General features: G+C 35.2%; 11 protein-coding genes, 4 long non-coding RNA genes and 1 other non-coding gene across 33 annotated transcripts; 7 read left to right on the top strand and 9 right to left on the bottom strand.

Annotated features, from left to right (window-relative positions):
* The first annotated feature begins 19,883 nt into the window (after positions 1-19,883).
* Positions 19,884-26,946, top strand: LOC112283726 (uncharacterized). The gene is made up of 14 exons (XM_024522783.3): positions 19,884-20,992; positions 21,429-21,600; positions 21,838-22,055; positions 22,354-22,414; positions 22,532-22,604; positions 22,751-22,828; positions 23,099-23,262; positions 23,483-23,651; positions 24,147-24,392; positions 24,556-24,778; positions 25,059-25,364; positions 25,728-25,949; positions 26,086-26,219; positions 26,367-26,946. The coding sequence occupies exons 1-14, from the start codon at positions 20,072-20,074 to the stop codon at positions 26,551-26,553; spliced, it is 3,174 nt and encodes a 1,057-aa protein (XP_024378551.1). The 5' UTR covers positions 19,884-20,071; the 3' UTR covers positions 26,554-26,946.
* A 5,302-nt stretch (positions 26,947-32,248) lies between these two features.
* Positions 32,249-33,797, bottom strand: LOC141044866 (uncharacterized). Its single transcript, XM_073531852.2, has 3 exons — positions 33,729-33,797; positions 32,745-33,211; positions 32,249-32,634 (listed from the first exon to the last, which is right to left on the bottom strand). The coding sequence occupies exons 1-3, from the start codon at positions 33,795-33,797 to the stop codon at positions 32,610-32,612; spliced, it is 561 nt and encodes a 186-aa protein (XP_073387953.1). The 3' UTR covers positions 32,249-32,609.
* LOC112288432 (putative protein phosphatase 2C 5) lies at positions 33,015-38,095 on the top strand. Of its 4 annotated transcripts, none has more exons than XM_024532615.3 (8): positions 33,015-33,149; positions 34,499-34,787; positions 34,916-35,087; positions 35,274-35,424; positions 35,582-35,756; positions 36,027-36,155; positions 36,600-36,817; positions 36,943-38,095. In XM_024532615.3, the coding sequence occupies exons 2-8, from the start codon at positions 34,575-34,577 to the stop codon at positions 37,211-37,213; spliced, it is 1,329 nt and encodes a 442-aa protein (XP_024388383.1). In that variant the 5' UTR covers positions 33,015-33,149; positions 34,499-34,574; the 3' UTR covers positions 37,214-38,095. The 4 variants fall into 4 exon arrangements, with proteins under 4 accessions (XP_024388383.1, XP_024388359.1, XP_024388368.1 ...); XM_024532600.3 differs by lacking the exon at positions 33,015-33,149 and adding an exon at positions 33,188-33,614 and having other exon boundaries at positions 34,400-34,787; XM_024532608.3 differs by lacking the exon at positions 33,015-33,149 and adding an exon at positions 33,189-33,614.
* Positions 38,096-42,379: 4,284 nt separating this feature from the next.
* On the top strand, positions 42,380-44,333 carry LOC112280224 (transcriptional regulator TAC1). Its single transcript, XM_024515457.3, has one exon. The coding sequence runs from the start codon at positions 43,190-43,192 to the stop codon at positions 43,739-43,741; it is 552 nt and encodes a 183-aa protein (XP_024371225.1). The 5' UTR covers positions 42,380-43,189; the 3' UTR covers positions 43,742-44,333.
* A 1,887-nt stretch (positions 44,334-46,220) lies between these two features.
* LOC112280948 (uncharacterized) lies at positions 46,221-47,374 on the top strand. 2 transcript variants are annotated; one of them, XR_002969465.3, is made up of 2 exons: positions 46,221-46,695; positions 47,005-47,374. XR_002969465.3 is itself a non-coding variant. In XM_073532538.2 (2 exons), exons 1-2 carry the CDS (start codon positions 46,334-46,336, stop codon positions 47,077-47,079), a joined length of 402 nt encoding a protein of 133 aa, XP_073388639.1. In that variant the 5' UTR covers positions 46,221-46,333; the 3' UTR covers positions 47,080-47,374. The 2 variants fall into 2 exon arrangements, 1 of the variants encoding a protein (XP_073388639.1); XM_073532538.2 differs by having other exon boundaries at positions 46,221-46,660.
* LOC112280932 (nudix hydrolase 2) lies at positions 47,275-51,079 on the bottom strand. Of its 2 annotated transcripts, XM_024516899.3 has the most exons (10): positions 50,740-51,079; positions 50,280-50,582; positions 49,702-50,022; positions 49,446-49,511; positions 49,133-49,270; positions 48,861-48,938; positions 48,638-48,688; positions 48,354-48,388; positions 48,089-48,197; positions 47,275-47,949 (listed from the first exon to the last, which is right to left on the bottom strand). In XM_024516899.3, the coding sequence occupies exons 3-10, from the start codon at positions 49,882-49,884 to the stop codon at positions 47,758-47,760; spliced, it is 852 nt and encodes a 283-aa protein (XP_024372667.1). In that variant the 5' UTR covers positions 49,885-50,022; positions 50,280-50,582; positions 50,740-51,079; the 3' UTR covers positions 47,275-47,757. The 2 variants fall into 2 exon arrangements, with proteins under 2 accessions (XP_024372667.1, XP_090104694.1); XM_090248568.1 differs by having other exon boundaries at positions 50,280-51,079.
* Positions 51,080-55,800: 4,721 nt separating this feature from the next.
* LOC149989842 (uncharacterized) lies at positions 55,801-58,494 on the top strand. 5 transcript variants are annotated; one of them, XR_016502021.1, is made up of 6 exons: positions 55,801-55,942; positions 56,128-56,240; positions 56,544-56,674; positions 57,140-57,307; positions 57,535-57,779; positions 57,933-58,494. It is a non-coding gene; the product is annotated as an uncharacterized LOC149989842 (long non-coding RNA). The 5 variants fall into 5 exon arrangements; XR_016502018.1 differs by lacking the exon at positions 55,801-55,942 and having other exon boundaries at positions 56,235-56,395; XR_016502017.1 differs by lacking the exons at positions 55,801-55,942; positions 57,140-57,307 and having other exon boundaries at positions 56,235-56,395; positions 57,756-57,779; positions 57,933-58,105.
* Positions 58,495-59,761: 1,267 nt separating this feature from the next.
* Positions 59,762-62,976, bottom strand: LOC112284909 (ribulose-phosphate 3-epimerase, chloroplastic). Its single transcript, XM_024525274.3, has 9 exons — positions 62,456-62,976; positions 62,124-62,241; positions 61,544-61,684; positions 61,232-61,345; positions 60,955-61,033; positions 60,599-60,708; positions 60,422-60,478; positions 60,230-60,299; positions 59,762-60,082 (listed from the first exon to the last, which is right to left on the bottom strand). Exons 1-9 carry the CDS (start codon positions 62,959-62,961, stop codon positions 60,027-60,029), a joined length of 1,251 nt encoding a protein of 416 aa, XP_024381042.1. The 5' UTR covers positions 62,962-62,976; the 3' UTR covers positions 59,762-60,026.
* A 675-nt stretch (positions 62,977-63,651) lies between these two features.
* Positions 63,652-65,760, bottom strand: LOC112284913 (large ribosomal subunit protein uL10). Its single transcript, XM_024525287.3, has 3 exons — positions 65,363-65,760; positions 64,493-64,660; positions 63,652-64,330 (listed from the first exon to the last, which is right to left on the bottom strand). The coding sequence occupies exons 1-3, from the start codon at positions 65,618-65,620 to the stop codon at positions 63,797-63,799; spliced, it is 960 nt and encodes a 319-aa protein (XP_024381055.1). The 5' UTR covers positions 65,621-65,760; the 3' UTR covers positions 63,652-63,796.
* Positions 65,059-65,142, bottom strand: LOC112292488 (small nucleolar RNA Z102/R77). Its single transcript, XR_002972761.1, has one exon. It is a non-coding gene; the product is annotated as a small nucleolar RNA Z102/R77 (small nucleolar RNA).
* Positions 65,761-66,938: 1,178 nt separating the features above from the next.
* LOC112284918 (small ribosomal subunit protein eS4z) lies at positions 66,939-68,989 on the bottom strand. Its single transcript, XM_024525299.3, has 6 exons — positions 68,917-68,989; positions 68,545-68,622; positions 68,018-68,198; positions 67,787-67,884; positions 67,527-67,609; positions 66,939-67,388 (listed from the first exon to the last, which is right to left on the bottom strand). Exons 1-6 carry the CDS (start codon positions 68,917-68,919, stop codon positions 67,040-67,042), a joined length of 792 nt encoding a protein of 263 aa, XP_024381067.1. The 5' UTR covers positions 68,920-68,989; the 3' UTR covers positions 66,939-67,039.
* A 912-nt stretch (positions 68,990-69,901) lies between these two features.
* On the top strand, positions 69,902-72,074 carry LOC149989843 (uncharacterized). 6 transcript variants are annotated; one of them, XR_016502024.1, is made up of 4 exons: positions 69,903-70,209; positions 70,619-70,914; positions 71,064-71,245; positions 71,510-72,074. It is a non-coding gene; the product is annotated as an uncharacterized LOC149989843 (long non-coding RNA). The 6 variants fall into 6 exon arrangements; XR_016502029.1 differs by having other exon boundaries at positions 69,905-70,209; positions 70,645-70,914; XR_016502023.1 differs by lacking the exon at positions 71,510-72,074 and having other exon boundaries at positions 71,064-71,347.
* LOC112289405 (putative TPR repeat-containing protein At1g05150) lies at positions 71,638-77,871 on the bottom strand. Of its 2 annotated transcripts, none has more exons than XM_024534584.3 (7): positions 77,502-77,871; positions 74,741-75,880; positions 74,145-74,491; positions 73,772-74,031; positions 73,209-73,498; positions 72,781-73,026; positions 71,638-72,589 (listed from the first exon to the last, which is right to left on the bottom strand). In XM_024534584.3, exons 2-7 carry the CDS (start codon positions 75,704-75,706, stop codon positions 72,215-72,217), a joined length of 2,484 nt encoding a protein of 827 aa, XP_024390352.1. In that variant the 5' UTR covers positions 75,707-75,880; positions 77,502-77,871; the 3' UTR covers positions 71,638-72,214. The 2 variants fall into 2 exon arrangements, with proteins under 2 accessions (XP_024390352.1, XP_024390359.1); XM_024534591.3 differs by lacking the exon at positions 77,502-77,871 and adding an exon at positions 76,187-77,450.
* A 232-nt stretch (positions 77,872-78,103) lies between these two features.
* Positions 78,104-80,985, top strand: LOC141045162 (uncharacterized). Of its 3 annotated transcripts, XR_012217125.2 has the most exons (4): positions 78,106-78,615; positions 78,751-78,943; positions 79,536-79,850; positions 79,955-80,985. It is a non-coding gene; the product is annotated as an uncharacterized LOC141045162 (long non-coding RNA). The 3 variants fall into 3 exon arrangements; XR_012217123.2 differs by having other exon boundaries at positions 78,104-78,615; positions 78,751-79,850; positions 79,955-80,329; XR_012217124.2 differs by having other exon boundaries at positions 78,104-78,533; positions 78,751-79,850; positions 79,955-80,329.
* On the bottom strand, positions 80,848-82,346 carry LOC149989844 (uncharacterized). Its single transcript, XR_016502031.1, has 3 exons — positions 82,214-82,346; positions 81,682-81,758; positions 80,848-81,424 (listed from the first exon to the last, which is right to left on the bottom strand). It is a non-coding gene; the product is annotated as an uncharacterized LOC149989844 (long non-coding RNA).
* On the bottom strand, positions 82,320-83,887 carry LOC112289417 (uncharacterized). The gene is made up of 2 exons (XM_024534612.3): positions 83,067-83,887; positions 82,320-82,945 (listed from the first exon to the last, which is right to left on the bottom strand). The coding sequence occupies exons 1-2, from the start codon at positions 83,561-83,563 to the stop codon at positions 82,762-82,764; spliced, it is 681 nt and encodes a 226-aa protein (XP_024390380.1). The 5' UTR covers positions 83,564-83,887; the 3' UTR covers positions 82,320-82,761.
* Positions 83,888-122,629: the final 38,742 nt, after the last annotated feature.

The following is a 122,629-nucleotide window of genomic DNA, read 5'->3' on the forward strand; positions in this document are numbered from 1 at the left end:
TGGTGTGGTTCTTGTACTCATCTGTTTAATCTAGTTCTGCCACTTCTTCTTGAACTTCTTGTTAGATTTCAAGTCTGTATTTTGTGTCCGTGACATTATTGTCACACTACCAAAGAATAGTTTGACACTCGTTTTGATACCAATGAAACAAAACAAGTCTATCTCAAGAGTTTAAGACTTTTTTAATCCACAACAATATAAAAACTCATCATGAAGTAGAACAAAGCTAAATAGAAGTAAATAAAATAAGATACAAAAGATAAAATTAGGCAAACAAAAATAGAACAGAACAAAATTGAACAAAAAAATGCAAAATCAAAATTTACTAAGATAGAAGATCTGAAGCCATATTAGATGCCTAAAAGGCCTTGGTTAGTCGTATTTATTCTTTATTTTACTACCTTGGATTTTCTAAAATGTTTCTAGGTGATGAATCCTTCTTAGATAATTGCTCTAAGCCTTTTCTAGAAGGTTCCATGATAAGCCTTTTGAGTCATCAAATTGACTCACTAGTTATTTTAGAATAAAAAGATTCTTTTACAATGCTTAAAACCACAATATATGGTGAATAGTATAGAAATCTTTAGAAAAATAGAAAACTAGAAAGTCAATTGTAGAATCGGAGTCTTAGTAAGTCTTGGAGGTAATTATTTTAGTTAGTTTAATATTTTTTTATTTATTATTGGATATTAAGGGATATTTATTAAGATCAATATTTATATTGACCTTCTATTTATATATGTTACTTATAAGAAAAACTATAAATTTTAATTAGTAGTTAGAAGAAGCATGAAAAAGAACCTCATGTCTTTTTAATTAGTTATATAGAAAGTAGGATTTATATTAGATTTAAATTGATTTTATTACTATAAAAATTTATAAAGGTAAAAAATTATAGCTTAAATTTTATTTTAATAGTATAAAAATTTCATACGAATTTTTAAAATTTATTTAGAAATTTTTAGGAATTTTTAGAGTAATTTCTAAGACTTTGATAAAAATGAGTTTCATCACTTCGGGAGCCATTATATGAAAAATGGAGCAAGATTTGAAGGCCCGTAAGGTTCCTAAGCTAATTGAGTTTTCTTAAATACCAAGATGAAGTCAAAAATACAAAATTATTGGTTTTACTAGTTGAAAATAGGAGGACCAGCAGCTAGTGTAGTCCTTGTAAGAAAGAAGGTGCACAAGTTCCATGTAGTTTTTAGCACCTTGAAGGTAGTTAGGAAGATAAGACTAAGGCCTCATGGCCTCTCTTAGAGATCCATATATACTACATGTAAGCCTTAGTGAGGCTCAAATTCTTGATCTCTTAAATAAGTTATCTTTGAGGTAAAAATTATTTATTTAATTTTTTATTTATTTACTTGTTATTTTTAAACCTTCATAACTTATTCATAATAATTCGTATTTTTATGTTTTTTATATCATTGAAAAGATAAAAAAACTAAATTTCTAATTTTTTTTACTTTTATTTTTTATTTTTTATTGGATAAAAATTCAATGAATGGATTATAACTAGTTTTATGGTATACAATTGCTTGATTGCACTTGTTTCATGTATTTTTGTATTTTGCTTCTTTTTTTCTTGTTCTTGCTACTTTTACTTTATACTACTAATTAAAATTAATTCTTAATTGATGCCATTTTATAATTGACATTAAAGAGTGAATTTTACACTTATAGGCCCTACTTAGATAATTACTCTAAGCCCTTCTAAAAGGTTCCATGGTGGATTCTATCTAGATATCCATCTTAGGCTCTTTCTAGAATGTTTTACAATAGATCTTATATAGTCCACTAATTTAGCTCTAATTCTAGAAACTTCCATAACTTATCAAACGTGATTTCAACTATCTATCTTCATGTATCAACAATACAAATATCTTATCTATACTCTGTTATATTTCTTCTCTCTTCAGATCTTTCACCTTGTTTTATAATAGATGTACGTTTAGGATCTAAAAATCATAAAGTCTTTATATTATTAAATTTAGAAGTCTTAATTTATTTTATAAACAAAGACTTCATTAAAAAAATATATATCTTTAGTTAAGAAAACTAAATTTGTATAAATAGAAGTCATTGATACTCATTTATTATCTTTTAAAAATATTATTCATAAAACTATTCTTTTAGATGTAGTAATTAAAAATTATAATAGTATAATAATATTTAATGTAATAAGTTCTTTCTCTAAATTTGGATATTTTAGGATTATCATGGTTAAAAAAATATAATCTTCAAATGAACTAGATTTCTCATAATATTAATTTTTTTATAGTTTAAACCAAAATATATTAGTTAAATAAAAATATATAAGTTTAATACATCTAAATTCTTATAGATTAGTATGAGAGTTTTCATGCATATGGCTTAAGAAGGATTATCTTTTGTTATATATATACAATACTTAATTTTGATGGTAGAAAGATGACAAGTGATATTCCAAGCTAACAATAATATTTTCTAGACGTTTTTGAAAAGACAAATATAAATCTTTTTTTCAAAACATTGATCTTATGATTATTCAATTGGTCTTTAAAAAAGAGCTCAACCACCATGTGGACTAATTTATAGCTTATTACAAAATGAATTGGCTGAATTAAAGATATATATTGATAAGAACTTGGTTAAGAATTTTATTTGCTAATCTAAATCTTCAACAAGAGCTCCTATCATATTTGTGAAGAAAAAAGATAGATCATGTCAAATGTATGTAGATTATTGAGGACTTAAGGAAATTATCATCAAGAATATATATCCTTTACACTTGATTTTAAGACTTTTTGATCAATTTAATTAAGCAAAGATCTATACAAAAATAGATCTATAAAGATCATATAACTTGGTTCGTATCAAAAAAAGAGATGAATAAAAGGTTGTTTTTGAAACTAGGTATGGATATTTTGAATATAATGTCATTTTTTTTACACTCACAAATGTACTAATCACTTTTTAACATCCTATGAATGATATTTTTTGATAGTTTCTTAATAATTTCATTTTTTGTTATTTAAATGATATTTTAATCTATTCTAAGAATATAAAAAATATGAACTTCATATTTGTTGTATATAACTAAAACTTAAAGATGTAGGATTATATGTCAAGATAGAAAAGTATATTCTATACTACTTAAGTTGATTTTTTAAAATACATTATTTCCAACATAGACTTTATGATGGATTTTAAGAAGATTCAAACTATTATGAATTGAAAGATTTCAAAATAATAAAAAAATGTGTAATATTTTTGAAATTTTCTAATTATAACCAAATCTTCATCAAGAATTTTTTTCAAGTTGAAGCTTTTCTTATATATTTCACTTCTAAAGACAAATTTGAATGGAATAAAAAAAAAAAAAAAAAAAAAAAACGTCTTTTCAGGTCTTGAAGAAAACATTTATTTCTATATCAATCTCTTATCGCATTGACTTTTTCAAGGAATTTTTCATAAAAAAAAATACATTAGACTTTGCTATAGATATGATTTTGCCATAAATGGTAGAAAATGACAAGCTCAATATGATAAATTTCTATTCCAAGAAAATTTTAGCAAGCAAGATTAACTCTAAGATCCACAATAAACAGCTTTTTGTAATCAATGATTTATTTCAAGAGTAGCATTATTATTTAGAAGATACTTCTAGTTCAATCACCTTATATATGGATCATAAGAACCTCAAATACTTCATATTAGCACGTATTTTGAATCATCACCAAACTTATTTGAGTATATTTGTGAGTGTAAATTTCATTCCTTAATCCTAATTACAAGATGGCCTCAATTAAAAGTTTCTTGTAATTGGTGGTGTGAAGTGAAGTATGCAATTGGCAAAAAATTCAAAAAAAATAACCAGAATATAAGTGGAAAAAATGAAATTAAGTAATTACAACATCCAAAATAATTTGTTCAATATATTTTCATCTAATAAAAAATAAAATAAAAAAGTAAAAAGAATATTTTAAGATAGGTAATTTTATTATCTTTTCAATGACATAAGAAACATTTAAATTCAAATTACTATGAGTAATTTATGAAGTTTTAAAAATAGAAAGTAAATAATTAAAAAGTGAAGTGAAAATATTTTACCTCAAGGATAACTTGCTTATAGATCAAGGATTTGAGCCTCACTAAGGCTCACATGTAGTGTATAAGGGTGTTCATGGAGGCCAAGAGGCCTTAGTCTTATCTTCCTATCTATATCCAAGGTACTACAATCCATATGGGCCTTGTACACCTCTCTTCCTACAAGGACTAAACTAGCTGCTGATCCTCCTATTTTCTACTAGTAAATCTTATTTTTTTACATTTTCAACTTCATCATGGTGTTTAAAAATATCCTATTAGCTTGTGAACCTTGTAAGGCCTTCAAACCTTGCTCCATTTCTTCATAATGGCTCTCAAAGTGGTAAAACATATTTTTATCAAAGTCTTGGAAATTGCTCTAAAAATTCCTAAAAAGTTCTAAATAAATTCTAAATAAATTCTAAAAATTTATATAATATTTTTATATTATTAAAATAAATTTTAAGCTATAATTTCTTACCTTTTAATTTTTTATAGTAATAAAATCAATTTAAATCTACTATAAATCCTACTTTCTATATAACTAACTAAAAAGACATGAGTTTCCCTCTTATGCTTCTTTTTACTACTAACTAACATTTATAATTTTTTTTTAAGTAATAAATTTAGATAAAAGATCAATATAGATATTGGTCTTGATAACTAATACTCTCTACTCAACAATAAATAAAAATCCTAAACCAACTAAAATAATTACCTCGAAGACTTACTAAGAATCCATTTCTTCTCTACTAATATTATTCTTCTTCATTTAACATCCTCTAAGTACATCTTCATCTAAAAATTGTTATTTTGTCACTTTACATCCATTCTTTTGTCCTAAAACAACTAGTGAGTTAATTTGATGACTCACAATGTTTTTATAAAGATTTGCTTTAAAGATCACTTATCAATCCAAAAAATAAAAAATTTTGTTAAATATCTTTTTTAGAAATAATAAAAAAATTGTGCTAAAAAAAAAATGCAACTTTTAATCAATAAAGAATGATTTTCTTAAAACTAGAGTATTTTCATATTTGAACAATAAAATCAACATTGATTGTTGATTCAAAAATGATTTTCTTAAAACTAAAGTATTATCATCTTTGAATAATAAAATCAACATTGGTTGTTGATTCGGCCTTTTTCAAGTAAATTCAATGAAGTATGTTTTTTAATCATCTTATTTATGATATTAAAAATAATTCTTTTAAGTCTCATGATATTTTTAAGTTTGAATTTAAGAATAATCTACTCTATTTTGAGTGACAATTATATATTTCAAAAGGCAAAGCAGAATTATATATTTTTTAAGCTTCTTGTGACTTTATAATAAGTAGAAATTTTGGATATAATAAGACTTTAGAGCTAATATTTAGTGATTTTTGATAGATTCAAATATAGATAATAATTAAAGACTTTGTACAATCATATGACCATTCTTATGGATTTCTTCAGTATTATCTATTCTAGAACAATCATAGTCTTTAATTTCTATGGATTTTATCATAGATCTTATAGTCTCAAGTTCATATGATTCTATATTTATGATAGTAGATTATTTTATTAAAATGGCATATTTTTCATATGTATAAAATCTATTATAGATAAAAAAAAATAGCAAAGTTTTTCCTTCACAACATCTATTGCATATCATAGATTGTCCAAGGATATTGAATTAAATAAAAGATTCAATTCACATTAAGATTTTAGATAATCCTTTTTAAGATTTTAAAAGTAGACATAAAGCTATCTTTGATCTTTTATCTATAAATTTATTGACAAACAAAGTACATAAATTAAGTTTTAGAATAATATTTAAAGTATACTATCAATTACTAATACGATGATTAGATAACTCATTTGCCATTGGCAAAAATTGCTTATAATAATATGGTACATTCTTCTATGGAATAAATACCTTTTTTTTCTTAATTATAATTATCATCCATGACTTGATACTTTTGACTTCTCAAAAGTTGATAATTTTATAGTGGAAGATTTAGCAAATCATTTATTAAAGATACATATAGTAATGAAGGCATAATTAAAAGAAGTTCAAGAATGTTAAAAGACCAACATGCATGTCTATTGCAAGGAGCAATTTCAATTCCATATTGGCGACAATATATGGTTATTTTGTCATAATATCAAGATTAGCCATCTTTATAACAAGTTGGATTATTGTAGACTTCGACCATTTCTTATTCATGAATAAGTCAATAGTGTTGTTAATTGATTACATCTATTAGAGTCTATGAAGATCTATCTTATATTCTATATGTCTCTTTTTAAGCTATATAAGATAGTAAATATGTTTGAAAGAAGACAAATGTCACATCTTCTTATAGAAGTAAATAATAATCAAAAATTAAAAGTTGAAGAAGTTTTAGATTCAAGGCAGTGCCAAAATAGGTTGAAATATCTTGTTTATAAGTACGGATATAATATTAGTAAATACACATGAGAACCATCAAAGAATCTTAAAAATCTTATAAAGAAGGTTGAAGCTTTTTATTAATGACATCCATCAAAATCAAGATGAAGAATAATAAATCTTTATTATAAAAGAAATAAAACATAAGAAAGATAGTATTCTACTTTTTATCTTTGTTTGTAGTTTCTATGTATTTATAATGCTAAAGAGATGAAAAATCAATTAGGAGATTTAACTCAAGAATTATTGTTTGCTAATTTATTGGACGAAATATTATAATTTTTACAACCTTCAAGACAATATAATCAAGATCAAAATCCTCAAAAATGACATTCTTTTTTAAATAGATAGTGAGATATAATGTATTTGATATCATGACCTTAGAAGCTAGACTTCAACCAATAAGCAATTAATAAAAATATAAAAATTGAGTAAGATTGAACATATCAATTACAAAAAAAACTCCCAATCGTTGGCTATCTTTCTTCTTTAATTAGAATATTAAACTTTCAATATCAATTTTTTTTTGAATTATTTAATCGCTATAAAATTGGATTATTTGTAAATATTTAAGTTTTAATTTTTCTTACCAATTTTTGCTTCAACTTAACTAGCAAATATTCTTAAATCTTGAAATCACTCATTGATCTTAAATCTCAAATTTTGGAGACCATAACCTATAAAGACCTTTATATGCTTCAATCTAATTGCTTAATTGATTTCAAGTTTTTTTCACACATTCAAAACAAAGACAACAAAAAATTACGAAAATTTCACCTATAAACATACTATGAAACTTACAAAATCTTGAAATTTATAAGCTTGTTTTATTTCTCAAAATCTAAATCCACCAAGCATATTACTAATTTTAAAAATCTCTCAAAATCTAAATATTAATCCAAATGATATTAAACCAATATTCAAAAATATTTTCTTAAGTTTTCTTTCAAATCTTATTTTCATATTCACAAAAGAACCTTGGAGTTACCATAGGTGCTTGATTTTGTATCTCAAGGTTTGATTTTAATCCTCGTTGATGACCGGTCTTCTCGAAGTATCAATTCTTGACTTTTTAAGCTAAATTTTGCTAAAATCAACTTCTAACTCTATCCTACATATGTAAATATTTTATTTTTAATTAACTTTGTTTTATCTTATTTATGATTCTATAAAGTAAATCCATTATCATAAAAAAATATTAATATTAATAGATTTTACTACTTGTATATTTTTTATTTATATTTTTATTATATATTTTTAATTGAATTCTTTTATAATAAAATATTTTCTTTCTTCTTTTACCTAATGGCTATATTATTATACGTGATTGCCTTAGTATGAGATACTATTGATGGCTAAGAGGACCTATCAACCATGTTCAAAGAAAAAAAAGTTCAAAATATGTGGCAAATATATTTTGCCCCATTTTGGATTTTTTCAATATATGATGACTACTCCTGATGAAACTTATTCCTAGAAGAGAGAATAATATCACATATATATATATATATATATATATATATATATATATTCCAATAATTATTTATGTAATTAGATAAAAATAAATAAAATTTATAATATCTTATAAAAAAGCTTCGTAGAAACTTTATAGATACAACTTAGACTTAACATGTATTTTTTGATTAGAAATTTAGACAAAAAATTAGTCACGTATCATATATATTAATAATTATATGACATACATATAATAAAATTACCTTGAAATTTAAGATATATGTCTTATAATTTGGATATGTATCGGAGGTTCTATAGAATATTGTCATATAGCTCATAGTTTGATAATATATATAGAGGCAAGAATAAAGCCTTCTTCACTCTTTTCAATGTCTTTTTTATTTTTAATAAAGTTTTAAAGGTTTATATTCTTCTTATCTTTGATAATAGTCATTTTAATATTAATAATATATTATTTTTAGAATAAAATTTTATTTTTCTTGAATTACATAAGAATATTTTAAGGTTCAACTTGTTTTGATTTATGTCCTAGATACTTATTGGATAAGACATTGCAATTATCACAGCCTTTAAGATGGCATAATAGAAAAAAAGTCCTTCAAGAATGATATGTTTTTTAGCAAATAGATGGGAAGATATAATGCATTTAGCATCACAACTTTAGAAGAGACTTCTAATATTTAGTAATTTTATTAAAGGTAGGAATGGCTCTAGATGATATTACAAATGTTTTATTTGAAAAAAGTTACAAAGACTTTAATAATGATCAAATAACAAGATGGTCTTTTTGCCTTATAATGGGATATCATCAATAGATGCAAGAACTTATTAACTATCTTCAAAGGAAATAAATATTAGAGTATGTAACAAATATAATTTGTTGTATCTTAAACTTTATCAATATATGATCATTGTTCCTAAAAATGGGAGTAAAACTACAAATATATATATTTATGCCAATACTTATTTATATAATATAAGTAGGTAGAAATAGATAAAAATAGATAAATTTAATAATATCTTACAGAAAAACTTTTTAGAAGCTACACAAACATAATTTCATCTTTTATATATCTAAAAGTGATTGATAGGTTGAATATTTGGCTAATAAGTTAACTATATGTCTTACATGTTGATAGCTTGTAATACAAGTTAATCATGTGGTGCACACTATTATAATATGTGAAGTCTTGCTTGAGAATGCTCCGGGCACTTGACTATGGAAGATAGAATGGAAATTGCAACAACAAAATCCTAACTATAATAGAATACTAACTAAACTCTAATTAGACCATAATAATGCTAAGTAAGCTTTAATCAAATTCAAATAAACCTCAAAGAAATTTCAAAGAAACAATAAGAAATCTTAAAGAACTATTAGAATGATCACAAATATATCTCAAATACATCTCAATTCAATCTTAATTTAATCCTAGTTAAAATCCTATTGGACTTCATTCAAACTTTAGGCCAAAAATAATTAAATATTAAATCCTAAACAAATCCTAATAAAATCTTAAACCATAAATCAAACCCTAAATCCTAAATCAAACCCTAAAGCCTAAATCAAATCCTAATTAATCTTTAAATCCTAAACCAAATCCTAAATGAAATCCAAACCAAACTCTAAATCCTAAACCAAACCCTAAACAAACCCTAGTAATTTCTACAACAGAATTAAACCTCAATAACTAATGAATGAATCGTTGATCTTAACTCAAATTTTGCACACTTCTTAAAAACTAAGTTGAAAACAAGCACAAAAATTTTGAAAAGGATCGAAATTACCAAATAGACGATAACCTCAAAAATGTGCTCGGGTATTGGCCGGCCTCCTACTCCAATCTTAATGCCAATCTCCCGGAGCCAATATCTCTCATTTTCACTATTTGATTGATTTCAAAATTCTCATATACATAGAAAAACAAGTGTAATATCTTTTCACACAAATTTTACTTCAATTCAATTATTAGATTGCAAGAAAACTTGAAAACCCTCACTGGACCTAAAATTCTACTTTCTGAGATCTTGACCCATTTAAACCTCAATAATCCTCAATTCAACCGTTAGATCGAGCTCAAATTTACAACACATATTGAACACAACTATGACCATTAACCTACAAAATTTCACTTATAGATCTATTATAAAACTCTTGAAATCATCCAAAACGTAAACCCTATTTTATTTCACAAAACCTAAGTCATCCAAAACAAACCTTGACTTTGCAAAGCTCTTAGAAAATCAATACAAATCCAAATCATCCAAAACCAACGCCCATAGAAACCTTATCCAATCTTCTATCAAAATCCTTTCTCCAATCTGCAAAAAGAACCCCAAAGTCGTCATCAAGACTCGGTTTTGTGCCTCAAGGTCTGATTTCGACCTTGGTTCATAATCGGCCCTCTCCAGATATCAATATGTAGTTTTTCTAAATAAATTTTGCTAGAATTTACTCTTAATTTCTTTCTAAAGATACTTGTATCATTTATTTTTCCAATCTACTTTGTTTTGCCTTACTTATGGTCCTACAAAGTAAATAGAAGTCACCTTTCTAAAAGACAATATTGGTACCTTTTTGTTTTACTATCCTTTTGACTATTAACTATATTTCTAAGATAATTTGTTCTAATACTTTGAACTAAGATCTCCTACATTAAAATAATTTCTACACTTTTTCACCTATTAGTCGTGTTACATCATGACAACACATAAGAAACTTGTTTTGCAAGTGAAGATGTGTATCTCATAAATTAGACACATGTTTAAGGTCCTATAGAACGTCCCTTGTAGCTTTTCTTTAGATAGTATATATAGATACAAGAGAGAAGCTTTCTTCACTCTTGTCAATTCCTTTGTTACTTCTAGTCTAGTTTCTAGGATCTCTAATTTTCTTATTATATGGCAATAGCCATTTTAGTTTCTTTTTAAATGTATGTATTTTTTTTATTTCAACCTTATTATGTTTCTTTGAAAAAAATTTCACTTATTAATTTGCCTTCATCAAGTTCTTGTCTTAGACAACTTTATAATTAAATTCAAATAATCTTAGTACTATAAATACATGAAAGAAAAAGATTGGTATACTAAAGAAGTTTTATGAAAGAAGATTAAAATTTTGAGGATTTTTAGAACTAGTCAATTTCTATCTAAAGTTACATATTTTATAATTTTTTGATGGATTTAGTCAAGTTGGATTCATTAATACATTCATATCTAAAACTAAGCTTTTTTGATTTATTACTTTTATAAAAAATATTTTTAATTCCTATATGATCTAAATTTATTTTTAAAATAATTAATCACAAATTTAAAAAAACCATTGAAAAAGAGTAGCAAAGACAAATCTCTTATCTTTATGATAAGAATCATAATTAACTACCAAAAATGTAGCTCAATTTCAAAACCTTACTTATAATATTATCTTATTGTAACATAATTATTAAGTGAAAGAAAGTAAGGTATATATATATATATATATATTATAGAAGGGATTAATTAAAAATATTATAAAAAATTACCTTATAAATATAAATAATGGTCAAAGTGATAATAAAAATTAATAAGTATTAATATTATTTTTTTGCAAAATAGGCTTCCACTTAGTTTGTACAACTATAAATGAAAAAAATCAAAGTAGATTAAAAAAATTGATATAAGGATCTTTAGGAAAAAATTAAGAATAATTTTTAGCAAAAATGTCCATAAAAAACCAAAAATTGATATGCAAAGAGGACCAATTATGAACCAAAGTTAAAATAAAATATCAAGGTATAAAGTATGGACAATATTTTAAATTACTTTGAGAATACTAAAAATTATGAACTTCATGTTTATTATATGTTATATAAATTTAAAGATGCAAAACTATATACTTAAATGGAGCAGTGTATATTTTATATAATTCAAGTTGACTTCTTAGGATACATCATTTCAAATAATGGTCTAAGAATAGATTATAAAAAAATTTAGATTAGTAAAGATAAAAATATTTTAATAATAATAAGAGATGTCTAATTTTTTTGAGATTTTTTAATTACTATTAGATTTTTATTAAAAACTTTTAAAAGTTACAATTCTATTTATATATTTGACTTGTAAAGAAAAACTTAAGTAGAATGAAGAAGTTTAAACAACTTAAGAAGCTTTGAAGATAATTTTTACTCTAATCATAATCTCATATTATGTTAATTTTTTTAAAGCATATTTTATAGAAACAAATATATCAAACTTTGCCTTAGATTTTGTATCATCATAAATAAAATTAAATGAAAAAATTTATTTATTAACTTTTTATTTAAAAATAATATTAGTAATCAAGATAAATTATAAGATTCATAACAAAGAACTTCTTGCAATTGTAGATTCATTTTAAAATGGTATTATTATCTAAAAAATGCTCCTAGTTTAATAATTATTTATATAAATTATAAAAACCTTAAGTATTTTATATTTATCATGAATATATATATATATATTATAATTATTACCTAAGTAATATGAATAGGTAGAAGTAGATAAAAATAAATTAATTTTATATTATCTTCTAAAAAAGCTTTTTTGAAGCTTTTTAGATGGTGTTTCGATTTTATATGTGTTTGTAGTTGATTGATAGGTTAGAAACTTAGTCAACAAACTAATCACGTGCTACATGTGTTGGTAGCTTATGGAAGAAGCTAGATAGGTGGTGTCCATATAGAAAACTTGCCTTGCAAATTAAGATACATGTCATGAAAAGTTTCTTGAAGAAAAGAAGTCTAAAAGCTACAAATACTTAGCATTAGCAAGGATTGTACTCTAAAAGAAAAGTGGAGAAAGATATCTCTTACTTCCAAAACTTTTACTTATAAATGGAGTTTACATTCCAAGTACATAAATGTCACCTTCATCTTTTTAACTAGATCTAGATTCATCTTAACCTAGCCACCACCTTAAAATCTTAGCCGCCACCATAGTAACTTTTGCTACCTTTTGATTATTAGCAACTTACTATGATTAATCTTCATGTGGTGGTAACTATATAAGAACTTGTTGATCTTTAACACTCCTACTTTGCTAATTTTTAAATGGTTTTTAATCCTAATCTCTAAATCAAGTCATGATGTCTATTCTTCACTAATGCCTTTGTAAGCACATCAGCAAGCATGTCATTTATAGCACAATACTTCATACTTATTATTCCATCTTCAATCTTCTCTTGTATGAAATGATGTTGAACATCAATGTGTTTGGTCCTTGAGTAGTATTTTGGATTCTTCGCAAATGCAAGACATCCTTAATTCTTACAAATAATTAGAGTTGCTTCTAATTGTACTAGACCAATATCTTCTAAGAGTTGCCTTATCCAACACGCCTCTATTGTACAATGACTTGTTGCCATGTACTCTACTTCCATTGTTGATCTTGCAATGGTAGGTTGTCTCTTGCAATTCCATCAAATGGCTCTCACTCCAATGAAGAAGACATGTCTCATTGTGGATCTTCTATCATTTGCATCTCTAATCTAATCCACATCACAATAGCCTTACAAATCAATGTTCTTACCACCAAGGCACAATTTGAAGTCCTTTTTCTTTTTAAGTACCTCAATATCTTTTTTACCATTGTCCAATGCATTAATCTAGCCTTAGACATGTGTTGGCTTATAACACTTATCGCATATCCAAGATCCACTCTTGTAGCCACTATTGCATACATGAATGAGCCTACTACTACCTTGTATGGAATACTTTGCATCTCACCTTCAACTTGTGCAAACTCCTCATCCGTGAGCTTCATCAACTTCAAATTTACCTCCAAGGATGTTCCAATCGGATTGCACTCCTCTATGTTGAATCATTTCAACACTTCTTTAATGTACTTGATTTGGATCATTGTAATGGTCTTGTTACCACAATCTCTTATAAATTCCACTCTTAAGCAGTAGTGTAACCCTCCCAAATTACTCATCTCATATTCCTTCTCTAATTTGGCCTTCATTTAATCCATCTTTTCCATATTGTTAGCCAAGATGATCAAATTATCAACATAAACGATTACAATCAACAAGAACTCTCTACATTGTATCACATACAATGAATGATCTGCCTCACTATTCACAAAATCTTCATTGACAAAGAAGGTGTCAATTAGTTGGTACCATGCCCTTGATGATTGTTTCAATCCATACAAGGATTTCTTCAATTTGTACCCAAGATATTCTTTGCCTTGTTGTACAAATCCTTGAAGTTGGTCCATGTAGATGTCTTCTTGTAATTCTCCATTCAAAAAGGCCCTCTTTACATCCATTTGGTGTATTTCCAAATCCATTGCTGCTCTGATTGCTACAATGGTTTTAATGGTGGTGAACTTAGCAATGGATGCATAAGTCTCATTGCAATCAATTCTAGTAACTTGTGAATATCCTTTGGCAACTAATCTTGCTTTGTGCCTTACTACTACATCCATTACATCTATTTTAGTCCTAAACACCCACTTACAACCAACACTAGATCGATTTGCTAGAAGAGGTGCCAATTTCTATGTACCATTGTCCATAAGAGATTGATACTCTTCTTCCATAGCCTTCTTCTACTTGATTGCATCTTCACACTTCATAGGATCACAAAAAGACAATGGATCTGCAAAAAGATCAATATTTGTATGTTCTTCACTTACTTGAAGGAAGATGTGATCCTTCCACTATTTGCCATGTTGCCTTCTTTCTCTCAAAGGATATCTCATTTCACTTGTTGAAGAACATTCACCTTGTTGCACTCTATGTTCCTTTCTAACCGTCTTCTCTCTTAAATCTTGCCATTTCTCACTCAATGGTTGATATTCTTCATCATTATCATCATCTCAATCTTCAACATCTTCATTTCTTTCATTGCTTGTCCTAGAAATTGTAGGAGCCTTCATCTTTTCAACCTACTTTGGCTTTTCATCTTCATCAACTTTATTATCTTCATCTTCTTATTTCTTTGCTAAATTCAAAGATGTGTCTAGAAACACACCCTTACTCCCACTTGGACACATCTCTAAGTGCTCACAAGCACTCTTGTGCTCCAAAAACTCAACATCACAACTTTTGATGATCTTCTTGGTTTCCAAGCACATTAGTTTATATGCCTTAGTACCTTCACAATACCCAAAAAACATACACTTTATACCTTTTGTATCAAGTTTGGACCTTATAAAATCTGGTGTTTTTGCATATGCAATGCAACCAAAGGTCCTCATGTGGGAAATGCAAGGTTTTCTTCCACTCCAAGCTTCAAGAAAAGAAGTCTAAAAGCTACAAACACTTAGCATCAGCAAGGATTGTACTCTAAGAGAAGTGTCGAGAAAGATAACTCTTACTTCTAATACCTTTTACTTATAGATGGAGTTTACATCTCAAGTACATAGACTTCATCCAAAGTCACCTTCATCCTTTCAACTAGATCTAGATTCATCTTAACCTAGCCGCCACCTTAAAACTCTAGCCGCTGCTATAATAACTTTTGCTATCTTTTGACTATTAACAATTTATTATGATTAATCTTCATGTGGTGGTAACTAAATAAGAACTTGCTGATCTTTAACAAAGTCAACATTTTTTTAGAGGTCCTATAGAACCTAAGTAGATGGTATACATAGAAGCAAGAGTAAAGCTTTCTTCACTCTTGTCAATTCTTTTCTTATTTCTAATCTAATTTTAAGAGTCTCTAGTTTCTCTATCTTTTAGCCATAGCCATTTCAATTTTCTTTTTAAGATACATACTTTTCTATTTTTATTTTTTCATATTTCTTTGAGATAGCTTCACTTATTTATTTGTTTTTATTGAGTTCTTATCCTTGACAATATTAGCACATATTCTAAATTGCTGCCAAGTCCATTGAAACATATCTTTATTAAGATTTAAATTCAAGATTACTTACCTACTAAAAAAACCAAGATTTACTAAATATCCTTTTCAAACGTTCTTATCTTATATCAAAAATAAAAAATAAAAAAATAAAAAAATACAACTCTTCATCAACAACAAATCATTCTTTAGAAGTCATAATAATTTCATGTTTGAGCAATGAAATCAAGACTAACTATTGATTCAATATTTTTTAATCAATTTAAATAAAATATTTTTTTAAATCTTTTTATTTATGATATTAAAAATAATTCTTATAAATCTAATAATATTTTTGGATTTGAATTCAAGAAAAATCTTCTTTATTTTGAGAGATGCTTATATATTCTAAAAGGTGTAGCATAACTACATACTCTTTATGCTTGTCATAGTTTTTTAATTACAAGATATTTTAAATATAACAAGACCTAAGATTTAAAATTATTATATTTTTAGAAATTTTTAATATAAAAAATAGTTAAAGACTTTGAACAATCATATAATATTTGTTCAAGATAAAAAAAATTCTTATCATTGACCTTATGGACTTTTACAACCATTATCAATACTAAAACAACCATGGTCTTATATTTCAATTGGTTTTATCACAAATCTTTTAATTTTAAGTTCTTATGATTTTATATTTTTAATATTAAATTATTTCACTAAAATGGCATATTTTATATCATATACAAAAACTATCATAAGTGAAGAAACAACTAATTTTTTCCTTCATAATAATTATTATTATCATAAATTAACAATAAATGTTACATTAAATAAAATGACTCAATTTATATCAAAATTTTGGAGAATTCTTTTTTAGATATTGAAAATGGATGTAAATTTATTTTTTATTTTTCATCCACAAATTAATGGACAAATGACATAAAAGATAAGAAGGTAGTAAAAAACTTAAATGGTTTGGCAAGGAAAAATTATTGCTTAAAAATTAAGACCTATGTTAGAAAACAAAGACAACAAAATTGGAGAGTTTTAGAAGTTTTTTCTCTCAATAGGTGAGTTTGATTTTCTTCAATATTTGAAATGTGGATGAAATTTTAGTTGAGATCATTAATTCAATTAATAGTTATTGAGATTTTAAAATAACTTTAGAAATTAGTTAAGATTTATTTAGGATTTATTAGGATTAATTAGGATTTGGTGAGGATTTGGTGAGATTTTTTAAAGATATCTTAGAGTTTTATGATATTTTGTTTAAGGTTTCATTATGATTTTATATGAATTTATTTAGGATTTTATTAAGATTTTTTTAAGATTTATTTAAGACTACATGAGGATTTGATTAGGATTTACTTAGAATTTTTATTTTGAATATATTTTTAGGATTTTTTTATATTTCTTTTAGATTTTTATTTTTAACATTTATTAAAGATTTTTTAAAAGAATAATATATAATTTCTTTATATTACTTTTATAAATAAAATAAAAAAATAATTAAAATTTAATCAAGATTTTTAAAATTTAATTAGAATTTATTCAAGATTCTATTATATTTGATAAGACCTTATTATTGCAATTTCCTATTTATCTTCTACAATTTAGTATCTAATATAATTTAGTATTTATCTTCTCAAGCAAGAATTTACTTAATATGACATTGCCAAAATAGATTAGAATATTTTATACATTAGCATAGATATGATTTTAGTGAATACACATAGGAACTAACTAAAAATATTATAAGTACAACAAAAAATATTGATATTTTTCATTGCCTACATCTATCAAAATAAAGATGAAGAGTCAAATAATTCTTTGCTTTAAAAGAAATAAGGTTTAATAAAGATTTATCATAGATGTACATAATTATCAAGATAAAAAGTATTAAGAAGAAGATTTGATACTATCTTATGGAGAAGCTTCCTAGAAGCTATATACACATAGATTTAATTTTATATAAGTTTGTAATTGGTTGGTAGGTTAGAAACATGACAACCAAGTTTATCATGCATCACACATGTGAATGACTAATGGTACTAGTTGGTTATATAGCACACATGTAGGAAATTTATTTTGCAAGTTAGATATGTGTCTTACAAGTTAGACACATGTCAAAGGTCATATAGAATACTACCACATAGCTCTTAATTAGATGGTATATATGGATGCAAGAGCACAGGCTCCTCCACTCTTGCTAGTGCCTTATTTGTTCTTAATCTAGTTTCAAGAATCTCTAGTCTTCTAGTCTTTAATAGTAGCCATTTTAGTTCTAGTATTATACTAATTTTGAATAAATATCTACTCCTTTTGAGTGACACAAGAGTGTATTGAGGTTTTTATTGTTTGTAATTCATGTCCTTGACAATACTTTGTTTAATTGATATTAGCTCTTAAAAGAGTTTTGTATTTTTCTTTCTTATTATGATTTAAATAGACAAAAGAACACCTATAAGGACTTAATATTATAGAGTGTAAGATAGAATATATTTTTAATGATATTAAAATCGTCAAGTTATGATATTAGGCAAGTCTTAAGGTGTCTATAAAGATAATTTTTGTATGAGTTTTGGCTATTAACATTGTATGATCAACTTTTAAGTAAATCTTAAATAAAGAAATCTAGACTTGTCATATATCAAAACATATTAATACTTGCCTTATATCATCTTATGACCATGTATGAAATATGATTATGCATATTATGTAATATTTAGTACATGAAGTATACTATATTAAATTATATTGAATATGCTTACAAAAGCCTTGTAATCCGATAGCATTGAAAAGAAGATTAATTCTTAGTTATAAGTCATGGAATTAGTTTAAAAGTAAGTCTTAAGTGATAATATCAATAGAATTCCAAAAAATACTTATAATTATTTAAAAAAGTAAATATGAACTAAAAAATAATGATCAATCTTGATTACTTTCTTTATTTCAAATTCAATTTGAAATAAAAGAACGTATAAAAATAGTTAATGCTATAAATGTGGTATTACAAGTACAATACTTGAAAAAAAAAAAAAAAAAAAAAAAAAAAAACTTTAGACTTGAAATATATGTAAGACTTTAATGATGTAGAAAAATTAAAAAGTTATATTAAAATTAGGGTTTATTTTAATAATAATAATAATTGTGAATTATGTATGAGTTGGTGCTAAATGATGATTGATTTTGTTCTAGAGGTGCGTATATAAGAATTGAAATATAAATATTGTGAAGTTTATTGAAGAAATGATTATGATTTTTTTTAGCCCATATGCTACATAGCAAGAAAGATTATTTTCTTATATATATAGATATATATTTATATATCTATAAAAATAAGACTTCTTTGATTTTAGAATTAATTTCAATGTTACAAATTTCACAAGTCTGTTGTGTTAAAATGTTAAATTAAAAACGCTTGAATGAATGAATTATATTAGATTCAAAAACCGTGCTTATCATCGAGACTTCCATATGGGAACCTTGCCAGTTTCATCCAACTGTAGGAAAAGCAACCAGAACCACGAAAGGGAACGCAAAAGGCTAGCGAAAGTAGAAAGGGGAAGAATCTGAAGGCCCGGGAACGCAGCCGAGAGGGCGTTCGCAAAGAGATTCGCGTCCCCAAGGAGGGGAATCAAATATCTAATGAAGCCAGCCGGGGGGGGGGGGGGGGGAGAAGGGCTTAAGGGGGGCTTAAGGATAAGGTTCCCATGCCCGTGGGCCTCGCTCGCTATCACGACATGGGCATTGTGCCTGGTCTCCGTTGCCTCCCTCCGCAATCCTTCAATAAACCCTCCGTTCCGACGAGTTTTCTCTTTTTTGCATCGTCGTCGTCACAGATTAGGTGATGGAAATTCGTTGGCTCTCAACCTTTGCCATGCCTCTTGTAACTAAAAACTGAACAGATGATTCGTAGCCATTTGAACAGAATGACGAATGTTGCGTTCTTTGTGGCTTCAGGGTTTTGGATTTGGATGGATTTTGAGACTAGCAGGGCTTCTTGGAGGGTTTTTTGATGAGTGTGGAGGTTTGAGCTGGGGTTGCAGTGAAGGAAGAGTAGGAGGAGGAGGAGTGGAGGTGGAGGAGGAGTGGAGGTGGAGGAGGAGTGGAGGTGGAGGAGGCGGCGATTTGCAGTGGTTGCTAAGGATTTTAAGGAATTTTGTGAGGGGAGTTGGTTGATTTTGAGTGTGTTGGAGGCTTAGATGTGGTGGTGGATAGGTATGTAGTATAGAGAAGGAAGTGAGTAGGCTGGATAGCCATAAGGCAGATGGCTCTTACAGTCAGGGCAATGGCATCAGCTGCACAAGGTGTGCGTCGTGCGGGCATGTTCTACAGTGACTCGTTGGAGTCATCCAATTTTTATTGTAAGAGTAGGATAAGTGGCAGAGCGAGTGGCGGGGTTGTTTGCAAGAAGGCTCTTGACGGTCTTGTCTGGAAACACTTGAGATGGAATGCGAATTTCAATGCCAATTCACTCCCGAGGAGTCTTGGCAGAACGAGACGTAGAGGTCGGAGTCAAGTTGGCAGCTGGCGTGCTATACAGGTTGATATGCAGCTCACTGACGATGCTGATGGCATGAGAGTTGGAGTGAGGAAAGCGAGGAGCGCGGCTACTGATGTGTCGTCAGTATCTCATAACAGTAGAGACTTCATTGGCGGGGAGAAACTTGCAAGTGATGGAGAAAAGATAACGAATGGGGTGAATGTCATTGGAAGGCCTAAGAAGTCTAAAAGCTCTGGAGTGAACGGTAGCTGTGGAGGGAAGAAGAAGAAGAAGTCTACAGAGGGCGCTAAGGATGATGAGCGCCTGAATTTAAAGGTTGATGGATTTGTTACTGATTACAGCGATAGTGATTTGGAGAGGGATGCGGAAGATAGCGAAGATGAATTTGAAGTAGATATCAGTGCTTACACTGAAAAAGGCAATGGAAATTCGAGGACTTCGGATGCGAGCCTCAACGGCGATACTAGGGTTTCTGGTAGTGTTAGAGAACGGAACCCTGGACAAGAGGAAACGGACTTGCGGTACATGTTTTTGGAGGCAATCATGGAGAAAGCTCGCAAGGCAGACGTTGAAGGAGTGGAGGAGGCTTTAACTGGAATGTCACTTGCGGGTTTGGATGCTGGCCCCAGGGCTTACTATGGTCTTACTGTTGCATACGCTAGATCTGGTGACCCGGAAGGAGCTGTACGTAATTTCATGCCTTGTGTGAAAGACCTATTTTATTTTATTTTATTTTTTTTAATGCTGTTTGCGTATGTTTGCTTATTTATTGACTCAGGCCTAACTGCTTAGATTTTCCTTACTCTCGCTTGTCGCAGGCCATGCCATAACAAATTGTTCAAAACTAATTCTATTCGTCTATTCATTTTGGGATGCATCTACTACAGAATTTAAAATTTATCACTTCGAATATTGCCAGCAGAGTTGAGCTCAAGAGCTCATCACATGGTGACGATGAATAATTGTGGCTAGTTACAAGATAATTTGTACCCTTTTAATCTGTTTCATAACATTCACAGCTACTCGCTCATAATCTCCCTTTTCAATTCTTTAGGGTGAATGCCGTAGTGTTGATGTATGAAGGCTGTTGTCCCTTATGAATCCAATCCACATTGCGCAGGTCCAAGCACTAAAGAAGGCGGTCCAAGCAGGAGTGAATCCTTTACCAGAATCTATGCTGGCCTGTGTGCGCCTTTATGGTAGCACTGGCCAACCACAGCGGGGCAAGGAAATTCTGGCTGCTATGGAAAAGCTAAATTACAACCCTAGGGTGGCTTGGCTAACTTTAGTTGGTAAGCATGCTTTGACTTACGCAAATGAAAAGCATTGTTTATTCTGCTTTCAATTTGCGGTCATCTGTGAAACGCGTGTTACCCTGTTTATTCATGTATTCGTGAGAGACTGGTCTGATTGAGTAGAATATTGGGTTGTAACGTTTTGATGTTGATATGTATCACATCTTTTTCTTTGACCATTCCGATTCATTTTAGTCTGAAAAAATTTCAATGCTTTTCTTGACTTATTCACAGAGGAGCTTCTCAATAATTCTTATCTACAAGAAGCGAATGAGGTTTATATTGAAGGACTTGAAGGAGGACTTCGAGGCACAGACGTCTTGTTTGATAGAATAGTGGAGGCAAACTCTATTATTGGGGATCATGCAAATTGTATCAGTGTTCTTCGATTAATGGAATATGGCGGGCGCATGTCTACAACATTCCACTACAATTGTCTTTTGCGAGCTCAGGTACTTACAGGGGTATGAGTCTAGGTAGTATGATTTAACACAAAAAAGGACTATCTAACTCGTCAGTCCTGATTTTTTTTCTGAACTCCGAGCTCTGTAGTTACTCGAAATCTGGTAGTCAAATATTGTCAACGCCTAAACTAGCAGATCTAACTGTAAAATGAGGCGTGACAAAGCAATGTGCAATTAGTGTTTTCTAGAGTTTTGAGTGTCTCCATTGAACATGCAGTTTTGAACGACTAAATTAGTCTATTCTTTACATCTCCTAATTGGTTGGCAATGTATTATTTTTGGGCAGTGTATGGCAGATGTTCCAGACATCATCGCCATGACGTTTGAAACTATGCAGTATGGCCGAGGTTGGTTCAAACCGCTAAATGTGCTTGATTCCAGACTGAGGTTGATTTGCGATGACGCTGTTTTTAATATGATTATTATTTTTTTTTACCTTTGGTAGCGTGTACATGTGCGTGTAGATGAAATGAAGCCGGACACAGAGTCATACAACTGGGTATTACAGTCATATGTTCGGCACAAGTTTGGTGACAGGTTGAAATCTGCACAGCACTCTGAAGTTAATTAAAGTTTTTATTTTTTTTATTTTTGTTTTCTACGTGTGGTCCCTGCAGGATGTGACTCATGCTCATTCTAACTACCGTTAACGTACTGATCTTTTTACGTGGTTTTTAATACAGGTGTCAAGAGGTCATCGATTTGCTGGGAGAAATGGTTGAAGATCACAAGAGGGTGCAACCAAATCAAAGGACATACGCGTAAGTGTGCCATTAATTTCAAGGGCACGGCTTAGTGAAATTTAAATATATAAAATACCACTAATGGTGCTTTGTTTGGAGGATAGAGTAATTAAGCTCTGTCCTCCAAATTACTGTAAGATGGTGTGATGGTCTTTAGTCACTTCGTCACCGAACTCTGCATCCTATTTCTGACTATCGAAGGCTGAACAAAGTATGAACTCACTTGCTTTGATTCTTATCTTGCTGTGAGAAAAACATTGAAATTCTTTTGTGTTCTTATTTTTTCAGGCTTCTTGTGGAGTGCTTCAGCAAGTATGATCATTTCAATGAAGCCGTGAGACACTTTAGAGCGTTAGTTAGAAATCCCGGATCAACCACTTTTCTCTTCAATGAAGGTCATGGAAGAGACACTGATCCGTTATCACTTTACATTAGAGGCTTATGTCTAGAAGGTGCGTACTCTCACCCTTGTTTTCAGAAATCTGCATCATTGATTATGAAAGAAAAATGAATCAAAATGTGATCGTGTTAGACCTAAGATAAACGAGCCATATTGAACGTGCAAATCAAGTCGCATACTCCTTACAACCTAAACTAAGGGACATTTCTTCGTATTTCCCTTCAGAAGTTGACTAAGAAATAACGTAGCCGATGTGGTTTGAGAATGTTCAGGCCGAGCCGGAGATCTGGTGGAGGTGTTGGAATCCATGGTCAGGGACAATCAGCCCCTGCCAGCGAGGGCACTTTTGGTCAACAAGAGGGGTCGTACATTGGTCAGCTCTTGGATAGAACCTCTGCAGCAGGAGCCCGATCTTGGTTACGACATCGACTATGTTGCAAGGCATGTCATTTGTATTGATTGAAACTAGGTGTTAGCTGTTTTGTTCTTTAGATGAATGCTCCTTTCGCACAATTGGTACGAATCTTATTTATTTTAGTGGTATTTACTTCAGTGATTTGGGTAGATAATGGAGTTTGAGGATAGGTTTTGTCAAATATTTAGTTCCGCGCGCAATTAGTGTTAGTTTCAAACGAGATTGTTGAAGTGTACTACATTTCGGAGCGGGACCATAGCGACAGTACCTGGGATTTTTTCTGCGGTCTTGTAGCTGTTCTAAAGATGTCAGAAGTTTCTTCGTTGTATGTGTGCTAGTACGAGAGTGTCAATTGGGATTATATTCTTATGACTCCAACTCCATACAATGTTTATAGAAACACACAAACTCTTGTAGTATATGTACATGTTAGAGTGAGCAGTGACTGAAATTTAGAATTATCACCTTGAAGATGTGGGTTGAGGAACTACTGGTAATGATACTTTTGATATTCTGAACAGATTCTTAGCAGAAGGAGGCGGGGATGGCACGCGGAAGAGATTTACTGATTCAGTTGGTGGAAGGTTCAAGGCTGTAGATGATGATGGCTTCGCATATGCAGCCCCGCTGGAAGTTTCTTACAAGAGTTTCCTGACTCATATGCGCAAGAATTACAACTTACGGTTGCTTCGGAAGCTGAGATTGGAGGGTGTGCGTGCTTTAGGTCCAGGTGCTACTGAGGCAGATCTTCACCGTGTAATTGAAAGGTCAGTTTTCTTCATTTGTGTGCTGAATTCAATGTGTGTGTGTGTGTGTTTTTTTTTTTTTTTTTTTTTTTTTTTAAATTTAGATATCATTTTCACGCGTTACTGTGCATTAGCAGAGACTATTTTCTTAAAGGTCTAATATATTAGTCTTGTTGTTTTTCAGGCTGAAAAAGGATACTAGAGGCGATGTGGGTTACCAAATAAGGAAACCGAAGGCAGCTAGTAAGATGCTCGTTTCAGAGCTCAAGGATGAGTTGGAGGCACAAGGGCTTCCTACTGAAGGCACTAGACCAGTGCTGTACCAGCGCGTGCAGAAAGCCAGACGGATAAATAAGGCTCGTGGCCGACCACTCTGGGTTCCTCCAACAGAAGACGAACTTGATGAGGTATATCAGATATAAGCAAGAAATTTTCAGATTTCTTTCACCACTTGTCTTATTGTCGTGTACAAACGCAGTTACAGTGTGCGATGTTTCGGCTAGTTCTCAGCTCAGTTTTTTTCTGAATCTCTGGGACAGTTGTGAGTTTCCTATTTTGCTTCTCCGGTGGTTCGACCTGGCCCTCTCCGATGGTATCTGTTAGTAAATAGTGGTAGTATTGGTGATCCTGTCTTCTCGAGCATATTTTCGTTATTTTTAATAGTATGTATTCTGGCACTGTCTGCAGAGACATGATGAAGAGATTGATATGTTTATGGAAAGATTAACGCTGAAGAACGAGAATTCGGAATTCTGGAGGAAGCGATTTATCGGCGGAGCGGGTATTTTGGATGAGGAGGAATCTTTATATCAAGCTTCTGCCGATTCTGACGAAGAAACCTTCGCAGACGATGATGATGAAGATGACGACGATGAGGATGAGCTTCAGGTAACAGACAGTGCAGATGATCTTGTTGAAGATGGAGGCGAGGAGGATGTAGGGGAGCCCCCTGAAATGTTGGCTATGCAGCTTCTGAAGAACAAGAAAGAAGAGGTTAGTTATAAGTGGTGGTGTAGTGCATGTTCATTATGAAAGAATCTTTTCTTTCTTTTTGATCTATGCTGTTTTGGTCTTTGAACAGCGCCTGTAGCATGGATACGATCGTTAGATGTGAGGTCATATCAGACTCTGAGTAGTTCATATTGTTTTAGTAAGCGACTGTTGGTCCTGGCCCTGATATGAATGCAGTAGCTTCTGGTGGGACTTCAGTTAAATTGACCTCAGTCCGACCTCGGTCTCAGTTAAATGTGCGTTTGCGATTCCGTAGTCTATTGTAGGCAAATTGTTTATTCTGTGAGCCGGGTGTTAGCTTCAAATGTTATCTCCTAAAATATTATTGTTTATCATTATTTTCAGGTTCCGGTAGTGAAGGAAGAGGACAGGGAGGGATCAGAGTGGCTAGGGTTGACTCTGGATGAGAAGATTACATTTATGAAGGAAAGGGGTATGGATGAATCAGCATTCTACACCATAGCTGATGTCTGGGGATGGACATGGGAGCAAGAGATTCGAGATCGTGTGCCAGAAGACTGGTCCCAGGAGAAGGAAGTGCAGTTGGCCATCGAAATCATGCTCAAGGTTGGACGATTCTCTGTTCTCTCAGCCGTCGTAGCTCAAAAGTTACAAGTGGCTCTCTCAGCTGCACGAGATGTATTATTGATTTTAATGAGTTACATTATTCAATGATTAGGAACTGATCTAGTTGTCTCTTCAGGTTCAAGCTCTTGGAGGAATTCCAACCATTAACGACATGGGAATACTTGTACGAGCAGCAATGCGAACACCTTGGCCTGAGGCATTAGTTTCTCTTCTCCAACATTCTCATAAGCTTGGTTATGCATTTGGCAGGTAAATTGTTTGTCATTGGACCTCGTCATTTTTAAGGATTGTTTTGTTACTTTCGGTTTATTTAAGGAAAACGACTTGAATGCGTTATACTTGAGGATATTTTTTGATGCACAAGCAACTTAGAAATTGCACTTTTGTTACTTGCAGCAAGTTGTATGCCGAGGCTGTGCGTCTGTGTCTATCACTCGGAGAAAAGGACGCTGCAATTAATATCATTTCTGATATGGAGGATATGGGCGTGGCTGCTCCACCAGACCTTCTCACGGATGTCCTCGAAGAAACCCAGTTTCGGCAAATCTCGGATGTCCTTGCAGTAGAACCAGAGGAAGAATAGGTCGAGACGATACAGCTTCCCTCTTTTTATCGGGCTTACCTTTTATCCCGCATAGGAAAGAGCTGTTTAGAAAGCGAGTCATTTAATGAAGTCGCCTTTTTAGAAGCCTGTTCTGACAGCGCACAACTTGGTCGCACCTTAACCTAGATACTATGATCTTCCTCGCTTTTACTAGCCCTTTTGAGACGGTTCAGTAGAGAGCTCTCATCTTCTCGTTTTAGAGGCACAGAGATGCACATCTTTGCCCTCATCCACTTAGATGCCTGGCCAACCCTCAGGCACCAGAAAATCACTGATTGTTTTCGTGATATATTAACAAAGCTGTTATACAAAGCCTCTGGAATATCCTCGGCTTTCACACATTTTATTAAAGCTAGTGAATCTTTTGGTCAACTTTTTGGAAGTGAGCTGGGTAAAGTTGCATGGGTTGCATGGGTTGTAACCTGCGGTTTATTATCTGGTTCTGAAATTCTACATGCCGTAAGATCATACCGTTTTTTCAGGATCTCACTCTAAGTTTTCCTGTTGATGTTTTACATTCGGATATTCTCCTGCAACTGATATCAGGAGTTAACTGCGTGCGAAGTTTCAGGCAGCCACAGAATCCCATAATTCAGCTTCTGTTTATGATTCTTAACAGATCGTTCAATCGATTGCATTGATATTGTGTGTGTGTTGATATCTACACATCAACACACACAAATGGTGATACATACGAGTAAGAGTAAGCTCAAATAACCAAGGGAAGTTTGAATGGTGTGCAAATTATTGTCGTAACCAGCATGTATTGAAGAAACCAAATTATTTCGGTGTAATTACCGTCCTTAAAGTTAATATAGTGCCCTTATTGTGATCACCCTGGTTACATTGCAGCAATCTTTCTGCATTGTTAACCTCTAAATTAAGATAGAACTTCTAAACTAAGGAATTCTTTCAATTTCATTTAGTTGATTGAACTTTGCAAGACTACATCAATAACATTGCTGAACTGATTTGTTTTTTTCTCTCAAACTTAGAACAACCAAATTAAAACATTGCAGTAGTGGGTTATACACATGATATTGCAGTGCATCTTTCATACACAAAAGAGACTCTCAATGTTGGGTAATATTATTAGAGGTAAAAACTACTCTTGATTGTGCTCTAAGTATTTTATTAGAAGGAAGTTACAAAGACCTCAATAATGATCAAATAAAATGGTGGTATTCTCTCCCTTCTATGGGATACTATTAATGATTGAAAGGACCTATCAACTACCTTTAATGGGAACAAAAATTAGAGTATGTGGCAAACACAATTTGCCACATTTTGGACTTTATCAACATGTAATCACCACTCTTTGTAGAACTCATTTCAAGAATGGAAGTAGGAAAGGAGGAGGTAATGTAAAAAATATATATATATATATATATATATATATATATTAGTAACTACTTAGATTAGAAGAATTAGATAAAAGAAATAAATGTAAGCAAATTTAAAGATATTTTGTGGAAAAGCTTTATAAACATAGATTTGACTTTCAAATTATTTGTAAGTGATTGTTTGGTTTAAAACTTGGTCAATAAATTGGCTAAGTATTGCACATGTTTACTTTCTTTACAAGTTAACTACTATTGTTTATGTTGACCACTTGCTTTATAAATTGGCCACATATTGCATACATTGGTCACTTATCATATTAATTGGCCATGTAGTGCACATGTTAGAAATTTTTGTTGCAAATTAGATAGGTGCTTTATAAGTTGAACACATGTAAGATGATCTATAGAACATTGTGACATAGTTCCTTAGTTAGATAATATATATGGAGGCAAAAGTGAGGCCTTCCTCATTCTTGCCAACACTTTTCTTGTGTTCTTGCTTTAGTTCAAGAACTTCTAGTCTCTTTGTATTTAGCAATAGTTTTACTAGTTCTCGCATATATCTATCTTTGATTTGTCTACTTTCTTTTTTTTGAGTATTATAAAAGTGCATTACTTCTTTAGAGTTTGATTATGATTCATATCCTTAATATTAGCTTGACATATATATATATATATATATATATATATATATTACATTTATGTATATTTTTTAATATCTATGGTAGTAAATATAATTTAAGAAAGTGTTTTTACTAAAACTTATTTAAATTTTATTGTGAGTTATATATTCACCTTCTTGTTTATATTGTGTTCTTACATAAAAAAAATAAATCTGATATCAAAATGATACAAATAATAAAACAAGAAAATCTCAAACCAATTAATTGAAGAAGAAAAAAAAATAGTAAAAAATATGATAAAATAAAATGTTAAATTTTATATTTTAATAAAAAAAACTTATATAATTTTTTTTTTAAAATAAACCTAAATATATATATTTTTAAAAAGAATAAAGTGATTTTTTTCTATTATTATTATTTATTAGAAAACTTAAACAAATTGCACCCTTTAGAAGCATGTAAATGAAAATTGGTCTATAAGTAAAACATTATATTTTTTAAGCAAAAAATATTTTTTAATAAACTTAAAGTATTTATTGTAATCCAAAAATATAATTTTAATTTAATTTTAAAATGTTTATTATAGAAATAATTAACTAATTGAATTGCTATTCAAATAATAGTTTAATGTATTGGTTTTATGTTTATTGATTCATAACATAATATTCTTAGTTTTAACATAATATATAAAACCAAATTAAATATATATTTCTTTAAATTTATTTTTATCATATATACAAATATATATATATATATATATATATATATTAAATTAAAAATTAAACATATGCAATGAAATTTTGTATTGCTTTGAAATTTTAAAAATTACATTAAGTTTTGAAAAATAATGCATATGAAAATGAACTTACATGCATTTTTATATTTTACAAATATTCTTAAAAAATTAATGGATTTTTTTAATTATAAGAATATTTCATATTATTAAATATATAACATGTTTTTCAGTTATAAACCAGAAATATCAAACGGATTATGTCAAATTAGTAGAATTAGATAAATTTTTAGAAACGAACCTATTTGCATAGAATATCTATTCATGGTAACTTATAGTATTAAAATATCTACCACATGTAAGTTAGTAATTAATGTTGCACATAAATGTATTAAATTTAGAAATAGATTTAATTAAAGCATTAATATTTTAAAAAAAAATATAAAAAAAATATTAAAACATAAACATGCATTGTAAAAAATTTGGTATTAAAAATAACAAGATGTGACAATTAAGAAAATTTTTATTTTATTTTATTTTATTTTACAGAGAATACAAAAATACCAAATTCTATCAGCGAATATTTATTCAAATTATTTTCATAGTATATTTTATTTTAAAAAATTATTTGAAAATATTTTACAATGAGAGTTTTTAATTTTTATTTAATATTATTTATTGTTCTTGTAAATCCATTTCATAAAAATTATAATAATAATAATTAAGATGCAAGAAATTAATCCAGTTATTTTTTTAAAATTAAATTAAAAATTAAAAATAAATAAAATTAAAAATAAAATCCAAGATTAATTTTTAAAAAAACAGTCATTAAATAAATTTATATTTCAAAAATCTAATAATAGTTTTCTAAAAAATAAAAAATGTAGTGGTATAGATAAACAAAATATGCAACATGGCTAATAGGATTTGTTGCACAAAAGATATAAAAATAAAATAAAAATAACATAAAAAGTAGTTTAAGTGGAGCAAGACTTAAGATTATCTTTAAACAATTATAATCTTCTACATCATTTAAGTTTGTAATCTCAACAATAACCTTCAATAAAAAATTTAGATTTTTTATTAAATTCATTAAGTATTAGTATTTGAAAAACTATTTAAAGACATAAAATTTAATATTAAATAAATATGTAGTGAGATAAATCTATTTTTTATTTTTAAACAATAAAACTTTAATTTGCAACTTATCACTTTGTAGAGCCTTCATAATCACCATATAGAAGTCTTAGCATATTTGTTTTTGCAATAAATGAGTTTTAAGGTTACTAAAAATAAACTTAGTATTACATTAAAGTTTAATTAGTTAAAAGTTTCTATTTCAATTTTAGAGATATTCTTTTAAAATTTCCATAAAACTATTGAAATATCTAAATTATTTATAATTACAATGTAAAGTTTAAAGTTTGATTAGTTAAAAGTTTATATTTCAATTTTAGAGATATTCTTTTAAAATTTCCATAAAACTATTGAAATATCTAAATTATTTATAATTACAATGTAAAGTTTTGTAAAGAACTTTTATTTTTTTATATCAAGTTTAATAAGTATTCTAAGGAAAATACCTATCCATAACAATGCAATATGTATGAAGATGAAATAAAAATAATACATGAAAAAAATTATGTCCATGATGTAATAGTATTAAACTTATTTTTTTATTCATTGATTTTTTTATACTACTTTAAATAAGAAAATGATAATTTATGTCTAAATATAATAATCAATGTATATTACATTTTTAATAGAAAATAATAAAAAATTATGTTGTTATGAATATAAATCCAAAATATTGGAAGTTATTATTTAAACATTTTAAGCTTCAATTTAAATTTATCATTAAATTCTAATATCTTATGATTTTTTAAGAATATATATGTATACAACAAAATAGAAAAAAAAAAATACTAATTTATTTTTAAAAAATCTGAAAGTAATTATAATATATCAAAATAAATGGATAAAAATTATGAGTTTTTTGTCCATTTATTTTGATACATTATAATTACTTTTAGATTATTTTTGAACAAATTAGTATTTGATTTCTATTTCTTATATATATATATATATATATATATATATATGTATATTATAATGTATCAAAATAATGTTACCAAATACATAGTTACCAAATACATAGCTATTTGGTATCTTAGAATTTCCAAATTTCCATGTACAAACAAATGCAAATCAAAATAGACCAACAATAGAGAAATTAACAAATCATTTAGAACTCTACATGGAATTGGTATCAAATATCCTATCATTGACAATTTTTTGTTTTAAAGAGTATAACAAAGTTAATCAAATCCAATTAATCAAGACACATTAAAAATGATCCTTTGACTTTTTACAGATTATAAAATACACTTCTAACTTCACTACAAAGTGTGAGACATGATTACAATTTTTTTTTAAAATTCTGGCTGAGGATCTATAAAAATACTCCAACAAGTCCTCTTTCACAAATTATCAACTTAAATTAAATGCATGAAGATCTTATGGCTTTTCATTGTAGAGTCTTGTTTTTTTGACAATTTGAGAGATATGAAAGAAAAAAATCTTAAAAAATAAAATTTGACATGCCATTTAAATACAAAAAATTATCTAAAATTGCTTAACATAATATAATAAAACTAGTTGGTTGAAGACCAAAGACAAAAATGGAAAAAAATCATAACCATTTTCTTAACAAATCATTTGTTTAGAAGTTTACTAAAGTTTGGATTTAAAATAGCAAATTAGATATCTCAGTCTCTCTACACTGTATTGGATGGAATATGAGTCCACTCTAATAATTCATGTTTCCTACCCAATTTTAGAATCTTAAAACAAATTATAGATATGTGTGATTTTTTTCTATATTAACAACAATAAAGAGGTAAACTGTCGTAGGATTTAGTTTCTTTTTTCAAAAAAAGATAAAAGTGAAACAAATGTAAAACTGAAGAAGAACAAAAGTTTATATGTATGCATAAATATATATGTATATATATACCTATATATATATATACCTATATATATATACCTATATTTATTCACAAATGATTAAAAAGGGGCTTATTGTCCGGATCAGTCCTTTTTATTGAGTGCATCCCTGCTTCTGAGCCAGTATACAGTTACACTACTGCATGAATTCATTGATCTGTGGTGCATTCCACGAGGTAAAAATGATCGATTCGAAGCAGAATCCGCGGGACCCATCGGAGGAAGGAGAAACCCATCACATAGTGATCCATCGGCGACATTGGATCCAACGATGCACGAGATGATGGATGGCCACTGCCTGCCTGGTCACGCAGGATCTGCCGCTCTGGATCAAGGATTCCTTGCCCCTTGTCCGCTACGGAACAAACATCATCAGCACATCGAGAAACAAAACCAAAAACATAAAACAAAAAAAAACGAAAAAAAAAAACGCAATAAGGACGCTGCCGCAGATGTGGAGGCTACCTTGAGAGATCGGCCGAGGTCGAGGTCGGAAGGAAGCTCATCAATCCTGTGCCATGGGTCGTCGTCGATCCCACTGGAACCTGCTTCACTGGGCGAGCGAATCCGGAACTGACCGAGAGCAGCGAACCCAAGTGGAATAGCTGATGCGGACTGGATCCGTGCTTGTGGGGCACCGGAAGTTCGGAAGACCAGGATCGGCGCCGAGAAGATCGCACCCACAAAACCCACTTCTGGGCTCTAGGATCCTCGTGCTGAAGAATCTCTACCTCGTGACCCTGCCAGGGTCGACGATCTCCGATGTAGGAAGGGCGGGGAATCTCCGCGACTGGGGCCCTGTTCCCGTGTGTGCGGCCGCCAGTCGATTTCGTGCTCTCAGGAGACCCACGGGAGCCCTCACCACGTCTTGTGAGCCACTCGTCGGAACTGGAGAGAAATTTTCTCACATTCGGACAAGACTTGACTTTGCTCTAATCATATGTTTATTTTGTTTTTTTGGCATTTCTGGTCCCCCGGATGTCCATGAGTTGACAGTGTTTTATTTTTCTGAACTTGTTCGAGTCCGGGTCGACTGGTACTTGTGCTGCACGGATAGTGTTCGGATCTGGAAATTGGTTCAGAATTGTGTCGGTTTCGGCGACTTGTTGCGTGCCAGGAGTGCACGGATTCGGGGTGCGACGTGACGGTGGACGAGTTTTCGGTTCCGATGTTGTTGGTCGTTAGACGGATTATGGGTGGAGAGTGAGTGAGGAGGGATATGTTGGAGGGTTGGATTTGCACCCTGGTGAGAGGAAGGATGAGCGGATTGCTGCATTAAGGGTTGATATCGTCGGCGCAACTGACGTTTGGTGTTTTTGGCTGGAGCTTCTCCAGGTGTTTATCGCATCCCATTACATAGCTTCTTTTTTCCAATTTAGCTTACTGTTTAAGTTGACCCTGTTTGGTTTATTGAGGGAAAGTTCTGTGGTTCGTACTCCTTTGAGGGACTTGAGCTTCCTTGCCGGTTACGTTAACCCATGACTCGACAATCACGGCCAAGCTAAAGGCTGACATCATGTCGTCTATCTCTGTCTTAAATTACTTTCGAGAATGAAACAATCAACTTGATTGTGTACTACTGCTGCGAATTTCCGATGAGAGGGATGATACATGTTCGGAAGAGAAGGAATTAGAAGGAATCGACAGAATGGTGCAGTAGTATGTTTGCCTCGCAGCTACCTAGAAGATTGGCCTTCCTCATTCTATAGTGTAGAATGCACTTTGCTGCCTAGAAAGTCGTTGGTGGCAGCAATCTCACGAAAGAGAAGACTTCATGCAATTCGTAGGCTCTGTGTGCACTTTGTCCCCAAGCCCTTTGAATACCGTGGTCGCTTTTTACGCTTAAAATGCACAACTAGAGCCCCTGGACACTTCCCAGAAGTTTGTATGTGATCTCATGGAGGGTTTCTTTATCAACATTTGATTTGATTTTCTCCATTGAATCGAGTGCTTTCTAGGGCCTCAGACTTTCAAGTCTATATTGTTGGTTGTAGACCTTTCAGTAGCAGATAGGTGGTTAGATGAGAGAGAAAAGAAGCGCATGCATCTCATTGAAGACAGACGGGTTTTATGGAAGCCACAAAGGAGAGGCTTAATTTTCTGGTTTGTGAGCATATTAGGTCATCGTTCTCCATATCAGAAGCACTTACAACTCTGTAATCTCTGAAGCTATACGAACTGCTCATGTGTCTTATACACTTATTATTTCTCGCATCCAGTGGCCTTCACCAAATCAACCAATTCTGCGGCTTTCGTTTAATCGAAGAGTCGGGTGCGGCCGAGCCGATTTCTACGATGGGCGTTCATCCTAATGGAATCAGCTCGGTCAGGGACACATATCCTTTGAGTTCACTAAGTTTCGAAGAATTGCAGCCCGATGTAAAAGATATCCCGGTGTTGTCTCATGGACAGTTTATGCAACACAAGAAAGAAGAGGACTTCGCTATTGCAGTGACGCATTGCGAGAGAGTTCCTGGTGATCCATCGACCACGTACGCTGCGTTTATGGTATGTAGCCTTTATGTTTTATTTATTTATTTATTTTTTTTTTTTTTCCTGCGTTCAAACTCTTTACTACTTCAGGTTGCTCAATTGTGGAAGTCAGGCTGAAACACGTAATGTGGGTTCTCTGACAGGTTTTTGATGGTCACAATGGAGCAGCGGCAGCCACCTACTCTAAGCAAAATCTTCTCAACAATGTCATGAGTTGCACGCCACCCAATCTTACAAGAGAAGAGTGGTTGGCGTTTTTACCACGCGCTATGGTCGCAGGATTTGTGAAGACAGACAAGGACTGGCAGAAACTAGGTATAGTACAGCTGAATTTTGGACAGCAATTACTGAAGTCTGATGCACCAATTACCTTTCCGAGTATGGCTGATTTACTTCTTTTTTTCTTTTCTTTTTTTGTGTTGTTTTTGTTATCTGTTTTAAAAGAACTGTCTCTAGCTAGAAGATTGAAAAGACTGAAAGCCTTTGTGTTGGTTGGTTCAGGGAAAACATCAGGCACAACAGCCACATTAGTGATTGTCGATGGATGGACCATCACCGTAGCATGTGTTGGAGATTCACGGTGCGTATTAGATGCGCAAGGAGTAGCGACGCCGTTAACAATCGATCACAGGTTCGACGACAACATTGAAGAGTAAGTCCGGTCTTGTCACCGTCGATCATCAAAGTGGCAGCCTTGGCCATATTCAAGTTTGTGTGTTGATTGTGGAGATCGTTGAGACAATCTTGGTATATTCGCAAGCTCTGAAATTAGTTTACACTTTCTGAATATGTGCATGGTGCTGTTGCAGGCAAGAGCGCATTAGAGCAAGTGGAGGGGAAATTGGGAGAATTAAGATTTCAAATGGGGAAATCGAGGTTGGCCCTCTTAGGGTTTGGCCAGGTGGTCTTTGCCTCTCGAGGTCGATTGGCGACATTGACGTGGGCGATTACATTGTGGCTGTGCCTCACGTTAAACAAATTAAGGTAGTGTGAGACTTTTCTTCACTTTGATCTCATTTTGTTTTGTTTTAGTTTTCTTTCTGTTCCTTCAAGCTGCTGTGTTAAATGAGAGCAGGCCCTTAACAATCTGGACTCATCTTATGTTGCTGCAAGAACTAGAACGCTCTTTTACACACTCCAGAATCTCATTCGTTTTTCGAACATTTCAAGGAATGGACTGTTGTTCTAGGAACTTGTGTCAAGTCGAACTGCGGTCTCTAATTCTGAGTGGTTGATCATTTTCTTTGGCTCCAGCTTTCTCCTGCTGGAGGTAGGCTGATCATTGCTTCAGATGGAGTTTGGGACGCTGTTAGTACAAAGAAGGCTGCTAGATGCTGTCGTGGGGTATCTCAACCAGAAATTGCTGCTAAATATGTGGTGAAGGTTGTGTTCCTTTACTTGCTTTTTTCTTTTCATTCCTTTTTTCTTTTTAGTTTTGCAAATGATCAACAGAGTTGCATCAGGTTAACGAAAGAGATACTTTCTTACACCATCAGAGTAGGTTTTTCATTTACTATGAAACCGAAGAGTTTATTCTCGGTGACTGCTCTTAACATTCTTGAAAGCTGGGCTTTTTAGTCCACTGCGCTTGCACGTTGGGTCTGTTTCTTTCAAATGTTTGGAAGAATGCCATATGCAAACATTGAACGGTTTGCTATTAAATGTTCAAGCACTACACATTGGAATATATGGATGGTTCTGAAGGACACATGAATGTTAGTTCAGTATGTTACTGTTCACAGAAGAGTAGTGTATTTGTCATCAATTCCGGAAATGGGTCCACCACTTGTTTTTGCATATGTTGAGATAGAGCTTGTTGGACACCAGGAAGCAATCAAGGCCCGCGGATTACGAGACGACACAACATGTTTGGTGGTTGACATAGCTCCACGAAATTCTGAAGTGCCTTTTGCTCCAGCAGTCAAGAAACAAACCAACTTCCAGAAATTGTTACGCTGCATATCGGTCAAGGAAGCGCATATTGATTACGACCTCAACATCATGGAAGAAATCTTCGATGAAAACTCCCCAGCTCTGGCTGAAAGGTGAGTAAAACACTTACAAGTCGAAAATCGTATCCATATTTCCTGTGCTTTAGATGGTGTACTTCTTATTTGGCAGTTACCCAACCGAAGAGTCGCATCTCTGAACTAATTTTTCGTCGTGCTAGGTTGGGACCGGATGCATCGGTGCACGCTGGAAACGGTCTATTCCTGTGTGCAAATTGCCACTGCACCTTGGAGTCAGATGCGGGCATTTCAGTGCACGCGGGAAACTTCTTTTCACAAATCGCCGGGAATGCCTGGGAAGGTCCGTTTATGTGCTCCGACTGCAAGACCAAACAGGACGCAGCAGAAAAGGATGCCAAACAGGACACGAACCAGGGCAGTGCACCTCAACAACAAGGGGAGACTGGTCTTTCACCTCCTTTAACCTCATAAAACACTACAACACAGATTACGAAGGGCATGACACCAGTACATGTGCAGGTCCTGCACGCTTACTACGGGCATGGTTGTGGATAGATAGATACGTCGAGGTCACTAGATGGTGGCAGTGTAGACAAGGTGAAAGCTCAGAAGTGCATGTCTGGACACATCACTGGAATCACACTGGACTCAAGGGAAAACCAACGAAGGCCACTGCAACGAGGAGTGTGGTCTGATCCACCATCACATTACCAGCACAGACGCTTCGATGCATGGTGTGGTGTGGGGTAGGTGGGTCATTCAAGTCCAGAGCCATTGCTCCTGGGGCTGATCCCTGACTAGATTGGGAGGCAGTGTTGAGGTGCGTGTTGCAGGACCCTTGTCGATCAGAAACCTGGTGATGCGTCTGCAGCAATGCAGCAATATTGCAGCGTCAGAAGGGTCTGTGAAGAGCAGGTTTAGGGTGCTCGGGGAAGATGCGGAGCCACAACTTGGATGATGGTTCCGAGGCCGACCTGGTGTGGGATCCACCATCACAGTGGCGGTGGTGATAATTCTGTGCTGGTATGACCAGTAATATTAATACTCTTTTTGTACAAGGAGATTTGGAGGATGCCGTGTTTGCTCTTCTGGTGGAACGCTTGTTCACCAACTCAGTTATTATTTATATATATATATATATATATACATACATACACACATGTACATACACGTCTGTGTGTGTGTGTGTGTGTAATAGTACAATAGTGCAATGGTACAGTGTTGAGAAGTTCAGCAATACTGTATTGAAAGCTTTTTCTAAACAAAATTCTTATTGTGGATGAAATTTGGTATTTGTTGATGTGATAATTTTTGTTCTATTTTTGTTGCGAAATAAAACCTTACAACTGCGTATTTCAGAGGGTCAACTTTCTAAACTCAAAACTGGCCATAAACTCTTTAAGGTATTTGAGGTTTCAAAAACATATTTTGGATAGTTGGAAACTGGTCTTTGTATTTGTGCTTACATTTGTAGTTGAGTGGATTGTTCTTGAAATTATTCAAATCATTTTCATGCTATAAGTTTACAAATGAATCAACTATGCACTTTATGAAATTATAAGTCATGTGTGTTTCATAAGATCATATAATGTATAAACATATATGTATGTGTATGATAAAATATATAACAAAATATGCATAATACAAAAATTAAATAATTTGATATGTTGCAACCAACATTGGTATGCTATTATGTTGGTTCATTTATTAGTGTATTTTAATACATTTGTAAATAATCAACACGTGAAGAACCTATGCAAGAAAAAATTTAAAAACTTTAGAACTTTAAAACATAACAATTTATTAAATTCAAGGATAATCAAGTGACATAAATAATTATATTTCTATGTAATTATGTGTGTGAAAATATATGTGCTAGTTTATAAATATTTGATAAATATACTCATCAAGCAATTTTGAAAAAATATATACATAGTAAGTTTTTATAGTTATATTCTAAAAATATTATGCTAAAGTACAAAATAATAAATCTACAGTTATAAACTACTTAGATTTATTTTTAAATTATTTTTCAAATCATATTGTAGAAATAGTTTAACTTTAAATGTTGTAGAAGTATTTTGAAACAAATCTCTTAAATAAATTTCTTGTGGATTTTATAATAAATTATGTAAAAATTTATGTTGGAGATAATAAACTTGAATTCAAGTTTGTATGTATTTTATTATAAATGAACAAAGACTTTATTTATTTTATAAAATAAGATATACTATATCAAAATCTTATTTAGTAAATTTTACTACCATTATTATAAAAACTTAATATAATTTTTTAAATCCATATAATAGTATTATTATGTCTAATTTTAAATATCAACAATCTATTATGTACAATAGCTAAAAATTTATTTAAGGCATCATTTATATTAAAAATATTCATTGTTATAAATAAAATGATTATTTAACATGTTTTAGAATCTTTTCTTTTAACAAACACATTCAATTTCATCTAAAAATCCATTGGATGAATTCATAAATTTTTTTCCTTACCTTATGAAAAAAATAAAAAAATAAAAAATAAAATTTTAGAAGTTCATAATTACTAAAATTTTATTTTTTAATTCTTTATTACAAAATAATTAATTGCATATCAATATTTAAGCATATGTAATATTTCTTTGATAAATTCAATAAATTATTTTTTAATAGTTTTTAATAAATATAATAAATTTTACCTTCATACTTATATATTACATAAATTATACAATTCTTTAATATATTCAAATAATTAAAATTTAAAAAATCTATCTAAAACACAAAAATAATTGTTTTGATTAAACTTAAAAGATAATATGTATTATAGATATTTCACAAAAAAAACCTATATGTTAGAAGAAACATTTTTTAAAATGTTATTTTAATATTTATTTCAATAAACTTAGAAATATAATAAAGATATAAAAAGTTTATTAAGAAACAATATATATATATATATATATATATATATATAAATTAAAAAAATTTAAAAAAAATTAAATTTTATTTTATATGTGTATATGCATATATATATAATAATAATAATAATAATAATAATAATAATAATAATAATAATAAATATCATTTGACTTTTTATAATAAATTTTAGGTTAATTTTAAATTTTATTTACTTGAATTAATAATTTTATTACTTTATTGTCATTTCAAGTCCTTGTGAATGCTTGATATAATTCCAATTAAATTTTAAAAATAAATTCTATTGATATAAATTGTTTATGAGCTCATTGATTTATTTGTAAATAAATAAATAAATAAAAAGAGTTTATAATCTTTAATTAAATATATTTTTTAATTTTTATAATTTATCTTTAAAAAAATATTATATATTTTATTAAATGTAATAAAAGTAAAAGGATTATTAATTTATATGATTAAAATTATATTAGATTATTTTCTTTTAAAATTTGATTTATGCAATTAACACATAATGTAATTTTATTTTTGTTGAATACTTTCAATATTAAAAAATACATATGATGTTTAGATACAAACATAATAAGAATCAATTAATTATATATATATATAGATATAGATATAGATATATACATAAAAAGTAAAGGTTTTTCTTCTATATATATATTTATATGGTACTTACAAAGAATTAAGAAATTTAGGTTTAAGAATATTTTTTAATTTATTACCTAATTTAATATATTTTTAATAATACATATGTATATATTTAGTTTATTAAAATATTTATTAAAATATACTGACTTTAGTTTCTTAATCCTAATGATTTTCTTTCTCTTATTTGTTTATTGAGTTTTTAAAGAATTTAATTTACCGCATTTAAAAACATCTTGCCTACAAAATTCTCTTAGTTAATAGTTAGACACAAGTGATGTAAATAAATCAAAAGTACAATTTCATTAGGAAATGACATAATCCAATAATATAGCAAGGAAATTGAGTGGCGTAGATGGTACCAAAACAAAAGTGAACACGTTTCAAAGATTTCTTCCAAACTTGTTGGAGGATTTTCTCCAAATCTCATGAAATCTTTAAATAAATTCTTTTTAGAGGTTATTGGGAGTTGTAACCAACTTTGTTTTCAAAAAGTGTGGAGAAAACACACACTTCTTTTCCTTTCTAAGACTATTATGTTTGCTTCCAATTAGGCATGTAGAAATTTCAATCTAATTATAGGATTTAAAAAGTATACTTTTTATTTGAACTCCCCTTCTTGCTTTCTAGTGCTACATTACAAGACAAAATAACAACCTTAGTATATTTTATATTTTTAAGTTTAGAACTTTGATTTTGTAGAACTTTAAAGATTCAGGCCACTTTAATGATTCTTTTTTTAGCATATTTTATTTGCTTGTTGATATCTAAGTCAAATTATCTTGTAATGCAAAGTTGGCTTTAAAGCCAAGGATATTATATTTATATTAATTTTTTTAATAATTTACTATAAAAAAAACTTAAGATATATAATAAGTGTTTTAAGAAAAATAAAGAATAATGTTCCAATAACCAGGTCTGCCATGTGAAAGAGAATTCAACTTGTGGCTTGATTTGATAGTAATTGCTTTGTAGGTTTTTTTTATTACTATGATTGAAACTTGGTTTCTTACAAGATTTATTTCTTCTTATTTTCTATGTGCTTTGTATACATAGTAACAAAAATAGTACAAATATCATGTCCAAGATGACATAGAGAAATTCAAAGGATTTAGGAAACAAATAAAAACAATCAAACAGAGAGAGAAGAATAAATGCTTGTACATTGGTTATTTGATTTTTTGCAACATGGATTTCGCTTCTTTAAAAACAAAAATAAAAACCGAGGTATTAATATTATCGCTGTTGTTTTCAATCACTGGCTTTGTTTTATCGATTTGATTATTAATTCAAGATTGAAATTTGTATCACGTCCAAAGACTTGCATCAAAAGTGAAAAAGAGCAAAGACTGATCGATGAATCATTTAGTTGTAAACCAGAGGTAGACCTTCTAAAAAAAAACAACCTTGAGTTTGAGTGATACCATCAGGTAAACAAATCTTGCATTAACCAATGTTCTGCAGAAATCAGAGGTGAATGGAAAACTTCCTTTCACCCAAAGGTTCCCCACATGTGCCATTCAAAGAAATGTGACATGATAAAAGTACCTACTGGGACTGTAATCAAGTTTTAACTAAAACAGCACCATGAGAACTAGAAAAAGATTCAGTGGGAAATGTAATAGTAATCTGTGGAGCATAATCGGAAGTCATGGTTGAACAAAAGAGAGCCCAACTGGAAGGTGGGGTGGGGGTTTATTGGAAAAAGTGAGAAAAAATCAAACTCAAGGTGGATCACAGCGTCAGTAACTTGCGTGACTGTGTAGAATCAGCATCCTTTGATATACACATGTAAGGATACGCTGATTAATGCACTGGATTACCAGTTTAAGTGGCAAGCATAAAAATACAGAAGGGATCCTGTTTCCGGAGGAGAAGATCCACCACGCAGTAAAAAAACAAAAAAAACAAAAAAAAAATTAGTTTGATAGAATTGGGTGTAAAACACTCGGATTGATCGAGAGTTGCTGTGCTGGGGAAACGCAACGCAACACGAGAATGCGTGTCGACCGCGACCGACAGTATTGAGAACGCATCCCGATCCGAAGGGTGGTGGTGATAAGTAGCAACATCCACACATGATACATATAAACCTTTGAACTAGAAGTGGAGGCCCACTCTTGATCACTTTGGATGCATGCTCTGGTTTTGTCGACGGTCCAGTTTAACGGACACTGCTCGAGTCGCTTTCCTTCACTGCGCTCCTCCTCCACACAGACTGACAGTGAGAGTTCATTTGAACTAGTTAGTGCATGTCGAGGAAGGGTTGCCGTCGAGAGAAATACTCCCCATAGTCACCTGGAGTGATCCAGTTTCTATCGACTAATTTTGATGGTGTTTGTTATGGAGTCACGCATGATTGAAGCCATCAAGTACAATGTGTTTTGTGTGTTGCTGGGGACTGCTGCCTGCACACTAGGATGTGGTGTAGCTTCCGTTCTCCTGCTGAGCTTATGAGGGAACTCATTGTCTCCTAATGTTTGCTTAACCATCCCGCTTGAGCATCTAGAGTGTTGCATGCGGGTCACCCAGCGAATTCTTCGCCCACGTTTTTCCTCAATTCTAGGCATACTAGTATGTCTGTTGCTCACCTCCTCCGTGGATCGATCTCTACTCTGAGAATCATTAAAGCTAGTGCACAGTAAACTTCATTTCTGTCTCGTCTTAGATGCCTCGGGATACGATCTGCATATTCCGTGTATAGCGTTGGTTCCAAGCACGTTTGAGTGTAATAGAGGAGGTGATTCAGCATACGCAGGGTGTGCATTAGACTGGAGTAATTTCACAGATTCTGCTAGCGTCCATCGATTGGTCTGTTCCGTGACTGCCGTAGGAAAGATTGTGAAGAGTTTGGGGCGCATTTCGAATGATGGGAACTGGGCACATAGCTGTCCTACTTCCTGACCAAGAGCACTTGAAGCGAACTCGCCCTTGGGGGGGGAACATCATGCATGAGCCAGATGTTAAAGGAGGAGGGGATGTACCGTACTGGAGAAAGAAAGTGCTCGTAACCAATACTGACGCCACAGATTCGTCGGGAGATGCAAGCACAAGCGAGCAGTGGCCACCGCGATCCTACATGTGCAATTTCTGCCGACGAGAGTTTCGCACTGCGCAAGGCCTGGGAGGGCACATGAATGTGCACAGGCGAGAGAGGGCACAGGCAAATCAATTGGCGCACCTAACAAACAGCAACGAAGCACTACTCGCTAGCACAAACTCGCAGGATGCCAACAGTGCGACGTGCATGCAAGGAGAATGGAAACGAGGATATTACAATTATCTAAATGGCGCCCCACTCTCCCAGCAAGCATCCACTTTATCTTCGAACCAACCACTCGGCGGGATATTACATTCGTCTGAGAAACCTGGTGACACTGTCGACCTTGAGCTTCGACTTGGTCAGAAATCTGATTAAATTGCATTATTATTCGGCTTCTGTAGAGCATGAACAACTCAATGTTACAGATAGCGGACTTGACCGTGCAGATCGCCCCGTCGGTCCATGTTTACAAATTGCTACAGTTGTAGCGCATTTGTCTCCTTCCTTGTAAGGAATCTTTGGGTTCGTGAAATTTGGCAGAAAGCTTTAGCTTCAATGTAGTCTAAACCCTCAGTGTTGTGATCACCTGTCATCAAAAGATTTCCAGATCATGGTTGTTATGTACATAAAGTAAGAAGAAAGCATCTGCAACAGCGCCGATCTCTCTTGTAATTGGTTGGAGAGTATTAGACAAGAGTTGGATTGAGCAATGTTCCCACCTCGATCCAAATAGTTATGGCCGGCTTATAGGGCCTACTCTGCCTTAAAATTGCTTCTATACATGCAGATTATAACAGTTTTTCTTGTTATAAGTTTGAGATCAGCGCCTGTCAGTAACAAGAAAGCAATGTTTATAGCCTTAGTTCCTTCAAAATAGTCTGTAGAAGCTCTAAGTTGTGGAATCTGATTTTGTATTTGGATGACTTATCATTGCATTAATGAGTTCAATATAATATGATTGCGAGAATTGAACGATCGTGCAAGAGAACATGGACCTCTTTCGGTTCGCAGCCGTTGGAAGCCTTATGTAGAGTCTCCCAAGGCTGGTCCAGTCCCCAGACGCCGAATCTCAAAGCTTCGTCATGAAGAAAAACTTTCCTTTCAGAAAGTCAATTAACGGTACTATACCATGGGACAGTACAGTGGTATATTCTCCCATCAATAAACTTTTCTCTTAGGGTCAGGTGTACAGAAAATGATGCAATCACTGACAATTTTTGTCATCTCTCGCGCAACCATCTGTGCCGCTGCCTTCGCCAAATCAGGATTTTGCCCTTGGGCTGAGCTGCAATGTTTTGGGGGCAAGCGTTCAGTTCCGAAACAGCTTCGTCGACAGAAACCCAGTCAATGGTTGTCACAGATTTGGAGGACTTGCGAGGATCCAGTGGTTGATCCCTTCACTCCTGCATGTTACCGAACATCGAGCGGGGAGTATTGAACCCTAAACTGCCAGTTCATCACTTGATCTCGCCCTTACTCCTTCCAAGTTCCAAGCATCACAGCCTTGCCAATGCAGCCAAACACCCAAGTCGTGAACTGACCTCGTTGTTGTAGTAGTAGTAGTTGTTGTTGACGAGATGGCCTTCGGTTTCCAGGGCACAGGCCTATCCGATGAACGGAGTTGTTTTCGGCGCACTGCACTGCCTAATTTAGCTTTTGCAACCAACTTGACGATCAGCCAAAAGTTGATACGCTGGAACACCATGTCTCTGCTCTGGCCGCATGACTTTTTTTGGATAAGGAAGTTGACTCTTCAGAGCAGACTCTGAAAAATGACTGGATTTGTAAACTACCCATGACGTCGCGGGAGGACTTTCTCCGGCGTAGGTATGTCTATGCTACTGGAAATATTAGGTGCACCTTTTAAAGGCTCCAATGTACTGTCCATCCTGGAGAAAAGGTGGCTAATATTCCTGCATTTAATGTCTGGCTTTAGTGGAATAAACATTCCCTTGGGTGGAAAAATAAAGAACAAAATCATGCTTGATCGCAAATTCAATTCTGTTCTTTTTGTGTGTGTGTGTGTTCCACTCACTGGCTGTGGAATTAGAACGTTCATATTCAGTTCCAAAATAAAAGAGACTTGTAAAAGATGTGCATGCGCTCATGAGTTTGAGGATAAGAATGCACTGGGTCCACATGCTTGGAAGTTTTTTGACCAACTTCAAGCACTTCATGCATGAATACTTCTCACTACGTTTCTCTTAGTGTTTTCCAAAATATCGAATTATATATATATAGATATGCATATACTGAAATACAAAAACAAAAACAAGACATACGTGTGCATGTGTGTGTATATATATATTTTATTTTATTTTATTTTATTTTACTTACTTATTCATTTGTTTGTGAGTGTGTGATTTAATATGTAGGACATGATGACTTTCAAGTAACAAAACTATTATATTTTAGAGCCAAGCCTGTTTGATGTTTTTGTTCTTCTTAGACAATATTCTTATCCACTGTTTTTAAAATTTGCTGCAAGTATTCCGATGTAAAACATTCTAAAGTTAGGATTATGATGTATACTTTTCATACTTCCAAAAAAACAAAATTAAAAACACAACAAATTGATAAAATAAAAAAGGAAGAGGAAATAAAACAAAACAAAAAGATCAATAAATCTCGTGGTTGTAGCAGTCTCACAGCACTAGCAAAACATGGGCATTCCACATCGCAAACACAATAATATGCAAACGTAATGATGGTTGCACTTTCCCGATGTGGCGAGAGCAGGCTGTCAACCCACATTGAGATAAGTGCACAGTGCAATTATATTTGTAAAGAATTCTGCAATGCATATCAGAAGGAACTCTCCTCCCTGCAATCAAAAGTATAGGGTGCCATCATGACAACCGGCCTAGACTGAGCATGGCTGAGGGACCGTAAAGGACCCAATAGCCAACCCATGAGCGAGACCATGTCCAAAGGGGGCTAGAAATAAGCTCGCAAAATCTGATTGTGATGATGGCCTTGACTGCCTGTTTTACTGGTTTCACGCATGATGGACGACGCAGCGCGCGGCGCTCTGCCTCCTTCAGCTTCGACAATTTTCGAAGTGGTGCCGTCGCTGCGGACGCACCCAATCATCAGGATGGTGCTGAACTCAGGACTAGATCAATGGAGTGCCACACAACTGCACAGCGAGCGAGAGAGAGGGGGGGGGGGGGTGGGGGGCAAGCTCCCGGCGACTCATTCCCGCCGCCCCTGTCGTCTCCGGCTGCTAGATCTCTATGCACGTCACTTGGTGTTGCAGCTCGAGACTCGGTGCAATCTGACAGGACCGACTTGGTGACATTCATTCTTTTGCCGTAGCTTCGGATGCGGTGCTGAACCCAGTCTTTACTGCGTTGGAAGCTTTTGAGTTTCGTCGGGTGAAAGTGGCGGGGGTTTATTTTTGCCTGGTTCAAAGATGCGTAGTAGTATTGATCTCAAGCTGTTCGCAAACTTTTTTATTTATTTAATATTATTTTTGTCTCATTCGCACAGTTAGCAGTGCAGAAAGAATTTATTTCGTCTGTTACGTGGGGCTTCTGGTGGTCATGTGATTAGACTACGGCTTGTACTGGGAATGCGTAGACGTGAATAACTAAATTTCTTCAGATCTGATCTCCATCATGTTTGTCTGTCAGCAGTGCATTTGGACTTTGACGTGCTACTGTAATTTCCTCCATCTGCTGCTGCTGCTGCTAAAGGGATCGGGACTATGACGTCGCTCCATGGAATAATTTATCAAACCAGCTTGGCTGAAAGGACAACGAGGGATTTCTCTTGAAAGCGAGACACCCGCAGAATGGTTGACGAAGTAGTAATTAATACAGCTGCTATCTGATGTGAGAGAGAGATATATACGCAGCCAGTAAAAAAAACAGATCAAATTTAGCAGAGTACTGGACGTGGCTGTATGACACTGCAACAGCTTGGTGGAGAAAGATATTACAATATCCAGCTGATGAAATCCCGGAGAAATTAAGTTGACCCGTATCAATCATGTTCCCCTCTCAATCCCTACAGCTGGTTTACCTGACATGAGATCTGACCCTTGCCTTTTCTTTCTTAGGTAAGCTAATGAGTTAAACATCTCTCTTTCCAAAATAAAAATAAAAAAATTGTTCCCCTAATGCACAACATATAGTGAAATTTTTCAACATGATGTTCCTCGAGCAACGACTGACAGTTACAATTATCTACAAGTATCACTTGACCATCATTCGAGCGATCCCACTAGCATGAAGAGTGACATCATATGCGCGACTTCTGGTTCAGTCCTGTGAGACACAACGTCTGAAAGCTACTTTGAAATTCGAAGTTTGAGAATGTGGATGACTATGAACAAACATATACAGCCAAAGTGGCAGGACCAGATGCATTTGAGTACATCACTCAAATTATTCTTTGCAATCATCAGCGTTGTAGAAGAAATATTGAGGCCTCCTGCCTGTGCCAGCTTGCACATCTTCAATTTTGAAACCCTTGTAGCCAGATTCAGTTGTCGTTGCAAGACAAACTTCAAGCATTTTCTTCAACAACTTCCTCTGTTTTAGGTATGTTTGGTCTTTGAACTCAGCTATTGGCATCCACTGTACGTCACAAATGGGAAGGAACCGTTACATGAGTCACATCTCTTAATGTGAGCTAAGCAACAATGAAGTGATAAGATATGCAAATTTATGAAGATAATTGAAACTTTGAAAGGACGTTTGAACAAATATATTACACCTTGACAGCGGTCAATTCACTGTCCTGAACAGTAATTTCGGAGGTGACTGGTCGGAGCACACACAAGAAGAAGATATCAGATTTTCCAAAAGCCGCAGCATGTGATTGTCTGATAAGCAAACACCGTGACGACTGGTTAGCCCAGAAAGAGACGACGCGGCGCAATTATGAAAGCCACGATTTTCACTGTGAAATTCAGTTGGGTTCGAAAAGTCGAGTCATCTACAGCATGTGGAAATGTTGACTATTGGGAGGGTTAATATACCTGAATCCGATGACATCAACGAACTCCGTGTCAACCTGCAAAATGATGCATCGACGGGAATTTTAAACCTCTAAGCGTCAAAGCTTACCATAAAGAACTTATTCGAGAATATTGAGTACAGTCCTCTAAACTTTTTAACTGCTCCGTATTCTTATATTTGATAATCTGAACAATGGTCATGTGGAAGTCAAGCCGAAACTTGGAAACAAGATTTTTGCTTCTGAACGTTTTCTGTTTTGGACAACTTCCATGCATCAATGTAGAGATCTAATCAGGAATTATACCCCAGTTTCCTCCTTGACCTCTCGAATTGCGCCAGAAAAGATGTCCTCACCCTGCTTATTGAAATTTGGAACTCAGAAATTAGAATCATTAAGCTTTGCTGGAAGTCTACTGTGCATCTACTACGGGAATCCTCATGCAACACAAGATACAGTACCAAAAAGTTGTCTCGAGAAGAACATAATAGGAGATATGAACCGGCAGATCTGTCGGACGTTGACAAACCTGGTTGACTGATCCTGTGGGCATCTTCCAGATTCCAGCACCTTGGAATACTCCACTCCTCTCTTGCACAGCTAGAATCTGCAATTCAAAAAGGCGCCGCAAACAAGATATATCATGTTCGTTATAACAGCTTGTAGGCTTATGTAGCACGTAAGAAGTGAACTTTGTTGCTTGTTAACACATGATCTCTAATACTTGTTAATGCTTGTTGATACGTTTCTGATGGTGGTGGTTTTATCCATTTCACGAAGAGACAGATCTGAAAGTGGTACCTCTTGTTTATCGTTCAATATAAATGCACCAATTCCAACTTGGTGTGAGGCATTGGCAGGAACTGTTGATTGTTCTTTAGATAGCCAAGTGACAAGCATCACATGTGTGGGCTCCGCATGATGGTATATGAAGCCGGCCTATAAAAGGCACAGATGACACATTCTGGTTCTCATTAGCATTCTTGAGTGTGAGACTTGCTACTGAAATCACGGAATGTTTATATCAGAACTGGTGGAAATAACTCATCTCATTTATGTTGCAAAGCCAAAATTAAATCTCTAACCCAAAAAAAGTCATGCAATAAACAGGTACCTTAATTGCAGGATCCACCAGGTAGCTGTTTTCAATAGTCAGCTTCAGCCAAACTGCTTTTTTGCCCTGGAAAATTTATTAATTGCAAAAGTAACACGTTTTATCAGCCCTCAATAGACTTTGTCTAGACCCATCTTGAACATGAGCTTTCATAGAAGTTTTGGTTCTCCTTGTGTCCTTCAGCATTTCCTGAAATCTGGAGATCAGATATACACACGATTCTTTCTGCTTGGTTCAAAAGCAAGTGTTTAGTTACCTGGGTTCTCCATTGTGCAAGAGAATGATTCAAGCTATCAACAAAGACGGACGTATTCGTCGGTAAGCTTTCGACGTCGATTACGAGGCCGCCATATTTGTCCTCAGCAGATATCAAAGTCTGAACTGGTTGATCATTCATCAATGTATCCAGTTGGCAAGGAAATGAGCTGGAACGGGCCATTCTGAATCAGGTGCAAGTAAGACAACGAGTTGTTCTAAATGATTGAAATGAATAGACAACCTTCGCGCACCAAAACTGCACTGATATTCTGTCAACGTCCACTAGTTCGAGGGAAGTGAGAGTAGGCTCGATTAGCTTCTGCAAATACCAATGAACTGACTGTGAGACCACGATGGGATCGTGCATTCAAAGACAGGCAACTGACAGTCAACGCTGAAGTAATCAAATTCAGTAGCTAGGCATTGATCAATGACAAACGTCATGGAAACCACTGGATTTCAAAAGTTCACAATATGGATTCAATTAACACCTCATAGAAGTGCAAGTTACTAACGTGACTATGATACGAAACATCAGAAGCATGGTCGCAATAAGTGCAGGTACTGCAGTTACACCTGTTAAATTGCAAACAATCCCAGTGAAGACGCCAATTAGAGCAAGAGAGCTTTGATCGGATTATTATCTTGTCGGACAGACCTCCCACAGTCAACACTCCATATGGCCTGGTTACTAAGGCCGACAAAATCGAATCTCCGCAGCTGAATGAGCAACTTTCGAATGCCGACGAAAGCCTGGAAATTCTGAACAATCACCTATCGTAGACTTTCCCAAATCTCGTGCCAGCCTTTATTTACATTTCCAGCGCGAAATCCTCGGATTACAGGCCAGTCGGCGCTCACACTGCGCAGTACAATTAACTGGATGCAGAGGGTATTAGGTCACAGAATCGTCAGTCCATGCGACCCTCCGCTTTCTCTGACTGCATCAAAATCACCTTAATGTCAAAACAGCAGAAAGAGTAATTAATTCGCTCTCTTTTAATGCTTAACAGTGGGCAACGGTAGGAGATCCTACCACCCGCTGGTTATCAGAGTCGGAATTGGGCATATCTGCAGTCACATCGGCTGGGCTGCCACCATTTTGGGACTTCCCGCACAAACGTGATGAAAACCGCACAGAGAGCTGCACCAATTGAATACTGTAAAAAAAAAACGGGATCACCGCCGTCGGCAACACTGTGTGAAATAGAAGGTTCCCTAATTCCGAATCCTGCAACGTTGCGGCCTCTAACACGACGCCGTCTTCGATCCTCTTCCCGTCGTTCCAGAGAGGCCTTGGCCTTCCTGGATCGGCAACGCGGTGCGACCGCGCCAAGCAAAAGCCTCGTCGAGCACGTAATTTGGCTGAGGCCCTGCTTCGGGGACGGATACACAGAGCCGCGACGGAGCTACTCGGACGAGGAAGCGTGGCTTCCTTCCGCGCCAATCCATCCAGTCATCTCGCGGCACGGACCCACTCCCGAAAACGTAAACGTAAAAGCGTAGAAAGCCACACCTGACTTTTCTTCATCATTACTCGGCTTTTTGGATCGCCATGAAAGTTTTAGAAATATCAAAATGTTATAGAACAAAACAAACCAAACCAATTGGTTATCTTGTGTAAGATCGAATGAATGTATCTTTCCTCCTTTATTTGTAAAAATATACAGATATTTACTTGTGTAAAATAAAAATAAATAGTGTTTGCCAACAAAAATCACTAAATTGGCTGAAGATCTTAGCACCATTTAGAATCACAAATTTAAATTATTTAAAATCAGTTCTACTTCCCCTAGAATTGTCTCCTTGCTCCTAGCCCATGTCCCCATCTTAACCCTCCCATCCCTCATCTCCCTTCACAACCCCTATCTAGAGTGCTTTTGTGTTTGGTTTAACCTTCTTAGATTAAAAAAAAAAGGATTACCAACTTGGTAAAACATATTCTATTATGTATATATAGATTACTTAAAATCCATTATTATTTGAATTGGTTATGGTATAATGATACTCATGCCATAAATAAGAAGTTGTGAAATACTAAAGTAAGATTTTAGAGTTTTGAAATATCTTTGTTCATTTATTTTTTTTCAAAGATAAGTGACTAAAAAATATGTTTTAATTGATTTCCGATGTACATATTCAATGCAATAACTTTCATAATTTTATCTATTAAGTTTTTTATTTAATACATCTTCCATATATATTTTGTATGAATTTGGGTTTTTTATAATAAATAAATTAATGTAAAAATAATAGTAAATTGATTTAATAAACTTGGTTTATTTATATGTATTCATATGTTAACTTTATTATTTGAGAAGGTTTAAATTACAATAAAAACTCTATTCTCAACCAAAAATATATTGTAAAACTTTTGAAGATTAAAATATTATTTTATAACTTTTTTATGCTACATTTTCATCACAAAAACATCTCTATTATATACAAAGATCAATGATTTAAGGTTATTGCAACAATTATACAATCCTTTAGTGTGCTAATAGATTTTCTCTAGTAGATATATATATATATATATATATATATAGAAAGTGGTTTTTTGTCCTAGTATTTGTCTTTATTGTTTGTGTATCTCTCTCTCTATATATATCTATATATATATATATATATATATATATTAATAGCTTTATTACAATCACATTATCTTATGAATTACTTACAATATCATTTTTTTGTGATGATTTTTTTATTGTTCATGAAAGCTTCGATGGTATTTAAGAAGGGAATAATAAAAAATGGATATGTATCAGATAAAAATCTTTGTGCTTTTGAGCTTGTTGTTGACTAAAAGTATATATGGTTATGACTGATACTCAGAATCTACTTCAGATGATTCTGAGTAAAAACATGTTTGATTCTAATTAATATTAATAACACCATTGATTTTATTTTATTTTGATTTTTTACTGTACGAAAATTATAACATTTATTAATTAACACATCAATAAACTTGACATTAGTAATAATTACTCGTAAAGAAATTTTAAAATAATTAATTTCAGATATTATTTTTTATGCAATTATAAACAACAAAAGATATAAAATATAAAAAATAAAAAATAAAAAATTTATTTCTATTAACTAAGCTTGCAAGTCATTTTCTTTTGGATCTATATCACTTTATCCGACATCTTTATCTTAGCTTAAAATTCTCAACAATTTACTTTTTAACTTTGTCTTTTGTATTTTATTTAATATTTTATCAACAATCTTATTAGTTTCATATATTAAAAAATATTAAAACTATATCTCTTATTATTATTTAAGCATAGTAATTTTTCTAATTAAAATACAACATAATTTCTAGATTTTAAAATTTAATTATTTTTTTGACAAAAAGAAACCTACAAAAGATTATATTAGATGTTTATAGATGTCTCATAAAGAAGATCTAAAACATCTCTAATAATAATTAAAATGGGCAAATAAAATAAACAAAATAATCATAAAATAAGTAATTTATTTCCTAAATGAAATAGATTTAGTTCTATTAGAAAAAAATATTGGAAAAATATCATATATATCCTTCAAATATGCTGAAATATCAAAAATACCCTTGTATTCTTGATTATATAAAATATATCCCTCAAATTTGTGATAATAGTAAATATATCCTTATTAGTGATAAGGTATCACCAATATTTCTTATTTATTTATTATATAGGATCTAGACCATAGGTTGTGCACCTTTTCAACTTTATAAAAATTGCAAAAAAATTATCTATTTTTTTTTTTTCTATCAATTTTCAGACCACTCCTCATATTATAGATTCTTAGTGGCGCCATTGCTCCCATCTCTCTTGCAACACTTTTTACCATACAACTAATCTTGTCTGCATTCCACCATTTCAAATCTTCTCAATTCTTCATGCCTTCATTCCAATCTCCTTTACTTTACAAAATCAACTCCTTGACGTGCTCTTGCACTTGACCAAGCAACTGGTCAAGCTACATCCAAAGCTCCCTCAAAATACTACTTAAGCTACTAATTCACGAGCCCAATAGAAGAGAGACTTGCCAAAAGTGAAGATATTTCAATAGCTAAATTTAATACAAAAGAATAGTTTTGAATTAGTGATGCATTGCCATTAACGACGATTGGAGTTTTGCAACAAGTTTCAATTGATGTTCAAAGTAAGGATCACAAGAATGATGGTGTAGATGAAGGCTTAGGTCATGGTAGCCAAAAAGTTGTATAATTTGAAAGATATTACAGTCATATGGATAGAATTTCAAGCAAGATGACAAAAGAATTTGAGATAGGAACTTGAAGTTGAGTTGGCTAGTTTATAAGACATTTCAAAGGAATATCTAAAGGCTTAGAAACAAATTTTTAATTCATTCAACTTTATAGAGCCATTATATTCTTTAAGCATTTCTATCATGGACACAAACAACATTATAGCTTCTTTATCAATTAAGGCTACTTTTTAATTTAATATATTCTTAGATGGGTAAAAAATGTTACAGTTGTTATTATATCCCTCTGATAGAAGGTCTCTTGCCAAAGGCACAATTTTTAGAGTAATTAAAGAGCAAGCCAATGACTCATACTTTGAAAACAAGTTGCAATTGTTGCCCATGGGTTCAATGCCAAAGACACAATTCTAAGAGTAATTAATGAGCACCATATGACATTGATGATATGTAAAGGCTAAGCCATTCCTGAAATATAGAGTAGTAGAAGCATGATATTGTGAGAATACAAGTTTATAGAACTAAATGCATCCAAACTAGCATCTAGGCAAGCAAACTTTCTTTATTGCTTGGATGATGATGTGAGCTTGTAATATTGACAAAACACTCCAAAAGTGAGCCTCTTTAGTGTTTGTATTCTATGTTGAAAAGGGTACGAGCAAAATCTATGCATCTTATGGTCTAGGCCCCAAATAATGACTAAATAAGGAATGTTAGTGATACCTTATTACTAATGAAGGTATATTTCCTATTATCACAAATCTAAAAGATATTCTTGATATTTCAATATATTTGAAGGATATATATAATATTTTTCCGATTTTTTTCATTGCTTACTAATTTTTTAAATAGAACAAAATTAAAAGCAACTTTGTTTTGTTGTATGTGCTTCTTATAACATTCTCTACATATTATGATATGTCCTCATCTTTTTGCCTTAGGAAGTTAAATTACTTTGTGAACTGCATTGTGGCACTAAGAAGAGTGAAGCAAGGAGAATGGATGGTTGAAGTTTTAACAGATTTTAACAAAGAAAATGAAGAGGCCAAGGATAAAATGCTGACCCAAACACCTTTGATGAATATGGCTTCCTATTGAGATAGGAGGATGAATATCAAGTAAAGGCATTTCTAATGGACAGAGAGGTTGCTAGCTCTATTTAAAGCTACCTCCAAAATCGTCTTTACTTGAGTCAATTCGAATGTGGATAATAATAAATAAATAAAAGTTAGTGAAGGCAAGCTTTCCTTTAACCTGCAAAATTCTAATTCCAACGATTCCAAAATGCTCAAAGAGACACTATAAAGATTCCCTATGAACTCTCCTCATTTAACACTGAGATCTAAGTCATCGGTCTCCCATTTTTCTAATACTTTCTCACCCACCAATTTCTCCTTGACTAAACCCCCACTGTGGCATGCAATTGAATATATATATATATATATATATATATGCTGATAGATTGGAAAACTGAGGATACCGTTGAGAGTGAATAGAAACGAAACAATGGCGTGCACAAGTTCACATTTAGGTTGATTTCACGTGCGTCGTTAAAGCAACATGAAATGGCAACCTGGGGTGGGGTAGGACCAGCAAGAGCACAAGCCAACTCCACTAAGTCCAAAAGTAGCGGCACAGCTACTTTTAGAGCTCATAAGTCGGCGCAACGCGCATCGATAGCTCTGCAGCAGTGCGAGTCACCGGGAGGTGGAAGATGCAGCACGAGTCCTGTGCATGCCAGATGGCAGATCCCGGCATTGGTCTTTCCACCTCCGCGAGTGGTCTTCACCAGACTCATTGCATGTCTGCAGCCTCCGACTTTATCTCTGCAATTCTCCATTGAAAACTGGGCTCTGGTGTCTACCTGAACCTAGATTCATCAGTGTGCGTGTCGGTAACGTTTAGGTCCACCGATTGCAGGCAGTCGGTGCTGTGCTTAGTTGATTGTTTTTCTTTGTGAGCTGCAGCTTGGTGAATCATGAGTTGCGGTGTTGCAGACTTAATGGATTCTGTGCTTTCACACGGTATCCATACTCCGTTTTGTCGGTGGTCATTGATTACGGCGTTTGTTTCTAGTTGCGCATGAGTATCTCGTTGCTAGTCGGGGTCACTGTTTGGTTCTTCGGGTTTGAGCTTCGTCTTGTCTCAAGTGGCTCAGTAAGAGTGATTCTCGTGTGGCACGGTGGTTCGGAATGTTGTTTTTGTGCAGCAACTGAGAAGTTGTGGAGGATGTGTTGATGCAATTGTACCGAGGAGTGTGGTTACGTTCGTGATTAGAATGGCAGTCTAACTGTAAAGTGCAGAGGTGGTGAAAAAATACAGGTAATCTTGTTTCTGGAGTTCATTGCCTGGAGGTAAGAAGGCAACCTTGGCTGCGTCATTGTGAACTTCCTCAGATTGACCTCTCAAGATGTCCATACTAAGAATCTTCGGTGCTATGTTAAGGAATTGAGGAGATGGGTGGTTTCAACACCCAGGTAGACGTTAGGATAAGAGCCCATTTGTTCTTTGATTATTGAAAGTGTGGTCTCATTTATTCAATCATCTCGTCTGACATTTGTTAGTTCGAATCTGCTCGAATTGCGTTTTCATTTCTGGGTTAACTCCTTAAATTATCATTTGCAGCCTGGAAAGAAGGCTGTATGCAAGAAGCCACGAATACAGGACCTTCAATTCTCCAACAATCTACATGACTTCAACAGTATTAATAGGTTTTGCATGAAGAAACATATCGCAGCATCTCTTTGGAACCTCAGGTTTGATGCCTCGGTTCAAATATCTGTCTACAATGCATGAAATCAGAGATTAGCGCTCTGAACCATGAGTTGCTACCGATAGGCTTGTATGTAGTGTGTTTGCTACCTCGTGATGCTTTTATCGGACTGGATTGTGCGACTCAGTCTCAAATGCAATGTGTAGGATGGGTTTATTCTACATCGGGGAGGGTTTTATACGACATGATGCTCTTAAATAGCCTTTCATCTACTCTTCCTGCCAATGCCCCTCACTCAGTCCGGGCTGGCTCATACGTCTCGAGTGATCAACAAGGGATGATCAAATTACCTCGTTCAGTACTTTAATGAAATAGCATTGGGTCCAGCAGTATTCATTCTCGTGTTAATTAAGTGTTAGCTTGCAAGCTGGATGTTTCTTCACTGTTAAGAAGTCAGCGGTCTGCATAAGCGATAAATCAGTGGACAAGCATAGTGTTCCTCATGCAGGTCATGGCCGTGAAATAGAGGTGTAGCCATATAAATGACAAGCAAAAGATTCCAACAGGAATTGTCCATGAGGTGTGCAAGGAAAGTGAGCATTTTCACCAACCATAGTGATCGACTCTCACGTTCTACGAATCAATCATCGATCTGCTCACGAGACGAATTTAGCCAGTAAGGGACCTTCTTTCTCCAAGTAAAGTATCCAGAGAACTAAGCAGCCGATGAACTTCATGTATTTCTCAAATTACAGGGCGTAGATTTCTTCGCAGGAACCATTCGAGGGATTAAGGAGCACCTCTTAAACTGCCTAATCCACAAACAGTGACGTATCCTTACATATTGCATTAGTGGTCTCCTTGCAAGTCCTGGTGCTGAGTGAGAATATCTCAATGATGCAGATATATTCTAAATTTGTTGCGGTAGCTAAGTTCAGGTGTTCCAAATCCCAGTACAGAAGCAAAATCTTCCATCACACGCTGTTTGCAAAAAGTCGATTGAAGTGGATCGGAGGGTCTAGAGTAATGATGGGGATTCTTACAAGGAGAATTCTTCGGCGAGGAAATCAGACAAGTTGTTCTTACGTTCCCCCTCTCCACTAACATCCTCCATCTCTCTGCAGAAGGAGGAACAGGTCGACATCAAGGTACTTTGTCAGTTGTGTTTCTTTTAATCAATTAGCGGTCCTGCCATGTTAAGGTTTAATCTGCGACATGCGATGATTGCTGTTTCAGTTCACATCCTCGCGGTGTGGTATTTGTCAGTTACGACTCAGCGGGTGTCATTGATTTAATTCCAGAACAAGAGTTACATGGATGTGAGCGAAATCCTCCAGAAGGTGCTGGATGAATGCATTGAAATAACGCAAGTTCTTCAGGGAAAACGAGCCATCCCAATCCTTCCAGCACAACTACAATGAGTGAGCTATCTCGTATTTCGCTGCAGTCCGTCCAAATGGCTCATGTGAGAGCATTTCAATTTGTGCACCCTGTCAGAATTATACAGTTTTTCGAGGTAGAAATCAAGAACGCTACTTCACAAACGTCTTGCAAATGACACTGGAACCCTCGACGTTAATATCGTCATCAGAACAGCCTCTTCGATGGAGCTGGATGCAACGAAAACAACTAAATATAGAAGAAAACCTACTGTTCAGTTGAGTGAATCAGATATTTCTCCAATGCATAACACTTCAAATTGGATTAGAATGCATATTGAGGTGACATTTTCAAAAGCGAAATCCTGGTGTAAGTTCTGACTCTCAGTAGCAGTGTGTTGGTTGAAAGGGGTCGCTGAATTCCAGGCATTCCATGGATAAATACACTGTTGCAAACTTGTAATGAGATTTGATCTTCGGACCAGGGACTGTTATGCATCTTTTGCTATTTTCTCCAACGCTTCATCAAAAGACTTGCCATCCACGCCATAGAATTCCAAACACCACCAGTAATAACTTCATGCAACTACTTCCGTAAAATCTCTTCGAGTGAGTTCCAGGTGGTGCCTGTCTTTTGTTGATGTTGTGGGATTGACCAATATGTTCAGAGCGGTATCTACAGGCGCGTCTTCTCTGGCCTGCAAGAGGATACATGCACGGAAAACAGATACCTGGAGGAAAACATTGTTGCAAATACTACACCAGAAATTCCTGAAGGAGGTTACATGAGAAAGTCCAGAGTGATGTCTGTTTGTGTGAAAAAATCTATGAATCTGTGTGTGTCGTTTTACAACAAGGGTTCATGTAACCCAGAGATGAGTGACTCTTTCATCACATCTTAAGGACACAACTTAAGATTACTATGCTTCATTACTGATTACTATGCTTCATTAGAGGCGTGACGTTATGATGTAGTTTAGTGATCATCTCGTATCACACTAATTATGTTTTAACAAGGGTAGCGTCAATAAAGGAGGTAATGCAACACCAACACAACTTTTTAAGGAATCAGATTGTTATCACAAATCTTGAAGAGTTTCATGTCCATTTTTATGATTGGTAAAGAACAGAAATTACAAAAAAATAAGTAATTAAATAATTTAAATCGTTTTTTAAACCTAGAATCAAACCAAATCTTGAAGTATTATAAAATCGAAACCAAGGATCCAAAAGAAATACATTCTTAGCAAAAACAAATATACTGAGGCGATGTCAAAATCTTCTTCTATGTCACTGTTCGTTAAGACAAAAGGAATCTTGGTTTTGCACACAAGATATGAATTGCTCCTGAATCCACATGGGTTGTTCTTGTAACCTGAACCCTGGTCAACAATAGATGGATTATTCTTGTACTCTTAACAGAGTGCAAGCAAATTTTATAGCCTCAGATCCTTTGATTCAAACTCATTGTGTCTCTATAACTATTTTTTCACTCAAATTAAATCTAGTGATATAAAATTAATTACTTCATTTTGATTTATTGCTCTATGCATCAAACATCATCTTCGCGGAGACTTGAAGCAAGCTTCAAGCCAGGCGATACAACTCTTCATATATAAAAGCCATTAAATTCTAACCAAGCGTCGGTGGTTTTTAACTGCAATTGAGTAACAGAAACAATCGGGGACACCACATAATAGACTTGGCCTGTGCAGTGATTGTTTATAGAAGAACAAAGCTTTGATCGAATATTGAATGTGATGAGATTGAGTATAAGTTTTCACATTATTACAGGGAAAAGGTGAGAAAATACAGAAGTGGGCAGAAGAAAATAATGATTGGTACCTATTCTAGACTAAAAATACACCGTATTATCTCAAACAAACTAGCACTGCTGACTCCATGTCTATGAAACCTAAAATTTGCAATATTCTAGGTTTGTCGGCCGATCTAGAACTGGCGTTTTCCATAAAGACCTCAAATGTCTCAATACGTAGTAATCTTTGATAGTATAATCTAAACTGCCACGGACGTTTCCTGAGGTCTCTTGCTTGTCTTGATACCGCTGATAGCTGGACCAAATACAAAGAAATTCAAGGCTATTCTTAGAAGAATCATGTACAGTAAGTGCATAATTTTTACTGTCTACTGCCATGATTAATGAAAAAGATTTCTAAGATTGGAGACGAAGAGTTTATTCTGAAGCTGGGATGACGTACCCTTAGCGTAGTCTTTGGCTCCGAAGACTGCAGATCCAGCGACGAGAGCATTAGCTCCAGCCTCAGTAACCTATCATACACCAATCAGGATGTTGACACAGGGCATCTGGCAAATTTGCTTGCTCACAAAAATTACAACAGGGGATTATGCTTCGTTTGAAGGATGGTAAAAAATGAGGGCAAGAGATTCACCTTGTAAGCATTCTTTGGAGTGACACCACCGTCCACCTCAATCCATGGGTTCACGCCCTGAACACAGAAGGACGAGACTAATTTAGCGTGTAAAGAGAGTATGATAACAGAATATCATGCAACGATAAAAAGGCTTCTGCAATGCAAAAGCCTCGGTTGAAATAGAACACTACTCACCAAAATTTCACACATTTTCCTAAGGTCGCGGATCTTCTTGACTTGACTTTCAATGAAACTCTGTCCACCGAATCCGGGGTTAACGGACATGATCAAGATCAAATCGACGCCTACGAACAAAAAGACGGCCAATATAAGAGAAAGTAAACACTACTTCTCTTGAAGGATCAAAAAAACTACTGATAACTTCAACCCCTAAAGGAGTTTACTGAACCTCTCCAATTGCAATATATGATCAAGAATAAAATGCAGATCTAGGAGCATCAACAGTATCAGGTACTAAAAACGCTCCAAGCTTCATAAGTAGTTTCATATGCCAAATGATGTGATGCAAGTATGAATTGAATGTTCCTTACAGTCCAGAACATATTCAATTTGAGCCAAAGATGTTCCAGGGTTGAGCACCACTCCAGCTTTTGCTCCCAAACTCTTGATCTGCACGAGGGCGTAATCTAGATTAGAACAAAAACACAAAGCTATTTCAACCACAGAACGCCCTCGCCTAACATGCTAATAAGAAGAGAAACCGATGCGAAATGACAGAAGCTTTCGCATACATTTCCACCCATAGAAGAAATGAGAATTCTCGGTATAAACACTGCAAACTGGCTAATTTTTACTCGGAGGATGTGCCTGATTGATGGTACGATGTAAGTGGATCGTGGAGGCGTTCTCGCAATGCACAGAAACAATGTCGGCACCAGCCTTGATGAAATCTGGGACACGCTGTTCCGGTTCAACGATCATCTGACGAACAAAAGCAGCGTAAGGTGGACACCTTGGAATGATATTAACTTCTCTAGCGATACAGTAAGAAAAGAAACAAACATCCAACAAGGATGTATGCAGAAACTTGCATTCCTTAAGAAGTTTCTCAAGCGAGATTAAGCTCGACATGGTGAGGAACAACATGAGTAGTCCGACTTAAAAGGTGAAGATGCTGACCAAGTGGACGTCAAGAGGTAGGTCGGTGACAGGGCGAATGGCGTCCACAACCAGAGGACCGATTGTGATATTGGGAACGAAACGACCGTCCATGACATCAACGTGGATCCAATCACACCCAGCCTTCTCAACAGCTGTGATCTATTACAAAAAGGTAGCAAACACAAGAAGATCAGTCTTCCGCTTCACGAAAATCACACATCTAAAGGCGAAAAAGATACCCTACACATTTATCAATTCACCTGCATTGTGTGTACTAGAGTTATGATACATGGGGCTTACAGTTGTTCTGATTTACGAAAAGTCAGCAGATAAAAATTAACTTCAGTTCACGAAACTGCAGACATACGACTAGAATGAGTTCTAATTGGAAGTCCTGACTCTGAATTTCAGGACCAAAAATGGGAAACTACAATGAGCCTTCTCTAGCAAACAGCAATCAATACCGCTATTGCAGTCTTCAGAACATGTTCATGCTTCAAGCCTTTGAGTAATACAGCAGTTTAATCCAGAATTCGTGGCCTGGGTATACAAATGGTCAGGGACTCCAATTCCCAAAAAGGAAGAAACAATTTGATACCTGCTCTCCTAACTTAGAGAAGTTGGCGGACAGAATTGAGGGTGAGACAATAATGTCATTCTTGGAGAATTTGTCCACACGGGAAGTCGCTTCAACAACTGGTCTGTGAACCCTACCACTGCACTCAAAAGAAATTTGTGGATCAACAGATGAGATCAACCATAAAAAACAAGAGTCGGAATCGAGCTACAAAAATAAGAAGTGAAAAAAATAATAACAATAAGAAAAAAAATAAAAATAAAAACCTCGGCAGAGAAAAACACTCATATTACCAAACATACAACAAAAGGGAGGGAGTGTAGTAGATTCACGATCGACACGCGATTTTGCACCTGGTGGCAGCGATAGCCTTGCCCACGGGGGCTTTCTCGCCCCATAAGCTACTCTGCATAGTGGTCTGCTGCGGCAGCACCGCAGCTGGGGATTTCACCGCACATCCTCCGACCACGGCAGCGCCAGTCATCGCCATCGCCATCGTAGACACCCCCTTCTCTCGAATTCGAAATATCCTCAACAACCCAGCAAGTCGAAAATTGTACCCACTTGAAACACAGCAGCAGACACGATCTCGATCGAGGAATTGGGACGGAGACAACTTGCGCACTACCGAAGTATCGCCGACGAATTTACACAACGATGAATGAGCACACAAGTACGAAAGATTTGGGTCCTTGCGGAGAACAGAGATCTTCGAAGATAAGGAAAGAGCGGGCGTGAAATAGGAAAAAATGCGCACGAAAATCGACCCTCGACAAAACAGGTGGCTCTCGAACGCCGTTTCTCGTCCCTGAAAACCTGAAATTCGTCTGATTCTTAACGATTCTTCAGATTCGTCCATATCCCTGGCGATTCGTCGGGTTAATGGGAGCTACGTGCTCTAGTGGTGACGGATCTTGTTCTATCTTCGTCGGTCTGAGTAAGAATTTACATAGTTGTTCTATTTAGTGGCGTTCTCTATTGAAGGAGTAATATCTGTCAGTGGACACATTTCTTACAGTCGAAAATTCCAGTAGTATACAAATTGTACATGTAGATATACATACACAAATTTCAGTGAAGTTCGAGGAAGTGACTAATTATAATAAAATTACGTGAAACGGAGGAGAAGTGCACTGAACTAAATAGGAGTAAACTAACAAAAACGAAATATTCTTCCGAGTATATAGATATATACCTTTTATATTTGTTACAAAATCTATATATTTTCAAAGTTGTGTGTGCTAGGAAGGTGAGAATTATAATTATTGTTATTTTTCTTGCTTTAATGCTATGAAACTGTCTACGTCAACGATCATACACAACCAAGATTGATAGAAGGAAAATGAATTAGGAAACTGTACATGACGAAATGCGAAGTCAGAGAGTCTGTTCCGTCCTTACATAAGGCTTAAATGGGGCTCTGAAGATTCACAACGATACAATAATACCATGTAGAGGGATTGTACTCCCTTGTCAGTAACAGATTCAACGGAAGTGGAAGCGACTGCCTCGGCTCATGTCACCAACACGTCCAACACAAGACTGAATGTAGTAAATACTGAAAAGCGCTGCAAAGCGTAATCAAGTGGATGCCATTGTAAGTAAAAAGCGTGCAGTACATTCTCAAATGAATCAGAGCATTCCACTAGTGGACGATAACATCCCCGATATCAACACCATGCACCTACTCCGTCCTAGTCAAAAAGACTGAATCCCATGTCATCGTCAGACTCTTCCTTTTCCTCAACCTTCTCCTCCTCCTTGGCAGCAGCTGCGGGAGCAGATGAAGACTCAGTAGCGGCAGGTGCAGCTGCTACAGCAAACTTAGAGGGGTCCTTGAGGTACTCCTTGGTCTTCTCAGCAAGAGGGAAAGAGTACTCAGTCTCCACAGCAATAGCCAACAAGTTCTTGTACGAGTTGACGAAGGAGTGGGGGACAGCAGCCAAGGTGGGGTAGTTCAGGGCCAGTGACACTGCAGCCACAGTGGAGACACCAGCAGCGAACTTGTCCAACAGGTCGTCTTCGGTCAGGTCCAACACCTCAGGTGCGAAGACTGAACCGTTGTCGTAGATGTTCACAACGACAAGACCGTAAGAGAATGGCCTGATGCCCAACTTCGCCAAAAGCGCAGCCTCGGACGATCCGACCTTGTCACCCTTGTGGACAAGCTCGACAGGGGCGATAATCTCGACAGTACCCTTGTTAATCTTGGTGGGAATGTTAAGGACCTGGAGAGTTCAGCATTCTATTCGTCAGAAACCTTCAGTTAACAGCGTTTCATAACTGCCATAAAGAACGACATCAGAAAAAGGACACTTGCCCACTGCGATAAGCTAAATTGACTGACTGGAATCTCATTCATAGAACATACCATATACCGAAGACCTTACCTGGAAGAAAGATGTCTGCGAGGGATCCAGACCAGTGTTACCGGGGGGAACAACCACATCGATGGGGGCAACCAAACCCACACGAGCAGGTGCTCCGACCTTGTACTTGGCAATCTCCTCACGGACTTCCTTCAAGTCTCCCTTCGTGAAGATGAGACCGACATTTCCCTGTCGAGATGTAAAACGAGTCGTTAGAAACCATTACTGTTGCATATCATGGTGTGCTTCATTGTGCGACCTGAATTGTTGTGGCAAAGCGATCGGCAAGTTTTAAACCATAGCATTCCAAACGTTGAGGAATCAAAGCTATCTGTGCAATCACGAATCATAGCCTCTCATTACCAAGAACTACGCAAGAGATAGGCGTCCGATATTAAGACCTAATGACATCTTCGACGTCTCTAGAAATCAAGTGGTCATAATATTTGCAGTAATTTCTCCGGTTGATTGTTTCACATGATAGCCAAAATCGGTGGCTTTATCACAGAAGCTGTAGAACTACACCAACATCTTCATATATTAAATCTCGTTCTCGAAGGCAGGCTCTAACAGAACTAAGTACGACAGGGTAGTCAGAAAGTTTGAAGCAATAAAATGCCATCATAGCGGCTGTCAAACCAATAGGGAAACAATAGTTCATCATCCCACCCATGTTCGCACAAAGTAATGATAGTCAGACGACCTAAAGCTATCACTTCATAAATTCAGGGAGGGTACTGACAACACAGGAAAACGGCGCCCTAATATTCGACCTAAACACTAATAAATCATAACAACTTCAATGAAGCACAAATAAGGACACCCAGCTCCGATGTAGGAAAGAAATTACAAACAGCTAAGAGCGACAAGCGTAGGTAAGGTTTCACTTACGACTAAGGCGGGGAGGAGCTCCTCGTAATCCTTGTTGCCGGTTTTCTCAGCGTGGATGCGGATGGACCTCTTCATCATGGTGTTCTTGCCCATGAGGACAATGGAGTCGGGCCTCAGACCCTTACGAATCTCCTGCAATTGCTTGGAACCAACATTATCGGCGGCGCAGATCAACACCTGGGAGTACTCCTCCAGAAGCTGCACGAGCTTCTTGTCGTAAAGAGCCTTCTTCTCGGCCTTGGTACCCTTGAAACCCATTTCGGCGGCTTACTCTTAAATCGCAGGAGGCGAATGGGGGGACCAAGCCGTGATAAACACGGACAAGGTGGGCAATGAGATGCCCTTTAACCCTGAAATTTGAGCTTCGAGGCGAAGCGGAAGAGAGCGGGGAAAGGCGCGGCGGCAAAGAGACCTACCTTCCCTTCTCCCGAAGCTTATGTAGTGAGGTTTTAGGGTTTTACAGGGGAACGTGTTCCCCGGCGGGTCGAAGTTTCCGGAAACCAGGAAGAGTGTGGTGGTTTGGGTGCCTCTATGAATAGAACCAGCGTTCCCTACGCACGGTTGTTTGCTTTCCTTTCTATTTGAGTGCGGTGCTGTAAAAGAAGGTATTCAAATCAAGAGAATTTTACTTTGAGGGTGGTGAGTTATAGGTCTCTCTCGTCACATCTCTCAAACATCTCCCGTGCATTAATTTCTTGGGAAAGACCTTCAAATGTTAATAACACAATCAAAGGTTCTGTTATGTTTTTCTGGAGTTTGTTTTACGTGCACGTAAACAATCATAAGTGACTATGCATTGTCGATTATGTCAATCAAACATGTACACAAATTAATCATGCAATTTTTATCCATAATAGATATATATATATATATATATATATATATATATTGTATGCCCAACCTTTATAATTACTAATATATTAAATTCCCTATCGAAGATGGTTTGCAATTTCAGTAATAAATTCTGACTGACGTAAGAACAATGGGCTGAGGTCGCCCACAAATGAACTGGGTGACAGTTTGTTTTGAGAGTCATTTTGTGCATCATCCTTTCACCAGCGCACTCACAAACAACTGATAGAGTCGCAGAATGAAATTAGGTGTAGTATTCTTCTAAAACAACCACTATCTTCGGCAGAAGCAAAATTCAGGGTTCAGAAATCCAGTACAACAATACATATGCACACGGATAACTCAAGTGGTGTACTGTCATCGTTTTCAACCGGAGGTGATTCACGATTCTCCTCAAATTTTAGCTATCTCACCCGATAGATCTGCTCTCATGTAGCGTTCAAGGAGTTTCAAGTGTAACTTCACGATGGGTAACGATGTTCTTTGAGGGATGGAATCTATGTGCAGTGTTGAAGCTAATTCCGTTGCAGAAGTGTTGAGTCCTGACCAACCACGACTTCCATGCTGCTTCGTAGGCTCCCGAAACATCTAAAGAACAGCCACAGAGTGGCATGTCATTTTCGGCAGTCCAACAGCGGGAAAATCGCAGTACTGTGCATAATGGTGTATTCCCAGTGACGAGAATAATTCATCGAATTTTAAGTTAACTCGTGAAGATAAACAATTCGAGCAATATGAAAAATTGCATTAGTTTCCATGAGAACTACACATGGCCTCTGCCATTAGTTAGGGCACTAAAACACAGAAGAGCCACTCGAACTGATTCTAAGCAGCCGCCTTGAGAGCTTGAGTTCGCTTCTTGGCCTCCTCCACGATGGAAAGCTTGATACCCTTGCCGCGAGGAAGAGTGATCCAAGGCTTGGTGCCCTGACCAACAGTGAACACATTACCCATACGGGTGGCAAACTGCTGTCCAGTAGAATCTGTCACGTGGATGATGTCAAAGCTCCCTTTGTGCTTCTCACGATGTTGGATCACACCGATACGGCCTCTGTTGCGCCCTCCAGTCACCATAACGATGTTCCCGATATCAAACTTGATGAACTCTACGACCTTACCCGTCTCGAGGTTGATCTTGACAGTGTCATTGGCCTTGATAAGGGGATCTGGGTATCTGAAAAAATACATATCACATGAACATAACAGAACATAGCAAAAGAGAAGAGAAACCAATTTTCTTGTGTACAATGCCAAAGTATCCAGAAAATAAAAATATCATATTGTAAGTGCACAAACACCCAAAGCCAAATACCTGATGGTGCGGCCATCGAAGGTAGTGATGTGTGGGACACCCTTGTCTCCAAATTGGGCAGACCTGACTTTGCACAGCTTGTACTGGAGAAAACAATCGGAAATAAGAACTCCTCTAGAAGAGAGGGCATACTAAAATAGATTCAACAATAGACTACAAAGTACACAGTAGTAGGAACATAACTTCGATTTATTTTTACAACCAGGTAACACACTTGATAGTGTATGCAAGTGCGACAGGAATATATCTGCGGATTGTACCTTGGCCTCTTCCGCACTGATGTTGTGCAGTGTAAAACGACCCTTGTTGTCGTACAACAGTCGGAAGTTCTCGTTTGTCTTGGCGATGGAAATCACATCTGGTATCACAAAACAAGAAAAGCCAACTTCAGAAACTTTTGTAGATCATACAAACTAAACCTAGAGAGTTTTCCATAGGCACATTTACTATATAAGAGAAAAACGAAACTAAATGTCCAAGAGTGATCTCACCCATAAACCCTGCAGGGTAGCACTTGTCAGTGCGGACCTTGCCGTCGATGGAAATCAGACGTTGCATGACAATGGCTACCACCTCACGGTAGGTCAGGGCATACTTCAGTCTATTTCTCAGCATCACAACCAAGGGCAAGCATTCCCTTTCCTTGTGTGGTCCAGGAGATGGCTTGGGGGCCTGAGAAACAGACAAATATCATCAAAATAATGCGTGGCATCAACCAGGTACAAGAACGTAGAGCTCATGAAGATCTTCACTATCAACAGTGGAAACAATTAAGGAAAGCCTGTACCGCACGCCGAATAAATGGAGAGCGACACAAGCAGACGAATGTCTACATCCAGAGAGTAGCCTCTTCATGACGATTACGACTGTCACATCTTCCCCTCCGACATACGTTCCACAGAGGATAAATTTCTAAATGTCGAAGAGAATTCGGGTAAAAATATAACCACAACCTAACTCACGACGTCGACACAAATAGTACTAGCATCAGCGAAATTAGGTCAACGTGAGAACTTACGAAGGCACCACCCAACTTGTCAAGCATCCAATGTCTGGGAGCATTGAGCCTCTTCAAATGCTTCTTCAAACCGCGAGCCTAGAGACACAAGAAAACAATTAGTTCGTAACAAGCCACACGTCACTCAGGAACAAACGCACTCTTCGTACAAGTAAAGCAAGTTTACGTAAACCGATAAACAACTCAAGAATCACGAATCCCACTCTTTCTTTACAATGCTCGCGAGAGTAAACTCTTTTCAGAAATGAATTAAGCTCAAACCCTAAAACAACGTATCACGTGTACCCTGGGAAAGCTATGCCATAGAAAAATCTGGTATAATGTAACTAGAACGAAAACGTTGGATTCGAAAGCTTCGATAGGAAAACTCACCATGGTTGCAGCCGAAGTGTGAGGCGATCAGCACAGAGAGATGGGCAAGACAAGCTCCGGCGCGAGACAGGCAAGCTTGAAAGAGAGCTGCCGATCGGGCGGCTCCTTGCCCTAGTACAACCACGCTCGTGGATGAATGAACTACAAAGTTCTGCTCACTCGTCATTCGAATGAATGTCATCGCCGCTTCCACGTTGGAAGGCGTTGCCCTATTCCCACACGAGCAGCCTCGGTGATAATTAATCACCACAACGTATAACTCTACGGTACACCATTATATCCAAAAATGAATGAATAACTAAACAAATAAATAAATAATTCTGTTTGTGTGTGTGTATGTATGTATAGTTTATCTATTATTGAAACTATTTCGTTAGTAATATTTTACATTTGAAAGGTGTCAAAGTGCATGGAATAACTGGAGGAATGTGTTTGGAAGAAAATAATTTTAAGAGCATCTTGGTGTTCAAAATGAATGTACATACTTTAAAACAATGTAATAAATGAAGTGAAACTACAGTGCATTATTGCTTGGAACCAGTGATTCAAACCTTTGTTTAAAATAATTGTAAATCAAGCACCTAAGTTTATTTCATTTTGTTTGAATTAAAAATATTATTAAGTTGATATTTGTTTCAAAATTACCATGTTTCAATTTACCATAATCTATTAAGTTGACAGATTATGGTAATTCGGAACAAATAATATATTATTAGATTGAGGTAAACAACTTAAATAATCTCATCTTAAAAGATCAGACGTATTCAAAATCAGTGACTCCTGCAATAATAACGACGAAAGATTTGTCCGCCACGTCAGATTCAGAAGACGTGACTAAGCACGACCAGCAACGTGAGACGAATCCACGTCAGCGACATTTGTCACGGTTCCGAACCGAGGACGAACCTAGTCACAGGTTGCCTCGGTCTCGAGGCTGGCCGTCCCTTGATCACCCGCCGTGTGCTGTTCACACGACGAAGCTCATTTATCGACCTCCTTATCCTCTCCATGTAAGTGTCTTTTTTTTCAATGTAAGGCTCAGAAATCAGTCGCATCGTGCCGAATGCTCATCAATCCGTCGAAACTGTACTTAAAGTGAGGCGTCTGTGCAGGTTTTCGAGTTTTATTTTATTTTATTTTATTTTTATTATATTATATTTTTACTAGAGATTAGCACTTGAAATTCGCCGAGAAGTCGAAGCAGAAGGAGGAGAAGAAGAAGGGATTTGAGTAACAGCGACAATGACAATGATCGGAGCTACTGCCGGAGGACGTGCAGTGCTGGGAGATCAGGTACAATGGTGTAGTTTTGCGAGTACGGAAGAGAATGGACAAGTGATGGCAGTTTCCTTGATGAAGGAAGGAAGATAATGACGTGGTGATAATGTTGCGGTGCAGTTGGTTTGTGAGAGTTGTGATGGCTGGTTGCTGGAAAGTTTTTTTTTTTTTTTTTTTTTTGTTTTAGTGTTCTGATTCTGCGCTTTTGGTCTTCGCGGGAACGTGTTGAAGGAATAGTAGTTAATTTATCTGGTTTATTTTGTAGTTTATTTATTTTTAATTGAGTTTTAGCTGTATTTGTGAAGATCCTGTTGTCTGGATGGACTGGATTGTGTACCATGAATAGTCAATAAACACTAGCTCTCAGTATGCATGAGAGTATAAGATGTGATTTGCATACGCGTTTTCATGTGGATATCTGAAGGCGCGGGCACGCTGTTTCGGCTTCAGACCTTCGTGGATTTGTTACGCTGCAGTGTGTTCAACAATTCGGGTGCACGATGCCCTCCCTTTCGCTGCCCGTTTCGAATCGATCCATGTACAAGGGAATTGTGAAGCAGAGATCGTTGTTTGCAACCTGAGCTAGCAATGCAGGGGATCCATTGAGACGGCCTACTGCTCCTCGTTCCGTGCCATCTACTGCTACGCCAAATGAGCCACATTACCGCCAAATGTTCATTAGCATTGACGACTGTTGGAATGGGAGTCATGAATCGTGAGGTTTGTTTACATTTTGTACCCTGGGTTTCCTTTGTTTATAAGTAGCAATAATTCTGTATAGTGTCATACTGGCACCGGTGCCTGATTATTGTACGGTTCCTATTGGTATTTTTCATCAGTATCTCATTTCTGTTGTGCTACTGCTGTAGGTGGTCACTGTTTGGTATTGCCGTAGGCTTACTAACTGAATATGCAACTGGGGCCAACTTCGTGGAGCAGCTAAAAATCATTGTTTCCAATTTGGGCATTGCCGAGCTTGATTAGGGTCAATGTGCAGTACTGCTTTTCTCGAAGGGAAATCTGCGAGAATTTTCACTGTATACCGTCAGCTGTAATAATTTTCTCCTTTTTTTTTTTTTTTTTTCCTTGACTGTTCTGTACAAATATCACGTTTTCAGTGGAATTCTTCACCTAAAAGGAAAGTGTTTCGTTCCGTCATTTGATTTTGAAGAGAGTGCACATTTTATCAATTTATTGCCTTCAGCAGATACTTAACTGATTGTATTTATCAATTTCGTAAGTACGAAGGCTATCTTTTACGTTTGATGGAATTTCAATCAAAGTGCACATAATTAAGAGAGTGTAACTCATGCAGATGATCAGAATGGTGATACTTCACTTCCAACACCAATCCAGCAAACACAAACGAATCCACTGACTTATGAACCGCAGCTGGGGATTGGAACAACACCCAATACTTTTACAACTTGCGCCAGAAACAAGTACTCTCAAAACTGATATTTTCGTACTATAAATAGTACAAATTTTACAGAAGCGGGCCTCTACAGAAAGCGAGTATTAATTAGAGTCTAATGCTAAAGTGAAGAATCATGCAGAGCAATCTTGTCAACATGTAGGCCAACTATACAAATGGTTAAACTACGACGAAACCATCAAATGGAGCTATCATTGTCAGCAAGTGAGGAAAACTAAAATAAAAAACTAAAATACTAAAATAAAATCCCCAAAAATAAAATCAAACCTGAAATGTTGTTCACACTCGCCGCCTATGCGATCACACAATTGCACCATTGAAGAACAACAAGCACGGTAAGGGTCCAACCTAATCTCCTTCTCCAACATCGATTCGATGGTGATTAATTATCTCGTAGAATACCCAGAGTAGTAGCCTCTGCGCTCCACAGGCTCTCCAGAAGTCGTATATTCGTCTTATGTACTGAAAAATTGCCTTCCACAGGTAATCCATACATATATGCACTGACAATATATGGAGCGGACTGTTGCTCGGACAACAGTGTGAAGTTGAAGTTGAATTTGAAGCTCCTGCCACCCACACAGCCTACGCTTGTGCATTTGATTGCTTGCTGCTACCAAAGAAGTTGAACCGATCCCAAGTGGCTCCGAGCTCAGTGCTGTACTCCTTGAACACATACTCATCCAGTTTCACATTAGCTGGGACCTTCCCTTCACTGTAACAAGTGGAACACAGGTTGAACTTCTTGGTGGTTTCTTTAAACCTTGATCCAATTATGACGTAATCGCAAGCTCCACATGTGACCCCATCATGACGGATACGGTCACCTTGCTCAAGCTTCACCAAAGTGAGCAAGATGCCGAAACCCCAGTTGGGGTCATCAAACATATTCTTGAACTCTGGATATGAGACTTGCACTTTGTCATCCTCGCCGTGGATCTCTGCCAGCTCACTTGCGCCCTGGAAGAGAGAAAAATAGAGTGAGAGGTGAAGAGGTAGGCGTGTGGTATCATAAGTAGCACCCAGAGATCAACTCATCATGAAGATGTGTGCAATGAGAAAGAAGCTACAGTACGAAGCAGGACACATGGAAATAGAAACAGGGGAAATATAATTAGGGTCAGTTTTAACTAGGAATGCGAGGTAAATACCTGAGTAGGAAGATAGATTGCTCGAAGGGATTTGATGTAGAGCTTCACATCTGCATTAGGAGCAACGCCTTCCTTTGGATGTGACACTCGCCGTCTAAGAATATCAAAGACTAGCCGCTTCCTCTTCTCCACTGGACCTCCACAGAGAGGAGCCAACACTGCAAAGAACATGCCCACGTCGACTCTACCAGAACCAGTTCGGTCTAGAATTGACAGGATGCGCTCGTTTATAGCCCTTACAGCACTCTGCAGACAAAGCACAGCTCTTTGAGAGGAAAACGGAGGTGTAACAGCAAACATGAAATTTGATATCGAGATGAACAAAACCTGAGTGTGCAAGACAAGAAGAGGGTGAAACAATTTTTAAAAATTAATCAAATACTGGTAGCTCTTCGTGAAACGACTTCGTTAAGTTAAAATGAACACACCTGAAAGGTATCTGGATTTAAATTTTTGAGAAGCCCAGGTAATAATTTTTCCAGCTCTGCTTTGCGAACCATTTTCTCGTTTTGAGAGGGTGGAGCACCAGTTTTGTCGTTGACACGTAGATATCCGCTTTTATCTACAACTGCTGAAAGAGTATTAATGTCACAAGTATTCAGCCTTGTGTGTTTCTGAAACTTGCGAATGACGAGAGCGCAAGCCAAATATTCCCGCGGAGTAGTATCATTATTTGCCTGCCTGAATTTGGTTCTATCCACCAGAGTAAAGCTGGGCTCTTCGACACAACAACCAAAAATAACCAATTAGTAACGATTCATAGAATTATTGATCTTCAATGGCGTTAGAGCGGCTACGAAAAAGAATGATCAAGGATTTAGAATGCCTCCAGATGCGCGTCTAGAGGAACTACAAATGCGCGTGAGATGCACAAAGTCTCTCCGCGTCTTGTGCAGGCTGACGAGTGAGCCTCAAATTGAGAAATAATAACGTATTAACAGGTCATCATCCACAAAAGAATTCAAGCCCCACTGTCGGACTAAATACATACCATGTACGATGGTGCGGCGACCAGTAGCACTCTGCTCAGCATTTGCCGCAAATGCATTGATGCTCTTTCTCTGTTTCAAATGCTTGATAGCATCGTAGATGTCCAAACGGTTTGTCATTCTAAAAGCCTCCTTGAAAGCCTTCTTAGCCTCCTCTTGCTCCCCAGCTCCTAACAAGGAGACGGCTCGGTTGAGCTGCGCTCTCCAGTCACGAGGCTTTAGCTGAATCACTTTCTGGTACATTTCAGCAGCTCGTTCATACCTGCATCAATAGGTTGTGATTTGTAAATATGCTCACAATTAAAATTGCTCACCACAAGAGTGATAAGACAAAACATGGCTTGTGTATTTCCAGGAAGGATTCAAAATTCGAACCTTAAGGAGTCTTTCAATAATCCACCTAGATTGTAAAGCGCATCCACATGGTTAGGATTCAAGTCAATGGCCTTCTGGAACTCCGAAATAGCTTGTTCGACATCGTGTAATGAGTGCAGAGCTGAACCAAGGTCACAATGAGCATCTGCATAATCTGGTTTCAAGACTAACGCCTCTTCAAGACATTTTTGAGCTGCTCGGTATTCACCCAAACCATAAAGGGCACTTCCCAAGAGCTTCAAAGCACGATAGTGACGAGGATTCAGTATAGCTGCCTCGCGATAGTGGTCACAGGCACACAACAGCATACCCTCACCCTCCAAGGCGATTCCGAGGTTGACATGCACCTGAACAAAGGAAAGCAGCTCATTATCGAGAACTAGACCTTCTAGAACAACAAAAGAAAACTTACTACTGATCACCAAGACTTTTACCATAATTTAGAGGGAGGGGCATAAAAAACTAACGCTTCTATCCTTCCACCAGAATGTAGCACGTGCAGGTGGGGTAGGAGTAGGAGGGCAACATGATTACGCTTAAGCGAACTCTCAGAAACTCTAATTTATAGAAAGGTGGAAATATAAGTCAAACCCTACCTGTGGAAGAATACCCTCCCATTCCTGGGCATTTTCCTCCCCTGCCTCAAGAGCCTTCTGGTATGAAGTCCTGGCTTCCACGAAATCACCCAAAGAATAGAAAGCATTGCCAACTAAGAAGTGAGCCCGCACATCCTGAGGCTTCAACTGAACTGCCAGCTGAAAGCTAACTAGAGCATCCTCGTACCAACGACGCTCAAACAAGCTCTTCCCCATAGCCATGTGTCCATCAAAGGCCTCATCTGGGGTATGCACTTTCCCCACCTTGTCACGTAATTCCTGGAGCTCTTTCTTAAAAAGACCCAAGTCGGTACCCAACTCTCCCTCTCCACGTCTCACCCCAGCTCCTTCTCCTTGCTCTGTACCATCTTCCCAGTCGGTAGAGCCCAGACCATTGAGTCCAGCCCCCTTCTTGTCCTCTCTCTGCTTCCGCTTCCCCTCAATCTTCGTGTCTTGTCTCTTCAGTATATGCTCCAAGTCTTCTATCAACCTCCACGTTCCCTCAAACTGGATTCCATTGTTTGCAGACTTGGCCCATTCAGGAACCCTAGACAAGCGCCTGCTAACCTGGCCTATGGTTTCATTTGCAATCGAGGATGAGGGTTTCACCATCGATGCAGTAGGCTCTGAGGTTGGTGATGCCTTTGGCGGGGGAGGCTTCTCAGGCAGATTTAGTCCCAAGGCTTCAAAATCCCTGTCCACATCACCAGCTCCGTCATCGTAGGTTCGTAGCAATCCCTCAAAGCTCAAACCCCTGCTACCTTCGATGAACTCCCCGTACGTTCTGAACACTTCGTCAAGAATGGCTTCGATCTGATTTTTACTAAACTTAACCCGGGGGTTGACAGCAATCACCAAGCTGGCCATTTCATTCCTATTGAGGAATCCATCTTTATTATGATCAAACTGATTGAAGATACCTTGTACTTTTAATGCTCTCACGCTCAATTCCTGATCGTTATCCATCTTCCAGTCTCTAAAACACTAAGTACTGTAGACAAGTTGAACACAGGAACGTTGAGCTCGTGAACATAAGGGATCACGCCTGATCTTTTATTAAATTTTCGTCAAAACTTCGGCAAGAATCTTGCTAGTGCCTGTGTAGCGATCTGGATAATGATTGAACGTGTGAAGTTTCGCCTGCCATTACATAAACAACATACCGTTCAATTAGAAAGTGCCGAGGAGAGAAAGTATTGAATAGCACGACCACGCAGTTCTCGAAAGACAACCGGGATAAAGCCACATGTACCAACCTTGACAATACATAAGTGTACGACACAAAGACTGTCCCAGCACATTACACAGCACAACATGCAGAAACTGGGACTAGACATGCAAACTCCTAAATGGAGTACCGCCAGTGCAGATGGGGCTGATTGATATGGAAAAATATAATTCAACAATTCAAACCGAGAAACTATGTAATTATGAATCTATACTTACCATTATGAAGAGATAATCAATTGATAGAGTGATCATCCATCGATGAAGCAGTCTTTCACGTTAAAAAGCACTCGTTGCAACAGCATAACACTTACAATATGACTGAACACAATACCAGCCATGCATCCATTTCTATATCACGCTATATCTTCAGCTAGAAATCTTTCTTCTATTTTATTTTTTTGAAACAGCTGAACAGAAACTCTATCGCTAAGCAGAGCCAGAATGAGCGCGTGGCAACTTCATTAACAGGTTCTATTGAATAGCAAGAGTCAGACGAACAGGAAGCTATTACTGCAATATGAAACGAGAACTGAGGTAATAAAAAGTTAAAAATGAAACAGTTGCGACCTCTTGACTCACGGAGGGATACGCTCAGACAAAGGTATAAGCGACCAAAATATGCAAATAATAGAGTCACTAGTTTTTGCAAACCATTGGAAGTACGATCAATTAGAAAACCTATTGACACTCACCAAAAGAGGCAGGTCTCAAAATCAACTTTGGATCTCCTCATTCATAGCAAACAACAAACACTCTCTCTGCAATTTCTAAAAAGAAGCCTCCATGACTCGGCTTCAGATGCGTCTCGCAACACGGACGCTCGTGTGTGTGTGAGTGTGTAAATTTTCTGTTTCGGACAATAATCAAGAACCCAGTCACCGCCAGACAGAGAGTCTGGAGCACTCTTGGTTACACAACAAAGACGCATTCACAAACACGAAATCGCTCGCGAGAAAGAAAACGAAAAAGTCCCTCTGAGCATTTACAACATTAGCCTAAAAAGTTACGCCGCGCATCCTCAAACGACCAGCATGCATCTCTAGCTCATAGCTGATATATAGTGCTTAGAGCTAAGTTAAACTTCCAAACCACGAACAATGCTCACTTCACCAACATGCGCAGGAACGAGGCAGCTAGAGTGCATTGCAGACAATCACATGGGGCGACTCTCCGAATCACGTCTAACACCACAACGGGCCAACAGACGCAACTCCAACTCCAATCCCGACAGAACAACGGCATTTTTCTCCAAAAATAGCGTCCAAGGCAAACTACCCCTTCCCCCACTCACCCTTCCACTCCACTGAAAGCGGCACCATCCCAACAACGACATAAAGAGGGGCTTCCAGGGACTACGACTTGCGAAAAACAGAGTGATGCCCACGTTCACAGATCCAGCGTCTCCGACAACCACACACGGATCTCATCCAAGTCACCGCGAGTAACAAGAAAGTCTACTTTTCCCAACTGGAACGGACCACAAAAGATAGCCCAAAATGGAAAAAGAATATGGGTGCTGAATCACTCTCACCCCAAGTCGCAGATCGTCAGCATCCCGGTGCTTCTTCTTCCCCTCGCATCAAGACAAAATCCGTGTGAAGGGGTGGAGTTCCGACAGGCCAGGCTGCTCGCAGCGAAGGAATGCCATACACCGAGGCAGTGATGAAAAACCCTATTGCCACCACCCACGGTGCTTGCCAGTGTTGTTGTTAGTCCCTTGAGAGAGCCACTAATTGCACAGATGGCAGACCATTACGCCTCCTAACAAAGTATTCCAATCCGCTTGATCGGGCCCTGATCTGAAGTGCATGGCGAGCAGTCCCTTTCAGCCCAAGCTGAGTGTCGGTCCAAAGACCGAGCGCGTGGGTGGTGCGGGCAATGGCGATTGCTGGGGACGACGAGATTCCGATTCGCAGTTCCCGATTTTCGATGCGGCGTGTATTCGGAGCATTTATTTTAAAGTTGCTGAGTTGGGTAATTACCTTTTGCTTTCGTACTTTCATCCCCACCTATTTTACTGATTCATTTGAGAAACAGAAAGAAATTACTTCTCAAAGTGAAAGTATCGTTGCTTGACAATAGATTTCGAATCACATAAAGAACGGGGGTCACGGCCCAAGCGCCAAAAGATTTGCCATCACAGTTTCGGCTCTTGTGTGACGACCATTCTCAGAAGGATGTTGAATAGGTCATGCGTTGTCCACAATTAGTAACTGTGTCGCTGTATTTTTTCTTCCACAAAGATCGCGAAAGCTCGGTCTCATACCCGATTTCGATAAAGATCACGACCCCGGAATGCAAGCCCCTCTCTCGCTCACACCTACACCAATATCAACTTACGCAAATCATCACGAGCTTGGTAGACTGTAATCACTCCAAAAATGAAAAAGAAAAAAAAAAAAAAAAGTGTCAGATTATCAAGCAATCAGAAAAATTCGCACTGGGACCTGCAATCTTTACTTCCTAAAGAGGATGAATGTTCTTGGACGGGCAAAAGCGGGCAGCACTCTCAAAGAAGTTCGATGGGGGTTGATTTACCGTGCCTCCTACAATGCCGATGAAGGTGAAGAGTGAACTCAGAATCCATATACCACATCACATCTCAGAAACTTGTCTCGGCGTCAACAACTTGCTTCATTATTTGTGTAAAATGCTCACCTAAGACTAGTTCTACTGCAGTAATTTCGTTCCACTTTTGAGCTTCAACATTTTCGTATAGTTTGATTGTTTATCCCTTTGTTCATGGTTTCACACAAAGATGAGAAATACGTCGGTTGCAGGGAGCCAGCGGAGAGCCAAGGACAAAGCTGCATCTGAGTGAGACGCGATTATCCAATCGACTTCCCCGTCGGGATCATGTCATGCGCAGGGGTTTACTAATTTCGCTAACAGAAATTGAAAGCCATGCAAGCGCGCGCGCGATTCCATCATGGCTATCACTGCAGGCCTCCTGATACAATAATTCATGCAAAGGTATGATGAAGAGTGTACTTGGGAGTGGATCCTGTGAAGCTGAGATTGACCAAGTGATGTGGATGTGTGGAGGATCCCGCAAAAGAGCATCAGAATCCCTCACACCACCACCCAACTCTCCTTTTTATATTTTTCTATTTTTCACCTGCACTGATCTCAAGTCAATCGCACAATACTTGCAAGGAAAAGCCGAGAATTCCATGGTACCCAGTGATCAACGTGCGTTACGTAGACGTGCATCTGCGGGTAATGGATCCTGATCGGGTGTGGGAATAATGCTCGTTGCTGAAGCGAGAACATGACAAGTGTGTGTTCCAAAATTACAAGATTATTTTTACTGTTTTGATAGGGCATCAGTAACAACACCGACGAGCATTTTCCTGCACTTTATTGCGTCAGAGTACAGGAAGCCATTACAAAAAGCCTGCACGACAACAACAACAACAACAACAACATCAACAAAATAAAAATAAAATAAAATAAAATAAAAAAATGCATTACCATGTTTTAGGTGAACTCAGAGATGTCTTGTGGGGTACAGAATCGGGTCATTCACTCATGGTTACGAACCCTAGTTTTTTGCCTCTGCCAGGTTTTGCTTCAGTCCTGTGGCAACTGCCGACAATCGCTGTCTTTGCACAATAAAACCTGGAGTCTACAGCGGAACAGGAAGATTTACTAGATGTGCAAGAGTTGAAAGCTCAAGGGATAACCCGAGTCAGCGGCAGAAAAAAGTTCGTCATCAAGATGTGGCTTAACGATGCCCCGTCAACGAGACATCTCGGCTGCAAAAAGTATTCAAGAGACCAGGCTGTAGGAATTATCCTGTACATGAGATTGTGTGATGCTGCTTCTCCAGGACGACAGCTTCGTTGTGCTTGGTTCCAGCATCAATTTCATGTGACAAGTAATATCCCACACCCTGTACAGCAGCGTTGATTTTAATAATTGGGCTAATTGCGCCTTGTCTTCTCTCTGGCTCTAACTAAGAAATTGTCGATTTTGGAATAGGATCAATCCGGTTTCCCTGGGAGAGTTGAAAGGGCAATAATTTTCGTTGCAGATGACCATTTCAAAAAGGTGGGATGAGACGCGGGAGGTAAAAGGAGTCAGTGGACAGCAACTGGAGTCTAATGCAAGCTGTTGCAAGTGAGAGGAAAGTGGGGGGTTGCAGGGCGCGACAGTGGTTGCATTGCTTTGAAAGGCGTGCACAACAAAAAAAAACAGCACTGCATGGTTTGTCGATGCAGAGAAAATTCAGTTGCGGGTTTGTGTTGTTGCTATGCCGGTCATGCGCGGAGCTGGTAACTTGCGCTTTTTTCAGTAAGAGGGAGAATCCAGACAGCGCAGTATGTCTTCAACGATGTTCTACAACGATGTAGTAGCTCACGAAGTTGATGGGGGCACTGCTGTAGGTGCACCTGCCATGCTGTATTTACTCAAAACCAACTCCAATACCTCCTGACAGTCCCCTCAGGGATAGCTTTCTGTGTCGCTAGCATCCATAATTTGTACACATTCATATGGTTTGGACAATTCTACTTCTGGGAGGGTAGGAGTCTGGTTGTTGCATGTGATGCACAACGCAATCTGCAGCATCCGTTCGAAGCAGAGTTTTACTGATTTGGGATGCTTGAAAGGTGTTTCCTTGTGGGGGCTACATCATGATCTTTGCATGAAGCGAGACTTCGATGGTTCAGTCACATCCCCATCCCCTCCTCTCCATTATCCGTTTATATCATCTTATGAGATTTCAGGATTTCGAAAGGTCTCGTGGAGCAAATCATGTGATTCAGAATATTCACAGTCGTCTCGTTGAAGTAACAGAGTCTCCCACAAGTTTGTGTAGATCAAATTTCATGATGAATTAAGCCGGAGATAATCCTTATAATCCTTACTGATGATTGGATAAGTTACATTAGATTAATTTCCAGATTTTATCTTTCATTTTACCAAGTTTTTCGGTTTACATACTTTCTTTTAATGCTTGCTTATATGGCAAGCTTACCTTGGGTTTTGACAGATTGTTTTCATGTAACTTGCATGGGAAGGCCTACCTTCCTGGTCACTCTGCCCTGCACTTTCCAGATTTAGCAGAGCTCTGTTGTTTAATGGTTTTTAACCGATGAGCACTGTCACGGTGCAATTTTAATCCAGAGTGTTCGGACGTCGTCAAGTATTCCTCCAGGACCAAATATTTTGGTTCCAGACCTTTAATACCAAATTAACCAGGTTACTCTTACCAGGAGAAGTCCTTCAGCTGCGTACACTTAACCAAGCCGGCAGATACAGCATGCACCTGTGAAACAGTCTGGCCACAAAAGTACACCATCTTCGAACCTCAGGCATTTGTACACTTTGCACAATTACTGTCAAATATCACAAGGAACCATCGGTGATAGCACATGACAAGCTGCACATTTTCTCTTGCCCAAGACTCGAACTACCTGCCACTTCGCAACCAGAATACATGCCGAGCACCTGTATGAAACCATATCGGACACAAGTTAATTTCCAACTGTCCATGCTAGACACGGACTCACCTGATCAAGGAGACGTCCACATCGGCCAGTTCATTTGCTCTTGATATACATTTCACAGTTAAGATAAGTACAAAAGCGTTAAGCATCATAACAGTCTTACATGCCAAAACACGCGTAATGTGTCACAAGACATCATGAATACTTAATACAATCCAACTTTACAGAAGATGGAATCTGAGTGTGCAGGAAAAATACCGATAGATATCAATGCCATCGCATGACATGCAAGTGGAATGTTTAAAAGCGTAAAACTCCCATTCGAAGGTTAACACCTGTCAATATAATTGATGGCGTCAGTTGAACAAATAATCAAAAACAAAAGGGAAAAAAAAAAAAAAAAAAAAAAAAAAAAAAAGGGTCAAGACATACACTGAGTTAACAAGTAATGCGCAATCACACGGGGAGGAAATGTTCAGAATTCATTGTCACATCGAAAATTCCAGTAACGTTTCTAGACACTGAACATTTGATGGGTGGTAATGAAAGGGAGAGTGAGTTAAAAAATAACACAAACATAACTACTAGACGAATAAAAGCAAACATATTAAATAGGACAAATCTGCACAGAATTACGAATACTTGTTGATAAATATATGTAAGGTGTGAAGAGGGGATGAGTATCGCTATAAACATACGCGGAAAGGGTAAACAACGAAACACAAGGACAAACAACTGGGTCGAAGAGAAAACAAGGAAAAGTTGCGATGAGTGAATGGAAAACACAAACCTCAACAGGATAACTATCCATGCATGCACTCTGGAATGTGAGCACAACAGTGAACAGATGCGGCCAAGATAGTTGACAAGGGCCATTGCACGCCAACACAAGGACAGAGTGTCGAAGAGCATGAATGATGCTCAAGCATGTAATAATTCTCCGTTGCTTCGTCCACAAGAAAACTAGGCTCCCTAATCTCCTTCAACAGATTATAAATGGCTCATAGAGAAACTATTCAATCCCCAGCCTGCTAGATATGTACCGACTCCTCCACGGAGCGCAAGATCCATATACTTTACTCAAGAGATGCGTGAGAAAGACTTTTGAGTCTTCCCAAAGATTCTATCTACTTTTGAAGTTGGGGAGTTTTACCCGCAGTATACAAATATTTTCATTGGTTCCTAATAAGGCGATCCCAAATGCTCCTCATATCCCAGTTCCCAGACGATGTATGTACAGAGTCGATTCGAGAAGTGGTACAGTGCACCAGTACTTTACACAGTCTAAGAATACCCAGTAACGCTATCATGATTAAATCTGCAGACCCAAAATTCATGTCACAAGTACATTCTACTCATGCTGCGACTGAAGATATCTGTAGCAACCGTAGATGTGCTTTGGCAGAACATTGTTGGAATCTCTATTTCGGCGGCTGCCTTAAATGAAAAAGCCGAAGAACGTGTCCCATCTGAAGATGGCAAGCCTCGGATACTTGGGGATGCTTTGGGACTCCGTAGTACACTGTAAGAGAAGCGAAGAAGTAAGTAGTCACATTCGTCGAAATACAAGTGAGGTAACACAATTTGACAACAACTCCATCACATCGAAGCTTGCACAGGCTAGCTAGGGAGCGAGAACTCACTCATTGGCTATCAAGCACATAATCTCATCTTCTTCTTCAAAACCGGTGCTCATTGTCATCTTCTGAAGCCTGCTCGTCCTTCCCGTGGGACTCCTGGACGTCCGAGAAGCACACCCGGGGAGAGTGCGATTAACTTCACTAAAGACGACACTATTCAGCATTTCGCTCTGACTTCGCTTGAAGGAAGGAGATGCCGGGGATGGGCTTCGTCCTCTCGGTATCGACGCCGCTGCAGCCGCGGATTTGGCAGCCATCTCCCTGTGATATCGGCAACGAAACGAGCCGGGATGATTGGTCGGGGAACACATACACGTCGTCTTCTTCACGACGGGGGCAGAAGCTGGCGACTTCTTAGACACAAGAGTAGAAGAAGGCAGCCGATTGTCAGGCGACAAAGAACGTCGCTCCCTAGTCCCTTCACTCACAGATCGCTGCCTTGAAGCAGCAGACAAGGCTCGAGGCCGCAACACGGCCTTCAATAGATTCGAGGCGTTCATCTTCCCACGCGCACGCAATTCACTTAACCAAAAAAGAAGAACGCCTCACCAAAACCTCTCGCCTCAGCTCTAGGCAACACACAATAGCAGTAACACTGTACAACAATGAACTCCTCTAATATCACCTCCCGCGCAAACAACCAACTATGCTCGTCACTGAGCCGATTCAAAGCGACCTTTCAAACAAGTAGACAGGTCTTTCCAACAGACTGAATATCTCAGTTGAAAACGAATTTTAACAAATTTGGAGGGGGGAGGGAAGGGGAAGTGCGGAGCGGAACGAAGCAAGAGGTGAAGAGTAGAGGAGGAAGCAGTCAAGAAGCGAAGATTCAAAGCGAGAATTGAAGCAGCGAAGCGGTCCTTTATGGCTTTCGCCCGGACCCCGCCGAATGGCCGGACGGAGCGCGAGCCACCACCCCCCCAGTCATCGCCGTAAGTATGATGTCTTTTCCCTGGCGACTGACTGAGCGCCAGACGCGCCAGTGTCTGGAATATACCGCGGGACGCATTGTGTCGCGAAAATGCCACAGTAAATTCCGCTTCTTACCTCAATTCTCGGAACCACGTAGCTAAACCGCCTCTTCCTCTCTCGATCCCCTCTCGGTCTCTCTTTTTCTTCGATTTCTTTCGGCGAAGGCGTTTTACTTCCTTCCTTTCCGTGTCGAGATTTGTGCCGCCATTGCGAAGTGACTCCTTCTCCACCCGAGTGAAATACCCGCTTCCTCATTCTTTCTCCGTCCTTGGCATTCGTCCGATTTGTGTGTGTGTGTGTGTGTCGCTCTCGCTCCCTGCGTCGTTAAATTGTTCTTGAAGATGATGGGGAGTGGATATGATGCATGATTTCGTTAGCTTCGGCCAACCCTTTTTCATGCCCCCGGCGTGAGCACCACCGCATCCCGTTGTTCCACTCACTCCTCTCTGTTTCTGATGGTGTCGTCTGATCCTCTCCTCACATCCTCTGCTCCTGATTAGAAAAACACTTCGGGATTTTTCACACGGCGCGATCTCACCCTCCTCTGCCCCTGGGATCTACGTTGGATGGGGGTGTCGGCCGTTTGGTAGTGTGGATTTTTCCTTTTCCTTTTCCTTTTCCTTTCTTTCTTCTTACTTCCCGTTTCCTTTTCCCTTCACGTGTTATTGAGTGTAGTTTTACATATTTTTTGCAGCATAAAAAGCAAAAGGTTGGGAGAAAATGAAAGGTTCAATCCATGAAGGGATTTGTTAATTGTTACATCAGTAAGATGTGTAATGTATGTTATGCTTGTGAAAGGTATTGCACAGGCATGTGTCTTTTAATGTTTCCTTTTGTATGGGGGTCACATAAAAACAACAATTAATGACTTCATTTCTGTGTTGAGTGGTTTTGTTTGAATTGAAATGAAATCATGCATGTGAATAAACTTAGGTTACAAAGCACCCAACAAGGAAATAGAATTGTGTGTATATATATATATATATATATATATATGTAACATGAACCCATATCAAGGCACATCAATGTAAGCAATGCAGAATGGTGTCAGCAATAGCAGCAGGAGTAGTGCACTCCACCAACTTAATTCTTCAGAGGAAGAGGAAATTAACAAGAGGAGAGGACCAAGTGGGGCTTGTCTGCCACTTTTAAGTTGGATCATGTTCCCAATGGTGATGGTGGTGGTTGCAGTTGTTGTTGTTGTCATAAGTTGTTGATCAGAGTCTTTGGTTTCAGGTCAACAATTGCCCTTCTTCTCATGTCTTGATTTGAATTCACTGCTGGAAGGATAAGATGAATTAATTTAAAAGAATAAAATATAAACAATACACAACATGCACAAATTCCAATGAAACCCTACATAAAAACAATAATAGAAATAATAATAATAATAATAATACTAAATATTTAAAAAAAAAATCACACTTACTACTTCTACCACTTTTCAAACTTCCATTGTGGTACCATCTCTGTTGAATGTGAATTGATCACATACACAAGGCCTGTTTATCTCATCCTCACTTCCAAAAACTGGGGTCTCTTGTACAGATAAACAATTAATAAAACTAATTAATTAGAAATCCACCACCTTCTTAAAAAATTGATGATTTATTTGTTTTGCAACAGTAAACCAAAGTGTATCGATCACATACAAAACCTAAGCATTGCAAAGAGAGTATGTAGCATGGGGAATACAACAGATTCAAATTTGATGGTGTCATTTGTCGCATCCTTGTTTTAAACACTGAGGGAAATCCACCCATCTTTTGATTGTGGAGTGATTGTTGTTGCTCATACTATTAAAATTGTCACTGCAAATAAATGTGCTTCCAACTTGTTGTGATGGAAACTCATCAATAGAAATGTATCTATTTAGGAAAGTTTCTAAGGCCACACTTAGAAATTATCCATTTGGACCAACTTTGAAAGTAAAACAAGGGTTTTGTTAACATATTGAAATGATGCAGAGAAAAGCTCATGTACCCATAAAGACAACCCAGAGTCATGCTAAGCTGCTAATTGGGCTTCAGTGTAGGACACCTTTTATGTTGTTTGCAGCATCCATGCAACCCTAGGAATCTTCTACTGTTTCTTTCTAATTTCAAGCTATTGTTGCTATTTATTTAACAAAGTTTGAATGAATCACTGTTGCGGTGTTTGTGTGGAAGATTCTCTCCACTGTCTTTCATGAGTATACCACTTCTTCAACAGTTGGCCCTCTTAAAAATGGCATCTTCACATATTTGTAGGAAGAATATTCTGCCTTTTATGATGGTATTGTGGAACGCATTCCTCTATTCATTGCATTTATTCTATTTTGTTTGTGTTCTCTTTTTATTCTTATTTATTTTTTAGGTTAATTTGTATCGTTATGGGGTCTTGTCAATGCTTTTCAATTGAAAAAAAAAAAAGATGATCAAGAATTATGCAAAAGATACAAAGTGACAGGTTAAACCATAACATGAAATCTTGAGTACAAAACAAGTACATGATGGAAAAACAAGTAACTGAGTATGCATGTAATATGGTATTGTAGGGAAAATGCAATAACAACACAATCATATATCACACCATTGAATTTTAGAATAGAGAAAACATATATAAAAATAAGTGAACAATATTGTTTTTGGTATAAAAGGGTTAAAAATAAACTATATATATATATATATATATATAATATTTAAATAAAATATATGACTTAATGATTGTTTTTAAATGTAAAGAATTCGTAATGTGTATAAATACAAGTATAGGATAGCCTAATCAAGTTCCTTATCTCTATGCTGCATCCTATACTTTTATCAATTTGAAATTATCCCATTTTCTTTTCTCAAAAAAATAAAATTACAAAAATGTAAGTATATTATATTTCACTTTATCCGATATCAAAAAATAGAAATAAAAGGTATTACAAACCGGAGCTAAAGACCAGGTTATTTGTGGTACCACTTTGAGACCTTCAAAGATTCCGGGCACAAACGAAGGAGAAGTCTGCATGAACGACACAAAAACACGAAGGGAGAAAGAAGAAGAGACAAAGAGGAAGAGAAAAGATGAAGGAGAAGCAGTGAAGGAAGCGGAAGAGGAAGTAGGAAGGCGGGATGAGACAAAGCGGAGGAAGCAGACGAGGGGAGAGATGGCGATGGTGGAGCATCATCCAATTCACGCCAGCGCAAGCTGCTCTGTGGGTCTCTCCCTTCAACACTTGTCGTCAAGCTTTGCAGATGCTCACATGGCCCTCTCCTACGTCTCAGGAAATCCCACCCCAGGCTCAGCAGGATAAGGAGGAATCCACGCCCCACACATCCGTTCATTTTGTACATTATCATAGAATTCAAGGGGGAAAATAATAAAAATAAAATACGAACAAACATCCACACAACACAAACCAGATCCGGCCGGAAACTTACACCCAGACGTCTAAGAAGATGTGTCTCTTTCCTTGTCGAAGTTTCGGAATCTAGCATCTTATCTCCATCCTGCTCCTGATTCTGGTGGCAGCGTCCCTTTGTTAGATTTATTTCTCAGACGGCAGTTGTTCCCATGCTTCCTGACAAATCCATAATTCTCTGAGCTGAATTTTCTCTATGCTCATCGCTCTCCCGCAGGATCACTGGACAGTGAGTGACGCGACACAGCCGAAGCGGTTTTTTGATGGGAACTAAGCGATGTCCGTTCATCGCGGTGGTAACAGGAGTTCTGACCGACCTCGGTGGCTAAAAATTATGAGCAAGGGCTTAATAATCGGTGTCAATACTTTGCTGTGTCCCGAACAGTTTCCAACGTCCCAAATGCCTAGAGTAGCATTGTCACAAGCCCTAGCGAATGCATCGTCTACATTCTCGAAACAACCAGCGAACTTGTCGCCATATTAAATAATCACGTTTTCTTAGTCCGAGATTAGAACAGAATGCAGTTGGGAGAACGAGCTACTCCCCTTAAATTCCAAGTTATCTCCCTTCGCATGAACCTCAAATTATTGCCATTCCGTAAACGACGACAAATTACCGAATGATGGACTGAACTTTCGCCATTCTCACCAAAAAGATCCTTAAAAAAATCTTTTGAATTCTCGTCGAAGTGCGCTTTTTTCTCCAAGTTCCAGATTATGGAAATATCTTTTAATGTCAACTAATCCACTTTGTGATGCAAATTCGAAACAATTGGGCCTCCGAAATCGATTCGAGTGTCAGTGGGAGTGTGTGTGGCCCCGAGACTTTCCACCCATCCCACAAGGCAACGCTTGCACTGGAATATCAACGTCTCGTGCGCGGGGGCCCGGGTACTAATGTGAACCCCAGTGGGGTGGCGGAACCCGGGCCCACGGCATAACAGAGCGCCATGTGCTTACTAGGCTGAGGAACCTGACACCTGCCATGCCAGTCCACGTGAAGATCCCAGGTGGAGCTCATCGTGCGGATGGCAGAAGCTGGCGCGGTGCCAGACGGCGCCATCGGCGGTGATACCCTACCACCAGTCGCTGTCGTGTGAGGTCCACCTGCTACCGCGCTGTCATTCTACCTCCTACGGCGCTGTCGGTTTCGAATGATGGGACCTTGCTTTTGGAGGGAACACGACTTTTGTGTTCCAGACAGTCGCTGGCTGAAGCGGTTGGTGTAATAGTGAGCCTTAAAGTAATCAAGTCCAGCCTTTTCACTTTTGCTTACCTTTTTACCCCTCTGTTTTGACACCTTTTACAACCTCGTAAATATGTGATGCATTGGCGAAAAGGAAGAAAATATCTCCAGAGAATACAGAGAAATCCTTACAACCTAAGCTCTTAAAAAGAAAATTAATATATCTAGTATTTCTACAAAAATTGGGTATTAATGTGATTCAGCCACTGTGTGAGTTAAGAGTTTGTGATTTCCATTGAATTCATTAAGCATGAGAATATTTGCCTACCAAAAAATCTTGTAAATTAGTAATCAATGAGAATTTTTTCCATTTTTGGTGGTGCTGAAGACAATATATGTATGAATATATATATATATATATATATATTATATATAATTGTGTTTTGGGTACATGTTGAAATAACTCAAGGGTTGTTCTTTAATCATTCTTCAAAACATAAGGTATCCAACTGTTTTCTTTAGAGAGAACGTAAAGCAGTTCAGTGTAACTAAATACAAATGTGCAATGTCTGTCTCAATGTTGCATGATTTGTCTCATTCAGTGCCTATGAACTTGTACTAAAAGTTGTTGTGTGTGTGTATTCTTATGTGTGTGTAAAATTAAACATATATATATATATATATATATATATATATATATTCTTGCACACATTTATCATAGAAATTTTATTTAATTGGCACATGTGTATTTTATTTATCACACATAATGAACCTTCATGGTCTTGAATGTATACATCAAATGCTAACAATAATAAAAGCCACTTGCTTGAGTACTACATTAGCAATAGGAGACCATTCATTAACGTTTTGAAAACTGTTGAGAGCATTAAATGTAGCCAGTGCTATCCATAATATTTATTATAGTCTACAGTAAATATTATAGCTACAATATTTGGAATGTAGTGGAAAAAAACTGTTTATCCTCTCCTCTTTTCCTTTTGTATACGAGACACAACCAGATCAATAGATATTTGTGTGAAGCTCTCTCTCTCTTTAGAAACTCTCTTGTGTATGTGCATATTACTTTCTACTACTACTCTTGTATCTTTCTAAACATTCTCAATACGTTATTAGCATGATTTGCTCCTATATACTATCACAATTTTTTGCTCTAGTCTTGATTCTTCAAACCTATTGCTATTCCTGTTCCATGTGTGATTTTTAATACTTTGGTGTGTGACTCATGATCTTGCTGTACTTCTTGCTCGCCCCTCATACATTAAATGCTTCCTAGATTGCCTTCTCTTAGCTACTTGCTTAGAGTACTTGTTCTAGCCCTACCTCCATGTGGCGCCTTGCGCTTGTTGCCAAAAAAATTGCAAATTGTCGCCGTTGCCATTGACCCTAGCCTTGACAATGTCGATATTACCTGCCGCCAATTCTACTGCTGATGCTAATGATGCTTGCCGTTAACATTATCGCAATGCTCACGCTACCTATGTTCGATCTTGCTATTGATGTTGATGTTGCTTGCCGTCAATCTTGCTGTTGACGTTGCCTGCTACTGTCCCTACTACAATCCACAACCTTGTTAAAATAATACTACTAATAATAATAAATTAATATTTTTGATTTCAAGTTCAACTTTATCATTTTATTTGACTTTACATTATAAGGTATATTTTATTCAACTTTTCTACTTGATCTTGTATTTTCTTTAAAAATTTATTTATAATGAATGCTTCAACATCTTCAACTGCTTCTACTATGGTTCCAACTATTACCATTGCATTCCAACATTTTCAAGCTCATCTATTTCCACCATTGATTATAAATAGAAAGAATATAAATAATTTCAATTTTTGCTTCCATTTGAATCCATGGAAGCAAAAATTGAATCCATAGATGCTTCTATAGATTCAATTGGTGTTGATGATTTAGATGCTTATATGAATGATAAAACCTCTAATGATGAATCAAATGATGCACTTATTGATTCTACAATAATGCATATGATCCTACGGGATAGATGATTTTTTATTAAAAAATCTTCAACTTGACAAATTAAAAATAGGATGACTATGGCTAGAGCAAATGTGTTTTGTTTCTAAGAAGGAATAGCAATGGTAAAATTATTTGCAAGTTCGATCATATAATGTAAATATGCGATGTTTGTACCTTCAACACCTCGAAGTCTAATCAACTATCAAAATGTACATATCAATGGTTATCACTTTTCAACCGCCATTTTAAACAAAAAAGAGGTTTTGGTTCTTGCAAAGAACTATAAAGTTATTGAAAAAGCTTTTACTACAAAAATGGTTTATATCAAATTACGATTTAGCCTCTTATTATATTTAATTTTACATCATCTATCATAGAGAATCGTGCTTCTCTTTGGTATAGAGGATTGGAACATCCACGATCTACATTATTTAGAAAGACCATTCCATGTATAACTAGGCATAATTTAAAGCCTAAGGATGTAGACTCTATGGAATTTTGTCATGCATGCATATAATGCAAGATGATTAGTCCGCCTTCAATTTGGAAACTCCCACAAGAATTACCACCAATGCTTGAAAAGTTGCATGGTAATATTTGTGGTCCTATTAATCCAATATCAATTTTTTTTTGTTATTTTTTGGTCCTTGTTGATGCATCACATAAACAATCACATGTTTCATTATTATCAACCTAAAATATGGTGTTTGCTAATCTTATAGCTATGCTTATTCATTTTCGAGCACATTTTTTAGATTATCCTATAAAAATATTGGGTATGGATAATGCAAAAGAATTTGCATCAAAGTCTTAAGAAAACTATTATAATACAACCAAAATTGAGTTGACATATTGAGTTCTATATAAAAATTCTCAAAATAAACTTGCAAAGTCATTTGTAAAGCATATATAAGTCATTACTCGGCCACTCTTCTTTCATACAAATTTACATGTATATATGTGGGATCATGCAGTTTTACATGCTGCAGCATTAATACACCTCAGCCCTTCTTTTCTTGAAATTATTTCACCACTTGAGCTCATTTTGGATCATATTCCAAATATGTCTCACTTACGAGTATTTGGTTGCTGTGTTTGGATTCTAGTACCAAAACATCAATGGCTTACTATTGTTCTCGTTGCATTCAAGCTTTGATATACCAAAGCAATTGAACTAATAGAGGTGGATTCAAACACGAGAAAAGAATAGTTACATGAATTGCGTCTGTTAGTGTTACAATTGAATGTACTCTCGCTATCTGAAATCAATTATCAAACTACAAAACACTAAGGCTTATTACTTCCATCTTGATTCAATACATAATCCATTCTATGACTATCAATTCAACAATACTTCTCTCAATCACAATTCTTCATAAGCAAATAATAAAAGCATAGAAAACAAAGAGGTAGCACCAAGCTTACCATGACTTACGACTCTCACAGTGTGGCCCCGATCTCCCTTTCCTCAACCTCTTTATCCTACCAAAAGATGATCAGTTGGCCAGCGGATTCCAAAGGTTATGACCATTTGAATTCTTAACCATTTATTCCACTAACAACCTACTGTTACCAACTAAACTGCATAACCGTAAGTCTAATTCTCAAGGTTGTTAATAACCAACTAGTAACTTACCACAAAATTTATTTACCTATTCTACATAGGTCCACTCCTAATTGTGCAACGTCCTCGAAAACATTATTTAGCCTCAACTTATATAGACGTAGTAGTATATATCTTCGAAGGTGTTGTCGCTGAAACTCCCATATTAGTCCGCACTAAATCATTGGCCTCCTTTGCTAATGTAGCTAGTTTAGTCCATAACATCGCAACCTCTACTTACAACCTTTCTTCCCGTTCCTTCCAATCGATCTCCACCTTACTTTCTGAGATACCATGTTCACCATCTTCTCCTTAACCACAAAAGAAAATACGATGCTTATCAAGAATCCCCCTCCTATTTCTTATTATGGTCGAATCAATTGGGTCGACTCCTCCTTTTGTAACAAAAAACCTGTCCTGGATTTATGTATAGTAAAGTTTAAGCCGATTGCCATTGATCCATGTCATAAATTTAGTACCCATAAAATCTTCCAATTGTACTAAATCATTTGGAAATCCATCAATAACTCGATATGGCCCATGTCATTGAACTTGAAATTTTCCTGAATTTTTTTTAAATTGACTATCATAAAGAAGTACCAAATCATTTGGCATAAAAACCTTTGGTCTAAGCTTATTATCATAATAAGTCTTCTTTCGTTTTTGGGTAGTTTCCATTATCATTAATGCATTGGCTCTAGTTTCATCCAATTTTTCCAATTCTCCTAAACGGTGCCGTAATGAATCCTCTTCTTCTAATCTATTATCTATAGCAATTCGAAAACTTTGGACTTCCAATTCAATAGGTAATATTGCTTCCTGACCATAAACCAATTGGAAAGGGGTAGCATTGGTAGTAACTTTATGCATAGTATGGTATGCCCATAAAGCCACGAACAACTTAGTGTCCCAATCTGTTCCCGCTCCTGAAATTATTTTTGTTAAGATTTTATATAAAATTCCATTAGTCTTTTTCGTTTGTCCATTGGTTCTAGGATGATATGGTCTAGTCTTACGATATTTTATTTTGTATTTAGCAATGAGTGCTTTGATTGTACTATTTATAAAATAAGTTCCTCGATCACTAACCAATTTTCATGGACAACCAAACTGTGTAATAATATTTTTATACAAAAAGATTGCTATTGTTCTTGCACTATCAGTTTTCGTAGCTACTACTTTAGCCCATTTTATTACATAATCTGTTGCTACCAGTATATACCATTTTTGTTCATTTCTCGAGGCTGGTATAATTAGTCTTAGAAAATCAATGCCCCATTTTTCAAAAGGCACCTGATCCAAAATTAGTACTAATGGCATTGCTGAAGTTCCAGTAGGTCGACCCGTTCTCTAACATGGGTCACAATGATGGACTGTCACGGACATACATATAATTACCTATATGAATAGATCAAAGTATGTAAAAGTAGATAAAAGTAGGTTAATTGTGTAATATCTTCTAGAGAAGCTTCTTAGAAGCTTCATAGACACTGCTTTGACTTTATAGGAGTCTATAGTTGACTTTTAGGCTAGAAACTTGGTCAACAAGTTAGCCATGTGCCACACATGTTGGAAGCTTAAAGAACAAGCTAACTACGTGGTCCATCCATAGAAAACTTGCCTTGTAAGCAAAGGCATGTGGCCTAGAAAGTCAACATATATTGGAGGTCTTATAGAACATCGCCATGTGGCTTCTAGTTAGATAGTATATATAGAGGCAAGAGTGAAGCCCTCTTCACTCTTGTCAACTCCTTTCTTGCTTCTAGTCTAGTTTCAAGGGTCTCTAGTTTTCTTGTATTTTGGCAATAGCCATTCCAGTTTCTTTCTTAATATACATATTTCTATTTTGTCCTATTTCTTTTTGAGAAAAGTCTCACTTACTCTTTAGCTTTCATCGAGTTCTTGTCCTTGACAGATTGACAAGAGTACACTTACAATATCAGAGCTTTGTCTTTTCTTGATTAAGAGTGGATTACCCCTTTTTCTTGATAAGACATAAGCGCATTAGAAGTTGTGGATTACCCTCTTTTAAACTGATATTGTTCTTAGTATTTTCTTTGTTATCAATTCCTCTCTTCTATTTGTTTTGAGCGTTATTAGACATCTTCTCTTTTCTAAGTGCTACTATGGCAGAGCTTGTTGAAATGAAGAGTGCAATGGCACAGATGCAAGAACAATTGAGGGAGTTAATGCTTGCGATGCATCAACTCAATTTACCACCACAAGGAGCAACAAGAATGGTAGGAAGTGAAGATATAGAGATGATTGGGGCTGCTTCAACATCTCCACCAAACCATGTCCCTTCTCCCAGAATAGAACACCCTTCGAGTGTTAGAGAACCGAGAGTGGCCTTGCCCGAGAAGTTTGATGGTACCAGATCCAAGTTTCGAGGATTCATCAATCAGGTCCAATTAGTGATTGAACTTCAACCCCAGAGCCATCCAACTCCAGGGTCACAAGTTAGATTCATTGGTACACTTCTTTCAGGTTCAGCATTGTCATGGTTTTCATCTTTTCTTGAACGACGAGATCCAATATTGGATAATCTGGAGGCTTTTTTGGCGGAGTTTCGATCCATGTTTGGAGAACATGATGCAATTCGTGTTGCAACCAACAAGATCCGTATTTTGCGACAAGGCAATCGATCAGTAACATTATATGCTTCGCAATTTCGACAACTTGCAACTGATATCAAGTGGGATGATGCCGCACTTGTGAGTCAATTTCTCTACGGATTACAATATGAGGTAAAGAAATTGATGCTTAATTTACCTGATCCTCAAACATTGAGTCAAGCAATTGACTTTGCTGTGAAGTGCGACAATCGACTTTTTGAATTTCGATCCGAGAGTCACACAAGTAGGCCTCAACGTTACTACAATTCAAGTGGCATTCCAAGTCAATATCAGGATTATCAAGACGTTTTTGAGAAAAACAATGCAGATATTCTTCCTGAGCATCGCCCATACGATTGTTCAATCGATCTCAAGGAAGGAACTCAGCCACCATTTGGACCAATTTACAGTTTATCGCAAGATGAGTTGGCTGAACTCAAGACATATATTGACGAGAATTTAGCGAAGAATTTCATACGCCATTCAAAATCTCCAGCAGGAGCTCCAATTTTATTCGTAAAGAAAAAAGATGGATCTTTACGAATGTGTGTTGACTATCGAGGACTCAACAAGATCACAATCAAGAACAGGTATCCATTACCTTTGATATCAGGACTCCTTGACCAGTTAAATCAAGCTAAGATCTATACAAAAATAGATCTAAGAGGAGCATATAATCTAGTACGGATCAAAGAAGGAGATGAATGGAAGACTGCATTTCGAACCAGGTACGGACACTTTGAATACAATGTCATGCCTTTTGGACTCACGAATGCACCAGCTGCTTTTCAACATCTCATGAATGATGTATTTCGTGAATTCTTAGACAATTTTGTCGTCTGCTACCTAGACGATATCCTGATTTATTCTAAGAATGTTGAAGAACATGAAATACATGTTCGTCAAGTATTACAAAAACTCAGAGATGCAGGATTGTACGCCAAGATGGAAAAGTGTGTATTTCATACTACTCAAGTTGACTTTTTAGGATACATCATTTCAAATGATGGTCTTATGATGGATTCTAAGAAAGTCCAAACAATCATGGATTGGAAGATTCCAAAGACTGTAAGAGATGTCCAATGTTTCTTGGAATTTGCCAATTACTATCGGATCTTCATCAAAGACTTCTCACGAGTTGCAGCTCCACTTACACGCTTGACTAGTAAAGATAAATTCCAATGGAATCAAGAAGCGGAAGCAGCATTTGAAGCCTTGAAGACATCGTTTGTCTCTGCACCAGTCTTATATCGTGTTGACTTTTCCAAGGTATTTTTTATGGAAACAGACGCATCGGATTTTGCCTTGGGTGCAGTTTTATCACAAATGGGAACAGATGAAAAACTTCATCTGATAGCTTTTCATTCAAGAAAATTCTTAGCAGCCGAGATCAATTATGAGATCCATGATAAAGAACTTCTTGCAATCGTGGATTCCTTTCAAGAATGGCGTCATTATCTAGAAGGCGCTTCTAGTCCAGTCACTGTGTATACAGATCACAAGAACCTCGAGTATTTCATGTCAGCACGCGTGTTGAATCGTCGTCAAGCTCATTGGAGTATGTCTTTGTCAAGATTCGACTTCATTATCACTTATCGGCCAGGAAAACAACAAGGTTTGTCCGATGCCCTGTCTAGACGTTCTTATTTTGCACCAAAAGAAGGAGATGCAGCTTTTGAGCAACAAAGAACGGTCCTCTTGAAACCGGAGCAATTTCATCTCCGAGCAGTGAAATCAACACTGACTGTTGATTCAACTTTTCTCAAGCAAATCCAGTCCAGTATGTCCTCAGACCCTCTTGTTCATGATATCGAGAATAATTCTTTCAAGTCTCATGATTCTTCTAAGTTCGAGTTCAAGAATAATCTATTATATTTTGAAGGACGCCTATATGTTCCAGAAGGAAAAGCACGTTTGCGTGTTCTTCAAGCACGTCATGACTTTCCAGTAGCAGGTCACTTTGGATATAATAAGACTCTGGAATTCATATCAAGAGATTTTTGGTGGCCACAAATGTGGAAGTCAGTCAAAGACTTTGTACAATCATGTGATATTTGTTCAAGATCAAAAACTCTCGACATCGACCTTACGGACTTCTTCAGCCATTACCTATACTAGAACAACCATGGTCTTCTGTTTCTATGGATTTCATCACAGATCTTCCAAACTCAAGATCTTATGATTCTATATTTGTGATAGTAGATCGTTTCACCAAGATGGCACATTTTATGCCATGTACAAAATCTATCACAGGTGAAGAAACAGCTAAGCTTTTCATTGATAATATCTATCGCTATCATGGATTATCTAAAGATATCATATCGGATAGGGGAACTCAATTTGTGTCGAGATTCTGGAGGACTCTTTTCAAGATTTTAAAAGTGGACATAAAGCTATCTTCAGCTTTCCATCCTCAAACTGATGGACAAACAGAGCGCGTAAACCAAGTCTTGGAACAGTATTTAAGGTGTACCATCAACTACCAACAAGATGATTGGACAATCCTTCTGCCATTGGCAGAGTTTACTTATAATAATACAGTACATTCTTCCACGCAACAAACACCTTTCTTTGCCAATTATGGCTATCATCCACGACTTGATACTTTTGATTTTTCAAAAGTTGATAATCCTGCAGCAGAAGATATGGCAAATCGGTTGTCAGAGTTACATGCAATAATGAAGGCGCAGTTGAAGAAAGCTCAAGAACGACAAAAGATAAATGCAGATGTATATCGTAAAGAGCAACCACAACTCAACGTGGGTGATAAGGTATGGCTACTTCATCGCAATATCAAGACCACTCGACCTTGTGACAAATTGGACTATCGTAGGCTTGGCCCCTTTTCTGTTTCTGAACAGATCAACCGAGTTGCATATCGGTTACATCTACCGGAGTCAATGAAGATCCATCCTGTATTCCATGTGTCTCTTCTTGAACCATATAAGACAGTGGATATACAAAGAAGAAGACAAATGCCACCGCCTCCTATAGAAGTAGATAATAATGAAGAATTTGAGGTGGAAGAGATATTAGACTCAAGGCGGCGCCGAAATAAGCTGGAATATCTTGTTCATTGGCGCGGATATGATATTAGTGAGCGCACATGGGAGCCATCCAGGAATCTAGCAAATGCATCAGCTAAAGTCAAAGTTTTTCATCAACGACATCCATCAAAACCAAGATGAAAACCTCTCTTATAAAAGAGACAAGATTGAGGCAAGATAACATTCAATTTCCTATCCTTGTTTATAACTTCTTTGCATTTGTGACGCTAATTAGATGGAGAGCCAACAACCAGCGGATTCAACTCAAGAACCTTCGTTTGCTGACTTACCGGATGAGACATTGCGATTGTCACAACCTTCAAGACGATGCAACCGAGATGAAGATCCTCAAGAACGACATGTTCTTCCTCGAATAGATGGATAGATACAACGCATTTGGTATCACGACCTTGGAAGAGATTCTCGATGTTTGGTGATATTATTGGAGATAGGAACGACTCCTGATGGTGTTTCAAATGTATTATTTGAAGGAAGTTATGAAGGCCTCAACAGTGATCAAATAACAGGGTGGTTTTCTCGCCCTGGAATGGGACACTATCGATGGCTAAGAGGACCCATCAACTATCTTCGAAGAGAACAAAGATCAGAGTATGTAGCAAATACAATTCGCCGCATATTAGATTTTCTTAATATATAATCACCGCTCCTCGTCGAACTCGTCCCTAGAAGGAGGGGTAATGTCACGGACATACATATAATTACCTATATGAATAGATCAAAGTATGTAAAAATAGATAAAAGTAGGTTAATTGTGTAATATCTTCTAGAGAAGCTTCTTAGAAGCTTCATAGACGCTGCTTTGACTTTATAGGAGTCTATAGTTGACTTTTAGGCTAGAAACTTGGTCAACAAGTTAGCCATGTGCCACACATGTTGGAAGCTTAAAGAACAAGCTAACTACGTGGTCCATCCATAGAAAACTTGCCTTGTAAGCAAAGGCATGTGGCCTAGAAAGTCAACATATATTGGAGGTCTTATAGAACATCGCCATGTGGCTTCTAGTTAGATAGTATATATAGAGGCAAGAGTGAAGCCCTCTTCACTCTTGTCAACTCCTTTCTTGCTTCTAGTCTAGTTTCAAGGGTCTCTAGTTTTCTTATATTTTGGCAATAGCCATTCTAATTTCTTTCTTAATATACATATTTCTATTTTGTCCTATTTCTTTGAGAAAAGTCTCACTTACTCTTTAGCTTTCATCGAGTTCTTGTCCTTGACATGGACAAATTGGTAGGCATCTGCAAATATTGTTGGCCACCAATAACCAGCCTGTAATGCTTTACAAGTTGTGCTATCCCCTGCAAAATGTCCACAATAACTATCCAAGTGGCAACCTTCCAATAAAATATTTACTTCAGTCTGATAAATACAGGGTCACAAAACTCCATCCTTGCCTCGTTTGTATAAAGCTTCATCAATCATTGTATAAGATGCACATTTTAATATTAAGCATCGTTTAAGCTTTTTATTGAAATTAGGTAGGAAGGTTTGAAATATCAAGTATTGAATTATTTCACTATACTTCGGAGTAATTACATCTACCACAAATAATTCCGCATTAGGTAGTGCATTGTTAATGGGTTCATTACCTAATATATTGGATAACCGAGATAAATGGTCCGCATTGGAATGTGATTTTTTTAGTCTTACCTGAATAGTAAAGTCAAATTCCTGCAAGAGTAGAACACATCGTTCAATACGACCACTCAATTGAGGCTTATTAATCATATATTTTAAAGCATCATGGTCGACATGGAAAAAAAATTTATAACCAAGAAGATAATGTCAAAACTTTTGTACAGAATAAATCATCCCCAATGCTTCTCTTTTAGTTGTTGTATAATTTCTTTCAATTCTATCAATTGATGACTTGCATAATTAATAGGGTGATCAAAACCCCGATCATCTTTCTAGCTTAGCACAATCCAACAAAGTGCCACCAATATTGGTGTTGAATCCATTTTCTGTTTCAATGTTTTGAATGCAATTGTACATTTCTTTGTCCAAAATGGATTAATCCCGTCGGTTGGTGGTTTCTTCAAGAGATTTATCAATAGAAGGCATATAACTACAAATAGATAGATAAATTACTAATAATAACTAACATGGCAAAAAAATGCTCGAACACTTGTAACAATGTCTGGTTACTTTAATTCTACTATAATCTTTATTTTATCTAGATCTGTAGCAATGCCTGCCATCAAAACTATATGACTCAACAATTTACCAAAAGATACACCAAATTGGTACTTTTTTAAATTTAAAGAAATTCAATATTTGGCACATTGATTCAAACATTGACCTAGACATTTTAAATGCCTGGCTCTTGTATTAAATATACAAAAATCATCTAGAAATATTTCTATTGAAATTCGTAGATAATCTTGGAAGGGTTACATTATTACTTTTTGAAATGTAGCTGGTGTATTACAAAACCCAAATGGCATAACCTTATAGGCAAAGGTCCCCCAATCTGTAGCAAAAGTAGTTTTTAATTGATCTTCTTTTGAAATTTTAACTTGATTATAATCGGAGAATCCACCAACAAATGAATAACATTCATCTCCAGCGACAACATCCAATATACTATCCGTGAATGGTAAAGGACAATAATCCTTCTTGATAGTCGCATTTAATTTGCAAAAATCTTGACAGATGTAAATTTTTCTATTCTTCTTTGGTACCATAACAATTGGTGAAACCCATTCACTAAAAGGAATCAGATAGATAAATCCAACCTCTAAGAGTTTATCCAGTTCTTCTTTTACCATAAGTGAGTATTTTGGATTAAGTCGATGTTGTCTTTGGCGTACTGGTATAGGGTTCTCCTCCAATATAATTCGATGCTCACAAACTTCAACTGGAATTCCTTTCAAATCTGCATACGACGATGCAAAAGCAATTTTATGCATCAAAAAGTAATCCACCTAAATTTCTTTCTCCTTGCCTTTTATACCATCGTAAATCTGAATGATTTGGGGAGCCTCCCCTGTATCTAAATTAATTGATTGACATCGTGGAATTTCAGGAGTCTTTAGAATAACCATAAGTTTAATTCTCTAAGTTGTCAATAACCAACTAGTAACTTACCACAAAATTTATTTACCTATTCCACACATACCATTGAAGCTCATTGATAAGAAGGCATATATATTGGTTTTGATTCACCAAGTATTATTTGTATTGTTGGTCCATCAACTAGTATATTACTTCGTATATTTTTGCAAAATTACGTTTTTGAAGGGAATGTATTTCCATCTCTTGAAAGAGGAGTCTCTAATCTACAAAGAAATAAAGTACTTGTATTGAAGCACTAGAAATGTTTACAATGAATCTTGATCCTAGAACATCTTTGGCTGAAACGAAAGTTGCTAAAATTTTGAATCTAAAATGGATCGCAAATAAAATACCTGATGGCTTCAATGATGTACCTATGATTACAAGAGTTCCTATTAATTAGGCTCAGAATGCACTTGCTTAAATTGCAATGCTACTAACTATAATACCTCAAGTTATAATAACAATAGCTAAAAGAACCAGATAAGAAACCATGTAAAAAGAAAGCTATAATATTGACTAACCCTAGTATTATTTCTCAAGAAATTTCTACTCATCCTATAAGAATATCAATTCATGATGATATATCCATGAATGATATACCTTCAATTATTGTAAAAAACAAACTTGGAATTGGAAGGACTAAGGTCAAGTTGAATAAAGAATTATCTATTCTGTATTAAACTATAGATGTTATTTGGAACAGAACATCTATATTGATAAATGAATAATTTTCATGTATGATTATAGAAGCTCTTTCATGCCAGGAAGATGATCTTGAACCTCAAACCATCCAAAAAATGATGTATTGCTCTGATTGATTAAAATAAAAAATTACCATCAAAGAGGAGTATGATTCTTTGCATAAGAGGAAAGTCTTTGGTCCAATTGTGGACTCTCTTATTTCTCATCCTGTGGGATATAAGATGGTATTAATATGCAAGCGAGATGCTAAAGGTAAAATAATCCGCTATAAAACTCATCTTGTTACTTAAGTATTTATTCAACAAGTTGGCATTGATTATGAATCCACATATTTTCTAGTCATGGATTCAATTACATTTTGATACATTATTGGAATGACAGTTCATACCACCCTTGAAATGCGTCTTATGGATGTAATAATTGCGTGTTTGTATGGTTCACTTAATGCAGATATTTATATGAAAGTTCCACCTGGTTTGAAAATAAGAACTCCAAATACACATGCTCTAGGATGATATTGTGGTATTAAATTAAAGAAGGACTGTATAGTCTAAAACAATGTAGATGCATGTGATATAAATGTCTGTGAGATTATTTAATTATAAATTCATTTAAAAAATAACTTTTTGCATTAGTCTTCAGATTATGCATCTCACAGATGGTAGCATTTTTTTCTGCCAATTAACGTATATAAGACAAATTTTACGGAGATTCAATATGATTGATGCTTATCTATTTTCCACACCAATGGTTAGATGTGGTCGTAATGGTCATGATCCATATCGTTTGTGCAAGGATGAGGGAAAAATATTGGAAGAACAATATCCATACCTCGCAATGATTGGAGTACTTTTTTATTTAGCCACATCTAATATACCAAATATTGCATTTGCAATTAATGTTCTTGCATGACTTAATGCACATCCAACACTATGATATTGGAATGGTATCAAACATTTACTACATTATTTAAAAGATATTGAAGACTTGGGATTATAGTACATTTATTCTGCAGATCCAAAATTGGTTGAATATTGTCATACGAGATATAAATATGATATTGCAATAGCTAAATCTCAAACAAGATATGTATTTTCAACACATGGAGCTACAAGATCATGGAAATTAGTGAAACAAACTATAATTGTAACTTAATCCAACCATTTAGAAATTATTGCCTTACATAACACATCTCAAGAATGTATTTGATTTCAATCAATTGATAAACTCATTCAAACAATCTGTGGATTTTCATATGATGATTCTTCAACTATCTTGTATGAAGATAATAGTACTTATATTGCACAGATGCAAATTGGTTTTATTAAAGTGGATATGACAAAACATATTGATCCAATGTATTTTAATTATATCCATGATTTGATTATTGATCGAGCTTTTATAATTAAGAAAATTAAATTTATAAATAACCTTACTAATCTCTTCACCAAAGCTCTTCCATTAAGCAATCATCGCCAACTTACTTGTGGCGTTGGTATGCGGCGACTTGCTTTTCTTGAATGAGAAAGTTAAAGAATTTTTTAAATGATTAAAAAAAATAATATTGTATTCTTTTTCTTTCATCTATAGTTTTGCTCTTGAATACAACAAGGTTTTTCTAGATATGGTTTTAATAAGGCAACAATTGTTGATCTTGCGAGATTCCAAAAAAATATAGATTATAATTCTATACAAATTTTATATTATGTAAATATTATGATGAGTGAGGAGGAGTGTTGAGAGCATTAAATGTAGCCGGCACTCTCCGTTATATTAACTATAGACTACAATAAATACTATAGCTATAATATTTAGAATGTAGTGAAAAGAAACTATTTATACTATCTCCTTTTCTTTTTGTATATAAGACACAACCAGATCAATAGATTTTTATATGAAGCTCTTTCTTTCCTTAGAAACTCTCTTGTGTATGTGAATTACTTACTACTGTTCTTGTGTCTTTCTAAACATTTTCAATAAAAAAAACTACAAAATCAACTTCAAAACACTTGATTAACATTGACAAAAAAAAAAAAAAATACAAAAAAACAAAAAAAAAATTGATTATAGAAACTATTTACATACAAGTTTTAATAATAAAAGTGACAAAAAAAATAAAAAAATAAAACAAAATAATCAAATATATATAGTTCGACAATTTTGTTTTCATATTCTTTTATTTTTTTCTATTTATACTCACATAAAAAGATAGTAAAATAAAAATTATTATTTTATTTATAACTAGTTGAAATTTTTTGAAATAATAGTTAGAAAGATTTATTTTTTTAATTTTTTGTTCTCATGCTTAAACTATTAAAAATAATTTATTAAAAAATTGAAAATTTTATTTTTATTTTATTTTTAAAAATTTTAATTTTACATTTAAATTATGGAATTTCAAATATTCTCTCTATAATGGATTAGAACCGATCTTAAAAAAAAAAAACCAATTAAATACATACTTTTTAAGTACATGAAGTTTAATGCTTAAAAAAAATTATAAGTCAATGAATACAGAATAAATTAAATACAAAAAAAATATATATAGTACTTAAAAACTTGAACAGATAAGCAAATTATGCAGTCACTTTGACAAATCAAAAAGTCAAAAACGAAAGTCTCAAGGACAAGAACATAATAAAGAAAAATAAATAAGTGAGACTTCTTTCAAAGAAAGATGAGAAAGAAGAAATAACTTGATATGTATATTAAGAAAGAAGCTGGAATGACTATTGCCAAAAGACAAGAAAACTAGAGACCCTTGAAACTAGACAGGAAGCAAGAATGAAATTGATAAGAGTGAAGAAGGCTTCACTCTTCTCTCTATATATACTATCTAACTAGGGGCTACGTGACGACGTTCTATAGGACCTCCAATATGTGTAGACTTTGTAGGACACATGCCTTGACCTACAAGGCAAGTTTTTCTATGTATGGACCACATAGTTAGCTTGGTCTTCAAGCTTACAACATGTGTGGCACATGGCCAACTTGTTTGACGACGTTTCTATTCCAAAAAGTCAATTAAAGACACCTATAAAGTCAAAGCAGCATCTATAAAGCATCTAGGAAGCTTCCATATCAAATACTACATAATTAACTTATTTTTATTTATTTTTATTTACTTCTACCTATTTATATATGTAATTACTAGCCTACATGAGTATGTCCATGATATAATCCCCTCTTCTAGGAACGAGTTCCACGAAGAGCAGTCATCATATGTTGATGAAATCTATGATGCGATGAATTGTATTCGCCACATACTCTAATCTTTGTTCTCTTCAAAGATGATTGATAGGACCTCTCAACCATCACTAGTGTTCCATACCAGGGTGGGAAAACCACTCAGTTATTTGATTATTGTTGAGGCCTTCATAACTTCCTTCGAATAAAATATTTAGAACACCATCAGGAGTTGTTCCTACTTCTAGTAAAATCACCAAACATCGGGAGCTCCTTCTAAGGTCGTAATATCAAACGCGTTGTATTTTGCCATCTATTTAAGGAAGAACATGTCGTTCTTGAAGATCTTCATCTCGATTGCATCGTCTTGAAGGTTGAGACAATCTTAATATTTTGTACGACACGTCAATAAATAAAGGCTCTTAAGTCAAATCCATTGGTTGTTGGTTCTCCGTCTCCTGAGCGTCACAACTACAAAGAAGCTACAAACAAGGATTGAATGTAGAATGATATCTTGCCCAGATCTTGTTTCTTTTATAAAGAAGGTATTCATCTTGATTTTCATTGATGTCGTCGATGAAAAGCCTCCACCGCCTTTACTGCATTTACAAGATTCTTTACTGGCTCCCATATGCATTCACTAATATCATATCGGCACCAATTGACAAGATATTCCAATTTATTTTGACTCCACCTTGAATCTAAGATTTCTTCCACTTCAAACTCTTCATTATTGTACACTTCTATAGGAGGAGGTGGAGCTTGTCTTCTTCTTGGTATGTCCATTGTCTTGTATGGTTTAAGAAGCGATACATGGAATACTGGATGGATTTTCATCAACACTGGTAGATGTAAATGATATGCAACTGGATTGATTTTTACAAAAATAGAAAATGGTCCAAGCCTTCAATAGTCCAACTTGTCACAAGGACAAGTGGTCTTGATATTGCAACAAAGTAACCATGTAGAATCGTGGTTGTTCCTTTTGATAGACATCCGCATTGATCTTTTGTTGTTCCTAAGCTTCTTTTAACTGGGCCTTCATCATTGCATGTAGCTCTGACAAATGAATTGCCAAATCTTTTGTAGTAGATTTATCTACTTTTGAAAAGTCAAAAGTATGAAGTCATGGATGATAACTATAAATAGTAAAGAAAGGTGTTTGTTTTGTAGAAGAATGTACCATATTATTGTAAGCAAACTTTGCCAATGGCAAAAGAGTTGTCCAATCATCTTGTTGGTAGTTAATGGTACATTTTAAATACTACTCCAAAACTTGATTAACATGCTCCATTTGTCCATCAGTTTGAGGATGGAATATCGAAGATAGTTTTATATTCACTTTTAGAATCTTGAAAAGAAGCTGCCAAAATCTTCATACAAATTGAATTTCCTTATGTGATATAATATCCATGGATAATCCATGATAGCGATAGATATTGTCAAGAAAGAGCTTAGCTATTTCTTCACCTATGATAGATTTTGTATATGGTACAAGATGTGCCATCTTGATAAAACGATCTATTATCACGAATATAGAGTCATAAGAACCTGAGATTGGAAGATCCGTGATAAAATCCATAGAAGTACAAGACCATAGTTGTTTTGAAATGGATAATGGCAGAAGAAGTCCGTAAGGTCGATGACAAGGAATTTTTGATCTTAAGCAAACATCGCAAGATTTTATAAAATCTTCAACTACTTTCCACATTTGGAACCACCAAAAGTCCCTTGATATTAGTTCCAAATTTTTATTGTATCCAAAATGTCCTTCTACAGAAAAGTCATGACGAGCTTGAAGAACACATAATCGAGCTTCATCTTCTGGAACATATAGGCATCCCTCAAAATATACTAGATTCTTCTTGAATTCAAACTTGAAAGTATCATGAGACTTTGAAGGATTTTCCTTAATATCATGAATAAGAGGATCAGAAGACATACTTGACTAAACTTGCTTAATAAAAGTTGAATCAACAGTTAGTGTTGATTTCATTGGTCGAAGATGGAGATGCTCTAGCTTCAAGTGAATTTTTTGTTGTTGATCAAAAGCAGCATCTCCTTTCTTAGGTGCAAAGTAGGATCCTCTAGAGAGTGTATATGACAAACCTTGTTGTTTTCCTGGTCGATAAGTGATCTTGAATTTGAATCTTAATAAAGACATACTCTAACAAGCTTTGCGATGATTCAGAATACGTGCTGACATAAAATATTTAAGATTCTTGTGATCCGTATACAATGTGAGTGGACTAAAAGCACCTTCTAGATAATGGTGCCATTCTTGAAACGAATCCATGATTACAAGAAGTTCTTTGTTGTGGATCTCATAGTTGATCTTGGCTGTTGAAAATTTTCTAGAATGAAAAGCTATTAGGTGAAATTTATCATTTGTACCCATTTGTGACAATACGACATCCAAAGCAAAATCTAATGCGTCTGTTTCTATAAAAAATGGCTTAGAAAAATTGACGCAATAGAAGATTGGTGCAAAAACAAAGGCTGTCTTCAAAGCTTCAAATGCTACTTCTACTTCTTGATTCCATTGAAGTTTGTCTTTGCGAGTCAAACGTTTAAGTAGAGCTACAACTTGAAAAAAGTCTTTGATAAAGATCCGATAGTAGTTGGCAAACTCTAAAAAGCATTCGACATCTCTTACCGTTTTTGAGATCTATCAATCCATAATAGTTTGAACTTTCTTAAGATCTATCATAAGTCTGTCATTTGAAATGATGTATCCTAAGAAGTCGACTTGAGTAGTCTGAAATACACACTTTTCTATCTTGGCATAGAGTCCTGCATCTCTTAATTTTTGTAATACTTGGCGAACATGAAGTTCATGTTCTTCTGGGTTCTTAGAATAGATTAAGATGTCGTCTAGGTAACAAACAAAAAAATCATCTAAAAATTATCAGATGTTGGAATGCTACTGGTGCATTTGTAAGTCCCAAAGGCATGACGTTGTATTCAAAATGTCCATATCTTGTTCGAAATACAATCTTCCATTCATCTCCTTCTTTGATGTGTACCAAATTGTATGCTCTCTATAGATCTATTTTTGTATAGATTTTAGCTTGATACAATTGATCAAGAAGTCCAGATATCAAAGGTAGTGAGTACCTATTTTTTATAAAGATTTTGTTGAGTCCTCGATAATCGACACACATCTGCAATGATCCATTTTTTTTCTTCACAAATAAAATTGGAGCTCTTGCTAGGGATTTGGAATCGCGTATGAAGTTCTTGGCCAATTTCTCTTCAATATAATCCTTGAATTTAGCCAACTCATTATGAGATAAATTATAGATTAGTCCAAATCGTGGTTATGCTCCTTCTTGAAGGTCATCTGAGCAGTCATAAGAACAATGTTCTAGAAGAGTATCCATATTCTTTTTCTCAAATACATCTTGAAAATCTTGATATTGGCTTGGAATGTCACTTGAAGTCTTTCCACCAATAGAAACAGGTGTGGCATAAATGACACAAGGTGATCCTTCTTTTGCAGCATGCAAGGAAACACTTGCACTTATAAATAAAGGTTTAATTATATTAGACTTATGACTTTTTACTTGATTAATTATATTCTTAGTTATACTTGCAAAAAAGTCAAGACTATGAGAAGTTCAATTTATTTTAGGGTTATATTTTTTTAGCCATGATAAACCTAAAATGACTAGATTAAAAGGAGATCTAATGATATTAAATATTATAAAGCTACTATGACTATTAGTTGCTATTTCTATAGCAAGGGTTTCATGAATAACATCTCTTGAAGACAACGAACGACCATCTATGACTTCTACATGAATAGGTTTAGTTATCTTTATTAAAATATGCTATATTTTTTAGCAAATTTTTCATCTAAGAAATATGTTGAGGCTCTTGAATCTAGTAAGGCAGAGACTTTGAGATTTTTAGGTTCTAGAATAACATTTATCGTAAAACATAGAGAGGGTTTTGAAGAGAAGATAGGACCTTCACTAGGCATTGTACAAGGTTCCAGCCGCACGGTCCCTATTGTAGCTGGACAAATTTATTTTCCAACATGCTATCTCCTTTAATTGCTGTACTTCTTATTTTATGGTTGCATTGCTTTTTTGAGCAATGTTGCGCAGTATGCTCAGGTTCTCTACAATATAAGCACAATCCTTGTTGACCATGATGAGTCTTTTTTTGTTCAGTAAGAGGTTTGAAATGTATTGCATGAATTTGCATATCATCTAGTTTTGAACGTATGTGTTGCAGAGATGTTGGTTTTGCTACTGAATTATAGTAACGTTGAGGTCTACTTGTATGGTTCTCAGATCAGAATTCAAATAGGCAATTTTTGCACTTCACAGCAAAGTCAATTGCTTGACTCAATGTTTGAGGATCAGGTAAGTTGAGCATTAATTTTTTTACCTCATATTATAATCCGTAGAGAAATTGGCTAATAATTGTAGCATCATCCCTTTTGATATCAGTTGCAAGTTGTCAAAATTATGAAGCATACATCGTTATTGATCGATTTTATTGGTTGCAACACGAATTGCATCATGTTCTCCATACATGGATCGAAACTTTGCCAAAAAAGCCTCTAGATTATCCAATATTGGATCTCATCATTCAAGAAAATATGAAAACCATGATAATGTTGAACCTGAAAGAAGCGTACGAATTAATCTAACTTGCAATCCTAGAGTTGGATAGCTTTGGGGTTGAAGTTCAATCACAATTTGTACTTGATTGATAAATCCTCTAAACTTTGATCTGGTGCCATCAAACTTCTCGAGTAGGAAAATTCTTGGTTCTCTAACACTGGAAGGGCGTTCCACCATAGGATGAGGGACATGATTTGGTGCAGATGTTAAAGCAGCTCCAATAATTTCTATATCTTCACTTCTTGCCAATCTTGTTGCTCTTTGTGGTGGTAAATTGAATTGATTCATTGCAAACATTAATTTTCTCAATTTCTCTCGCATTTGTATCATTACACTCTTTATTTTAATAAGTTTTGCAATGATAACACTTAGAAAAGAGAAGATGTCTAATATCACTCAAGACAAATAGAAAAGAGGACTTGAGAATAAAGAAAATACTAAGAACAATATCAGTTTAAAAGAGGGTAATCTGTAGCTTCTAATATGCTTATGTCTTATCAAGAAAATGAGGTAATCCACTCTTAATCAAGTTTAGACAAAGCTTTGATATTATGAGTGTACTCTTGTCAATTTGAGAAGGACAAGAACATAATAAAGATATATAAACAAGTGAGACTTCTTTCAAAGAAAGATGAGAAAATAGAAATAACTTGATATGTATATTAAAAAAGAAACTGGAATGACTATTGCCAAAAGACAAGAAAACTAGAGACCCTTGAAACTAGATTGAAAGCAAGAAAAGAATTGAGAAGAGTGAAGAAGGCTTCACTCTTCTCTCTATATATACTATCTAACTAGGGGCTACGTGACGACGTTCTATAGGACCTCCAATATGTGTAGACTTTGTAGGACACATGCCTTGACTTACAAGGCAAGTTTTTCTATGTGTGGGATACATAGTTAGCTTGGTCTTCAAACTTATAACATGTGTGGCACATGGCCAACTTGTTAGACGACGTTTCTATTCCAAAAAGTCAACTAAAGTCACCTATAAAGTCAAAGCAGCATCTATGAAGCTTCTAGGAAGCTTCTATATCAAATACTATAGAATTTATTTATTTTTATTTATTTTTACTTACTTCTACCTATTTATATATGTAATTACTAGCTTACATGAGTATGTCAGTGATAGAAAGTAGAAAAAACAAGATAATTATAGAGAAAGTATTACATGCATGTGTCTAAACTTGAACATTAAGTGTTTTACAAAGATGTTGATTTATATGACAACAACATATCTTTTTTAATTCATAATTGAATTTATTTTGCTTGTTGTTTGAAACTAAAAACTATCATAAAAATATTGTACATTCATTTTTTTTTCTAATATTTTATGAATATTTTATAATAATTCTTGTTATTCTATGAATAACTATTTTCTTATATTAAATTCTATTTTGTTGAAAGTCCTTTTATTCCTCTCGTACATTTTACATAATTATATCTTCATAAGTTATTATAAATTTTTTATTTATAAAATTAAATTTAAATAAATAAAATATTATTTGTATTCAATACTTCTATATGTAAAATTTTAGTTAAAAGTCACAAAAAAAAATTTAGAAAATAATTGAAAAAAACATTATATTATCTTAATTTAAAAAGAATATGAAAAAAATATTATTCAAAATATTTTAAGTTTTTTCAACTAATTTGATAAATTTTGAGAATATTATGTATATATATATATATATATATATATATCAATGAAATGAATCACAAACAACCAAAAGATCAATACATTCTTATGTTACTAGAAAATAATAAAAAATCACTTATAGATAATATAACTTTAAAACTAGAATAGCTATTGCCAAAGACAAATAAATTAGAAGCACTTGAAATAAGACTTAGAGTAAGAAAGTTATTGACAAGAGTGAAGAAGGCTTTTAACTTGCCTCCTAAATTTCCTCTCTAAATATGAGCTAACTCGCAACATTCTATAAGATCTTTGATATGTATCTAACTTACACAATATTTGTTTAACTTGTAAGATAAGATTCCTATATGTGTGCCACATAGCCAACTTGTAACACAAGTCACCAATATACCCAATGTGTAGTCAACTTGTTGTTTAAGTTTATAACCTATTAATCAACTATAAACATGTATAAAATCAAGTTAGTGTCTTTAAAACTTTTAGGTAGTTTAATATAAGATATTAAAAAATCTAATTATATTTATTTATCTAAGACTTTTTATCTATATCCATGATATTATTCTTTCTTCTAAGAATAAATTCCATGAAAAGCAGTGATCATATGTCAAAGAAGTCAAAGATGCAACAACTTATTTTTGCTACATATTCTAATCTTTTTTATTTTAAAATATTCTTAAGGATCTTCATCTCTATTATGTCATCTTGAAAGTTGTAACAAACTCATTATGTCATCCAATAACTTAGTAAATGATAACTTTTGAGAAGAATTTGTATGTTGTTGATTTTTTATTTCTTTAGGACTACAAATATATAAAAATCACAAACAAAGATAGATGATAGAATGCAATCTTTATGGAACCTTGTTTCTTTTATAAAAAAAAATTGTTTAGTTCTTCATTTTTGTTTTCATGGATGTTATCAATAAAAAATATCAATATTCTTTGATACATTTTCAAGGTTCTTTGTTTACTTCCATACACATTCATTAATATCATATCTTTGTCTATGTACAAGATATTTGAATCTATTTCGGAGCTGCCTTGAATTTAAGACTTTTTAGGCTTTAAAATCTTGATTATTTTCTATTTTCATAGAAAGAAGTGGCATTTGTCTTCTTTTATCTTCAGTATATCTATTATCTTATAAGCTTGATAAAGATTGAATTCCTCTATTTGATGTAATTTTTCTTGAAAATCCATAATAACAATAAATATTTTTAAATATATATATATATATATATATATATATATATGTCTCTTTTTTTTTTACTTGTGATAGTTTTTATATTAGATACAAAATAAGTCATCTTAATGAAACAATTAACTATCATAAATATAAAATCATAAAAATGTGATTGAAAGATCTATGATAAAATCCACAAAAATAAATAAAAAACCATGGTTTTTTTAATATAGATAATGACTAAAGAAATTTATAAAAGTAATGATAAGAAGTTTTTAATTTTCAAAAAATATCACATGATTATATAAATTGTGATAAGTTTGAAGAATACATAATTTTACTTTATCTTCTAAAATATATAAGCATCTCTCTAAATAAAAAAGATTGTTCTTGAACTTGAACTTTGAAGTATCATTAGATTAAAATAGATTATTATTAATATTCCAAATAAAAAGATCTAAAGATATACTTAATTAAATTTTCTTAATAAAATTTGAATCAACAATTAGTGTTGATTTCATTGCCTAATAATGAAATTACTTTGGCTCCAAAATAATTGTTTGTTGTTGACTAAAAATTATATTTTTTTCTTTTGGTATATAATAAGAACATTTAAAAATTCTATTTAATAAATATTTTTATTTTTTGGTCTATAAGTGATCATAAGATGAATAGAATTAAACCATTATTGGTAAATGTAAGAGCTTTCATATTTTCTACAAAAAATAAAATAAAATAAAATAAAATAAAATCTATTTAGCTACATTGATTTTTCATAGTAGAAAGACTTCAAGTAACATTGTCAATCAATATTAAGATAATCAAGATGTCCTCAAGATGAAGAATATGGATATTCTTTTAAGGTATTGTCCTTATATTTATTCAATTGATCTTCAAGAAAGAACTCAACTATTCTTTTGACGATTCTATAGCTTATGAAAAAATAAGTTGGTTGTATTCAAAAAATACATTAAGAAGGACATGACTAAGTTTTTATATGCCATTCAAAATTTCTAATATGAGCTCCTATCTTATTTATAAAGAAAAAAGACAAATTGTTACAAATATGTATGAATTATTGAAGTCTCAACAAGGTCACTATTAAAAATAGATATATTATATCTTTGATATCATAACTTTTGAACTAACTAAATCAAATAAAGATTTATACAAAATAGATTTATATAGAGAATATAAGTAATTATGCATAAAAAAGGTGATAAATAGAAAACTACATTTTGAACCAAATATAAGTATTTTAAATATAATATCATATCTTTTGGACTCACAAATGCATTCATTACTTTTTAATATTTAATAAATGATATTTTAAAAAAATTCAAGTTGATTTTGTTGATTTTTTTTGTTTTTTATTTAGATAATATCTTTATTTACTTGAAAAAAAAAAAAAAAAAAAAAAAAACATAAACATAAACATAAACTTCATATTTGTTATGTATTATAAAAATGTAAAGATACAAGACTATACACCAAGATGGAGAAGTGCATATTTCATACTACTCAAAGCTCTTGCACCTACTAACAATGGTTTGATTCTATTGATCTCATGAAAAAATAATATATATATATATATATATATATATATATATTCTGGATTCATATTGTTTGTATGAGATGTAGATTAAATGTTTCAAGTTCTACATACATTTACCATTTTTGAAATATAATACATGTAATTTAAGAGTAACTAATAAATGTTAGTAAAAGATATGTTACCCACAAACAGAATAATGCAAGTGACATCAGTGTTATGTGCCATGCTTCAGATTTCTTAATTTACTAATATTGAAAGTATTATTAATTTTTAATGCTGAAAATTCAACAATATATTAGTTGGTCAAATCTAAGTAGGAGTTGGAATCAAACTCAAGAAAATCAAAGGAGAAGGTATTAAGTGTAGCTGAGGTAAACTTTAAGAACACATTCTGACATCACGTATTAAATAACAAACAAATACTTGTTACTCGGTTGGCATATCTATAGTTGTTTAACATAAATGGTTATCTAACAATTCTACCTATGAAAATTTAGAAAATAAAAAAATATGTATATATATATATTATATATATATATATATATGATTATTCAAATAATTTATTTTTATTTATAATTTTTTTTTTATATAAATTTCCTGTGATGATTTTTTTAATTAAGCAAGCTTTTCCAACACATCATGTTTGAATAGTTGCTCTCTCCATGCTCATCTCAACACAGGAGGATGTGGATGTGGATGAAATGGATGATGACATTAGGATGAACGTAGGTGATGTCAGCAACACACTTCACGATAGTCAACAGCTTGACGTCAGATCACATTGAGGATGCCTCCCGATACTTAAAATTCAAATATCTTCTCATCACGGGTCCATCGGGGCGATGGGGGCATCGTGTACTCCCCCCGCTCGTGGACAAAGCCCTAGTCCTATTCCTAACCCTAGCCCTAGTTTTTGCTGCATTGCCATCACCTCATTGAGCCCTTCCGTCGTAGCTGTCTGGATGGTTTGTTGGGATGTTGCGTAGTTTGCACGACCGTTTCGGACACCACCGTTGCACACGATTTGCCGCATTAGGTCCCGGAAATTTGGTAACTGAATGGTTCTAAAAATTGATGTGGTTAAGGTCAGGCTCTGGCTGAACAATGCTGGGGAGGGTTTAGTCTCGCGGCCAGCGGGGAATGAGCTTGGTCCCATTCACGTAGTGCCGGATAAGGTCGAAGCAGGAATCCCATATGTTCCACTCGTACTGCAGAACGGAAGAGTCGACGTTGGGCCCCATTCCGGCGTAGGGATCGATGGCTACTAGACATGCGTCATCCGTGGTGGTGTTGTAGAAGCAGCAGCTCATCTCGGTGTAGACGTGGAACTTGGGGTCGGGCGCCACGGTGAACGCCAGCCTGGTTAAGGTCATTATGGACCTCTCCCATATTCGGCCGCCCGTGATCTGGTTCACACAGCTGAAGGTCACGTTCGTCTTTGATTCGCGGTAGTTGTTGAACTCGATGAATATGGGGACGTTTAATTTCGCCCCTATGAGTTTGCGCAGACTTGCCGCGGCTGTGATCACGACGAGGAACACCATGACCCCACGACCCCATGACGAGCTCTTGATATTGCTGCGTCCATGCTCGCTAGTGTTCAGAGTATGTCAGTGATTGGGGGTGCACTATCGTGATGCTACTACGATGTGCGCTTGTTGGTGATGGTTTCAAGAACTTTACGGAGAGGAGCAGAATCCACTCAATGGTACACTAAGAATGTAGATGTTAATCACTGCAGTTTGATCATGGCCATGACCTAATTCTGGAACCTAAGTTGTGCAAGAGTAGTGAGACTCAACGAATAGGTCATTGCAGACGCTTGATGGAGGGTTGTGTTTTGTCACTACGAAATATTCCACAAGAATGGGGTAACAAGCAGGGATATGTATAAAAGAGGTGCCGATGTGCGAAGATTGACGGCTTCAGATATGTTCCATGCTTGAACATGTGTGAGTACCTACTACAATTTTGCGGAACTAAGATCGTGAAAGTACAAATCGTCAGACGTTTGAAGTAGGTGAAACTCCATCTTAAAGAATCCATGAGCTTCATTCTGCGTTGCACGCGTTGGAGAAACCTGTTTTGCCAAATTCAAAATTGTGTCAATACTGTACCCAGATTATGAGTAGTGATGGTTGATATAGACTTTAGCTATAGATTGCGATGATTGATTCGAACTGAACCTTTGTCGTGCAGCGACGTGCTCTCTGAGGTACCCCAGAGAACAGGGATGGCATTTGTACATGCAGCTGTCTGCTGTACTGTTAATGTGCAGTTGGTATTCTGCACTTGCTAATGTGGTCGAGATATGCTGCAGTTGAACCGTACAGAGGACTCGCGTTTTCTACTTGCATTGAGTCTGTGATATCTTGCTTTCAGTGCTCAGGCTTTGATGAGACATTTCAATTACGTTGAAGTGGTGCAAACACCGATTATCGAAGTGCATGCATTACGAACTGAATCAAATACAACGCTCCACTAAATGATCATATCATCCTCTCCAGCTACATTATCACTCAACGCTCTGTATTGATAATTAAACACAGTTGAGGATAAATATTGATTTCTGAATTTGATTATGAACCAATAAATTATGTACTACTAGATCTCGTCGTACGTTTTAACTGGATATGCTTTACCGAAAGCAAGACAGGTTGACTATGTCTTCAGGTGCTGAATTTTCATGATCTCAAGCAGTACTGTACTGTTACCAATATCTCCGATGTCCCAAATCCCTGAAGCTGGATATTGCTCCGGATTCTATGATAGATTCTAGAAGAAAAAAAAAACACCTGAGTGGATTTCGTTGTAGATGATCGGAGGATGCTTATATTATGGTTAAGTTGAATGAGAATGCATTACAAAGTAGCTTTTGATGCGTCTGTGGTGAATACTCTCTTTTTAAGCATTCAAAAACTCAAAAATAAATCAACTTTAACGTGTTGAACACCAGCGCATTCCCTGATGAGTATGTCTGCTCTAAGTTGTCCCCCTTCTGTCTTTTGGAATCATAAGATCCTCCCATGATATTTACTAACTCATTCCAAACGCGTAGAAGAACCGGAGAAGGTGGAAGTTGAGGGTCACCGGCGCTAAGTTTTCTTAAGAGTAGCTGCTGATGGATTCTCGTGTTGAGTTAGAGATATTGCTCGACCTCTTGCTGTCATCCGGTGGGCCTTGGTTAGCGCATTGTTCCCTGTATTCCAAATGGACAAGTTTCTAAGGACTACAGACTGAAACTGTTGTTGAAATCCACTGCCGGAACAATTCGTCTGTTGAGATTTGTGACAGAAAGAAATGCGAGATGTGTTGAAATCCACATGCCCACTGCGTGGAATCAGGAAAGAAAATTTGGTATGACATCCCTGGTGGAAGCAAAAAGAGGGCCCATCGTCGCAGAGTAATGCTTGCTTACGCACGCAAGCGCTGTGTAATGTGGAACAGTCACAGTAATGAATTCAGAATATATATATCTGGGTAATGAGCCAGATCGTAAGACTAGCAAATCATGTAAACACTTCCGTCGATATTGGTGCATTCTGACCCTGTTCCGCCGGGGAACCCATGAATCCGTCGCTCAAGACCAATCTTCAAAGCGTGTTATCGATTGTAGAAGGTCCCAGGCGGGGCTCGGAGATCATCGACGTCGATCTCGTGCAGTCTGTGCAAGTTGTCGAATGTCTGAGCGTGGAAGTATTTGAGTTTAGGTCTGCCCATCGAAGTCATCATCATCCTACGCCGGGTACTGGGTATCCATAAAGGCTCTGAAAGCTGATACCCATTCTTACATAAGTGGTTTGGAGGATAGTTTTTGCACATATCCAGATAATTAGTACTGAAGTTTAAAACATTTTAGATAAACCTAGTATAATCTTTCTTTATATCTTTCACCCAATAATTTTGTTATAACATATCACCAACATTTATTCCCTTGGTCCTTGTTTTTCTTAGTGAAACATAAAATAAGTAATTTTCTATAGGAATTAAACATCAAGTTTTGATTGTTATGTTATACCATTGATTTCTTAAGAGATTTTGACATATTTGATGTATGTCTTTGCTACTCTATCATGGGAGTCAATGTAGCGTTCAATATTAGTTGAGGCAAGAAATATTGGAATGAATATTAGTAAAATCAAGGTTGTTGTTTGTTTACCATTCTATATCCTAAGATTTGTCTAACAAATCTTGCACCTTATGATATACATTGAAACATGAAAAAGGTGCAATAAGTATTGCACTTTGTTACATGCTTCTATATTAAACTTTATACAATGTTTTTAACTTTTGTGACTTTGTCTTTTATGATTTGTGAGTAAGCAATTCATCCTCTATTAATACAGTGTGTTTGGAATTTTTTAAGTTGTATTCTATAATGCCAATATAGAAAAAAAAAAATGTTTCTAAAGTAGTAAAGAAGAAAAGATAGAAAGACAGATATTAGCTAATTTTTTGACCTAAGATCAACTTTGTAGATTAAATTTGATGCATCTTTTATTTGCAAAGTTTAGTGTAGGTTAATAGAATTGCTCTATAAAGTGGCATGTTATGCATTGGCTACCATAATTAGAATATTTTTTTACTAATTTTTTATTAATTAAAGAAAATAATATTTATAATAAATATTAATTATAATTTAAAAAATTGATGGATAAAAGAAATATCATTAATAATCTTTTTATAAAAATAAATTGATTTAAACATGAAAATTAAGGTCAAAATATTTCTTGCAATTTATTGCAATATACTCTCTTTTAAACTTTACTTGAAGCTATATTGTAATAATTTTTTTTATAATTATCTTTAAGGTTTTATTGTACTTCTTTTTATACAATAGCTTATTAATAGATAATATATAGATATTTTTTATATGATATCCTTCATATGAATTTTATAAAGTTATAAGGTTGATGATTTTGGACTAGATACTTTATCTACACAATTCATCCAATTCAAATTCACATAGCATATGCAATGCTTGCTATTTATTTATTCATAATTTATTCTATTTTATAATCATAACAATCATTTAATATGTATTTTTTAAATATTTGTAATTGACCATAGACAAAGAAATATTTACCAACATATTTATTAATATAAAAGAAAATATTTATAATTTATGTTAGTAAATGATTTCAAAAATTCAAATTAAATGATATTTTTTCTTAATCTTTTTTCAAATCATCAAATATCAAACAAAGTAGTAAAACAACTACTTAAACAATTCTTATGTTTTTGTAAGGTATTGATATATTGGAGGCACAAATATGAATCTTCATTATAGTAGTTTGCACTTAATGTTCTATATTCTAGGCACTTCTTATTTTTTTATTCTATAAAATATATATATTTTTATATATATTTTTTGTTTATTCTATTGAATCAAATTTGTATTAGAAATTTATAATGCTTTCATGATTATATGAAATTAATATTAAATAATTATAGATTTGAATTTAAAAGATAATATATGAAGAATTGTGATAAATCTAATTTAATTATATTGGATAAGAGGGTTATCGAGCTTGATATCATTGCCAAAAATATTAGACAATCTTATATCTTTGACAAATTTTGATGTAAGTGAATGCAAAACCTTGATATCATTCTCAAAAGAATTAGACAACTTCACCTCTTTCATTTCATTAAATATGTAAAGATATTCAAGCTTCATATTATTGCCAAGAACATAAAAAAAAAATCACTTCATTCATAAATTTATATATAAGGGAATGCAAAACCTTCACATCATTGCCAAATAAATTGGATAACTTCATATCTTAGATTACAATAGATATAAGAGAGTGTTGAAGCTTGATATCATTTCTAAAAGAACTAAACAACCTCACATCTTTGATTGTAGTAGATAAAAGTGAGTCCTAAAGCTTGACATCATTGCCAAAAGAATTAGACAACCTTACTTCTTTAATTGTATTAGATATGAGAGTATATATGAAATAAACATCATTGCTAGAAGAATTAAGGAACTTCATATCTTTGACTTCATTTGATATATAAAATTTCACAAACTTAACATCATTGCCAAAAGAATTAAGTAACTTACATCTTTGATTGATTCAGATATTAGTACTATTAAGGATATGAAGCTCAAAGAAAGAAATCTTCAATAAACTCTTGTGTTACTCAAAAGAACTAAAAAAATTAGTCAAAAATGGTATAATATTAAACTAGAATGGCTATTGCCAAAAATAAGAAAACTAGAAAGTCTTAAAATAAGACTAAAGACTAGAAAGGCATTGAGAAGAGTAAAGAAGGCTTTAATGTTGCCTCCATATATACTCTTAACTAAGAGTTATGCGATGATATCCAATAAGACCTCCAAAATGTATTGACTTTGCAAAATATGTATTTTAACTTATAAGATAAGTTTTCTATATGTATACCATATGATTAACTTGTTTTACAAGCTTCCAATAGGTGGTTAGCTTATTGACCAAGTTTCTATCCTATAAACATATGTAAAGTAAAAGCAACAATTCTGAAGCTTCTAGGAAGTTTTTTTAGAAAATATTATGAAATAAATCTATTTTTACTTATTTCTACTTTATCATATAGATAAATATCATAGTAAATATGTAAGTCCATGACATTACATCCTCTTCTAGGAACAAGTTCCACTAGAAGTAATTATTATATGATGAGGAAATCTAAGATGTGGCAAATTGTATTTGTTACATATTTTGATCTTTGCTCTCTTTGAAGATGGTTGATAGATCATCTTAGCCATTGATAGTATTCGATACCAAGGCAAAAAGACCACCTTGTTAATTGATCATTTTTGAGGCCTTTATAACTTCTTTCAAATAAAACATTTAAAATACTATCAAAAATCATTCTAATTTTTAATAAATCACCAAACATCAGAAGTTTCTTCCAAGGTTGTGGTATCAAATATATTATATCTTGCTATCTATTCAAGGAAGGATGTGTCATTCTTGAAGATCTTTATCTTGATTTTGTCATCTTAAACATTGTGACAATTGCAATATTTTGTCCGGTAAGTCAGTAAGTAATAGCTCTTGAGTTGAATTTATTGGTTGTTGATTCTCCATCTCTTTAGCATCATAAATATACAAAAATACCAAAGAAGAGTAGAAGGTAGAATACTATCTTCTATGGATCTTCTTTCTTTTATAGTAAAGATTTTCAATCCTTCATCTTGATTTTGATGGAGATTGTCAATGAAAAACCTCAATTTTCTTTGTTGCATTTGTAAGATTCTTTGCTAGCTTCCATGTGCATTCACTGATATCATATCTATGCTAATGAATCTTCATAGACTCCAATAGATATAATCAATAAGTAACAGGATTCACTTGTTTACAAGTAGAAAAAGGTCTAAGCCTACAATAGTCCAACTTATCACAAAGACGAGTAGTTTTGATATTGCAACAAAATAGCCATACCTTATCATCCACATTATATTGTGGTTATTCCTTGCAATAAGCATCTACATTGATTTTTTGTTGTTTTTAAGCTTCCTTTAATTGTGCCTTCATTGTTCTATGTAGTTTTGACAAACTATTTGCCAAATCTTTTGCCGCAAGATTTAACAACTTTTGAAAGGTCAAAAGTATCAAGTCATAAATAATAACCATAATTGGCAAATAAAAATATTTCTTGAGTAGAAGAATGTATTGAATTATTATACGCAAACTCTACCAATAGCAAAAGAGTTATCCAATCATGTTGATGATAGTTGATGATATACCTCAAATAACACTCTAAGATTTCATTCATCCGATTTTTTTGTCCATCAATTTGGGGATGAAAAGCCAAAGAGAGCTTTATATCCACTTTTAATATCTTAAAGAGGATTTTCCAAAATCTTGAAATATTTTTAAAACTCTTTTTGAGAAAGGTAAAATTGCAAGAAAATATATATTTATACTCAACACATACAAAACATCAAACATATCTTTTATTTATTATTTATATAGTATGTTCATCCATTGTATCTTTACATTGTTTTAAGCTTTAAATCTTTTTTTTATTATTACACAATATTAACATGTTATATATCTTAACATTCATTTAGATTTGTAATCATTTAATTTAATAGATATTTCCAATATCACTAAATTCTTTATACTAAGAAGGATGAAATTGGCTTAACTCTACTCTTGTTGAACTTGTCAATAAATACTAAGATATTTTTAAAAAAAATTAAAAACGAAAAAAAAAAAAAAAAAAAAAAAAAAAACACACACACACACACACACAATAGATTTTATTATATTTTTTTTTGTTTTTACTTCATATATAAATATATATATATATATATATATATATAATTTATTTATTGGTACATGGATTGAAACAAAGAAAATTAGTCTACAATGTGTGAAAGACAAATGTCTCTAGCGGAACGGATTAACAAAAAGAGTGCAACTCATACATATTAATTAATATTTTAGACATCCATAGCCCATAATCACGAGGTAGGGATGAGAGATCAATTGATAAGACCCACACAAACAACCGGCAACTCATACATATTAATTAATATTTTAGACATCCATAGCCCATAATCACGACGTAGGGATGAGAGATCAATTGATAAGACCCACACAAACAACCGAGATTATAAAATCACTCGTTTTCAAATTTAGTTTTGACTCATCGTTTCTTAAAGAGTGTTATTTTCATGTTTTCTTTTAAAATTTTAATTTTTAATTTTATTTTCATTTTTTGCAACTACAATGCTAAGATTGCATATCT

Source organism: Physcomitrium patens, chromosome 1 (genome assembly GCF_059467195.1).
Source record: "Physcomitrium patens ecotype Gransden chromosome 1, ASM5946719v1, whole genome shotgun sequence".
In the NCBI taxonomy this organism is placed as follows: Eukaryota; Viridiplantae; Streptophyta; class Bryopsida; order Funariales; family Funariaceae; genus Physcomitrium; species Physcomitrium patens.

Coding starts and splice junctions, on each gene's coding strand:
- LOC112284909 (XM_024525274.3), bottom strand. CDS start 62,961: ATGGACGAATCTGAAGAATCGTTAAGAATCAGACGAATTTCAGGTTTT. Junction 61,346..61,543: donor TACCTCTTGACGTCCACTTG/GTCAGCATCTTC, acceptor TTTGTTCGTCAG/ATGATCGTTGAACCGGAACA. Junction 60,300..60,421: donor CTCCAAAGAATGCTTACAAG/GTGAATCTCTTG, acceptor GGTGTATGATAG/GTTACTGAGGCTGGAGCTAA.
- LOC112289417 (XM_024534612.3), bottom strand. CDS start 83,563: ATGAACGCCTCGAATCTATTGAAGGCCGTGTTGCGGCCTCGAGCCTTG. Junction 82,946..83,066: donor ATGTGCTTGATAGCCAATGA/GTGAGTTCTCGC, acceptor CTTCTCTTACAG/TGTACTACGGAGTCCCAAAG.
- LOC112280932 (XM_024516899.3), bottom strand. CDS start 49,884: ATGGCCCGTTCCAGCTCATTTCCTTGCCAACTGGATACATTGATGAAT. Junction 49,512..49,701: donor TTGCACAATGGAGAACCCAG/GTAACTAAACAC, acceptor TAAATTTTCCAG/GGCAAAAAAGCAGTTTGGCT. Junction 48,389..48,637: donor AGGTCAAGGAGGAAACTGGG/GTATAATTCCTG, acceptor ATCATTTTGCAG/GTTGACACGGAGTTCGTTGA.
- LOC112284918 (XM_024525299.3), bottom strand. Junction 67,610..67,786: donor TCAGTGCGGAAGAGGCCAAG/GTACAATCCGCA, acceptor TGTTTTCTCCAG/TACAAGCTGTGCAAAGTCAG. Junction 67,389..67,526: donor TTCGATGGCCGCACCATCAG/GTATTTGGCTTT, acceptor GTATTTTTTCAG/ATACCCAGATCCCCTTATCA.
- LOC112280224 (XM_024515457.3), top strand. CDS start 43,190: ATGATGGGAACTGGGCACATAGCTGTCCTACTTCCTGACCAAGAGCAC.
- LOC112289405 (XM_024534584.3), bottom strand. CDS start 75,706: ATGGATAACGATCAGGAATTGAGCGTGAGAGCATTAAAAGTACAAGGT. Junction 74,492..74,740: donor GGGAGGGTATTCTTCCACAG/GTAGGGTTTGAC, acceptor TCCTTTGTTCAG/GTGCATGTCAACCTCGGAAT. Junction 72,590..72,780: donor CAATCTATCTTCCTACTCAG/GTATTTACCTCG, acceptor TCTCTCTTCCAG/GGCGCAAGTGAGCTGGCAGA.
- LOC141044866 (XM_073531852.2), bottom strand. CDS start 33,797: ATGATGTCAGCCTTTAGCTTGGCCGTGATTGTCGAGTCATGGGTTAAC. Junction 33,212..33,728: donor TAACCGGCAAGGAAGCTCAA/GTCCCTCAAAGG, acceptor ACATATGATTAG/AGCAAAGTCAAGTCTTGTCC. Junction 32,635..32,744: donor ACCTCGGCCGATCTCTCAAG/GTAGCCTCCACA, acceptor TTTGTTCCGTAG/CGGACAAGGGGCAAGGAATC.
- LOC112284913 (XM_024525287.3), bottom strand. CDS start 65,620: ATGGGTTTCAAGGGTACCAAGGCCGAGAAGAAGGCTCTTTACGACAAG. Junction 64,661..65,362: donor AGCTCCTCCCCGCCTTAGTC/GTAAGTGAAACC, acceptor ACATCTCGACAG/GGAAATGTCGGTCTCATCTT. Junction 64,331..64,492: donor CGCAGACATCTTTCTTCCAG/GTAAGGTCTTCG, acceptor TGAACTCTCCAG/GTCCTTAACATTCCCACCAA.
- LOC112280948 (XM_073532538.2), top strand. CDS start 46,334: ATGATGGCCTTGACTGCCTGTTTTACTGGTTTCACGCATGATGGACGA. Junction 46,661..47,004: donor AATCTGACAGGACCGACTTG/GTGACATTCATT, acceptor GTCTGTCAGCAG/TGCATTTGGACTTTGACGTG.
- LOC112283726 (XM_024522783.3), top strand. CDS start 20,072: ATGGCTCTTACAGTCAGGGCAATGGCATCAGCTGCACAAGGTGTGCGT. Junction 23,263..23,482: donor TAGAGGCTTATGTCTAGAAG/GTGCGTACTCTC, acceptor GAGAATGTTCAG/GCCGAGCCGGAGATCTGGTG. Junction 24,393..24,555: donor CTTCACCGTGTAATTGAAAG/GTCAGTTTTCTT, acceptor GTTGTTTTTCAG/GCTGAAAAAGGATACTAGAG.
- LOC112288432 (XM_024532591.3), top strand. CDS start 34,464: ATGTGTCTTATACACTTATTATTTCTCGCATCCAGTGGCCTTCACCAA. Junction 35,088..35,273: donor CAAGGACTGGCAGAAACTAG/GTATAGTACAGC, acceptor TGGTTGGTTCAG/GGAAAACATCAGGCACAACA. Junction 35,757..36,026: donor CTCACGTTAAACAAATTAAG/GTAGTGTGAGAC, acceptor CTTTGGCTCCAG/CTTTCTCCTGCTGGAGGTAG.